At 42.2% G+C, this 101,040-nt stretch overlaps 4 protein-coding genes across 9 annotated transcripts; 3 read left to right on the top strand and 1 right to left on the bottom strand.

Annotated features, from left to right (window-relative positions):
• The first annotated feature begins 3,549 nt into the window (after positions 1–3,549).
• On the top strand, positions 3,550–10,903 carry sars1 (seryl-tRNA synthetase 1). The gene is made up of 11 exons (XM_005944807.1): positions 3,550–3,759; positions 4,718–4,788; positions 4,909–4,989; positions 5,090–5,248; positions 6,196–6,339; positions 6,465–6,620; positions 6,945–7,166; positions 7,335–7,464; positions 8,853–9,010; positions 9,209–9,338; positions 10,024–10,903. Exons 1-11 carry the CDS (start codon positions 3,624–3,626, stop codon positions 10,188–10,190), a joined length of 1,554 nt encoding a protein of 517 aa, XP_005944869.1. The 5' UTR covers positions 3,550–3,623; the 3' UTR covers positions 10,191–10,903.
• An 84-nt stretch (positions 10,904–10,987) lies between these two features.
• On the top strand, positions 10,988–14,491 carry LOC102290271 (PTB domain-containing engulfment adapter protein 1). Its single transcript, XM_005944808.2, has 7 exons — positions 10,988–11,848; positions 11,949–12,024; positions 12,264–12,335; positions 13,310–13,408; positions 13,514–13,651; positions 13,791–13,895; positions 14,032–14,491. The coding sequence occupies exons 2-7, from the start codon at positions 11,980–11,982 to the stop codon at positions 14,095–14,097; spliced, it is 525 nt and encodes a 174-aa protein (XP_005944870.1). The 5' UTR covers positions 10,988–11,848; positions 11,949–11,979; the 3' UTR covers positions 14,098–14,491.
• Positions 14,492–14,696: 205 nt separating this feature from the next.
• On the top strand, positions 14,697–27,397 carry LOC102290571 (transmembrane protein 106C). The gene is made up of 7 exons (XM_005944809.3): positions 14,697–15,313; positions 16,975–17,038; positions 17,170–17,329; positions 19,432–19,572; positions 20,929–20,978; positions 21,082–21,135; positions 24,145–27,397. The coding sequence occupies exons 1-7, from the start codon at positions 15,100–15,102 to the stop codon at positions 24,308–24,310; spliced, it is 849 nt and encodes a 282-aa protein (XP_005944871.1). The 5' UTR covers positions 14,697–15,099; the 3' UTR covers positions 24,311–27,397.
• A 3,373-nt stretch (positions 27,398–30,770) lies between these two features.
• Positions 30,771–91,781, bottom strand: tns2a (tensin 2a). 6 transcript variants are annotated; one of them, XM_005944810.3, is made up of 28 exons: positions 91,115–91,781; positions 72,194–72,299; positions 72,010–72,047; positions 52,455–52,493; positions 52,004–52,045; positions 50,554–50,603; positions 50,060–50,243; positions 49,712–49,762; positions 49,503–49,625; positions 47,629–47,693; positions 46,096–46,179; positions 44,347–44,459; positions 43,579–43,639; positions 43,146–43,221; positions 42,692–42,821; positions 40,466–40,531; positions 40,107–40,223; positions 38,358–39,929; positions 37,969–38,134; positions 34,279–35,399; positions 34,061–34,192; positions 33,861–33,956; positions 33,688–33,765; positions 33,501–33,578; positions 31,726–31,894; positions 31,572–31,640; positions 31,240–31,269; positions 30,771–30,938 (listed from the first exon to the last, which is right to left on the bottom strand). In XM_005944810.3, the coding sequence occupies exons 1-28, from the start codon at positions 91,238–91,240 to the stop codon at positions 30,800–30,802; spliced, it is 5,121 nt and encodes a 1,706-aa protein (XP_005944872.1). In that variant the 5' UTR covers positions 91,241–91,781; the 3' UTR covers positions 30,771–30,799. The 6 variants fall into 6 exon arrangements, with proteins under 6 accessions (XP_005944872.1, XP_005944875.1, XP_005944877.1 ...); XM_005944813.3 differs by lacking the exon at positions 91,115–91,781 and adding an exon at positions 82,436–86,813; XM_005944815.3 differs by lacking the exon at positions 91,115–91,781 and adding an exon at positions 77,121–77,246.
• Positions 91,782–101,040: the final 9,259 nt, after the last annotated feature.

The following is a 101,040-nucleotide window of genomic DNA, read 5'->3' on the forward strand; positions in this document are numbered from 1 at the left end:
GAGAAGCTGATCAGGGACTTCGTTTGCTCTGCACTACCCGACTCACTGGACCCTCTGCAATTTGCATACCGCCATAACAGGTCCACTGATGATGCCTCACTGGATGCGTCACCACCTAGTATGGCAACAGCACCGCCTACAACTGCAAAGCTCTCCAGAGAGTAGTGCGGTGCTCTGAACGGATAATTGGAGGTGAGCTTCCCTCCCTCCAAGACATCTACAGGAAGCGGTGCCTGAGGAAAGCATAAACTGTTCAGACTACTTCCATCGGGAAGGAGGTTCTGCAGCATCCGGTCCCATACCAGCAGACTGAGAGACAGCTTTTTCCACCAGGCCATCAGACTGCTGAACACGTCATAGACACCTCACCTTCACTACTGGAACTTCAACATTATGCACTCCATACTGTATATAAATGCCACTTGTTTTGCACAATATCCAACTACCAACCTCTGTATATTTTATATACTTTTATTTTATTGTTTACTCTATTTATTTGTAAAATATGTACACACACACACATATATATACACACACGTAGATATACATATTTAGTTTACACATTCAGTAATATGCATACACTCTTATATTGTACATATATTTATTCATATAATTCTCAGATTTAGCCATTCTTATATGTTGCTTGTCTTATGTTATTGTATTTTTGCACACCTCTGTTGCTTGTGAAGCTTGCACACAAGAATTTCACTCACATGTACTGTACCAGTTTACCTGCACATGTGATGTGACAATAAAAGTGATTTGATTTGATTTGTTTCTGTATGTATCAGCATCTATGATTAAACAAAGTTTTTCCTCCACGTGGTTAAGAAGAGTATTCTAGGACTCTCAAAATGCCTCCATAACACCAGTAGGTGTTTTTAAAAGGACAAATTATTTTATGGGAAGTTGAACTTCCTTTTACTGTTAATATATCAACAAATAACTAACAAAGAAAACTTGAAAAAGGGTCTATTGTAAATATTCACATTACACCCTCTGCTACGCTGGAAATTACTTTCTTTGTTGGGGTTTATGAAAGAAGTCTGTCCATGTTTGAGTGTATTCTTTTTGGCAAAAGAACAAGAATAAAAGAATCATCTATATTTAGCATTTCAATCTCCTTCACGGCTTTCTCGTAGAGAGCCAGAGCCATCAATTATGGCCAGGGGTCCAGGTCCTGACCTTAGCCATCTAAGGTGGTACGCTTAGACGACAGCTCAGTGGCAAAAACAGCAATGAGGCTTGAGCCCGGTGGCCAGCAACCGCGTTGCTGACATGAAGATCATCAATGTCGCCCCAGAAGACGCCTTCGATCGTGCCAAATGGAGACGGATTTTTCGCAAAGCTGACCCTGCCACATGGGACAAACGCCAGGAAGAAGAAGGTCCAGGTCCTGAAGCAACAAGCAGCCCTGTTTGAAAAAGCAATCCCATTTACATTTACCAATAAAACAAAGGTGTATGTGTGTCTGTGTTGAAGATGTTAAGATGCTAACTTTTTCATTGAAAGTAACCAGGATGGACACACAACATGTCACACAAAATGGAGAAGGATGCTTGGGATAGACTGAGATAAAGGCAGAAGACGCACTGTGGCAACCCCTAAAGGGAGCAGCAGAAAGATAGCGACTCTCCTCAATGGTTAGTACATTTCTATCTTGATCCTTAATCACTCTACTCTCTTGCAAGTCCAGGCTCTGCTCGTCTTTCTGTAAAAGTCACCTCTCTTTTTTTTGTTGTAATCCTAGCCTCTCAGGACCCCTGTCCACTTTCTTCATCTCTCTGACTATCCTACTTCAGCCGTACATCTGCAGTCATCTAGTAGTTCTATCTCACCTCCTTTCTGAACTCTCTGCAACATCCTTCTTTCTTCAATGTTCACCATTTAATCTTTGACTCTGCCTTAACTTGTTTTCTCTTCTTAATGACTAAATTCATCCTACATACTACCACCTGATGCTGCCTTGTCACATTCTCCCCAGAGGAAAAATGTGACTTCGATTTTTGCCTAGCTTTCTTCTCAGGAGAGAAGGAAGCCAGGCAGCACATTCTCAGCTCACCTGTGTGCACAGAATAGTTCACCTGTGTGCACCTTCCTCCACTCTTATATGTATTTTTGTCCTTCTACACTTTACCTACGCAACACCTTCTCATCACCTCTGTTCCCTTCAGGTACATGTCCTCTGAAGTCTTCTCCAACCACCAGTCTCTCACCCCCGAGAACTCACCATCCAATTCCAAATGTAGGATATATAAATGGTCAGTTATGATTATAATTACTACTAATATAATTGCAATATACGGTATTTCCTATTTTTAACGGAACATGTTTCAAAGAAGGGGTCGCTCAGGTGCTGCAGATTTTGAGAGCCATATTATCTGAGCTAAAGGAGTCCATCCCCAGGTTGTATATTACTCACATTTTAGGCTTTTGCTTCAGGGATCAAGTGTGAGTCACTGAGCTTAGGTTTCCAGATACTTTTCCAATTCTTTTGTACATCTGGACACACAGTAGGTGCTTACCAGTTGTGACAGCCCCTGTTCCCATGTTTTACACATACTGTTTTTATGGTGTCCCAACTGAGATGTTTATTCCCCATGAGGAAGAAGAAGCTGGTGTTTTCTTATTTATGTTACTTTTCTGTGTGCCAATCTCAATTGGCTAATTAGTTAGTTAGTTAGTTTTTTTTTTGGTCACTCACTTCTTCTGCATTTGCAAATGCAAGAGTGACTCTTATGTAGAGCTGCACCACAGCAGTTTTACAGAGCTTTTTTGAATGGTTCTACCAGAAAAACTTAATGATCAGGGCCCAATTATTTTGATCAAATTTGAGATCACAGTCATTTATCACGATTATGCATTGAGTTAAATGCTCCCCGAGTTTGTCCTCGAATTCTAGAATACCCTGGTTTTTCAAAGCATTTTAACAATGCATCAGGATCTGCTTCCATCGACAAGGCCTTCACCTTCTGCTCTGCCAGACATTTAAACTGTTTTGAAGGTCCGTTTTTGAAGAGTATTTGAGAAACTTCATTCTGCTTGGTGCAGGGAACAGCTGTGATGGGAGGCAGATCGTCAGGCGATGAATTAGAAATTCCCTGATCTGGTTTTGCTTTGTGATCTACTTTTGGAGCATGCATTTTGATATTGTTCAACACCTCCAGGGATAAGCAGACTAACCAGGCAGCCCCCCACAGCACTTGAAATCTCACACAAGGTAGCCTCAAGTAGACATAAGAGGAAATGCAGTTTGTGGCACTTCATTGTTGAATAACATATTAGCCAGCAGAGATAATTTCTGTATAAATGTTTTTACAATTAATTTCATAAATTAAATGTATTTAAAAACTGACAATACACCCTAGTTAACATGAGCATTTGGGTCTATTGTATTTATCATGAACAAAATATTGATCTCATTCAAGTTAAAATACTTGTTTGCATTGGAGTAACAAAAGAACTCAATGGACTTCGGGGACTCCGTACAACTAGGATTACGTGGTTAGGGGTTTTTTTTTTTGGTTTTTTTTTTTACGTGAACAACAGAATCTGGCAACTCGGTGGGAGGCGACATCGGCAAGAGCTCTATCGGTTTCTTCTCTGACAGCCAGCGTGGAAAGATGGTGCTCGACTTGGACCTGTTTCGAACCGACAAAGGCGGCGACCCCGAAGTCGTCCGTGAGACTCAAAGAAAGAGGTTTAAAGATGTTACCCTGGTTGACAAGCTGGTGGCCGCAGACACAGAGTGGAGAAAATGTAAGTCACTCTGCCGCTAACGTCAACGCGGTGGCTAACGATGCTAATGTTAGCGTAGCCGTCAATGCATCTTATAATGGAGAAGAGTTCACGCCAGACTCCATTTAACAAAATGTCTTTTTTAAACTGTTACAGTTTAATTGTGGTTAACTGTTTGATCCGAAATGGGACCGAACAAGGTTTTTGACTTATTCAGGGTCCACCTGTTTATTCGGCTCATTGTAATACTAAATATAAAATCTTCAGAATAAATTTAGGGAATACTTTTGGTTGTTAGCTTCACTGTGTTGCTGCGCAAGCTAAAAGCTCACTGCACTGCAGTGGTCTGATCTCACTTATGAAAGTCAGTAATTTAAATGGTAAACGTGCTGGTTGGTGTGTTATATTTGCGCCGTATTGATTAGTGGATAGATGTTGTACACTGTTTCTTAAGCAATTCATTGACGTTTGTCTGTCATTTTATTTAGTATAACCAGATGTGAATAGCACGCTAATCTTAGCGCAGCTAGCATAATTCAGCAAATCTAGAAAAGCCATTGTGGTTGTTATTTAATAAGTACCTAGTTATTTAAGACCAAACTTTCACAAGACGAGTCACTAGTTAACCTCCTGTTCCCATTATTCCGTTGACTTAGCTTAATGGGAAACGCTGGCTAACGCCGGGTTAGCTAAACGATGCCGGGTAGTCAATCTGATGCAATCCCAGCCAGCAACATGTCAGGTCAACCTCGCCCTGTAGTGTGACTACTGAGATAGTCAACATGATCCAGTTTTAATAATTTCTTCTGTACATTATTACAGGTATGAAAGTTGCCAAGATAGTGTTATGTTTATATTATTATTTTGGGCTGTTTAATACTTAGTTACTGTAAATCATGTCACCAGGTTATTAGACCAGCTGCTGTGGCACACACACAATCTCATAATGCACTGAGTCACTGATTTTACCCCCTGACAGGCCGCTTCACTGCAGACAACCTGAACAAAGCAAAGAACCTTTGCAGCAAAAGCATCGGGGAAAAAATGAAGGTATTTCAACATAACACTAAATGGGGACTGTTGAGCATTGTATTTGTTTTCCAGTCCCTTCAGAAATAAACAAGGTTTAGCGTTGTCTGTCTTTAACCCTCTGCTTTGTTGCTCATGCAGAAGAAGGAACCAGTTGGAGAGGATGAGGCTGTTCCTGAAGAAGCGCAGAACCTGGAGTCTCTTACGGCTGAAGTTCTGTCGGTATGACTGACTGCACTCTTTTCTGTCTACACGGCATAACTGTTTGTAAGCTGGCAAACAGATCTAACAAGCTTGTTTGCATTTTTTTGTCCTGTGCCAGGCCCTGACAGTAACCCAGATTAAAAAGGTGCGTTTGTTGGTGGATGAAGCGATAGAGAAGATGGACAGTGAGAGAGTAAAGCTGGAGGCGGAACGTTTCGAGTACCTGAGAGAGATCGGCAACCTTTTGCACCCCTCTGTACCCATCAGCAATGATGAGGTGTGTGGTTTGGTTTGAGGGGGGGTTAATACTAGAGCCCAACATTGATCTTGAATGTCTGAAAAGAAGACCGCTAGACTTTTTTTTTTTTTGGTTTGGGCATCAATCGTACTACATGGTCTTTTACATGGTCAGTGCTAGAAGCAGCTTTTTCTTTGTAAATAACATCCACATGTCTGTAATGAATGTGGTTATTGATTTATCATCCATTAAATGGACACAGCCCACGCACAGATCAAAACACCATCATATCATGATGATTTTTCTGTCCTAATTTTCTGCCTTGTTCATTTACCACATCCATAGCAAGGGAAATAGAGCCACCATGAGGGGTCCTGTAAGCCAGCAGTGAGCTGGTGTTGTACACTGAAAAGTTGCAGGCAGGGGAAGAACAGTATAATCATTTATTTAGCTAACCCTTCCTGTTATCAGCTGCACCTTCTAATGCTGATCACCCATAAAGTGAAAAGTAAAACTCGATGACACAAGACTGGATCACCAGCAAATAGCAGGGTGTCTCGCTGTCAAGTCCTGATAATTTATTTAATGTATTGTGCTGTGGGGAGTATTTGCTGGCTTAATCTGGGTCCACGTCACCCAAAAGTGAAAGGTCACTCACCATTCGTGTGAAAGTTATTCATATGCTATAGTCTTCCCAGATAAACAGTGCTCTCCTCACAAACAACATAAAAACACTGATATAATTCCATTAGTTTTTCAGAGTTCCAGAGGTTTGGAGAGTGTGGCTTTCAGGCAATTCTGGCAGCATAATACAGCTTTAACACCTCATTAAAACCTTCAAATAAACTTTGAGCTTTTTGTGAATCTGAAAATAAAAACACATGTTTTCCTTATTAGTAATTCACAGAATCTGGTAGTATAATAAATGTCTTGTCAGTTCAAGATTTTCTGATCATACAATCAAATTGTTTATTGTTTGCTGTCAGGATGCAGACAATAAGGTGGAGCGTACCTGGGGTGACTGCACTGCCCAGAAGAAGTACTCCCATGTTGACCTGGTGGTCATGATCGATGGTTTTGATGGCGAGAGGGGAGCAGTTGTAGCTGGCAGCAGAGGTTATTTTCTCAAGGTACGTTTTCATATGAAGAAAAGTAAGTAGAGAAACAAAGTAACACATAGTAGCATGACCAGGTTTCCCTTTCCTCTTCCTTTCCTTTACTGACCAGCTGTTTATCTCCTCTCTGCTGTGTTCAGGGTCCCCTGGTGTTCCTGGAGCAGGCTCTGATCAATTTTGCCTTAAGGATCCTCTACAGCAAGAACTACACCATGCTGTACACACCTTTCTTCATGAGGAAGGAGGTCATGCAGGAAGTCGCCCAGCTCAGCCAGTTTGATGAAGAGCTTTACAAGGTATGGAGACTGTCTCTGAATTGGAGCATGCAGTATACTTGTTCCAAAGTGGTAAAAATATAAAACCTGTGCATTAGAGATGCAGCAGTTGCATTTTTGTAGATATTGTGTGAATAGTTCTCGTTATTAGATTTACAATCCCAACCGTGTCAAACTGGTATCCTGATGATGATGACAGTGAGTTGAGTGGACTTGGGCAGCCTGCCTGCTCTGAATCCAGTAGAAGATAATTGGAGTGTGGCAGAAAAGAAGATTGGCAACCAACAAATATGTCTATACATGGATTTAGGTTCCCTCTTCAACCTCTCTACGTGTTTCTGTCAGGTCATCGGAAAGGGAAGTGAGAAATCAGATGACAGTTCCATAGATGAGAAATACCTCATCGCCACCTCAGAGCAGCCCATCGCTGCCTTCTTGAGGGAAGAATGGCTCAAACCAGAGGACCTGCCCATCCGCTACGCCGGCTTCTCCACCTGCTTCAGACAGGAAGTGGGTTCCCATGGCCGAGACACCCGTGGGATCTTCAGAGTGCACCAGTTTGAGAAGGTCAGTTTTGTTGAAATTGTGATATTTTTTTGTATAATTACATTTTTAAATTTTTTTTATTCAAAAACAATATGTCAGATTAACACTAATATAGTTTCAAAACCATTAATAACAAAAGTACTTTTTGCTTTTACTTTTAAACATTGTTTCTTCTACATCTGCTTGTAGATTGAGCAGTTTGTCTATGCCTCACCGCATGACGGCAAATCATGGGAGATGTTTGATGAGATGATAGGAACAGCAGAAGAGTTCTACCAGTCACTAGGAATTCCTTATCGTATCGTCAACATTGTCTCTGGTAGGTCAAATACACGCACTCTCACTCCTCATACCACACTGAGCATTTTTAGTTGCTGGACACACACAGACAACACAATACAAGGAATAAATATTTAATTCAGGTCTTTTTATTTTTTAGGGATATTTTTCCTTCTCCATCATTTACTCAGATCTTATATTTTGTAGATGGTCTCACATTGTGAATATCACAGAATCACTGTATTGCAGTACAGTAATATTATACCCTGAGACTACAGCTAACCATACCACAATTGAAAGTGAAAACTTTAAATATATTATAAATATTACATATCCAAGTGTTTTGGTAGGAAGGAAGAAACACAACTACATATTACAGATTTCTTATATCCACACACACACACATTCAGTCTCACCCTAAAGTGAGACGGAATAAATATCAGACGTGAATGTGGCCCATTCTTGAAGGTACAGCATCAAGTCTGTTTGTGTTGGAAACTAAAAGAAATCCAACACAAACAGACAGTTTGTTTTGTTGTTTTTAAATTGTGCATGAAGAAGAAAAGAGAGATACATGGACTGACCTTCACCAAACCAATCATCATGCATGTTTGTACATAAATACCATCCCCCAGTTGGACAGTCATTCATGACTTGAACTATCCACTTCAGTAATTACTTTCAGCACAGTGGACAGACATTGAAAAATGAATGATTGTTTTGCACATGTAGGCCTACAAAATCTAGAACGCATTACAAACAGGATAAATGTGTTCATCATTTAGTCAATATTTAGATTTTTACACTATCTGAACTATCAGTCCAGTATAACTCTGTATAACATCCACTAGGGGTGAATTGTTTGAAGCAGCATGAACAGAGTTGAGTTAAACATGCACAGCAGACAGTTGAAGATGACACAACCAGGCTGCGTCTGGGTCACCTGCACTTGTATGTGGAAAAATGAAGACAGTATGAAAATGCTTCATGAATTTCTTTGTGGTTTATCTGATGGAACTGAAACATTACAAACTGAATTCCTTCTGTAGATAAATTAGATAAACGTAATATCCAGCACTACCTGCTAGGCATTCACCTAACTGTGCTTCAAACAAGCAGAAAGAGTTTTAGATGATTTCTTTATAACTCAACCATGACATAAACCAGGGCTGCCCAATCCCAGTCCTCGAGAGCTACTATCCTGCAGCTTTTAGATGCATCCCTACTCCAACACAGCTGAATCAAATGGTTTGATTACCTCTTCAGCATGCCATCGTGCTTGGCAAAGGCCTGATAACAAGCCATTCATTTGATTCGGGTGTGTGGGAACAAGGATGCATCTAAAAGCTGCAGGACGGTAGCTCTCGAGGACCGGGATTGGGCACCCCTGACATAAACTAACTGCTCTCTCCTTCATGTGTACTGTAGGTGCCCTGAACCATGCAGCCAGTAAGAAGCTGGATCTGGAGGCCTGGTTCCCCGGCTCAGGGGCTTTCAGAGAGCTGGTCTCCTGCTCAAACTGCACAGACTACCAGGCCAGGCGGCTGCGCATCCGCTACGGACAGACCAAAAAAATGATGGACAAGGTGAGTGCTCAGTTCCAACACAGCGTACAAGAACTAATGCAGTTTGTGTGTCTTGTCTGCTATTTCGTAAGGTATCAAAGATAAAGCGAATTACTGGGAAGCAGAAAAATCTTAACTTGCTTCCCCCGTGCACATGCGTTTCACTTTTCTGTAGCCACACTCTAAATTCATATCTCTCGTTGTCTTTGTGTTTTGTAGGCGGAGTTTGTGCACATGTTGAATGCAACCATGTGCGCCACCACACGTGTAATGTGTGCCATCCTAGAGAACTACCAAACTGAAGAAGGAATCATTGTTCCAGAGAAGCTCAGGGAGTTCATGCCTCCTGGTAAGCTGTGCTGGCTTTCTTACCTGTTTACTGCACCTAGAGACTTTTGATGTTAATGCACACTATCATCCCAACTGCGTTTGTCTCCATATAATGGAACAAATTTCAAATGCTTTGCAGCTTTCTTAGAGGAAAAAAAATTGACATTTTTGGAAGTGCTGTCCTGCTGAGAGGTACATGTTAACATCCATATCCGTCAATCGTATGTGTATCCAACACTTGAAGCTGATCACAGGGACTGACTGCTACCCTGCCTCTGTCCCAATTTAAACTAAGATGACTCCTAACATCTCTACATATCATATTTGACACAGTGTCATGACAGTGATTGTTTATATTAGAGATGGTTAGTTTAAAGGCTCAAGGCTTCCCCCTGCTGGCCATTTAAAAAAAATTCAAGTTTAAGAAACGTGACCACAGACTTCACTTCTCATACCCAGAAGCTGCATCCATGCTTTATATATTTATTATTATTATTTATATTATTTACTTTATATGTAGTCTGTGCTCCATTAACATTCTTGTTCAGTGACTGTCAGCAAACAGCTTGCAGGAGCGTAGCTGTCACCCTCTGGTGCATTCTACCAGATGGTTTGAAAAACAAGGGAAAATATGTTTTTAAGACAAGAAATGTAAAATATTGGATATATTAAATGTTTGTTTTTGTTGTTTTTCCCATCTTCAGGTTTGACAGAGATCATTAAGTTTGTCAAGCCAGCTCCCATTGATCAGGAAATGTCCAAGAAATCAAAGAAACAGCAGGAAGGAGGGAAGAAGAAGAAGCAGGGAGGAGGTGGCGGAGACCAGAACCTGCCCGATGCCATAGAGAACATGTCCGTGAACGATTCGTAGACCCCGGCACACAGCAGCAGTGTCGCCTCACCAGCCTCACAGATGCACACTAATAGAACAGACTGTTGCTTGAATTGTAATGATCAGGGATTAGTTTGTCACGCCTCACAAACTAAACCTGAAATTGGCACTTAACGGTAATGTGAATGCTCTGCTCTGTTCCATCTGTGTCCGTCTGAGTGGGTGGTGTTATGTCATCTCATCATTCACATAAAGCTTGCCACAAAAAGGGATCCTTTAGTCAGCCATCCCCAGGTCACTTCACCCCTCTATCACTGTATGACATCACGAACACGAAGCCTAAAGCACAGCTGCCGACACCTCATGGAGCGTGTCGGCAGCTGTGCTGAGTCAGGCTTCTTTTCTGTCAATTTCTGTCATTGATTTGATACAAGCAGTCTTTTGGGAATATGTTATAAAAAGTATGTTTGCAGGATGTTGGGCATTGTTGATAATGTGCTCAAAAACTGTCTGAACTCACCGTTTGTTGACTGTGAGAAGTAAATGGTTGGGTATTTTAACTGTCTGGTTTAGGCTTCTCTTTGCGTTGTCTGACCACAATCATCATTTTCATCCACTGTTTAACACGATGCTCTTCTCCACCTCGAGACGTTGATGTTTCCTGTATGTACTTGCTAAGACAAATATATATATATAATTGCGCATTGATGAAGTGGCACGCACTGTAAACAATAAATACAGTTGAACTGGAAGTTCTTGTGTTTGTTTGTTTGTTTTTAAGTATATGCACAAAGCAGACTAGATCAGTGGTGATGGTAATGTGACTAACCACACAGCAAGCCAGGCTGTTTATTAACCAATTACATTCAAAATGCTTTAATAGGCACCCAGTTCACAAAGTGGAGAGATCTGGTTTAGGAAGGCAAATTAGATGGTAGCAGTTGTTTGCCTGTATATATGTGTGTCCAAGCAGCCGTGCCCCTAATGACTTCAAGCCTGACTGCATTAAAGTTATCAAAGCATCTGAATGTGGTGTAATGAGCCGTGACCGCAGTAAAGAAGGCTAAATCAAATCTCTAGTTAAGGTGTCAATATGAGATCACCAGTAACCGTATGAAAACAAATTCTGAGCTTTTTCTAACACAAACTTCAGTATTCTATAATATTATGGCTGTAAATAGATATGTTAAAGATGCTCTCAGTGTCAAAAGGTTCAGGGTTTTCCTTTAACTTGTCACCGGTCTGGATTTTCTAATACTGCAGAGGTGTTAGGGTGTGTACTACCACATGCCACATCCCCAGTTTCACTCTCAGCCAGCGGCACCTTTGTTACCTGTGTTTACTCGTTTACTGTCTGTTTCTACAGCAACTATTCAATTACATCCCAAAAATAAAATATCTTAAAGAAAAAGCTTAGCTAAGCAAAGAGAAGAGTCAGTCTACCTCTACTTTAGAACAGTCCACACACATGTATGTATTTATATTTATCATTTAATTATTTTTGTCCTGATCTTCGTGTCACGAAAGAGCTTTTAAACACAATAAAACATCTTGCTTAGATGTCTGGCTGGCTGGTTATCAGATAGATGTGCAATAAGCAATAAGGAAGACAAATCAGTTATTCATTAACTCTGACAGACTTTACACTCCCTGCAGTTGGAAGCCAATTCACTCCGTTTGCGGTATATTTACAAAAGGTAAGAAGAAATCTCCAGCACTTCTTTTCTTTATATAGTTGATTAGATCATTTGTATAATATATATTTATTTAAACCTAATTTATGTCTGTCTTTGACAGATCCAGGCTTTAGTTTGGTACGAGTGTTGAGATGAATGACGTGGAAGACGACGTTGAGATCTCCTTTCCAGTAAAGGTAAATGCTGCTCTTTAACAGCCACAGTTTTGTTGCAGAGTGTTGAAAAATATTCTCAGCTCTGAGATTACTTATTTTTTATTCAACTTTATTTGTATACTTGATAGGTAGCAACCAAATATATATATATATATATATAAAAAAACATACTGTGTAAAGTAAAATGCTAAGTAAAGTCCTTATTATTACTATTATTAAAAACAAAAACAACACTTTCCACTTGTTTCTGTAAACTGTAGTTTCTCGGTCGAGTAGAGGTGGTCCGCCCCGATGGAATACAGATCCTGGAAGAAGCCGCTCAGAACCTCAAGGTGAGCCACCGACATATTTAATACATTTACAATGTTATTTTTAGTCGTGCTGGTGTCATAGATCATGCATTCATGTAGTCAGCGACCATCCGGTCCACACTGACAACATGAAGTGTTGAAAAGAGCGCCCAACACCTCTGCCACGCCACATATGAGAAACTGTTATTGAAATCATTCACACTGCTCTGTGGATGTTTTACACAACTTTGAGATCATTTTTCACAACTTTGTAGTTGTTTTGTGTCTTTGTGGCTATTGTTGTCGCTTTTAAGTTGTTTAGTGCTTTGTTGTACGTTTTCATTGTTTGTAGTTGTTTTTCAGCACTTTGTATTTGTTTTGTGGCACTCTGTAGTCATTTTGCGTCTCTTTGTGGTTATTCTTCCGTGTGTGGTTGGTTTGTACCCCTTTGATGTCGCATTTTAGCCTTTTTATGGTTGCTGTGTATTTATTTGTAGTGCCCCGTGCCTCTTTGTTGCTTTGCGTCTCTGTGATTATTTTGTGTGAGTGGTTGTCTTGTTCCTCTTTGTACTTGTTTTGCTCACTTTTATGATTTGTTCTCTGTGTTTGTGGTTGTTTTGTATCCCTATTTTGTTATGTCCTGTCTCTTTATACTCATATCAAGTCTCATAAACCCTTTTACTGCTCATAATAATAGAGCAGCGTCAATGTATCCAGTGCATTGACTCATGACCAAATATGTAAATACCACCAGCCTCTGCTCCACCTAATTGGGCAGCTGGTAAGTGTTAGCTTGCAAACATGCATATATTGGTTTAATTATGCTTGAGCTATTAGAGCCACCGCTTCAGCTCCTACAGGGCTGCTAACATGGCTGCAGACTCTCATTATTGTCTATAATGTACCCCTTTAAAATAGTCTTGTATTCTAGTAGGGAAAGGCCAACTTTGTGTGCATCTGCAGGATTATTTATACTGTTTAAATGAAACAATTTTGTGTGTTTTTGTCATTCCTAGACTTCAGATGAATTCTCCTCTGAGAAAGCTGCAAAGAAGAGCAAAGTCCATCTGTTCCTGTCTCTGAGTGGGATAGACATTTTGGAAAACAAAACCAAGGTGTGTGACAAAAGTGTCCTAATTACAAAACTGCTCATTCTCATGATGTATTCAGCTTTCATGATGTTTTAAAATGTTAATTCTCATCATCTTCCCTTCCCTCAGTTCCTATTGTACTCGTGCAACCTCTCTACTATTTCCTTCTGTGCTGTCCATCCTTCTTCACCCAAAGTTTTTGGGTTTGTGGCCAAGCACCCTGCAGCGGACACGTACCACTGTTATCTGTTTCAGAGCGCAAAGTTTGTGAGTATTCCCAAGGCTGAAACTAAAGACCAACTTTGAAGTCTGCTGTTGGTAGAGCAGAAGACTACAAATCCACAGCTGAATGACATATTCTGGCTTCTAGTGTCCCAGATGTGATTTTTTCTGAATTACTTTTTAGTCTCACGTGCTGGTCTCAGTTATTGGGGACGCCTTTCGGGTTTCAAAGAAGGAGGAGACACACAGAGTAGGACGAGACATAAAAGTGGAGGCACTCCAACATAAGGTCAGTCCTGAGTTGTCATGGCTGTTTTTTTTTCTATTTCTGTCAAAGAACTTACAGAGCTTATGAAATTAAATATTTCCAATGTTCACGAAAGCTTTAAATGAGTCTCTCAATCTTTTTAATGCTTCTTTTTCAGAATAAAATGCTGCAAAGAGAGAATGATAAGCTGAAGAGGAGGCTTGCAGGAGAAACTGATGACTGATGATTGCATACAATGTTGCTGTTGTGGGTACATATAAGTACACAACGAGCGTGAGAGACTGCTTCCTATTAAATTTTACATGATGCTGAAATGTCTGTAATTTTCTTTTCTTTTTTTTCTTATTCAGCGTAGAATCCATTTTAGCTGCTTTACCCAAATCCTTTCTACTAGATGGCAGCAGCGAGTTGTCATTCTCACTGTTGGCAAGTCTCTGGATGCGTTCAAATGTTTTAAAAACATAATAAATATTGCACTTAATTGTTTCACTTACAGTTAAAAATAAAAAACAAGCAAACAAATGCTTTAACATCACTCAGAACACTTTGAGATGTTTGATGAAGTCTGTAATTTTAAAGAGCTGCCTTGTAAGAAATAAAAATGTGTTTCATTTAAACGGCCATTTGTAGTGTAGATGTTTCAAACTGTGCTGTGTGTCAATAATAGATTAAGTTCAATTTTCCAAAATAATTTATGGCTAAATGTCATAATGCTTGACTTGTAAAACACGACATAACTGAATTGAAAATTGAATATTCGTTTCGTTACCATTGGTAGCAGTAGCATTTGTTATGCATTTGCTGTGTATTGGATCGGACACTTAGGTTACGTGAAGGCAACAATATGTAAACTTTATTGAGAAAGTAACAGGGAGCGGCGGGAGTCCGAGGCTGTTTTGTTGGAAGATGTGACTTTATGCTAACGACAGCTAGTTTTGTCTAAAGGGTATTTAAAGTTTACTCAGTCATGCTTACGGACGTCTCCCATAACTCACCACAGGTGCTAACCGAGAAATTGTGCGTTAGCAGATTAGCTAGCCGAGAGACGTCACTCTGAGACACGGCGTAAACTTTGCGCGTTCAGCGACATTTGGTGTGTTTTCGTTTACCGAACACAATTATCTGTAAATCACTGAGTCTTCACTTTTCTGGGGGGGCTCCTTATTATCCACCTCCGAACGGGAGACTCTGGCTCTGCTGTCTTTACCACCCACAAACACCCGCCATGGGGACGCGGTGGTCTCGTAGCGGCAGCAGCCAGTCTCTCCTCCCGGAGGAGCAGAGGGTAACGCGGTACACTGAACGCAGAGACTCCGATAACGACTCTTTGGATGGACTAGTCCGGCGGGAGGACATAGCCCAGTTCCCGTACGTGGAGTTCACCGGCAGAGACAGCGTAACTTGTCCGACCTGCCAAGGCACTGGACGCATACCTTCAGGTGAGTAGAAAGAGTTGATAAATCAGTAAGCGTTAGTGTCGGACAGTCAGTCTGTGTTGATATGAGGACAGTTTCTGCTCATTTAACGCCAGAGATGAGGCGCAGAATTCCTAAAAGGTGTTTTCAAGTGTTTGGCACGGAAAAAAACACGGTCAACATTTTAAGTGTCGTAAAAGGCTTGTTGGTCTCTACTCTGTGACGTTTAAATGTCCTAAAGTTTGACCAAGAAGGACTGGATTGTTTATAATGTAGGTACAGTAAAGCAGAGCCATAAAGATAAAACAAATAATTTCTTTATTTTACTTGTAACCCCTTCATAAATCCTGTTGACTACAGTCTAGTTACTAATATAAGAAAATATATTAGACAAAAAAGACGCGGATATCAGCCAGCATGGTCAGTGTTGGCTCATACTGACATTTAGCTAAAGTTGTGCTGGTAATTCTGAACGAGACACATTGAGTTTGTTTTGCAAGGTTTTGAAGCTCTGTGAACAAATGGAAAAATCAAGAAATTACTAGATTGTCCAGAAAACTGATCTGCACTTATCCACTAAGAAAACACTTAAAGTAATGTTTTTAATGGAGTTTATGACCCACCGTGCATAACGCAGAACTTTGACCTCACACGAGGCCATGTGACACCAGCAATAAGAAACGTGGGCGCAAACACTAGTTTAGAAGATGCTGAAAATGTACATTCGTACAGATATGAAGGGGCACAGCTGTACAATTATGAGCCTGTCAGACATCAGAGAGGCCAGGGGGTGATGTCGGCATTTAAGTGCCATTTATTGAGTTTTTGTTTTCTCTCACCATCCCTGATCCTCCCGTATGGAAAAACTGCTCTAGAAGGTGAAAGTGAAAGAGCTGCATGTACAGAAACAACCGCATGAGTTGTTGTAATCACACATTCCTGACTTCTAAATTCCAAATCTGGAATATCTTCAGAAGCATAATCACCTTGTCCATCACAGAGGCAGGAGTCCCATTGTTTGCTTGGCTAATGTCTGAGGATGATGGTCTATGAGATGTACCTCATACATCTGGTACTTTTTTGTCCATAGTACTCCCAGAGCAGATTAATGTAAGTAATGACATATAGCTATGTGTGGTTCTCTGTGCTCAACATAAAATAACTTGGTACTATGCTGTATGTTTTATACAATTTTGTGTCTCACCTAAGAAAATGTGTTAGAGTAATGATTAGATTCATGAAGAGCTGCACCAGTGAATCTGTTAAACAGAAGCTATTATTTTAAGTTGGGGGTTCGTTTGCTTAGCTGTAAAAGGCTGACGGGGTATTGTCATCACCCTGCCAAGTGGGCGGGCAGGCAGGATGTATGGACAAGTTTGTGAATGCAATAACGCACAAATGAGGGGAAGTAGGAGCTTCAAATTCAAATACCATTTGTGTTTCTACTAAGATGTTAGATGAGTTTGAATCTCAGTGACCTCAACATTAGGGTCAGAGTAAGTTTTCTGTATGTAAACAAGGTGACACAGGATCTTGAACTTGATACCACAGGTGTGTTACCTGGGAGGCGGAGGGGTAGCACTTTTAGCTGATGTCCTGTGTTTAATTTCTCCGTCTTTGTCGTGTTTCCAAAAAAACAGTTTTAATGGGAAATGCTAAACATAATTTTTCTTCTTGCTCTGCAGAACAAGTGAATGAACTGGTTGCACTGATCCCGTACAATGACCAAAGACTGCAACCCCAAAGAACGTGAGTAACTGCAGCACACTGATGTGTTCCTGTGTCTGTTCCCTCTGGACGTGTGGGTCTCTCACTCTGTCTGAGGTGATGTAGGAGGTGAGTGCCTTGTCTGGAGAGAACCTTCCCTCTCTGTGTCGTAGGAAGCTCTACGTGGTCCTGTCAATTGTGCTCTGCCTGCTGGCCTCTTCGCTTGTTGCTTTCTTCCTTTTCCCACGTCCAGTGGTTGTGGTGGACGGAGGGATCCGCTCGGTGACGGTGACGTTCGACCGCAACAACACAAAGGTCCTGATGAACATGACGGTAGGTTTCATATCACAGCTTCTAATAATCTACACAAACAGCATGACAAAGCATAACTCTCAGCCTCTGCAGGCTCAGGTCTCACTTCACTAAGAACTCCTCTGTGGGATCAGCACCGATGTGTTTCCATACAAATGTGTCTGAAGTGACTAATGAGTGGAAGGACGGGTTTGGAAGCTACCAACAATCTTCAGCTTCTGTTTATTCAAAAGTAACGCTCTTCTTTATCACATGTGGTCAGTGGGTAAATACTTAGACAGTTTCATTATTTCAGTTCAACTTTGGGAAAGTACAGCCAGTTAAGCAACACAACGACCACAGTGAATTTGAAATGCTAATAGCGTGATTCAAGTGTTGAGTCTTGGCTTGAATTCAGCTGCTACAACTAAAACATCACATTAACACCTTAGGAGTCATTTTTTGTCTGTTTTCACTTCCTCAGCATTAACCACACAAATGAGTCTGGCAGTTTCATGGCTAGAAGAGCCCTGCTTTCTTATTATTCCACAACAAGTTAATGTAAACAGTGCTCAGGAGATGAATCCGAGTGTTGAATTAGCATTTGTTTGCTGTTCAGAGCCTGATATCTCGCAGTCTGAAGTCCAAGGAGGTGTGGCAGGAAATGATGACGCTGATAGAAAACAGACTGTATCAGGAAGATGACAGATGTTCTTTTAAAAAGCAAACAAAACACAATGAAGTGGTGAAATTTATTATGTTACCCTGCCTGGTTGCTTTAGAGTCTGTGGAAATAGAGGAATTGTCTAACAAGCACTTGGTACTTTGATTGCATGTTGATCGGAGCCTTTCAGATTCACTGTGGTGCTGTACAGAGGCAAAGCTTGAATAAGTGTCCAAAAACATCTGGACATTTATCTTTTGTAAATATAGACACACAAACAAGATTTAAAAAAAAACAAAAACTCCCCAAAAAACCCAAAACTGTAACAAAAAACATCAAACGTCACAGATGACAGCTAAACACAGTGCATTGTTGTGCTTTTGCTGGTGGTTATGGGCAACCTGACTGCTCTGCAGCTGTTCAGCCTCATTCACAACAAACTGTGATGAACCTTATATTTTCACAACTTTTCTTTCAGAACAAACAGTAACTTATGTTTTGTTTTTTTTTTGGAAATTTAAGCTACAGTAGCTCATCTGTTGGGTCAGACCACAAAGACCAGCCATGGATCTGTGCCCATGATTCCTGGTTCTCTATTGTTTCCTCCCTTGAACCACTTTTGATAGATACTGACCGCTGCAGACCCAGAACAGCTCACAAGAGCTGCTTTTGTTTTGGGGATGCTCTGACCGGGTCATCTAGCGATCACAGCTTGATCCCTGTTAAACTCACTCAAATCCTTACACTTGTCATTTTTCCTGCTTCTAACTCATCAACTTTGAGGACAAAATGTTCACTTGCTCCCTAATATATCACACCCACTAACAGGTGCCACGATGAAGAGATAATCAGTGCTATTCACTCCACCTGAGAGTGGTCATAATATTATACCTGATCAGTATACACATTTGCTTTCCTTGTTTTTGACAGAAGAGCAAATCCTGCGCTCTTGAATACATACGAGATCTTAGAATGAATGGTTGAGGTTAATTCAGAGTCCTACTTTGCTATGTGACTATTTTCATGTAAAAGTTGAGCGTGTGAATGACAAAATGTTGTCTCCCTCATCACGATAGTGGTTCTAAACCATCTGAGGATGTGAAACAATCGTCAGGTTTCATTTAAGCTGTGCACTGTGTAAGAGCTGCTTCACTAGTCTAGTTCAGATCTGCACTTTAGTGCACTGAAGCACTCTGCAGGCCACGCTTCCTTTATGAAACCGCAAAACGTGGCAACAGCGTTGACATTTTTTAGGATTTAGTTTAGAAAACATGTTGATGTTGCTGCTTTTGCCACTTTCTGCTTGTGTAGTAAATGGATGTTGATGATGATAATAATAATAATAATAATAATAATAATAATAGCTTCTGCCATCTGAGTGTCTTTTGATGAAACTTAACTAGAAGTGTCAAAAACAGGCTGTGTTGTAGGTGCTGTCTTTTTATTCCTCTGTGTGTCTTTTGTTCTTTATTTTACTCAGAGCACGCTCAACTTCAGCAACCCCAACTTCTTCTCGGTGCATGTGCAGAGCATCAGCTCCCAGGTCCTCTACATGAAGTCGGTGATCGGGACTGAGCTGCTATACAACGTCACCACAGTGCTGCCACTCAGCGCGTGTCAGGTACAGGATTTCAGCCACTCAAAGTCCAATCAATCAAGATGCTTGTCTCCTTTGCTGTTTTACACTATTTTAATGTTTCCACTCCATCGATGCCGATACATTATCACTACTGCTGTCAGTGTTCCTTTCCATATAAGCCATATCACTGTTATGGCTATTTTTAAGCAATTTGCAAGCTCCCCTATTAGTGTTGTTGGTTTTTTGTGTGGGTGTGTGGCAGCTGGTGCCAACAGCTGTGCTAATCTCCCCACAGCTGAAAATAGTAACCATAAACATGACAGAACTAATAATCAGTGGTTGTCAGGACCGCTCACTCTAACTTCATAGCAGGTAAGGTGAAGTTAACTAAGTTAGAGGGGGATACATACAAACGCCCCTGCACGCTTGTGTCAGGCTTACAAACAAGTGGCACACTGAATATCGACAGCAGAGCACAGCAGCCGCAGCATGATTCATTCATCACACTTCTGTGGTTGTGTACAGCTACAACAGGATGCTGGATGGCAGCTTATTTAAGCATTCAATCACACAAGCAGTTTGATAATTAGGACTTTTTTTTGGCCTTTGATTTACAGTGAGATCAATAAGAACATTTCTAACTCCACCCTTGGCTGTCTTCATGGCATCGTGGCCTGGGCCTGTTCACCGTATGTTGTTGTGTGTCAGCTCGAGTGGAGCGGCCGCAGCTGCACATATCCACCTCACGCTGAAGTGCTTCTCACAGTACACTTGTTAGTAGCCCAGAATTTTTCTTGTATCATTTCCCCACATGTGATCGAGAACAGGTCTGCCTCAGTAAACCAGGCGCTGTACCAAAGCAGTCAAACTCCTTGTGCTAAAGAACTGAATGATTAAAATCTGAAGAGACGACTGATACTATTCCTTTAACACACAGCCTGATGGCAGCTTCAACCAGCATTTGTCACACTGGATGTGCTGGTCATTGAATAAGCCATTTGGCACTGGCAGAGAAGATTTGGCCAGTTTTTCACACAGCCCACATACTCAGCTCTGCTGCTTCAGTACAGCGCTGTGGCTCAATGAAGCAGCAGATCTTTAGCTAAAAGTAAACGCCAGATAAAATCACCGTTTCCTCTTTTTTTTTTTTTGAGTAATGTTTGTTGTTATCTACCCAGCATTTACAGGAAATCAGTGTTTTTATTTTGTTTTCCCCTCTTGTTTTAACAACCTTCTGTCTGCTGATCACCTCAGCTGAAGCAGTAAACAAAGCTCACAGAGTTGCTGTGGTTGCTTCATTCTGTAGTTTCACTGCTGATAATGGCCTGAATTGTCTTCCTGTGCTGCTCTTGAAATACTTCTGTTGTTGGTGTGACGTATTGTGTCAATCTTCTGCAGGTGAACTACACTGTCAGCGTGGAGATCGGCAGTAACGCTCCGTACGTCTAGTAAGTGTCTGCGCCTGAGCTTGTAGAGGAAATTAAGCTTCTTTGCAAACCTACACATGAATTCCAGTTCAGTAATCTGAGCCTTTGTGTTTTGTTTTTTCAGTACATTATGCACCATGTCCAGCATCAAGGTTCACAACATTCTCGTACTCATGCAGTAAGTGTCCTTACCCCGACAGATATCTTTATCTTCATTTGCCTTTGTTACTTCTGTCTTTTATCTTAACACTTGCAGCAGAAAAATCACTGTGATGTCTAATAGACTATGTGCACGTTAGCATATGCTACTTCCGGTGCGGAAACTCCTGTGGGGAGCTTTGTTTCCGGTGTCCTATTCGCGCCTTGTTTACAGTCCAAAACAAGTTAAGCAAATGAATGAATCAAGTGGCGATTTACATTTCTATTGGCATTTACCCCAATATATCTGTAAATGATGTTCATCGACTTGTCGATATTTTTTCCCCGCGCCTCAGAGCAAAAGAGAAAAGGGATTCAACTGTTATATTTCTCAGCTGTCCCTCGTTTATCGCGGGTGTTATGTTCTAAAAATAACCAGTGATAGGTGAAATCAAGTAGCCAATTTTATTTTTTGACGGTGCAAAATGTTTCGTCGACATACAGCACTGCACTTCAGAGTCACACTGCTAGCGATCGATGCAGCGATTCTGTACTGTACAGGAGAGACGTCACGGAGGAGATCGTCTGCAGCGATCAGGACGCAGGACACAATGTGACGTAAAAAAAAAATAAGCATGCAAACTTGCACTAAAAAAATCTGCAAAACAGCAGGTGAAAGGTGAACCGCGTTATAGCGAGGGACCACTGTAATTTTGAACGTAAGTCACAACATACCCTTCGTAAATACTAATGTATAGAAACCCTGACCAGCAATCATTCATTTTTTGTGTGGCTTTTTTTCACGGTTTGTTAACATGCTGTGTAGTTGTGTACTTGAATAGCTGATATTGACATAACGGGGGAAACATCTGGTTTGACTATTCTTCCCCTGTAGTTTGAATGCTGAACATTTGCCTGTTTAAATCATAATAACTGTCACTATACAGAGATGTGCTTCTGAATGTGGACGATGTGTCTTCTGCATGCAGTAATGCAGTATTGCTTGTGTTGAGTGATGTAAACAACTGATCGATCTAAACTCTTGAAACGTCAAAATCGATCATTTGATTTTTTTATGACACAACAGTGGTGAGTGTTCCCACCTTCTCCTCTTTGTAACTTAACGCGATCTTTCCGTTTTTGAGTTTTGGACATGATTTTGGAGTACATCTTCGCAGTAGCGATTGACCGCAAAGTGAAGCTACCGGAAATGTACAACCCCACATCTGGTCTCAAACCAGGATGTTAGCATTTTCTTGTGCACAGGGTCTATATGGTCATATGAAGCAGCATGCGGGGGCAGCCAATCAGAATAAGTTGGTCTAAAAGGGGGAGGAGCTAAAATGGCTTGTTTCAGAGAGTGGATGATCTGATGAGCTGTGCCAAAGGCCCACATAAATAAGGACGTTTTAATGAATCAAGAGTGAAGGAGAAAGAGTGCATCATGGGAAGCCCCCAGCAGCCTAGGGAGGGTTCAGGGTCACCTGATCCATCAGGAACTATATATTTAGAAAGTTTTAAGCCTATCATTGTTGATTCCGACGTAGCCTTTGTGGGAGAGACAGTCATCTGAGTGACTTCTTCAGTCTCAGCTGACTGCAGGTTTCCCCAATCTTATAAATCTTTTTCTAAACACCGCGTCTCTCTGGCTTTTAAACCCCAAAACACGCTGCGCCAAAAATTGGTCCACCCCAAGGATCGGGTCCCCCGACACAAACAGAGTAACATAGTGTACGCCGTTAAGTGCCAGGAGGATTGCCAGGATTTATACATCGAGGAAACCAAACAACCTCTGGCGAAGCGGACGGCACAACACAGAAGAGCTACCTCGTCAGGCCAGGACTCTGCAGTCTATTTACACCTACAGGCCAGTGGACACTCTTTCAATGATGAGGATGTACACATCCTGGACAGGGAGGAAGGCTGGTTTGAGCGCGGAGTCAAGGAGGCTATTTACATGAAAAGGGAAGTGTAAAAAGTGTAAAGTGTAAAGTGTGCATGTTAGTCCCCATAGGGAAATAGTAAATAGATGGTCTTTCCCCATAGGGAAAGACCATCTCTGAATCGAGGAGGGTACATCTTTCACCATCTTACAATGCTGTGATTGCAGCCATTCCCCAACTCTCTGTGAATGGTACTCATGGCCATTGATCAGTGGTTATTGATCAATGGTCATGAGAATTTGCATAATTAAGATTAAGGAAATGACCTCCCAGCCCATTGTTCCTTCAGTGGGCTGGTTTCAGTCATTATGCAAATGTACTGTTTATAAGAGTGGGGAAACCTGCAGTCAGCTGAGACTGAAGAAGTCACTTGGATGAGTGATCAAACGTTTCTCCCACTGAAAGTGTGACGTCCAGATGAATCAACTTTTGGAGATTTACTTACCTGGATGATTGAGCATGCATCAAGACGTTTTAAGCCTAGTCTTACAAGTACAGAGGGCGTCTGCCTCGTGAATCAAAAATGGGAGTTGGTTTCATAGAAGAGGGGCTTGAAAGAAATCACTGAGCTGAACCAGATTTACAGGATTTAAAATCAGGGACAGCACCTATTGCTGTGTGCATGCGCTAGCACATGTGATGAAACTTTTGTCGTGCCGTGCAGTTTGTCAGGGCGAGAACGGCGAGCATAATGGCCCCATAACAGTTATTAAGGGTCAGTTTGAAGCTTCCTGTCTTCAGCTCTCACTGGTTCTGTCTTGTAGCAAGTCGCTTCTGCACGAGTAGTGTAAACACAGCCTTGGATAAGAGATGCTGTTAACATATAAACCACATTGTCAGGGTGAGGTACTTTGGGGAAACTGGGTAACCCACTGCTTTTTCTTTCTTTTCCCAAACCCTTTAATTCTTGTTTTGCAGTCTAGAGAAAAGTCATTTGTGCAGGTGCAGTTTCGTGCCCTGTGGTTCTCGATATCACACTTACAGAGCTGTGAGAAATCATTACTGTGGCAACGTGCTTTTCTTCTGTGAGCAATTAACTGGTTGAGATGTGACAGCAACATGGTAAACAGCCTGATTCTTACATCTCTGTCCTCTCCTGTTTTCAGAACCTCAGTGAAAACCTCGTACATGGTGCGAACGTCCCAGAACAGCCTGGAGGCCTATCGCTACATCGACTGCGGCTCCAACACCACGTACCAGCAGCCGGAGAATTACAAGATCCACTCCTCTGGTGACACAACGGCCCTATCCCTCCGTCACTCACTTCCGTGAGGGGCGCAGATCTGGGACTACAAGGACTGTGTTAGTGTACACTGCAGGATGGACTAACAGCTCGGCAGCAGGGAAATGCTTAATATCGTCTCATTCTCTACACTTGCTAAAAAGAGCCGACATTGACCTGCTGTTATCTCGTGCTCATCCAGGATTTGGCTGTATCTCGGAAAACAAGGGCTCTGACAAGGGAATGTTGTTCTAGCCATCAACAGATAAAGGGTCTTTGATGGACTTGTGAAATGTGGAATTATGGCCTGTAATGTCAAGCTCAGCACTGTGTTTGTGAAATGTTCTTGCCTGACTTCCTGTCCAAGTCCAGAGAGCAGTTTTGCTGTTTCAGAGCAACACGAGTCTGAGTGGAGAACTGAATGAGTCACTAGCAGCGAGCACTCCTTGTGTTGTAAGCAGGACAAAGGTCACAGAAAGCTCTTTCTTTAAGGGAACATTCTCAGCCAGGATGCTATTCGTGTTAATTATGGCTGCAGAGCTCCCTCTCTGTGCTGCTGCTGCAATGTCATTAGAATTCAATCAAAATTCCTTAGTGTGGCTTGAATGACTGTTACACTGTGATCACTACTGACTGTTGTTGGTTTTTTTGTTTATTTGTTTTTGGCAGCTTGAAACTGGTGTGGATTGTAGATATTTTTTAATGGTTCGATAAGTTATTGCCTGCCAAGTCTCGTTTGAGCACATCTATAAGGAGAGAGGGATAACATCACATGTTTTCTTCCATTTAACTGCTTTTACTATTCCCTCAGTAGAAATCTACTCACAGAATCCTTAATACAGATCCAGTTAAGCTACAAAAAGAAGTCCCACCACCATACCACATGAGCGCAATTTAAAAAATTAAAAACAATGCCTTTAGATAGTGAGAGAGCTGATTATTTGCAGTGAGACATTATTTCCAGCTGAACCCACCAAGCTTTACACATGCAGATAAATCTCAGGCAGGCTCAGAGAACACTGTTATAGAGGATTTAGAAAGTGGCTGTACCAATGCTAATAATTATAAAGGTAGTATATCCTGCTGTATACGGTTCCCTGTGATTCCCACCTCTTTGTGCAGAATAATCTGCAGCGTCCCAACCAGAAGACGGCACGTCCTCTACAATCACAGCCAGGGTTGTGCAGGGAGTGACCGTCTGTGAGACCTGCAGTAATGTTCTGAGACGTCTGAGGGGCGTTTCATTCAAACATCTTCAACTGTAGTGCACACAGTAGATTTAAAAAGGCTGCAGGTATTTGGGCATCAACAAAATCTTCAGCCGCCTTAATATAAAACTGATGTTAGGATTCGAGTTACAGGTGTTCTTTAATGGGTTAATTGGTCAAACTTTGCAATAGAATCTTGCTGTGTGAAATTAGTGTTTTGTTGAAAATTGGTCTTAACAATTAGGATTTGCACCTGCACTCAGCGTTTACCCTGCTTCTCCCAGACTGACTGTAATAGCGTCACATGCATTTCCTTCTGGTTTGCAGCTTTTCTAACTCCTTGTGTGATGGATTTCAGCACATTCTCACGCTGCCTGGAGGCTGACTGTAACTTTGCCTTTAGACCAGCTTCAGTGTGGAAGCAGTTTGATAGGAGATTGATTTTTACTTTAAAGGGACAAATGCTGTAAATTTCTGAAACATTTTTACCTATTTTGTTTGTGGGGTTTTTTTTTTTTTATTGCACCAATTAACCTTTTGGTTTAAGTTATCAAAAAAAGGAAAAGACATTAAAGGGATTTGTGAATTAATAAAATGAATAATGAATACCAATAATTGTTTTGTTCTTGCCCACCACTTACAGTGGACAGAGTACACCACGTATGAGCTACATTGCCCAACGTATTCACTCAACCATCCAAATCATTGAATTCAGGTGTTCCGATCACTTTCTTGGGCAAAGGGATATAAAATCAAGCAGCAAGCATGCAGACTGCTTCTGCAAACACTTGTGCAGGAATGGGTCTCTCTCAGGAGCTCAGTGAATTCCAGCGTGGTACCGTGATGGGATGCCACCTGTGCAACAAGTCCACTTATGAAATTTACTCACTACTAAATATTCTACAGTCAGCTGTTAGTGGTATTATAATAAAGGGGAGGCAACTGGGAACAACAGCACCTCAGGCACAAAGTGGTAGGCTACGTAAAATGACAGCAGGGTCAGCTGATGCTGAGGCACATACTGTCTTCTCTGTCTGGCAATCTGATGGACTGGTCTGGGTTTGGTTGCCAGGGGAACAGTACTGGTCTGACTGCACCGTGCCGGGTGTAAAGTCTGGTGTTGTGGGGTTGTATTTTAGGAGCTGGGCTTGAGCCCCTTATTCCAGTGAAAGGAACTTATTGGTCAGCATACCAAGACATTTTGGACAATGCCACATGGGAACAGTTTGGGGAGTCCCCTGCCTGTTCCAACATGACTGCACACCAGTGCAGTGCAGTAAGCACAAAAAAAACCAAAACACAGATGAGTGAGTTGGTGTGGAGGAACGTGACTGGCCTGCACAGAGTCCTGACCTCAACCTGAGTGAATCCCTTTGGGATGAATTAGAGTGGAAACTGCAAACCACATCAACAGTGTCTGACTCACAAATGGACTTCTGGAAGAATGGTCAGAAATTCCTAAATATTGTGGAAAGCCTTCCCAGAAGTGTTGAAGCCCAGATCTAAGCGCTGCCTGTTGGTCCCACAGATCAACACTGGGTGTCCAACGTGATTGGGCCCCTGAAATCCTGGAAATGTTGGGCCAATATCATATTACATCTGCTCATGGGAATAATCTTGAGTACAGCAGTCATGACTGAAATAACGAGTGACACAAGGAGAGTTCGGGTACCACATCACTTCAGTTTAATTCTATTCTTCATCTTCTTCCATATAAAAAGAGCGTAATAACCTTTCCAGACAAACATGTTTCTGTTTTATATCTTATACACTGTCCTATAGCTGCATGTGAAAATATATTACTACATAATAGATCAACAGACCACAATATATTATCGCTGTAATACAAGTAGTGTTTTTTTCCTCTACCAAACAAGGCAACACACTAAATAAATGCATAGTAAAAATAAAAGAAGCAATAAGTACAAAAATATAACTGATAAAAAGCTTATTAATACAAGAGTGCTTCATCTTTGGTTAAGTACATCTTTCTTTAGGTCACTGTCTTATGTGTGTGTGTCTTCTCTTTGTTACATATTCGTGTGAATAACTTTTATACTGCCTTTGGTCATGACATGAAGCAGTTGGAGGGGTGGGGGACAAACCTCCCCCCCCAAAAAAAACCCCAAAACAAACTAAAAGTAAAAAACCCAGCAAGCATTTCACGGCAATGGTGTGCTTATATCCTATACGTCCTCCCACAACTAGCTTTTCCCCCTTTTCACATACAAGTCTTTAACAGTGGACGTAACAATACCTGCCCGCATATTTACCTGGACACTCAACGCACACACACACACGCCTCTCCCTAACACATACACTTGTTAAAAGGTAAAAAACCTCACATTCCTTTTTCCTTTCATTAGTTATTCCTCTGTCTGCTTTACTAGAAGTGTATGAGTGGAAAACAAAACGAAAAACAAAAACCCACGATTGTCGATTTCTGATTACACTGATAAACGAGCTACTGAAGGCAGGCGTGACTGTAAATGTGCTGTACATACATGTGAACACCTGAACATCTCAAAGATACAGAGAGTAAATTACATCATCAGGGCTTTGGTCATGGTTTAACAAAGAAAAAAATACATGGTTTTGTATCAGTACAAAATATGAACACCAGTCATTTTTAAAGGAAATCATTATATTTGAATGGTGACCTTCCTTAAGCTTTTACAGCCTATACTGGTGCAAGCACGCATCGTCTTTGTAACTGCTACCACAAAGCCGTTTGCAGCACTTCAGCGCTGTCACTGGTTTACTGGAAACTGGCAGGACTGAGGTTATAAAAGTTCTGCTTAACCATTAAAACAGGCCTGGACCAACAAAGACATTCTGACAGGGTTCAGTGAGCCTGGATACCCACAGTCATGAAGCTCATTATCAGCCAGCTCAGCTAAATCTGGTTTCCCGTCTATTCATCATAGAGCAGGAAAGGAGAGGCCAATTACAAGCCAGTTATAAAATGGTTTGTATCCATGTGTATTTCTGCAATTATCAAGGCTAAATGGCAAAAAAAAGTCTTTAGATGGTATTCAACCATGGAGGACTTCATGGCAACATAAAGGAAACAGTGAGACCTCCCCTAACATAAAACAAATAATTTGATTAGTACAATGGAATAAGATGCTCTTATGAAAGCCTTGAGAACCTATTAATGCTCCTTAATGAAACCGAGGTACCATAGATTGTATTAAAAAAAAAGAGGACTTGGACAATCCAGATGGACTTTAAACTTGTATTCTCTCTCATGGCCAGTAGGGGGCGAACATCAGATTCAAATATACAACTCTTAGAGAAACCGACCCTTCCTCTGCCTTGATTCAAGAGCTCAGTGAACGTTCAACAGAGTTTCTTTTGTCCTATCACCCCCAACTGGTCGCAGCAGACGGCTGCCCCTCTCTGAACCTGGTTCTGCCGGAGGTTTCTTCCTGTTAAAAGTGAATTTTTCCTTCCCACTGTTGCCAAGTTGCTGCCTCACAGGGTTGGTTTGATTGTTGGGTTTCCTCTGAATTATTGTAGGCTCTTTACCATATAACGCGCCTTGAGGTGACTGCTGTTGTGATTTGGTGCTATATAAATGAAACAGAATTGAAATTCCCTTACAGGTTTGTGATATCAGTTGGAAATTTTAGCTCTCCTGCAATAATTTTCATTTTGTAAATTACGGTACTATTTAGAGTGAAACAGGTGATAAAGCAGGGCATACTTTTCTGGGCTCAGTCTTATGACTGAGAAGTAATAAGCCTATGGATGTGGAGTATCCTCTGTCCTCTTATCCAAGTATTGTCTAAATGAGGCTTCACAACACTAGTCCTCTCACCTCAAGGTCCATATATGGGATACAAAAGACAAATGTGACCCAGGGCCTCTGGACTCTGGAGCCCTGTTTCGGCTGCTTCTGTGTAGGTCAAATAGGCCACTTGTAGCTACAAAAAACCTAAGACAGGTAAAAGTGAGCCAACTTTGTGATAGTGCAAACCTAAAGGTAGCTTGCTTCGTGATAGCAGCCCTTGGTAGATGCTCGTTTGCTTTGTTGGAAAGCCATTTCCTCTGAAGCCTCCTCAAACTTGGAGTTGTGACACTGTACATCATGGCTTGTAAAAGAAACAAATAAACAACCAGAAGGGATCTCACACTGATTTTAAGTTGGCTTTAAACACTCAACAACATTCCTCATCACAAAGGCACAGAGTCATAAATAGGGATGGGTATCGTAACCCGGTTCTTGTTGAGAACCGGTTCCCACTGTTTCAATTCCTTGGAATTGTTTGCCATTTTTGCAAACGATTCCCTTATCGATTCCAGTCGTCCCGAATGACGTCATCACGTTGCGGAGCATCATTTACCTGGCAGGAAACACGGCGCGTAAGCGGCTCAAACGCTCAAAAGTTTGGTTATACTTTACGAAAACGGATGACAACAGGGCAACTTGCAATACTTGCAAAGTAGATATTTCATTTAAGGGAGGAAACACTACGAATATGCAAAAGCATTTGCTCACAAAACACGCGATGACCTTAAATGAATGTCGTGTTTTTAATTCCGCTCCGGACTCGTGAATCTCAACCCAGCAGCAGCGGTAACGTTTGCACGTCCTCTCCCGTTAATGCGGCAGGTAAATAATCAACTAACAGTGCATATTATGTTAGAGCTATCTGCCTTATTACAAAACCTGCCATTACTGTGCATTTAGGTGACCATGATGAGAGAGACAGAGTCTGGCTCAGATGCTGGCAGTTGTCGCTGCAGTCTACCGGTAGCGTCTCCTCTCAGGCCAGGATAGTCACTGCTCGGTGACATTCGTCTAAGTTTGTGGTAAAAGGCTTGAACCCATTTGCCACAGCAGATGCCCCGATTTTCGGTAAGTGAATGTGTTTAATTGTAGGCTGGACATTACTGGATATTCTTGTGTAATTGCTACAGAATGATTTATGTTATACTTTGTTATTGCTACAGAAGAATATTTATTTTATTATTTTGCATTTACATTTTTTTTCCTGGGGACCCTGTGACACCCCATTGAAGAGCCGTAGGCTGTGGATCTCTTAAGATCTCACGGTTGGGTTTGTAAGGCCATGTTACTCCTAAATTTCTACCTTGTTCAGATATAAAACAAAGTTCTAAGCTAATCGACCTTAGTGTTCTCCTTTTTTAAAGAGAATCGATAAAGAATCGAATCGTTAAACAGAATCGAAAATGGAATCGGAATCGTGAAAATCTTATCAATACCCATCCCTAGTCATAAATGAACAGTAACGGCCTTGGCAGAGTGACTGTATATGTTGCCCATGCCTCTTTCTCAGAGTGTTTTCCTCTCTTTGTCTCCCTCTATCGGCGCTGAGACAGCATGACCTTGTTGATGAAGTTGACGATGGCAGAAGCAGGTTGGTCGGGGTCCAACTCAGCAAATAAGTGGCAGACGTTCTCTGCCGTGCTGCCGGGCTTCTTAGCGACAAAACCAAACACCCTGAGATGGGAAGGGTGGAGAAAAAAAGAGAGGATGTGAAAAAAGGAAGAGACAACAAAAAGAGAAGCAAAGGCAATCACACAAGGACTCTTGAGTTTGTGACAGCCTACTGCATAAAACTACCATGAAACAATTAGTGTAACGTATGGCGTGATCATGTAGGACTTATAATTTACTAATTAAATCATCAAAAGTTTGCAGGATAAATTTTGCCAAGATGCACACACAGTTTGATGCCATGCAGCGGCATACACACGTCTATACTTCCTGTCAGCCTTTAAAACACAAACAGAGCACTTACTTAACAGTTGTGTTGTCTGAGTTAGTCCACCTAAATCCAAGAGACAGACAAAGAGAGAGAGACAGAAGACTCAGGCGTGCACATTCACACAGGCAGAGCTGCCAAACAAGCTGATGCATCCGCAGCCTCGGCCGCAGTCCGCATGCTCGCGTCTCTCGTGGACGCTCACGCACATTCATTAGCCCCACACGGGTACAGACTCACGCGAGGACTCAAGGCAACGAATGCAATGAATGATCATGATGCAGTGAGTTCCTGCTATCTGTTCATTAGCGACGGTTCTAACTAAGGCTACAAGACACAAAGATGTCTTTTTCTTCTGAGTTTCCCACCTCCTGTCCTTTGGATCGATGCTGCTGAAGGTCACACTGTTCACTGCGTAATGTCTCCTGAAGAAAACTCTGGAAGAAGACAGACGTGTAAAGAAGTGCCAAAATTAATGTAAATAGTTTTCTAAAAATAAGAATCCAGGGGGGAATCTCCTACCTGCGCTGGTTGTCGGTCAGCGTGATACCCTGTGATGTCACTTTGAACTGGACGACTGTGGCAGCAGGACGCGGGCTACGACCCAATGTGGCATCTGTTGCCTTGGCAATGGCCTGGGGGCCCGTCAGGGACTCTGTTTCCACAGAGTTCAGATAGAGGACGTTACAGGCTGAGGGAAGAAGGACAGAGACATCAGCGTGTTGACCACAGACTGTATACAAACAATGGACGTACAGAAGACATCGTGACATCACTGGTTTATGGAAATGCATTTTGAAACCTGTCCCTTAGCTTCACAGCCATCACCGCCTGCTCGTTTCTGGAGTAAAGTCGGGCATTTTAACATGGCAGACTTTTGGAAGCACACTCAAGTGTCCATTCAAGGAACAGCAATTTAAAAAAGAAGAAGAAAAGAATTAAATCCAGGAATAATATGATTGTAAAACATACAAAAGAAGATGATTATAGCCAATATGCTAATGAGAAAATGAAGGTTTTGTTGTGAATCAGTTCCAAAGATGAGGCGCAGCACAGTTAAAGGCTCTGACACCCGTGGTCTTAAATCTGAAGCGAGGAGCAGTGAGAAGAGCAGCTGAAGCTGAGCAGAAGGAGTGTAAGGATGAAGGAGGTCTGAAAGGTATGGCAGTGCCAAGTCACTGAGACATTTGAAAACGAGAAGCAAAATCTTCTTTTGGATCCATTGAGGAATGGGGACCCAACGCTGGATGAAAATGGGTGGTAATGTCACTTTTATTGCCACTGAATTTGAACCATGATCCTAGTGGTGATGCCCTGTAGGCAGGAGGTGAGGGGAAGACAAGTTCTGGGTTTTATAGACCAATACAGTTGTGTGTCATCTGCATAAAAATGAAACTGTATACCAAAGTGATGTAAGATATTTCTGAGAGGATGAGTTATAAATAGCAGGGGGCCCAGCACTGATCCCTGTGTGACTCAGGCTGATGGAGAGTGAACAGTCGAGCCTTGAACAAACTGTAAACCACTGAAGGGCTGCGTCACTAAATCCAGTGTTAGCCAGTCGTTCTAACAGAAGACGACACGATGTGGTGTCAAAAGCAGCTCTGAGGTAAAGGAGGATGCTGAGAAGGCCAGCATCAGATATGAGGAGGTCGTTTAAGAGCTGTTTCAGTACTCAGCTCAGAGGCTGTTATTAACTAAGCAGGGCTGGAGTTGAGATGTTACAGTGGGTTCGAGAAGAATTCAGCTGAAAATGGATGTTGGAAATATTACTGGAGAATAAATTCTGGAATACTGCACACTGTGTCATGGAGGCGAGATGAGAAGTAGTTTCTGTGGGCTTGAATAGCTTGTGTACAGTTTGAGTAATATGATGATTCGGCAGTATGTAGAGCATTCTTATTGAGGAACAATGATCAAGTCGAATTTTCTTCGACAGCCGTTAGTTACTGGTCGACTGTTTGGCACTTCCTCTTTGGCTTCCTCTTTTTTTAAACCGGACAGAAGTGCTTGCATTTTCTCTGGTGCATCTATTCCTTGCATGTTACATCATTTCTCAGCCAGGCTTTATGTCCAGTATTGCATCAGTTTCCTATTATTTGACCTGTGCAAAGGTTTTAGAAACTGAAAACTAAAAAATGTGACTTTATAGGAAAGAAAAAAAGTACCAATTTGGTACTTATTTTGTAATCTAAAAAAATAAGATTTAAACTTTAAGAGTCTTCCTTTGCACTTAACTGTTCATACATGAATACATAACACAGTGTGTTTCAGGAATAGAGAAAGAGAGAACTTACCGGCTCCCTGCTTCAGCAGGTCAGCAGCTGTGCTGATGTTACTGACTGGTTGAACCTCCTGCACCTCTCCTATGAGATCTGACAACAGACAGATAAACCATGAATTATATCTGATAGATTACAAAATACCTTGAAACACATGATTTATTTATTTGAAGGCCTGTGTGGCCTTCAAATATTCCATTACCCTTCTCAAGGATTTTAAGAGCACAGGGCAAAGAGATGGGTGTGATGGAGTGCTGGTAAACGAGTGCAGACAGACTCCCTGTGAAAAAACAGAGGAAATCATTAATAGATCTGAGACAGCAAGGTGCACAGGAATGCCCGTTTCTAACTGGAAATAGATGGAATGAAACGTACCAAAGTAGGGCTCGTTCTGACAGCCTTTAATCTTCACTCCTCGAGGACTAGTTTCAATCAGAAAATGTCTCACCAGCTGCTCCAGAGGGTCGCTCACTGTAAAAGCAGATTCATAAAAAGTTATAAAGGAACAAAAACAGAGCAGAGGGACAAATCTGTCAAAATGAGACATCTATGTGATGGAGGCAATCATTTTTCACCTTTGTTGCTGTGGTTGCTGACATTGGGAGGAGGTGTAACCACCTTCAGAGCCAGCCCATAGGCTCCCTGGAACGAGTTACTATCCCTGATTAGGAAAGTGCCGGGCTCCCTCTCCTTCAGTGCTGCGATTGCTGTGCCCAAGCACAGTGATAATTTAGGAAATTTACTTATGTAGGCTTTTGAAGAAAAAGAAACAAGTATGAACTAAAGAGCTTACCTTGCTCTCTAGAGATGCTGGGCTTATACCAAAACTTGGAACTATCCTGGACAAACTTCACACTGACCCTGTTTGCAGTTTCTGCCTCTACTTGGTCATTTTGGTCAGCAGGGGGTGCAATTTCCCCCACCGTGGGAGAAAACGTGACGTGGTGCTGATGCTGAGGAGCAGTGGAGGCAGGCACGTGACCCACAGCTGGCTTTACCCCATTGCTAGGTGAACCCGAATGTCCGGGCAAATGCCGCTTCTCTGGCAAGGGGGGTTGAGGGTGAGGAAGAGGGATGGAGATTGTGGTGTAGCTCGAATAGGATTGTGGGGTGTGAGGAGAGTAGCAGGGCCTCTTGCTGGTGTCCACAGCTGCACTCTGCTCCGTGCTGGCTTGGTAGTTGTGATGTGGGGGCCCGTGCGTGTGGTTTAGGTGGTTGTGGGGGTCGGACCCACTCAGCATCAACCTTCTACCCAAGGTGGCGAATCCGGGAACTGGTGCATCAGACACAGGGGAGCCGTCCATGCTGCTGGGCCCAGGCTGTGGGGATGATGGTGCAGGAGAAGATGTTGGGTTGGTGGTGCTGGTGTGTTTAGGAACCTCTGCGTGAGACTCCCTGGTCGGAGAGGATCCATTAACCAGTGCTACAGATGGTCCCACAGAGCTGGTAGCTTGGGTGTGGCTCTGAGGCTGTGACATTTCAGATGGTGGACCACCAGCTCCTGCAGGAGAAAAGGTCTGCAGTGGGCCAGCGGGATGAGGGTGTGCATCTGATATAGGCGAGGTATGGACAGGGGAAGAAGGTGTCTGGCAGTGTGCTTGGTTTGTGGTGGTTGGTGTCACAGAATCACGAGCTGAGGACATATCTGAGCTACAGTGCTGCTGTTGAGGAGCAGCTGGCGACATGTTTGTTGGTGCAGGGCACTGATTGGTGGATTCTGTTTGTTTCGGTGAGGCTGTGTGTGACTGTGCTTCTTTGGTGTGTGGCTCCAGGCGCTCTGTGCTGCTTCTTTGCCTGTCTGGTGATTCCTGGATGACGTTAGTGTGACAGTGGGCCTCGTGAGTCTGGGGAGCCTCGTAGTCACTGATGATGTCTGTGGTTCGAATATCATACTCTCTCCTTCCTGGACTGGGGCTAAAATGGACACATATTATTATTATTAAAGACTAGCAATTTCTTCACTGTAATATCAGAGTGAACTCTCATACATTAAAAACACCTGAGCGATATACTGTATATGTAAATTAATCAAGAACAAATACAAACCCAAAGCCCCCAACACGGGCACCCTGCGTGAAATGCTTGAACAGAAGAAAATCCCCTTTTCTTTCAACAACAGTCTGTAAATTAGAGTTGGGCAGATCGATACACTGGTATTGGTAATAAATTGATACTAGGGCATCAGGGTGATTACTTTGTTTCCATCCAGTTCAGTATGTAGGACACTGAAATGTGTTTTTTCTTTTTGGAGCATGACAAAGTAAACCTCAAACATCCACTATGAGAACTAGGGCTGCTCAATTAATCGAATTTTAATCACGATTACGATCTGGGCTTTCAACGATCATTAAAAATGACTGAGCCGATTATTAGCCCCTCCCACCTTAAAGGGCGGTCCGTGAAAATATTGTCGGGCATAAACCGGTCCGTGGCGCAAAAAAGGTTGGAGACCGCTGATTAAGAGGACCCGAGGGAAGCTCGGAAAGCTAAGCAGAAGTTATTTGGAGAGGAGAGTGACTGCCGTTGGTTGAAAAGAGTTTAAAAAAAAACTTCAGTGGTGTTGCACACTATTTTATATTATTTTTTAAAGTTATTGTTAACCCTTTAAAGCCGGTCAGAGCAGCACGCGCCGTTTTGCGTAACTATTTTTAAATCCCTGTAGAACCTGAACCGTGTAAGCTAGCGCAATAATTTGTTTTGCATATGAAACCGGAGGAGTTGTACTTACATCTTATGCCATCAGCTTGTCCTCGGTCACGGTTTCGTTCCACATATAGCTTTGCAAAAATTGCATAAAAAGCGCTTGCAGGAACAAAAACATAATATTCCAGAAACACGCTTTGCCGTTCCTATCAGCTGTTCGTAACACTTCCCACAGTGAAATGATGCACATGCTGTTTTCTTTGCAAATTTGCATCATAGGATTGTTTTTTGTTTTTCCTGCAGTATATAAAAATTGCTGTATCTCCAAAATAAAACTATGAAGACACTCAAAATAAATTTCCTGTGGTGGGAAACTATTTTTTGCAACTTTATTGTATTTAAAGTTTTGAGGGATAAACCTCTTAAATTTCTCCAAGTAGAAATATATGTAAACAAAACAAAAGCGATTTTAAATTTTCTTTGTAGTTTATTGCACTTTTTTGCAATTTATGTAAGGACTTAATGCATACATATTATTAAAATATGGGCTATAACAGTTGTATTGATGTATAGCAACTTGAAATGCTCCCACAAATGGCACTACAGCATGTAAAAAAAATAAATAAAAATAATATAAGCTCTGGTGGACTTGGTTCTATAGTAGGTCTTAAAGGGTTAAATAAATATCGTCAAATAATCGAGATCTCAATTTCAGTGAAAATAATCGTGATTATCATTTTTGCCATAATCGAGCAGCCCTAATGAGAACTATCTGAACCTTTGTGTGTTGACTGTCACGTTTACTGTTATTTTTACCCCACATTTAACCTCCTAGGACCTGGTGTCCCCATATGTGAACATCACATTTTGGGTTGTCTAGACCAAAATACTACATTTTGCTCTACAAGGGCCTGATATCCACTTACCAGGACATTATACTGCCACTGTTCTATCAAAATTTAAAGTGAATGTCTTCATATGTGGATCTCTTTTTCTTAGAAACAAAAATCAGGTAAAAACAAAGAAAGTAATTCTTTGTTTTTACATTCATCAGGTCCCAATCAGCCCAAATAGCAAAGAGATCTTAAAAATGCATGCCATGAAAGAGTTTGGGTCTTCGGAAGTTAAACAACAGAAGCTGACCCAAAGTCGTAGTATGTGGTTTAGCACTGTCTTGCTGAAATATCCAAAGCCTTACCTGAAAAAGATTTGATCTAAATTGGAGGATAAGCTGCACTAAAATGTGTATATACCTTTAAAGTGATAGCACCTTTCCAGATGTGTTAAAAGAATAGGGAGTGCTACACAGCGGTAAACATGTTACTAATATTTTTCTTAAAATTGTACTTTTTTATTTTTAAACAGTTTATTATGTGTCTTATTGTGAATAAAATTTGAGTATATGAGACTGCAAATCCTGGCATTCATTCCAGACTGTTTGGGAACTGGGGTTGTATAATCGGACTCCTGCGCATCGGTCTGGCTTGTGCTCTGATCAGAATTAAAGTTTTAAACTGTACAGTAACAGTTCATTTGAGATTTTACAGTAAAGACTCCAGGATATTAGCGAGTGATCCCAAAACAAGCTGCATGTTAGCTGGCACCCCCGCTCCTTCATGGCGTCTGACCGCTCTGTTCTGTGCTGTGTCTTCATCATACTTTCCCCATGAGCCATGCCACCAAATATAAATTCCAATAGAAAGAAATAAGCTTTTGACTATGGTGTTCTAATTAGACTAACATTATTTATGATTCACTGTCATAGCTACATATTTATTTCCACTACGGTTGTGAGAAACAGCTCATCCGACACTACCAAGGTTGGGTAGCAGTGGAATACCTTTCCTGTGTGTGTAGAGGGCTGCTGGTGTGAACGGGAGTGGGCGATCCAGACATGTCGGATGGTGTGGAACACGCGACATGGCCGTTTCTGTGCACCCTCTTAAAAGAACCATGGGTAATGTGATCCCTCCAGCCCACGCTTTCACCAGAACTACGGAGGCCATCTGACAGAGGATGGAAACAATGAAGCATTTTTACTAAAAATGACCTCAGTAAACAGCATCAGCTGTTACTTAGTTAATATGTTCCCAGCTGATTCTTATGCAAGTTCCCTGTAAAAACCCAGTCTGTGCTTAAGGCATGTATCAAGTTAAAACCAAATTTTCAGTGCATGCTGTTCCTCATTATTCCTACATTACTGCGTGTTTTTGTTTTAATGTGACTCACCAGTGTGTGAGTCAGAGCTGTATGACTGCTGTGAGTCTGGATGGTGATGATGGTGGTTGTGGTTATGCTCTGCTGGTCCGCTGCTATGGCCGCAGTGGCCCATCACAGCGGAAGCAGGAGGCAGCGGGGATGTGGACTCGGACTGGTAGCCTGAAGCGTAGCCCCTGCTCTCAGATGGCGAGGGTTGGTAAGGTGAGCAGGGGCACACCTGACGTGGTGTCTGGTAACCGCTGCTGCTGCTGCTGTACTTCATGTCCAGGTGGGAATGAGCGTGGGACCTCGATGCCTCTGGATAAGCTGGGTGACCTGATGGCAAGGGGTCAAAGGTAAAGGCTAGAAGATCTTGGCCCTGTGGGCCATAGGAGGCTACGGTGGCTCTCCTGTGCCAATATTCAGCCTGTCTGTCCCTCTCCCACTGCAGCTCCGCCTCCCTGTCTCGCTCCCAGTGAAGGGACAGTTCTCTGCCTCGTCTCAGCCCTGGGTCCCTCTCCCAGTGGAGCTCTGACCCCCTGGGTAACTCCTCCCTCGTTCTCCTAAGCCCCACCTCCCTCTGATGAAGCTCCGCCTCTCTGTCCCAATGGAAGTTGTCGCCACGCTCCATCCTGAGGGTGTGATAGGCCACCGAGTCCTCTCTCCTCATGCTGCAGTCTCTGCAGGGACAGCCAGAGGGCGGAAGACCATCCATTAGCATGATATCATGGTAAGTAGGGCTGGTGGCTGGTTTCTGGTGCTGGTGGGGATGGTGGTGGCTGTGAGGTGGAGGAGGGTGGTGATAGGGTGTGTACTCATCTTCCCGATAGCAAAGGCGACCTGGGACAGACATAGGGTGGTGATGGGGGTGGTTGTGAGCATGAGGGGCAAGGTCTGCTGATGGGTAAGGACAGGTATGACGCGATGACGGAGCCTCTGAGCAGGAGCGGTGCAGGTAGTGTGGCGAGCCACTCTGACGGTCCCACACCAGATCTGGAGGTGGGAGGGACTGGTGGGAGTGGGGGCTATAGTGTTGGCACAGATCCATGTGTGATGGTGGAGCAGCGGGGTTGGGGCTAGCTGAAGGAGGAGCCCCGTGATGGCCGTTGGTCCCTGGAGCCCGATCGAGGCAGTAGCCATTAGGCATGAGAAGGGTGCGGTCGCATCCTGGCTCTGCACAGCGCTGCGACCGGTAACCATCCCGGCAGGAACAAGACCGACTGAGCCTCAGCGTGCCCGTTCTCTCAGACTGAATAGAATCTCCATCATCCAAAATGGCGGTCTCTCGCTCTCCATCTCGGCTTCCCTCGATGCCGCCGAGAAGACGTTCGAGCTCCTCCCTTTCCTGTCTGGTGGGCGGCGGCGGACGATTGGACTCCTCCTGATGGTCTGGATGGATAGAAGACTGGTTCAAATGGAGGGAATGTGCTGAAAGGCCGGAGTCAGAGCCTTGGGTGATGCGGTGATCGGGCCTGTCTTCTGCAGCTACTCCCCCTGCGATGCTGCCGTTGGCTGAGGTGAGAGAACCAGAGCCTGGACCTCGCCGCTTCTTTATCTGAGCGTAGAGGCTACCATCCAGAGGACCTCTGGTGTGGGCAATATCTACGACGCAATGATAGATAAACGTAGTTTTTAATCTCACAATAAACATCAGCTACTGTTGGAGCTTTAGTAGACTTAAGTATACTTGAACTCTGTCTTAATAATGGCTACCACCATGAGTGCTGCTGTTAAAGGCTTCTACCGCTCCACCATGACGACTATGAAGACATCGGTTACCTTCCAGGCTATCCTGGTATCGCTGGTTAAAATTTTCATAGGAATCCCAGCGAACCACGGGGTCAGCGGTGTTGTAGTCCACTGTGACAGCCGGATCATTCTTGTGGTATTCACGGCCTGAGAAGACATTTATTACCGTGTAGTTCTGTTCCTCAAAATATAATCAAAACATTTTTTTCCTTTTTCTAGGAGCCTATCCCAGCACAGGGCTAACAAACAAACAACCATTCATACTCACAGTCACACCTACGGGCAATTTAGAATCACCAGTTAACTTAACCCCACCAACTGTATGTCTTTGGACTGTGGGAGGCTTGATTATTTATTATTATCCCCCCCAGAAGAAACTGTGAACTAACCTTTGATCCGCTCTGGTCCGGAGGAGAAGACAAACTCCACTGTGGCATCAGATGGGAAACGCTCATCTGGGGAGGAGGAAAAAGGATATTCCCCACGATCAGGATAAATATTTTTGTTCCTAGCTTAAGAAATATACCCACAGTCTACAAATATACATGATGCATTGAGTTTTTCCTTTCCAGTCACCTTTCTCACTCACTATGTATTAACAGACCTCTCTGCATTGAATCATATCTGTTATTAACCTCTGTCTCTCTTCCACAGCATGTCTTTTATCCTGACTTCCTTCTCTCTCCCCAACCGGTCGCAGCAGATGGCCCCGCCCCGGAGGTTTCTTCTTGTTAAAAGGGAGTTTTTCCTTCCCACTGTCGCCAAAGTGCTTGCTCATAGGGGGTCATATGATTGTTGAGTTTTTCTCTGTATCTATGAAGCGCCTTGAGGTGACTTTGGTTGTGATTTGGCGCTATATAAATAAAAGTGAATTGAATTGAAATATCGGCGTAATCTCCACATGAGATCCAGATTCATGAAAGCATACTGGTGCTTTTGAGACATGTAGAGTATATGTGAAGGAAACAAACTGCTGCTTCAGGATATCAAATACACTAATGCGTTTCACAGATGTGTTTGGAGTTGTATTTACCCACAGTCATGTGTTCATGTGTAACGGATCGACTGCCACAGAGCTTTAAGAACATGCTTCCACACATATTCTGTCATTTCAGGGGGAAAAAAACGACGAGGAAATGAAGTAATGAGCATATTCATTATGGGCTTAAGCAGCAGATAAGCACTTATTAGATATGATTCAATCTCTCTGTGGGATATTTGGCGATGTACGGTATAGCACAGCTCACGCTCACTACCCTCTCCTCCAGCGAGCTGCTATTATATCCTCAATGGGGATTAAGCTACTACTATTGTGGGATTTATTTAACCATGACATTAAGAAGCCAAACCGCTGTGAATATATTCCCACAATGCCAATTCAAAGAGCTGCTATTATGTCAGTTAGTTGTAAGTGGTGATTATCCAACCACCACTAACAAGTTGTGCCAGAGTGACAATTTCAAAGTATCCACAGAAGCAAAATCGGGCATGTAGGGAGCTTTATCATTTCTTTCTGAATGTTTAAAGTGAGATTATTTTTATACTAAGCTAATTCCAAAAAGCTGGGATGCTGAAATCTCATAAACTCATAAAACATAGCATAAAACACACATAATTAGGTTAACTGGCAACATGACAGTAACATGAATGGGTATAACAAGAGCTTCTTAGAGAGGCAGTTTCTCAAAAGTAAAGCTTGAAGTGGTTCAACAATCTGAAAAGCACAAACTATGGGACTTTTTTAGAATAACGTTTCTCAACATAAAACTGAAATCCGTGTAAATGTCATCATCTACAGTACATACAGTACAAAATGCACAGAAATGTCTGTGTGCAAGCGAAAAGGCTGGATGTACATATTGGATAACAGTGATTTTTGGGCTCTCAGCTGACACTGCATATTACTGGCTCTTTTGCTATTATCAATATAATATAATACCTGCAAATTTTCTACTTATCACTTCAGTTTCTCAAACTTTGACCCATCAGGCGGTGCTCTACACAGTGTGCAGGGGAACCTGCAAGCTTAGAAGCTACCAAACACAAAACGCCAAAGAAATGTGATCCTGATCAAATTCAGTCAAGTGAAGCCAAGCAGAACTGACTGTACAGAAATCTGTGGATCCATTTGTCACGATTTCTATTTAACATCTTCATTCTTGAATCAATAATTTTAAAATATGCCACCTAAATTTTAATAATGTGGACTGTAAAGTCGCTGAACTGAAAAACAGGCATGCAGCTACAGCAAAATGTCTTTCTTTGAGCACAAAGCAAAGAAAAGTAAGCTTCATTTTCATGTGCAGCTAGTTTTGTGGCAGAATAGGCTGCATAGTCCAGATAAACAACATCTTTTATTTTCTTTTTTCTAAAATGAAAATTCCTGAATTGTCATTTTGCTTTAATTAGCTTAAATTTTAGAGTGCATGCACTTTTACTGAACTGCACATACTACACGTAGCTGTCATAATCAAGGTTTTGAAACAGATTCCTCTGAGTTGTTATGGTAACCTTCTTAGAACTATAATCAGAGTGCTGTATTTAAATGCTAATCATTAATAATCATTAAATTAACACCGCCAATGAATTTCCCAGAGTGGTCCAGAGTGACGCACCAGTACACGCTTCGTCCAGCTCCCCTTTGCCAAACCACAGCTGGGATCCGTGGATGGTGCAGGTGTGGAACTGCAGCCTGAACACGGTGTCTCTGTCAGCACTTTGAGCTCGCCTGTGGTAGCACTTGACCTGCAGAGGGCAGCAGAGAGTGAGGAAAAAGAGCTGCAGAATAAAGTGCATGTGGGATAATGACAGCTTGGCGCAGTAAATAAAGGGATTTGTGTTCCACATGAGTGACACCTACAACTTTGGAAATGGCGGAGCACACAAAACAAATTATGACTCCGTGTTAACAAAGGGAAAAGAAACTTTTCCAGACCAAAATGTATATTTTAGAGATTTTACCACAGTCGTTTCATGTTTGTTGAGCATAAATTAAGTCATTTAGTCATAATCCCACCCCCACCCATAACTGGGGGCTTCTGGTTGTCATTTCCTTCCCATATGACTCACCATGATGTCACCCTTTAGCAGCAGTGCTGGTTCAATGGTCACACACAGTCTTCTGCCTCCAGTGCCTTGAAGGTCACTGTGGACAATAAAGGGTACACAAACGAGCCTGTTACGTATCCACGGAAAGCATGGGGGTGTACATGGGGGTGTAAGGAGTGTGAAAGATCGATTGTTTACACTTGTTTTATACTACCACAATCTGTGACCATGTTCTCTCAACACTTTTAAACCTGGAAAAAGCCTTGAGGTAAAAATGAAAACATGATAGGAGGTGGAGTAAAGGAGAAGAAACGCATCCCTTTACTCCCGTCTCTTTAATTACTCTGCGATGATGCTGAAACTTCAGCGCATGAAAGAAAACATCCCAGAGCAAACAAATACATTCAGCTTATCCGGGCTATCAGTTGGCCTCACGACAGAAAGATAGACTCACTATATGCCTGAAGTGTAGACCAACTGCATGGACTGGTAGATTTTCAAGAAAGGGTAGTAACCTGGAAAGAGGAGAGAGAGATTTTAGACATGGCAGGCACTATCAGCACGAAGACAGGAATGCGCTGACTCCTCGTGGACTCGATCATCAGATTAACGTGTGTGGGTAGAGGCTGTATGTGACCGTGCATGTCATCTGCATTCAATAACACTGTCCCAGCACCTAGCCAAGAAAAACATGGCGCCGCATGTGCATTTTATCTGCGTAAGGAAGCAGAGTGAGACAGGAGATTAGATACCTCAAGTCTGTTTACACTTTTCTCACTTGTATTTTAGCAAGTGAGAAAAGTGCAGCTGAGGCGGGGTACACCCTGAGGGGTGAACTGCAGTTCCTCCAATGGCCACTTGAGGCCATCCCCAATGCCTGACTTCGACCATAAAATGAACACAACTGCAGCAACGATTCGGATCTCTTCAGCTAAACAAATATACATTTAGTATTTTATAATAATCCAGTTGGATTTTGTTTTGGCTTTGATGTTAGGCTTTGCTGAACTGGACCTCTCGACTACGTTTGCTCCGTTGACACCTTTTCAAGCGCATGCCTTTTTTTTATCTAAATAGACAGTAATGCTCAAACTGTTAAAACTGAAGCTTCAAAATGCAGAATCAAAATTCCACACTGAGTATGAGAGAGAGGTTTGGGGTTAAGAACAGGCAGAAATACATTTTTTATTCAGTGATTTGGTCAAAAGGTCAGGAAACACACCTCCTTCCCCCTGGAAGTTGGGGAGCGACGGGATGAGTACTTGATGAAGGAAGAGAGGGCTGCTGTTCATCTTGATCGCCCCAGACAGAAGGCCTCCAAAGTAATATATATACCTGGAATATAAAGAGGGATTATGAGAAGTTCTTATCATGGAAAATTACATTTACCACCTCTGAGGACAAATGATAAATGTAAAACAGCCGCTGAGCCATGCTGCTGTCAGACAGCCCCCAACAGCGGAGAGCCAGGTACGAAAGCAGCAAGAAATATCTAACGCCGGCTGTGTGGACTCCACGTTTCCATTTCCCATCTGTCTTCTTGTCTCCAACACAGCTGGAAGTGATTCGATATTCCTGAATCAGTTGTCATTTCCTTGAGCTCTGTGTTGGCCTTTAATCGTCGTAAGACGTGAGTTTCTTTTAAAAGTATCTATGTGTGAAGCTGCACACTCAGCAGGCAAAGAGCTCAACTCAGCAGTTCTCCAAAAGAAGCGGGCAACCAGGTGACAAATATGAAAGGAAACTAATTCAATAAGAATTTTGCAGACAAAATAAAATTATTATGGTACTGTGCTGACCTCAAATTGAATCTGTTTATATAATTGAAGGTAAAAATGACTGGGAGTGATACATTTTTCATTTTCTGAAGTAAGACAGCACAACATCAGAAAACCACCTTAAATCCAGTTACAGCATGTATATGGACAGTTTGTTGATTAGAAGTATGAAATGTTCCCTCTGTTTAAAGCGGATTGCACCCTACACAACTTCTGGCTCTAGTTTCTTTTTGTAAGCATACAGAAATACATGTTATATACACATAAAGATAAGTCAGAAAATGCTAAACTCTTTCCTGAAGTATTAACATTTTATTAAAGGGGACATATATGTAGAGTTTTGGTAGAGTAGCTCTAAATGATTCACACTTCTATATCTTACGCTGGTTGGACCTTCCTGAAACCCATGGATTCTCCCTCTCAGTGAAATATCCCCTTTTAGCTCCTGTATTTTTAAAAAACACCCGCCGTCAAATTCCACTTTCTTCTAAACGTAAGCTTCCTGAAGAGCTGCACCTGGTGCTTGGTAGTCGGGTGCTCTGTGCATGCTGCAGATAACCGTGTAAAAGTGTCAGCTCATCGCATCAGTAGAAGCCAGTATTCAGGGCAATCTGAACCCTGAGACCTTTGCTCACAGGGATTCATTTTATACAGGATTATTTGAGTATTTGGGGATGGAATTATTATTAACATCCAACACTGTAAAATTAGATATTTGGCAGAAAGTAAGGAAAAACAAATGAGGTCCCCTTTAAAGTGTCTGGGGTAAGCGTACTTACTATTCTGTCAAAGGGAAAGGATTATATTCCATCTAAGGAGCCAAATTCACTTTTTTATTCAATTTACAAGCTCCATCTTTCTTTCATTTCACCTTTTAAAATCATTTTCATACTAGGAAAAGCATGATTATTACTAACAAGATTGACAATAGCTGTGTTGTTCTATTTAAATGCCCAAAACTCTGACAGGTCGGCCAGAAGCTGAGGCAGCTAAATGATATGGAGCTCTGATTCATTATATTATTTGTTGAGCTATAAATCCAATCCAGAATCCTAAAATACATTTCCTTCCCCTAGAGGATGGAAGGATGATGCATTTAATAACTTTAGTATGACGTGGGAAACCCACACTCACCACTTCTCCCCACCCCCACACCCACTCATTTTCCACTCAGATCATCCCGTGGCCTCTACCTGTTTTGGGACGGCTGGAGAGACGAGGACACCTTATCTTCACAGAACTTCCTCATGGCAAGAGTACTGAGAGCCTGGTCCGCCCTGTAGATGAATGCACAAATACAAACACACACACACACACACAGACACACACACACACACACACACACACACACACACACACACACACACAGACACACGCACTAGAATAAATTAAGTAGCCAACAATTTCCATCATGGGACTTGCACCAGACTCTCTAGATGCCAGAAAGTACATGGAGAGGATACAGCTGGCATTGGCCACAGGATAAACCAGTTTCCACTGTTCCTGTGCAAAATCCGGAGGGCTTCATTTATCAAATGACTTATCATCCAAGTCTGAATGGAAATCTTTGTCCTGCACGTACATAAACCTGCACACATCAGCCTCACTGCTGGAATATGTTTAAAAGCATTTTAGGTTATGCATGTTTGAGTAGCTGAATTTAAGCCGAACATGTTTTTGCTCGTTGCTTCAAACTTCAAGTGCTGACGCATCGATGCTCCGATAATATTGCTTGTTGGGTACAAGCCTCCACTGCATGCGCTGCAGTCTATTATACCTGAGCCCAAACAAAGAACGATATGGCAAAGTATTGCGATATTTTATGTTGCGATTTTATATCGATAGAGATACCAAATATTGACATTTAATTGAATACATTAAAATATTCTTAGTATAATATGAATCAGAGGGCACCAAAACCCTCAGATAATGTTAGTCGAGCAAACGTGGACTGACTGCAGTTGCTCAGAGACATTACGAGCACAACTCGAGGGGACTCGACTTTAACCGGCTGTCGGCTGGTTGTATTCTGTTATATTCTTAGAAAACGTGAAGGATGAAGAGCACAAATGTGATAATTACATGTGACTTTCTGTCCATGTAAACAACATGATATATGTGATCTTTAACCATTTATCACAGTTAATTGCTGTATCATCACAAACAGACTGCATGTAATAGCCAGCTTGTTCCCATTCAATTGCAGACTGATACCAGACCAGTAGCAGACAGACTCCGACTTATGGCAAGATTTATGGCATGTTTTAGGTTTTATAATTTACAGTTGAATAAAGGTTATAAATAGCAATACTGCAAAACTTGCAATAATGTTAAACATTGCAATAATATCAAATCATGAGGGACGTGCGGTGGTAATCTGTCACAATCACAATACTGGATCACCCCAGTCTGGGCCACAACATCCTAAAGGTAAAACTAAACAACCAAAACAAAGCAAGTGTTTCATGCAGCGGAGCATATCAGTCATTGCAGCCCCTGCACATGATCTCTTTCCCCCCAAATGGAAGCCAGGACAGCACTCTTGATTGGAACATCTGGGAGCACAACAACACTGACCACTTTTAGACTGTTTTAACTGTGTTTGTTTGCTCTTGGGAACTGAACGTAAACAGGTTATTGCCCCAGACAGTCTTTAACACATTAAATGTGCAGATACTCTGATTGATTGCTCTGATTGTCTCTGACATTAACAAACACATACTCACCCTGCAGAGATCTTGCTGTAGTGCATGTAGGCTGCGATAATGACGCCAGTTTTACCTTTGTTACCCTGTAAGAGGGAGAGGAGAGGACAAAGAAATGATGACGATGTGCTGATCTCACCCTCAGGTGTTATGGACAGCTCATTTTCACGCTTTATAAGACCAGATGGTTTTAACAGATTTTTCATAGAAAAAAAAAAAAGGAGCAAAGCAGAAGAGCAGGACACATGGGAGTGTCACGGCGAGATGTGAAAAAGGCTGCTTGACTTCAAATTAAAAAGCTCCCTGTGGTGTTTTTTTCACACTGGTTGCTCTTTACTTCCTGACACATTCCAAAGACATTCCAGCTCCGAATTCCTGAAGTGACCCTTCCAGATCCCAGTAGGGAGGCTGCACCTCCACACGCTGGGCACAAATTAAAGCTTGTTTTGCACAGCAGATCTCTCAGCGGAGGACGTTTCATTGACAACAACTTGTTTATTCACGTCCCTGGCGTGATCTGCAGCTGGCAAAGGATTGCTTGTAGCTGGAATGTTCTGGAAAGTTGGCAGACCACAGAAGTAGTCTGGTTTTAGGATTTCAATTCTCCTGACCAAAAACCAATAAATAAAACATCTAGACGAGGTCTGGGAGCTCAGACACCACCAGCATTAGCTGGTGACTGTTCAGTAATGGTCCAAGCGTTCAAATCACCACCTCTCTTCTGATTGGACGATGGAAAAGAGTCTCTAAACGATGTGCAAAGGCGTGGAAGTAAAATGTCAGGATGACAGAGTTTGATCTTAATTGCATGGTTAATTTTTTTTACCATGGGTGGAAGGAGCTTATTGAATTATATGGTGCACTCTGCAATTTTGGTTCTAGTCAAGTTGTGTGAACAGCAGTATCTAATAAAGTGTTCTTTACGGAGCAATTATGTCTGATTAAACATGCACAAGCAAGCAAGAGAAATACTAAACTGTAACGTCACATGCCCAAAGGTCAGCTAGCCATTTGTTTCTATAATATTGCTGCTCACAGTTTCACAGGCTTGTTTCAGGCATCTGCTAGTGTTGGGATCCGATACTGCTAAGTATAATTTGGATATGCTTCACTTCACTATTTCATCTTTATACTACTTCACACTTCTAGAATGGTACGCTACAGTAGAAAACGTTTTCCTTTTATTCATTAAATTAATTTGCTGAATCCTAATACTAGCTGCTGGTTGAGATTTTAGAATTCACAAATGCTGCTGATTTATAAATGTGGTGCACATGGATGGTAAGACCCAAGGTTTCTCCTGGAACATAACCCAAAGCATCACACTGCCTCCACCAGCTTGCTTTCTTCCCATAATGCATCCTGGTGCCTTGTGATCACCAGGTAAGTGACACACCTGAGCATCCACGCTGATGTCAAAGAAATGTGATTCATCAGACCAGCCCACCTACTTCCATTGCTCCAATGGAAGAAGGTGGGCTGGTCTGATGAATGGGCTGGACTTCTACTCCACATGCTGTAATGATACATAAGTTCTGATGCTCACGTGTCCATTGTTGTGCTTTCTGAGGTGGACCGGGGTCAGCACACAGATCCTGTCTGGTCTGCAGCTATGCAGCCCCATACACAACAAACAGTGATGCCCTGTCTATTCTGACACGTGTCTAACAGGATCAGCAGTAAATCTTTTGACAATTTGAGCAACCGTAGCGGATCTGTTGGGTCAGATCACATGAGCCAGCCTTCACTCCCAGCATGCATCAGTGAGCCCTGATATTTTGCAAGCTTGTTTGGAAACATCAGTCATTACAGACACGTCGCATGTGCCTGTTTTAAAGCCTGGGAAATGATGTGATGTCCGTCTGAGAAACCTCAGAGGGCCCTTAAAGTCTGACCTTGCAGTGTAAGACCACCACGTGCTGGGGGTCAGAGTTCAACCAGTTCTCCATGGCCTTGCATATGGCACAGATCTTATCCAGCGGTGGGGCGTGGAGGTCGGGCCAGCCAAAGTCGTGGACCTGATGGTGGGTGGAGACGGGAGAAGCAGATTAAATGAACGTTTCTGAAGTGAATTCTTAACATGAAGAATTACAGGAAGTCCTACCTTTGGGTTCAGTCGGGTGATATCGTGGCGCCTTTCAGAAAGATTCAGGAGCTGAAAACAGAAAGGTTTGTTTTTTTTATATCATCACTACACTGCATCACAGTAACAAGCTGTCATCACTATTATTTTATTATGGGCGTGACAGAAAAAAACAAACAGACTGCTTATTTGTGGGTTTCTATTTTGTCGCTTCCTGTGGCTATATGCCAAAGTGTATTGTGCAACAATGCTTCAAATGCTTCAAATGTATTTAGCTGAATGCTCCCAGGAGTAAACAATGTCTTGCAAAGGCTTCCGTACTTACGGTATAACTCAGCTGATGAGTGTATTGCATTTCTCTTCACTCACCAGAAACTTTTCCTGGTGTTTGGACTTGAGCATGGCAGCCACCTCCTTCAGGTTCAGCCGGTATCTCTGCTCTTCCAGCTTCGGAGGGAAGAAGACGGAGATGATCCTCTCGGTGATGTAGGTCAGGTCAAAGTCGTAGTTTCGTTCCATCACTCGCTCCATCACACGGTCCACACTGAAACTCCTGGAGGAACCGAAAAGAGACAGCAGGGGTCAGTGGGTTGTTTGTGGTAGCTTAGCACAGACCCTGAGACGCACTCTGAAGAAGCTCCTAACTGGATGAATGGAGAGAAACCATCACGTAAGAGAGAAACTGGGTAGTGCTTCACAAGCAGGTCACGCAATAAAAACGTTTGTCTAAGGAACAGGTATAAGATGGTGCAAGTTTCAGAGCAAGCGGAGCGTTGTGCCAGTGTAGAGACATTATTTGCATTTGTATTTAATGATTTCTGTAGAAACTTCCCCAACATGAAAAATGAATGAAATGGTGTTACCTTGGCAGGGTGTTTCTCTGTTTGGTGTAGGTTAAAGATTTGGTGGATCCCTGTAGAAAAAACAAATATGCAATAAGACACAGTCAAAGCTCATCTATACCTCATTACCACTTTAACAATGACGTACTTTGGGCCCTTTTTGATAATGATAACAAATGAGCAAGTTACTTATCTGTCCACATTGGATATGGACTACCCTCAAGTCCCTGAAGTTTGCCTTTCAGGCCTCCTTTGAAAACTTGTTCATCTCTTCTCTCACAGTAAACTGGACACTCTCTAGTCAATCTTGTACACAGTAAGTTAAGTAAATTATAATAAATTAAGATGTCAAATCATGTCATCGCATTGACCTGTGCATTGTTTTAATGTTCCACTGGAGATATAATTTACACTGAGATAAAACGGCAGAGAGCAAAGGTATGGCATTAAAGTTGTGGAACCACGATCCTCCTTCAAGATTTCAGCCTGAAGGCAGGACGATCGTGGCTCAAGAGTTGGGAGTTCGCCTTGTAATTTGAAGGTTGCGGGTTCGAGCCCCGGCTTGGACAGTCTCGGGCGTTGTGTCTTTGGGCAAGACACTTCACCCGTTGCCTACTGGTGGTGGTCAGAGGGCCCGGTGGCGCCAGTGTCTGGCAGCCTCGCCTCTGTCAGTGCGCCCCAGGGTGGCTGTGGCTACAATGTAGCTTGTCATCACCAGTGTGTGAATGGGTGGATGACTGGATATGTAAAGCGCTTTGGGGTCCTTAGGGACTAGTAAAGCGCTATATAAATACAGGCCATTTAAAGCGAACAGCTCCAGTACATAAAAGACGGTCACAACCACAGTGATTTCAGCCATTGGTTAGTGAGAGGTTTTGTTGCTGTGAACCTTTTGTTCTATTGTTGACCAATAATGTTACAAAATAAACATAATGTTTTATACATTACATATAATATGTTGCCACGGGTTTCTCTAGAACCAGACTTCTTCTTGAGACCAAAGCCCCTTGTTCGCTCTTTAGGTTTAAGGCACTTACCATGTTTTATTTACAGTCTATGGGATGAATTTAAAAAAATCTAATCTGCAGATTATTATTAACCCTTTCTTGTTCTGAGGCACTTTGATCCTTTGTTTGCACATTTACAAAGCTAAAATATGTCACGATGAAGAAGTAGGTTAAATCTGCCCAACACACTAGTTCTTTAAGGGATAAATCACTTTGAGCTCAATTACATACTTCATGGCCTTTAGTAAAGTATCTGCCATCGCTCTCTCTTCGATTTGTTTAGTATGTGATAAATCAAAATGAGTGAAGCCACAAACTTTTTATTCCTTGACAGGTTTGGACATTGCCCAGACAGACAGCTTGATACTGGCGGCGTGTAGGAAAAAGGGGGAAGATACAGAGCGAAAAAGCATGAGGGTTATGAGGAGGACGAGGAGAGAGCATGGAGGTCTAAGTATGCTCACCAGGTGTTGGATGTGTCGAGAAGGAGCCGTCCCTCTACGCTGCTGGATGTGAGGAAGGAGCGGTGATAGGATGAAGGTGAAGTGAACGAAAGCGAGAAGAAGAGGGGCAAAGGGAGGAGGTTGAAAGGAGGTGAGAGTGGGGAGAAAGGGGAGAGAAGAGGAGGCAATACAGAGGAAGGAAAGGAGAGTTAATTAAACAAACAGACTCCCTAATAGGTAAACATTACTACTTCCTACATCAACTCTTTTTTTTTTTTTCCTCTTGTGGACTGAAATCCCACAGAGCTCGAGGAATGAGCACTAACTGGGCTGAGGGCTCGGCTTCCCAAAAGGAATTCAGCAAGAGGAAACCATACAGTGGTTTTGGGGAGCCATGCCTCCTAACTATGGACAGACAGGGTGGGAAAAGTTTCTTTTGAGGAAAAGAAATGAGGAAATGGAGGGGACTTACCAGATCATTGGAGGGAGCTGGGGTGCATGCAGAGGTCACCTAGAACACACAAATGCAGACACATCTGAATACATGAATGACACACATGCCCACACACACACACACACGCACACACACACAAAGAGGATAAAAAAGCAACAAAACCAAACATCCTTTTCGCTTGAGGACAGAGTGATGAGGTCAGACGTGAGAAGCAATTACTTCCTAAAACAAGATGATAGGGAGGAAAATCCACAAATAAAACTGAGAAGCCGTTAAGTAGAAGCTGGAAGGTTTACGATGATACAGTCCACTCATACACAGCATCTGTATTTAATATGAAGCTGCGACATGATTAGTCCCATGACTGCAAGGCTATGTTGCCCATCAAGCTCTACACTTACATTTCCATTTTGGTTTTTGCAAATTACAAACAAAGACATAATGAAGGTTTGTGAAAAGTATTAAAATTGTACTCGAGAAGATATAACGTGCATCACACTCAAGATCCACACAATTAAAATCCTATTTAACATTCTCACAGTCAGTTATATACCGATCAAACACAACATTATGGCCGCTGACGGACGACATGACTAACACTGATTATCTCTTCATCATGGCACCTGTTAGTGGGTGGGATATAACAGGGAGCAAGTAAGCACTTTGTCCTCAATGTTGATGTCTTAGAAGCAGGAAAAACAGACAAATGTAAGGATCTGAGCAGTGGTCACTGACTGCAGTGTTTAGTGTCTATCACAAGTGGTCCAACGAAGGAACATTGGTAAACCAACAACAGGGTGATGGGTGGCCAAGGCTCACTGATGCATATGGGGAGTGAAGGTTGGTGCACGTGGTCCGATTTGAGCTACTGTAGCTCAAATTGCTGAAAGAAATAACAAATAAAAATGCTGGTTCTGATAAAAAGGCATCAGATTATACAGTGTATCACAGTTTGTTGCGTATGTGGCTGCATAGCTGTAAACCAGTCCATGCTACAACCTGTCCACCACTAAAGGCACCATCAATGGGCACGTGGGCATTCGAACTAATGCAAAGGAAGAAGGTTGCCTGTGTGATGATCTGGTCTGCCACAAAGCAGAAATAGCTTGAGGAGCACACCAATGAGTCTGAGGTGTTGAGTCCATGCCTCGATTGGTTTAGGGCTGTTTTGGCAGCATAAAGGGGACAAACACAACATTAGGCCATGTTATGTTTGATTGGTATATGGTGTCTTCTTGCCAAGATCTCACTCAACAAGGCCTTTAGAAAAAACAAAAAACAAAAGGAAAAAGGTTGTACATGGTTTTGGGATCGTTTTGCTGACTCACAGACTGGGCAGCAGGTATATATCCAAAGGTTTGGCACAACTTCACCTACTTCCAAGGGACATGGAGAAAGATAAAGAGCTGGTGGAAAGAACAGTTTGTGTTAAAAATAAAAAAGTAGACTCCAGAAAAAAATCAAATAAACCAATCACCCATTAACGCATAAATAGGCTGAACAATCAGCATTCAAGGGGATGATGCTTGCTGGCTGGTTAAACCAAAGGGTCTGGACTGACTCATTACAGATTTAAAGATGTTTAAAGAACCCTCACGAAACGGCAACTTATGAAAAAAGGTAAAACATTAGGGTTCAGGTTGTTAGAGCTTCACATGATTGCCCAACAACAACTGTGATATAACCTACATAGCCTACAAGGTAATTTTGAATTTGGGTCTTGCATAAATTACCAATACACTTAAAATCATCTAAAGACCCTATAATTGGCAAGATTATTTATGTAAAAAGCTTTATTAATAAAATATATATATATATTGTGTCCTCTCAAAGGCTACGTTCACACTGCAGGTCTTAATGCTCAATTCCGATTTTTTGATCAAATCTGATTTTTTTGTCTGCTCGTTCACACTACAAATAAAATGCGACAGCAAACGCGCTCTAGTGTGAACCCTCAAAGCGGCCCGCATGCGCAAAAGAAGTTCAGACCCAGAGCAAACAATATTGTTTGACTGATGGCCCTTAATATAAAGACTTCGGACTTTACGTTTCCCAGTTTTTGCTTTAGGTTATATTGTTATTTACATAATAATGTAAATTACCTAATAATGATCCTTATTGCTGTCATGGTCCTGGGTCGTTGACCCAGCGTTTTGTGTTTTGTGATTAATTCCCTCTGTTCTAGTTATTCTGTGTCCTCCCCCCTTGTGTCCGGTTCGGGTTCTAGATTTCCTGTTTTGTTCTGAAAGTCTGTGTCTGTTGTCATTGTGCTCAGCTTGTGTCCTCCAGTCATCATGTGTATTCAGATCAGCTGTTCTTCCCTCCTGTGTGCGATTACCCGATTACCGTGTGTGTGTATATATAGTGGGTGTCGGTCTGTGTTCGTTGTCGGCTCGTCTGCATTCTTCCGTGTATCTCTGCGTTCTATGGTGTTCCTGTCTCTGCGTCTCTCTGCCCCGCACCCCTTTTGTATGGTCCCAGGTTTGTCACTTAGTTTCTCCCAGTTTAGGTTTCCGTTTGTAATTACTCATGCTTCATTGCCTGTTTTTGCCACTGCCACCGTGTAAATAAACGTCACTCGTATCATCAGTTTGCTGCATCTTGGGTCCTCCTTTTCCTCCACACCACACGGCTCCCTCCGCCAGCCGTGACAATTGCTGTTTTAGAGGAGGGTGCTTCAAAGGATAGTTGCAGATTTCTGTCAGAATCTGCAGATTATACAGTACAAATAAAATGTTCACGTTTCTCCAACGTTGTCTTCCCAACAGTTTCACTGACATCTACGCTGGATGGCCAGGAAGCGTTCGCGATGTCTTCTCGGGCGCTTCTCCGGCGCTGATAATTGGCGTCTGTCTTGTGTCAGTGACGTAAAAGACGGATTTAATGCGACATGACCGTTCAAACAGCAGTCCTTTCTAAAACATCGGATATGTATCGGATTCAGTACCACATACGAAAGTGACCCAGATCGGATTTGAAAATATCGGATTTGTGCCGTTCACACTGTCATACCATGATCGGATATGGGTCGCATAGGGTCAAAAAAATCGGATTTGATGCGCTTTCGCCTGCAGTGTGAACGTAGCCTAAAGGATAATACAATCAGATCTATTTAAGGAATGATTTAACCAGGCCTGTTGAAGACATTTTAATGAAAAACACTGTAGCTCATCTTTATTCTTTATAGGTATTAAAGCTGTTAAGCCCAGTCAAAGAGATATCAGTTTTATCAGGAACAAGAGAGAGCTATTGTGGATATTCCATTTAAAGAGTTTATTTCCAACAGGTATGAATGAGGATCTATTTATTCTATATGGGTCCATACCTCTGAGTGTTAAATTAACACTTTTGACAGTGTTATATGTTTAAAAGTAACCTAGTCAGTTTTGAAGATTAACAATGGCTAACACTGAGCAGTGCTGATTTTCTAACACTGGAAAATAACTCAAAATGTTAGAAATATTCCAGTGTTAGAAAATCAGCACTGCTCAGTGTTAGTCTTTGTTAATCTTCAAAACTGACTAGGTTACTTTTAAACATATAACACTGTCAAAAGTGTTAATTTAACACTCAAGGTGTGGACCCATATAGACACTCTCTAGTGTTAATTTAACACTGGAGATTTTGCTGTGTAGAGAAGAAATAATGTCAACAGGACTTTGGATCCTTAATCAACAACAAACCAACTCGGTATTCTTGTGAAAGAACATGTAACTGCCCAAAAGTCCCACATTTTAATCAGGCGTTTAAATGTATTAACCACGACTGGGAGAACTGCCCGTCCTATTTTAAGATCACTGATATCACGCAGGATGCAAAGACAAAACCAATGCACATGATAAACACAGCACAAGATCGAGATGTCCTTGAGTTCCGAGTAATTACAAGAACAACTCGTTTTTGAGAGTGTGTTTACAAAATGTGAAGCATGTGCAAACGCGAAGCCAGATATCCTGGCTACACAGCTGGAGGAGCACTGAGACAGAAACGCACACACACTTGGAATGACACATCCGATTCCCATGTCTGTTATGGGCCTACAGGTCAATGAACTGTGACCAAAGGAAGCAGGGGCTGAACAGCAGCCCTAATGAAGGGGGCTGAGGGCCACAGTCAAGCTTACGTAACGTACGACAACACGTGTGCACGCACACACATACGCAAAAGGCAATGTTCCACCGAAAGAGCCCTTTTTGGACTGTTTATTTGGACACAGGAAAAGGGCAAGGGCTTGTGTATATCTCATTGTGCACAAAGGGGAAGTTACACAGGCCCTGAACCCAGGGGGCGTGTCACCACAGTGACTATGTGCTGTGGAGTTTGTGTTAGGCGTTCTTTCTTTAGAATAAAGTGCAGTCTCTTAGTGTTGCCTGTGTGTGACACAGACATCAGCAGGAAGGCAGAGGAGCAGACAATGAGCTAAATTGAGGGACAACGTTGTTTGATAAGTTGCAGGAAACTGGTTCAGGTTTAACATCGGCTATCAAATGACTAACTGGACAATGTTCCTGTATGACTCACTCTAAGAATTAATGTTTCTTTTCCATGTCCACAGGGGACTGAATCTCAGATCTTTTCCTGTGTACTTTTTTAAAGCTGAGTCTGAACCCACTGCATCAAAAGGCAGAGTTTGGGCTGGGCCAGGATCTAATTTCTCTTAATTCCCTCTGGCTGGTGAAGGTCAGTTTCATTTTAAAAGAGTCTTTTTTCCCATTTTTTTCTCCCCCAACTAGAGCAAGTGAAGCAGCACATTTTCTACTGTGTGGTCCATTCTGCTATTCTTAAATAACACAAAACAGTCTTCTTACAGCCCCAGTCAAATATATCTTTGGCTCTCACGTGGAAGAGAAATGATTCTTTTCATATGTTATCAAATTCTCTTTTCGGGACATATTCTAAAGCGTTTAAGATAGACACTGCCTGCATTAATTACTACACCCCTTCCTTTGGGTGTGGGTTTGAACTCAGGGTCAACGTTCAGGGCTCAAAATTTAGGCTACTATGAAAAAAACAAAACAAGCGCCATATCTGAAAATCTTAAAAATCTAGTTCATACGTCGGCCATTTTTTTTAGATACAGGGCTGAACAAGAAGATCTGAGATCTGTCCTCTCACACAACTCTTCCATAAATTTCTTCCTGTTGATGGATATGGATGTTAGTATTTGTTTTTAGATGAATGGATGTAAACAGTAAAAATAATTGTTAATATATTCTATCCATTCCTCCTCTTTTGCTTCTCGTGGGGGAGCTGGAGCCTATCTCAGCAGCCAGGTACACCTTGGACAGTCTATTACAGGGCTAACACAACCATTCACACCTATGGGCAATTTCGAATCACCAGTTAACCTAACCCCACTAACTGCATGTCTTTGGACTGTGGGAGGAAGCCAGAGCACCTGAGAGAACCCCTACAGACACGGAGAGAAGATCCAAACTCCACACAGACAGATTCTGGTTGAATGGTGATTCAAACCCAGGACCTGTGAGGCAACAGTGCCAATCACTGCACCACCGTGCCCTATTACAAATTACTTTATTTTTTTGAATAAGTGACTCACATTCTTTATGTGATGAGTCATTTTAAGCATGAGGCCTGACCAAACTGTACTGTCCACACATTTGCTCAGTTTTTTGTACATTTCAGGCACTGTCCATAATTCAGTCTCATAATGCAGAAGTTGACAGTCGGTAGGAGGGAACAAGATGGCATTACTGTTACCATAGCAAGTGTCCGTAAGCTGTTTAGGTCTGACGCTGGAAATTTGGGGGAATTCTGCAGAAATTATGATCTATAACATGAAAGACCAAGAAAGGATCTTTAATATGGTCAAGCCAGTATTATACAGTACAAATGTTGTGCACCTATTCACGTTATGTAATAAAATGCAGTACAGTAGTTCCATCTCTTCTCATTAGATCATCATTCAAATATCAAATTATACTTTAATCGCTTGAACGTGACGTCCAACGAGTGATGCCACAGGTTTAAAGAAAGATATAAAATTGTTGCTGTTACTGGAACAAAAAAATGAATAAAAATAAAATAAATTTAGTAGTTCAACAAGAAAATCAAAGCCTTATGGGATCATCCAATGCTTCCAGTTTGCAGTCCTGGAAGTGATCCACACTGTTTCAGATTTCCATTTGTTATGACTACAGTTGCTCGATTTTCACCCCGCACCCTTTAGTGCTTTTGTTTCTCAAAGCAGGCTGTACCTCGTTTTGGCGCTTGTGCACTGGTTATCGACTTTTCAAAACCATTTTCTCAGTTTTTAGCCCTCTGCATCCCTCTCTCCCACAGTGCCCAGTGAAGGGGCCTGCTGAGGGTGGCCGCTAAGCCAGAACAAACACACCACACCGCACCAGATTCCATCTCCCCAGGCCAACACTTACGCACAAACTTCCTGCTAACAGACCTCCACCCATCACTTCGTTTCTCTTTTCATCCTTCTTGCATCGCTTTTCTCCTACCTTGTTACCTTCTTATCCGCTCATTTATCTCCTCTTCCTTCTTTTCCTTTCTCAGCTTGCTCCCTTTATTTTCCACGCGTATTCACTTCCCTCTTTACGGTTTTGTTTTTCTTCTGCTTCCCTTTTCTTTTGGTCCATATCTGTTTTCCTCTCCAGCTTTTTAACTTCTTCCTTTCTCTTTCCTCTGTTTTTCTCAGTTCTACTCGATCAACTTTCTCCTAATCGCAGACTTTCTTCCCTTGGATATCCTCTCACAATCCTGGTGTTTCCTTCCTTTTCTTCTCTAATCTGTTTCTGACAAAACCATTCCTGTTTGTCTTCCTCTCACATCTCCAACTTCCGTGCCTCCCCCTACTTTTATTGGAATCTTTTTATTCCCTGCACCCTGCTTCTGAACTTCTGACTTTCTTACATCTTTACAGTCCTTGTCTTTGTGTGTTTGAAGCAAAGGAAAATCATAACGAGTGACAAATGTTATTAAAATGACAAAAATCAATATGCCTACTCGGTCTTACTAATATACTTGCTCTCTGTACTCTATCATGTACACACACTCAGTGAAACGCTGCCTGTTGTTTTGCCTCTGCTGCCTCTTTTCAAATGTGTCCTGCTGACGATGTCCAGAAACCTCTGACCTCCATAACCCTCTCCACCATCTCCTTCTGCTAGCTCTCCATCTTCTTCTTGCCTGTAGCGGCCCTGGCTCCTAAACCTCCCAACTTGCCCTTTGATCCATCAAAGCCAGAAAAAACATAGTAAATGAATAAAGCACAGGTCTCTCCTCTCAATGCATTGCTTAAGAGCTGTGGGCTGTGACAGGAGTAACTACAGAGTGAGCTATTAGCCTTGGTATGTCATTACCGTAAGAAACAGCGTCAGACACAGTCTGTGCGTGAATAGCTACGAGCTAAAGTACTTTTTTGCCGCTTGTAATATTTCCTTGCATATAAATAACCAGCAGTGCCTTTAAGAAGCACACACAAGCAACAAGGCCATACAGCAGCACTCACTGCTCTTTCTGATACATCAAATGAAGCAACGTAAGTTTTACTTTCAATATTTTCCATCTGATTGACATTTAGCTGAATACTTGGTGACTGTTTTTCTCTAACCAATCCAAACCCAGAACACCGGGGTTTTAGTATTCTCCCAGCAAATGATGCTGTCAGTCTGAGGCATTGATAAGCATTGATTTCTAAGGCTAGCTGGGAACATTTGGGCTTTCTTTCCTTGGGGTATCCTCATGAGTGCTTCTGTGACTACACGTAGCCCTTCCAGCTCACAGCAGATCTGACAGGAGGAGCACTGTTGCTGCCAGCTGCAGGGGGAGTTGGAGTATGTCCCACTACAAAATAAGATGGGGAGGCAGCTCAGTTACTTTAATGACCACTACAACAACACCCTTGCCATCAAGCCTAATGGCAGCAAAGAAGATCTTAAAATACCATGGTGTTCCCTCAGGTAGTGTTGAACGGGAAAACATCAAATCAATGGATTAATGCAAGTGAGATCAGTGTGCAGATGAGGAAACTGTGGACAAAGTTCCCCAAGCATATAAACCCACAGTGACACTAAACCATGACTCAAGGGAAGCAGTGGAGACCTCAAATGATCGCAGATGTTAAGGTGTGGGAGCCATACCAATTACATTCTTTGTCTGTAGGGTTTTTGCAACAGACACCCAACAATAGATGTGTCTGTTGCCCTTATGACAAACCAACAAAAACTACGTCTATGAGCAAAGCAAACTGTACCAACCAATCCGGACCCCAATCGAGCCACGTCCAGCTACATATGAACGCTGTTCACATGCACCATTTCCTTTGATGTTAAGCCTTAGGCCTAACAGGCTCCTCATTCCTTCAGCTCCCTTAGGAGAGCCAATCAGAGGACACTGATGAAAGCAGCAAAGATTCAGCTGTCGAACAAAATGCTGGCTGTGACCTCGTGTGCTTTAGTGATCACCATCATCACCTACATCAGTGAGTGAGCCTGAGAAGAATGCAGGGGGCCTTATAAAGTGATGTATTACACTCATATGATCGCAGAGGGAAAACTTTTTCAAGCTGTAAGAGAAATGCTGATGAAACATTGAAGCATGTACAGAAACGAGGAAGCAGGACGGATACAGCAGCAAGCTTGAACTGTCTGTGCTCATTTGCTCAATCTGACATTTTGTAATAATAATTTATTTAGATTTTTTTTAAACAAAGGCTCCCTTTAATGCACTTAAGGGGGTAATTACACAATCCTTCACTGATATACAAATACGGATATATAAAGTTCACCAAATTAAAGCACATCATTGCACACCAGTTGTTTTTACTATAGCTCAACAAAAAGGTCAGTTTTTCAGGGCTTATTCTGTTATTGTGCGCAAATAGAAATAATTTACGCTTTCTAAAGAAACTTATATGTTTAAAGATGCTATGTTGAAAATCCCTTGCTCTGTTAAAGGAGCGCTTAGTAGTGGTAGAATAGTTATGTTAAGCTATATAGTTTATGTTTTGCATATTTCCACAACCATATCCTTAATCACATACTGTGTATGCTACTGTTGTATATAGTGTATTATCTTACTTATTTTTTATTTGTTTGTATTTTATTTGTATTTTCCTTCTGCTATCTGTACCTGAGCTGGGGGGTAATAACTTTGTCCTCATCTGTAACTAATGTAAAACTGACACATAAGACTGGGTTTTGTTTTAAGACAGTTTTGGCAGTCAGAAACACAGATGGTCACTCTTTAGCACAAACCTGCCTGACTTATGCTATGGCACTTTTGATAGTTACCTGGCTTAGCTGTATAACTGCCCTTTAAATGCAACCCACATGTCCAATGCCTCTTAATCATCACAAGATGGTCTTCATGAGAAAACCAGAAACCCGACCTAACTCATGAGGGCTTCAAGACCATAGCTAAGCAAAAACAACACCTATAGGTGAAAGACTTACATCCAGCAGATTTAGGAGTGCAATATTGTGCTCGTCTTTATACGAGGCCATCTAACAAAGCATTTGTGTTTTCCTTCCTCCCTCCTCACTCTTTGTCTCTTGTTCCCACACTTTATTTTGACCCCAAAAGGAAAGAAAGAGGTCTCTGTCTATCACGGTTACATTTTCGGTCCAAGCAGCTGAGAGGGCGGCCGAAGATCTCATAGGTCACATGGGTCCCTGTGGTGGAGCTTTTATGACCAAGTGGGATGCAAATCCCTGTTATGGATTTTGAGGTTCTGACTACACAGACTAAAGTTAAGCAGATGGAAAACACAAACAGGAATGCTGCTTGTACAGAGGGTTGCTAGGTACATGCTCAAGGTTAAAGCGCACACACACACGCTGTGCACACACACAGCATTCTCATCCACCCATCTTTAACATCCACCCAACCCAAACAAGCGCGGAGAGCTTGAAGCTGGATAAAAATAAACATGGGTAAATAAACAACACAGGAAGGCCGGGGTCATGATGTGATTGGGAGAGATCAACAATGGAAAAACCTCTTGTGAGCCAACCGATGTGGGGCATCATTACAGATCTTCATTCCATGTCTACGCTCTGCGGCTGGGCGCCGTCTCTCATTCATCTTGTCGATAAGCAGGCACTTGCACAATTCCCAAAAGCACAGTGTCTCCTCCTCTTTCTATATTTGCAGTCTTCGCATTGTTTACCATATGCACAAAAATGCATTTGCATTCTTCAGATGGGCAATGTCAACCACCGTTTTAGGACCCATCTCCTCCTGCACTACACCACAATTCACAAAATAGACGCCACTGTGGTCACAGTCTTCCATCTCTTCCTTTGACTTTTGTTTTTTTTTGTTTTTTTTTCAGTTATTTCTTTGAGGTCTGGGGAGGTGAACTGACTGGGTACAACAGCCAAAAGAGGCAAGACAGGAAAACCCAATTAAACACAGGCACACATATGACAGACCCTGCCGGAAAGTATTCAACTTGCTATAAAGATGGTTTGTCTCTAAGAACGATTTACTCTTTTATACCAAATGTACAAAAGTCCATTTTTCTTTCCTAATTTAGTTTTAAGTGTTGATATTATTCAGACATGTTAAAATATAATGTGGACAAATGTTTCTTTTTGCACAAACAGTAGTAGAAACATGAAAAACGCATGCAGCCATTATACGACTAACCTTTTGTCAGCCAAGTGAGTTGTCCTATAGCAGCCACCGTAGCTAGGATTATGCACTTTGATTGGGAGGGGTAAGAAAACAGAACTCACCTGATTCAATCTAATGACATCTAACAGTGAAAATTTTATTGTAACTTTCAAATTAACAGGCGTGCAGATACGGGCAGTCCACGCCAACAGTGTGCTCAGCCTCATCTGTGCTCAGGGCTGGACTGGGATGGCTCCTTTAATCAGAATCAGAATCAGAATCAGAATGGGGGTTTATTGCCAGATGTTGAGGTTTACAACATTAGGAAATTGCTGCGGTGCTTCAGTGCAAACAATAAGAATTAAAGTGCTATGTAGAAAGAAAGATATGTGCATGAGATATACATGAGATATATACATGAGAATAAGAATTATGAGTGCTACGTAGAAAGATATATACATGAGTGCAGGTGGTGATCAGTGCCAAACATGGAAATGATGCAGTGACACAGCGTAGGGTCATGTGTTAGTGGTGGGAACAGTTATACGGTTATTGTTCATGTGTCCAACAGCAGAGGGGAAGAAACTGTTCTTATGGCGAGAGGTTCTGGTGCGAATGGACCGGAGCCTCCTGCCTGAGGGGAGCAGGTCAAACAGACTGTGTCCAGGGTGAGAAGGGTCAGCTGAGATCCGGGCTGCACGCCGCAGTGTCCTGGAGGTGTACAGGTCCTGCAGAGATGGGAGTTTGCAGCCAATCACCTTCTCAGCAGAGCGCACAACACGCTGCAGTCTCTGTTTGTCCCTGATAGTGGCTCCAGCGTACCACACGGTGATGGAGGAGGTGAGGATGGACTCGATGATTGCAGTGTAGAACTGCATCATCGTCCGTGTTGGCAGGTTGAATTTCTTCAGCTGCCTCAGGAAGTACATCCTCTGCTGGGCTTTCTTGATGACGGAGGTGATGGTGGGCTCCCACTTCAGGTCCTGGGTGATGGTGGTACCCAGGAAGCGGAATGAGTCCACAGAGGTGATGGGGGTGTCAGTCAGGATGATGGGGGGGAGTGGGGCTGTGTGCTTCCTGAAGTCCACAATAATCTCCACTGTCTTCTGGGCATTCAGCACCAGGTTGTTGTGGCTGCACCAGGTCACCAGACGTTCAACCTCCCTCCTGTAGGCAGACTCGTCCCCGTCCGAGATGAGCCCAATGACGGTGGTGTCATCTGCGAACTTGATTAGCTTGACAGACTGGTGGGTGGAGGTGCAGCAGTTGGTGTACAGGGAGAAGAGCAGAGGAGAAAGAACACAGCCCTGAGGGGAGCCGGTGCTGATGGTCCGGGAGTCCGAGACATTCTTTCCCAGCCTCACATGCTGCTTCCTGTCCGTCAGGAAGTCAGTGATCCACCGGCAGATGGGATCAGGCACATTCATCTGGGAAAGCTTGCCTCGGAGATGGTCTGGAAGGATGGTGTTGAAGGCAGAGCTGAAGTCCACAAACAGGATCCTGGCGTAGGTTCCTGGGGAGTCCAGATGCTGCAGGATGAAGTGTAGGGCCATGTTGATGGCGTCGTCTACAGACCTGTTGGCTCTATATGCAAACTGCAGGGGGTCCAGGAGGGGGGCGGTGAGGGTCTTGAGATGGGAGAGAACCAGGCGCTCAAATGACTTCATGACCACAGATGTCAGAGCCACGGGTCTGTAGTCATTTAGTCCAGTGATCCTAGGTTTCTTGGGGACAGGGATTATGGTAGAGGACTTGAAGCAGGCAGGCACATGACATGCCTGCAGTGAGGAGTTGAAGATGCCAGAAAACACTGGGGCCAGCTCGTTTGCACAGTGTCTGAGGGTGGCAGGAGACACACCGTCTGGGCCGGGAGCTTTTCGAGCATTCAGACTCCTAAACTGCTTCCTCACATCTGCTTCATGAATATGAAGAGTTGTGGTCGGAGGAGGTGGTGTGAAATCCTCTTTTGTGTGGGGTGAGGGGGCGGGTGTTGCAGGTGAACAGTTTGAAGGCGGTGATGGCTCTATGGAGGGGGGAGAGGTGGGGGAATGAGTGTCCAAAGTGCCTCTATTGTTGGGGTCGTTGGAGGTGTGAAGGCTGCCTGATGGCTCGTCAAAACGACAGTAGAAGTCGTTAAGGGTGTTGGCCAAGAGCAAGTCATCAGTGGAGTGGGGGGTTTTAGGCTTGTAGTTGGTGATATTCCTAAAACCTTTCCACACAGAGGCCGAGTCATTCTCTGAGATCTGCTGCTGCATCTTCTCAGAGTGCTGATGTTTAGCAATGTCCACTTCTTTAGTGAACCTGTACTTGGCCTCTCTGTAGCAGTCCCTGTCTCCGCTTCTGAACGCCTTTCTCTTTTCCAGCCACAGCTTTTTGAGTTTAGGAGTAAACCAGGGTTTGTCATTGTTATAACTCACCCTGGTGCGTGATGGCACAATGCTGTCCTCACAGAAGTGGATATAGGAGGTGACAGTGTCCGTAAACTCGTCCAAGCTGTTAGAAGCAGCCTTCATTGTGTCCCAGTCTGTGGTCTCCAAACACGTGCGAAGCTCCTTCACAGCCTCGTTGCTCCACAGTTTTTTGGTCCTCACGGCAGGTTTGGAGAGCTTCAGCCTCTGTCTGTACGCGGGGATTAGGTGGATCATGACGTGGTCAGAAAGTCCGAGTGAAGCGCGGGGCACCGCACGATAGGCCCCGCTGATCGTGCTGTAGCAGTGGTCTAATGTCCTCTCCTCTCTGGTCGGGCATTTAATATACTGCTTGTATTTCGGAAGCTCATGGCTCAGATTGGCTTTGTTAAAGTCCCCAAGAGCAATGATGAGAGAGTCCGGGAATGTCCGCTCCATGTGGAGAATCTGCTCCGCGAGTGCGCACTGAGCTGCCTGCGCATCCGCGTCTGGCGGGATGTAACAGACACACACTCACACACACTAACACACACACACACACACACACACACACACGACACACACACACACACACACACACAACACACAAACACACACACAACACACAAACAACACAACACACACACACACACACACCCACACTGAAGATAACAATAGTAAAACATGGTGTATAGACAGGCATATTTAAACAGATTTCAGATTTTATAATCAAAACAGATGTGAGCTGATGATGGTGGTAGAAATTAAAATATATATATATATTTTTCATCTTCCTATTAATTGAAAATGATTGAAATGGTTGAAAAATGGTAAAGTTAAGGCTGTAAACTGTGAAGTCGAGAATTCACAGTCATGGTCTATCTTATGTACAGTTAATAATTATTCTCTATAATAGTCTTGGGTCTTGCCCTCACTATAAGAAGGCTCCTTGAATGATGTATGAAATACCAGATACAAATGAAGTGAAGTGAAATATGCAAAAGTTCTGAGAACAAACCCATCGGCCAATTAGAACAGCTTATGTCCTAGCTAAGACACACACGCACACACATGTACGCATACACACACACACACAGAGTGGGCTGGCTTAGTCCCAACTTGGCTAAGTAAGCTGTCATGCTTATGGTTTTAACTCTCATCAACAATGCTCACTCGCTCCTTCTCTCGCTTAGTCTGTACTGGACACACACACTACACACACACACACACACACACACACACACCACACACACACACACACACACACACACACACACACACACACACACACACACACACGAACTGAAAACATGCCAACTTATCTCAGCAATTACCAGAGCTGTCTGTGATAAAGTTCGTTGAGTCAGAAGAGACGGTCATGGTCCCAGTAATGTTAAAATGATGCAGTTGGATCCTGTTATCCTGAATGACTCATGCTGACTACACGAGTATTTAGTGAAATACTGGAACTGCAGGGGGGGAACCAGAGGCCCGGGCTAGACGCCACAAGAATGACTTGCTGCTGATGTCACTGAGGCCCCCCAAAAACAACCTACTGAAACAATTAAAAGGTTTCTTACAGTAAACTGCTGCGATGGATATTTCTTATTTAAGCCTCCCTGTTACAGGAGACTGCTTAAAAACATGCTGCAGCTGGCATGCTCTAATAGCAACGAGTGACATATTCCTATAGTGACGGGAAGTCTGTAGAGTAACAGGGATGTCGGGGTCAGCTGCATGTTGGGAAAACAGGGAATCTGGTCGACTTTTTGTTTCTGACATTGCTCTAAAATTCCATCCACTCATTGCTTCTGTTAGCCTGCAACTGCTTGATGTTTTTGAGAGTGTCACGTTAGTTAATGCAAAGTTAAAAAAGGAAAGAAAGTGGCAACACAGTCTTTTGAATCCTTCAGGAAATTTGTCACAGTAGAGGAAGTGCGCAGGAGACACTTCAAAGAGTTCTTTTCCTGAAAGTACTTCTATGTTTTGAATTTCCTTATTAGAAAAAAAAGAGCCCCGAGGAGCACAACAGCAACCACAACTGTCTTGATGAAAGGCTCAGAGAAACATCAGGCGGGTTATGTTGCTCTCCCCCATCCCTGCGTCCTCCCCCACTTCCACTCTATCTGTACTTGATTGTACAGCCTCTTCTTGTAAAGAGAACAGCAAACGGCACACAGCTTAGCCTCATGTAAAATATATTTTGACATGTTCAGTGGATGAGAGCTGTGACAAGGACGAGAGACAATAAGCAATCCCAATATGTGGGGGGCGGGGCCAGAGAGTGTAATTACTGTGATATGCAGCCCCACTTTACCAGCATAAGCATACACCATATCGTTAGCTTCATAGCATAAGTGCCTAAGTCATTTTTTTGTGTTTTGTGTTTCAGACGGACAGGATGATGCAGCAGTGGTAGGGGAGTAAAGTTAGGCAAAAATCTCAATTTGACCAAAAAATGACTTAGGCACTTATGCTATGAAGCTAACGATATGCAGGACGACTTACCCCTAAAACAATGAAATTCCATTCTGAAATGTTTTCCTTTACTCACTGAACTGCAGTCGCAGACAGTCAGTGGTGGAATAATACTTAAAACAGGGAAAGTGAATAACACTTATCTTGTTCTGCTGAGAAATCTTGCTTCATGTGGATGAAGCAGTACAACAATACACGCATGAAACTGTGAAATGTGCAATTTAATTTATATTTAATTTGGAATATTAGGCTGGCAACATGTCCAGAGTGTACCCTGCCTCTTTTCCCATGACAGCAGGGATAAGCTCCAGCACCCCCATAACCATTAACTGGATAAGCTGAAGAAAAAGTATTTATGGATGGATAGATGAATGGATGGTTGGCAACACCAGTTAGGAAAAAATGTTATCAGATTTGACCTCTTATGACCTTATACGAAGGGTTTAAACAAAGTTAAAACTTTTAGATTGCCTTTGGTTTCAGATGTCAATTCAAAGCACAGCTCACCCTTTTGTCTGCTTACAGTAAGAAACCATCAGCAATCTACAGGAGCTCTTTTCAGTCAGCTCTGTTTTGTCTGATACAGCACATCTGGCAGTCAGCCACACATCCATTGATCCTGCCTGACTGATCACTGGTGGGCGTGACTCGGTTTGGGAACCAAGTAGTTAGCCACCACGTAGTTTGACCAGCGGAAATGCCTCTTCTTGCCTAATTAGACAAGACGGGCCGGTCAAATCGTTACGGGCTGCATTTCACTAATTTTAATCCTTCCTACTCCCACTGTTCCTCTCTCGCCCCCCTCTCTCTTCTCTCCCCGCCATCTCCTTGCCCACCACCCCCTACAAATTCCCTTCGGACTAAATTTTCCACTTGGGATCAAAGATAAGGGAGACTATTCTCTGAGAGAGAACATGGTGAAGTAAAACTGTTTATGGCCTTCTGCTCGTCTCTGTGAGAGTCTGTTCTTTTTAATAGAGACAGAGACGAGGCAGCTGGAGGCTGCTGACCTCATGGGCAAAGAGCAGGGAGCAGAATAACTGAAATTAAAAACATGCAGAGTACAATCACTACCAGTCAATCTTTATGAGATGTAGGTTTATGATTTCTTTTTTTTCCCACCGTCACAGAGCTGAATTCTACTCTGACAACATACTGAATGGTGTGGTAAACAGGATGCCTTACAGATGACAGACCTCCAGAAGTGCTTAGGCGTGTGTGTATGCAGGAATATCACACACATACAAACACAGACACACACAAACCGGAGAGGAGAGCTGGGCGATTCAAAGACAATGTAATTGTTAACAAAATCAACGTGAATGGCATGCAAAGCAACTGCTCTAACACAGGTAACTACACCTGTTTACCACAAACCAGGTGACACGCATTAGCTTGTTCATTTTTATTCAGTTTGCTGTGTCACTGTCTTTACTTCAAATATCTGAATTCACATTAGGAAAGACCAATGCCACTCCTTCATCCCTCCTCAAGTCTCTGCGTTATACATAAGGTTAGATAACAGCTAATATGGACAGAGAAGCCAGTCCTCCACACCCTCCCTTATCCGACCTCTCCCTTCCTGGGCAGCAGCGATGGATATCACAGTTTAACTCCCAGTCAACAACCACACATCAAACAGTTATAGTAAGGCTGTTTAAGAACATCCCGATCTTTGTTTTTTTGTAATTAATCTTAAAAATATAAAATATCTGTGGAATAATCAACTTTTTTCCTAATAAATTGGAAAACACTGGAACATTTCTCACCATTTAAAATATGTACTGCTAAATGAGGAGCATAAGTAGCCAAACTGCTGATTTGTACAAATTGACACAAACATTGTAATTATTTTATTCTCCCAAGTCTTTATTTACATTTTTCCCAAAATAATTGTCGCTCGTCTCCAGAGCAAAGGGTTAGGGTTTAAGTTCAGGGCTAGAATTGTGGTTAACAAAATCACATGACAAGATAAACAAGAACACTGACACAGCCTTTTATGGCTATACAAACACATAGCGCTCTAGCTAGCACCTAGCCTAGCTTAAAAACAGATTAAATCTCTGATTATGTCTAAAGGTGAAGTTAACTGTATCTCTTAATTAACCAGTGAACACAATGTACTGTATTTTGTTTGTCTAAAGTCATTAAAAAGTAAAGTTATATTTCAAGTTGTGGTTTTACATCTAAACACAATCATGCTAGCTGTGCTGCTATAATGCTATGTTGCATTACTTTTAAGTTAAAATAAGAAACCAGCTGCGTTACTGAAAACTCATCTAATCCTTGAAGTTTCTCTTTCACAACAACGCATACAGACAGACAGTTCCTACAATGGAAGAAAACAAATACTATTTTCAGTCAGCCACAACATCAAAACCATCTTCCTATATTCTGTAGGTTCTCAGCTCTGACTGTGAAAGCATAGACACAGATAAGGCCTGTTCCTTCACCTCTGACAGTTTGGAGGGGTAGTTCCACTGGTATAGGAGACTACTGTAGTCAGTGATGTGGTGCAGCAATATTTTAGGTGGATAGTATGTAACAAAGGTTGTTTCCCAGCAGAGCATTCCATTGTAAAGACATTTTTATTGTTCTTTGTTTCACGTGTCGGTGGTTTTAATGTTGTGGCTTACTGGTCTATGTCCACTCTAGAGTCATAACCAACCTATAACTCTGTGCGACCAACACCACAAGCTGTCCTTAAAAAGCTGATTTTACTTTTTTATTGCGTGTGCTGTTTCAAAGCCATCCTTTCATCTCTGAACTCATCCCCAAGGCTCTCCACAGATAAAAGACAAGAGGACAGAGGGATGCTAGAGGAATGATGCTCGTCTTTGCCACATGCCTTCACCCCTTAGCTTTATCTCAGTCAGCTGCTGCCTGCCAAGGTTCCCTGCCTCAGCCTTCTGCGCCTTTCACATTCTCCCCTTCAGCATCACTCTGTCCATTCATTATGCCATACTTCCATCAATGACTCTTTCACAGAGCCAGCAGTGTGGTGTTCGAAGGAAGGCTCGCAGCTTACATTGAGGAATGCAAATGAACAGGCTTCTTTTTAGAACGGCTCCTGAGATGTCTGCTTTTATAGAGATACTGTCATGTACCTATACCTTTATTTGAGGTAAAAGTTAATCATAAAGTAACATTACCTTTAACTGTTATGCTTTATAAACTTGTGATATTTATTTAGCACGTCGTTAAAAAAACAACAACAAAAAAAGAAGTCTATTTCATGTTATTATCACTCCCATGATCCTCTTCAGCTCAGAATGTGACAGCATTATGTTTGGACAACCCCAAAGAGTTTCCTTAATGTCATTTATCATTTCAGTGCCTGGGAACTGGCTTAATGAGTACATGCAAATGCATTTAATTTAGTGACCTTAATAGGAGTCAAGTTTACAGCAATTAATATCTGTATCCATCTAAGTTAGACCTCTCCCCAATCCTTGCTCTGGCCATTCAGAATATGTCATTTTTGTTCTTATGAAATTGTTCTTCTAAAAAAACAAAGACAATAATCATTCAAATGACACGTCAAAAACTATTCACATTTAAAAAAGACTAAAAGTCATTTTTATCTTTCTCCAAAACACAGTGTTGGGTAGACCTGGGGTTAAGAAGGGATGCTAATAGTAATTATTCTCACAAAATATTCATGTGTTGTTTGTTTAGCCATAAGTCCAAAGCCCCAAAACTCCTCAGAAAACTGAACAAATATTTGGGATTTTTCTTTGAAAAGCTGCTGAAGTAGCCTTCACCTCAGTGTTAACCCCGTCTTTGCAATCAGGGGACAGGAATCTTGTTTTTCCACAAAACATCAGGGTTAGGATGAGGACTGTTGCCAAAGTATTTGCTGTCAATCAAGCCCTAAAAACTGGGCTCTCTGACACAACCAGCTGGCACTAATTCTACAATTGGATGCCATGAAATGTGAATAACACACATCATGGAAAACTGGCATTTATCCTTGTTGTGTGCAGTTTTTTGTGAAACATTAAGTAACATCACAATTTCCTCTGTATTGTAATTTTTGTGTTTAGCGATACAGAATTTATTTTTCTCCATCTAAGTCAAGCCTGAAACTATTTCCTTTGGCGGTCGATCCTTACCTTTGCCTCGCACTTCCTGTGGGTGGCTGTTTTGCATACTGAGAAAAACACGTCAAGTGGGAGGGGGAAAAGAAAACAAAGGTTAGGATTAGTGACCTTACAGTTGTGTCCAATTTCTTTCTTTGGTTTTATTTTTAATAACAACCAAATTAGTGGGAGAAAGTCAACACAGGAGCACTCTCACCTCTGCAGAAGGAGCCCACGTTATCGACGCTCTGCCGACACACGCTGCACTGCCGCTTCTTCTTGAAAGTCTTCTCCTTGAAGACGTGGGGCTCTCCTTTGCCTGCCTGCTCACAAACACACACAGAACAAAGGTTTACACTGTATTACATGCCTAATACTGGACTAGACATGCTACTGTTAGAAACACTTTAGAGTCCTTGTTTAACCTTCATCCAAGAGTTTCGACTTGGCAGACGTTCAATGTTTTCAGTCAGTCATCCTTACACCAACTATAGCAGGGGTGTCGAACTACAGGCCACGAGGGCCGGGGTCCTGCAGGTTTTAGACATCCCCCTGGGTCAACACACCTGATTCAAATGATTAGGTCGTTACCAGGCCTCTGGAGAACTTCAAGACATGTTGAGGAGCTGTGTTGGATCAAGGACACATCTGAAACCTACAGGACACCGACCCTCGAGGCCTGGAGTTCGACACTCTTGAACTATAGTCATTTCACTGCAGCGTCCAGTGTAAATTAATTAATTAGAGACAAATAAAAGATCAAATAAAAGTTGGGTGAGTAAGTTGGTTATAACAGTAGCAGAAGCTTAAAGTTTTAACATGCAGACTTGTGTATGAATGAAGGTGCTTCTTTTACTCCCTTTGCCTCTCAAACTTCTGTTCTGGTTGTGTAACTGTCTTCCAGTAATAATCCATGAGATTCCCGCCCATAACCAACTCTAATCCTTAGTGTGTGTGTAAAGATTTGTGAAAAGAGGGGGAAAAAAGCAAACGTATCGAACTAGACAGCTAATTAAAGTGAAAGTACAAGAAAATCCCATCTTTTCTTTCTTACATTTCCAAGTGTACATGTATGTGTGTTTGATTTCATGCGTGTGTGCCAGTGTGGGTACATTAATGTGTGTCGTGTTGTCATTTCCACCCACGGAGTCTTTGTTTCTCAACATGGGATCAAATCTGCATATGACTCTGTGGAGGTTTGCAATACGAATCCATGGGCCAAGTGTGAGGATTGCTGCATAATGGGTCTTATCTGACATCAAATACGAGTCCCTCCCCCCACACATACACCGAACACGCACCAGTGCTGTCGTCACCCAGAGTAAACAGCTATATTTAAGAAAGCTAACGCGTCCATAACGTGTCCATAGCCTTGGATAATTAAAGTGATACAGAGACAAAAAGGGTTTTGTTGCCTCTGCTTGTGCTTTTACTCCTTGGCAACAAAGAAAGGGAGCTGTTTGCACACTTCTTCCATTATCCTGCTTCCCTGGCTCTGTTCTAGGGACCGGACAGTGTTTGGACAGCTGCCTCGCCTGGCATCACCCTCGTGCCTGCTGTGTGCAGCGGCTGCTGGCCTGCTGCTGTACAAGTGTACTGCGACCGCAGCACCTTGGATGGTGGAGGAGGATAGGGTGGGTGGCTCAGGGGCTGGTGTATGTTATATAATAACACATGGCTGGAAAAGCTCATCTTGCCAGTACTTGTGGGTGACGTATCATTTTAAATGCTGGGACTTTTTATTTTATTTGACTCATATGGTCTATTCTTGTTGGTGCTTTTATCACATTAGCAGACCAAAATCCACTCAGCTTTCATTACAGTTTAGCATCATCTTATCAAGTCCTGTTTTGACGTATCTTCTGACTCAATACAATGTTGAATACAACAAACGCTCCTTTGCCTTTCCTCATGACCAGTCTTGCTGCCTTTATGTAATGCACGTTCTATTTCTATTGCTTCGCAGTGACATTCAAGCCCACTGACAAAGCAAGTTAGTTAAACTCCTCCTGGACTTTAGCATGCATCTATAAAAGTATGCAATAGACCTTTAAAATATACATTATTGTACACAAGGGGGCCTACACTGAAATTTAAAAAAGCAACTAGTTACTGTCAGCTGAACCACAGCGGTGATGTGGGCTGAGAAATAAACACACTGAGGAAAGGCTGGCAGCATTCTTCCTGTTCCAGACACAATCAAGACCACTATATAGTCCCACCACAGGCAATCATGGTCAGACAGTGATACGGGGCTCTGCTACTGAATTCTTTGTTAAGGTGTTTAAAAAGCCTCTCTCAGGCGAGAGGACCTGAGGGTAAAAGCATGAAAACCAAGAAAGTGTAACAAAGGCAACACAATATGGTGATTCTATATGCAGAATAACCTCTGTGTAACAAGAACAAGGGTGAATGGATACCAAAGGTTTGAAGTGTGGCATTTGCTTGGTTTTAAGATTGATTAACTGATTAACTCACAGAGGTTCCAATGTCCTTCTTCAAACTTGGAAGCAGTTGTTGACCAAGCAATCTCATCCCAAGGATCATTTAGTAGAACAAACTCATGCTTTAAGCCAACACGGATGAAAAGTCTTCCAAGCACTATGTAAAACATGACCATCTGCAAACTCGTTACCCATGTGATCACAAGCTTCAGTCATGGTACCAAGTTGACTTGAAGTGAGGTGGTTTTGCACGCTGTAATTATTATGACTCGTCTGTTTGCTGTTAAAAGCAGCAAATAACTGCTGTTTCATTAGAGCCCACAATAGATGGCACCATATGCCTCCAACAGAAGAGTCAAAGATAATAAATAGTAATCGAAAAGTTAAATATGTGTAATATCTGACTGTAAAAATGATGTTCTTTTACAGTTGCACACAGCAGCTGCTACTTTTGTTTATTAGCCAACTTTCCTTAAATCAACACTACAAGGATGCAGAGGTGGGCGATTCAATTCAAATATCAATCTAATCAATATCAAAGCCAGTAATGATATCATACTTTCTATCCTCTAAGTCCAGGATGTAACCCACTGAATTGTGTGAAATAAATTATGTTTTAGAAATGAAACATTATGCATCAGACATACTCTAAAAAATCAGCTGTCACACGTCTGTTTTATCAATGTCCTAGAGCAGCGGTCCCCAAACTTTTTTGCACCACGGACCGGTTTATGTCCAACAATATTTTCACGGACCGGCCTTTAAGGTGTTTTTTCTAATAAATTCAACAAAATAAAACCAGTACCGGTACCCAAAAATAGAAGATTTATTCATAACACAAGGGAAAAGACCCAGGGAAACAGAGTTAACAATAAAATAGATTAAAAAAAGAAAAGAAAGATAAAACATAACAACAAAAACCCTGAAAACCATGAATTTCACACCTGAGCCGGGTACCAAACGACTCACAGACCGGTATCGGTACGTGGCCCGGAGGTTGGGGACCGCTGTCCTACAGAATATTCAAACAACAGAATATCACCCAAAGTGCTTTAGAGACAGGCATGTTTACATTCCAGGTCTCCATAAAACCCCAAATAACTAAAAGCTGAAAGGTCTGGTTTTTTTTCAATAACTAATTATGATGGAAACAGATTTAGTGGTCATTAAAATGTGTTCAGAATTACCAATAGTGATTCATCTCATAAATCGTGACACACTGCTCCCTTTCCTACATAAGCTGGTTAAAAGTATGACACAAATGACACAAAGCAGCATACAGGTACGCCGATGCTAGCTAGCTAACATGCTAACTTGAGTTGATGCTTCTGGAACACAAGGCTAATATTGCTCCATAACACTCAGTAACCTGTTGATAATTTTTGGTATTTTAAAGAATGTTTTAATCTCAAATTAATAATCCCACATAATGAAATTTGGTAAAGGTACAGTCAGTCATTTTTTGAGGCTTATTTAATAGAAAAGAAAAATGTTATATTTGCTTTCTTAAATAAACATTGAATATATAGAGTATATAGGAAAATACTAGCTAATGTAGCTGTTAAGCTAAATGTTTTATACTGTGTTAGCAAGCTCAGCTTAGCCCCTTTATCTTTCCTTACCCAAAAAATGAGTTTAAAATCACTTAAGAAGATGGTTTGTATGTTAAACAATATGTTGAGGCAGTTTCAGGATATGACAGATACTGCTTTACCTGACTCCTCAGAGATACAGTGTATCTTGCTAATGACATTAGGGTTCTGCTCTATGTAGCGCCTTAATTAGTGTGACAACTGTGTTTAGCTACTATTTAACAAAAAAAAAAAAAAACTTGTCTAACCGAGCTTAGTACGTCTATTTTGACAGTCACAATCTAAAACAATATTACAGATTAAATTTGCTTTTACCTACATAATATCAGCATTTTCCTAAGCTCTGAAGTTTTTTTTAAATTTTCGGTGGCTCTTCCTAGTTGGGAACTTATATCTCCCATTATTCAACAACAAATGACTGCATCGTAGGAAAGAGCTAAGCATTAGCCAAAAGCATTAATGTCCATCTGTTGTTAGCATCTCTTTTTCATGTATTTGTAAGACATGCCGCTGCACTGATGGAAAGCTGTGTGCAAACTGAGTTCAAAACTCAAATCTCCTGAAACATTCCCGTCAGCTCAACTTGGGAGTCCAGCAGAGGAAACCACAGTGAAGGAGGTTTACAACTTTGTGTAGGATTACAACAGAAAACAGCTGGTAGAGTCTGAGTGCATGAGCACTAAAAACAACCTGCGATGCAGAGCCTGGTCCCCAGGATAGCAATTACTGTCACTGCTGCACTGGATAAAAAACATCTTCCTCTGGTAAAGCATGTGTTATCCACCATTTAGTACTCAGAGCCCCTAAAAAAACAACTTGTTAGAGAAAAGAACCATAAAACTCTCTGAACGTAATAATAATAATAATAATAATAATAATAATAATAATAATACCACCAAATCGATTGACTCTGTCTCACTATAGATGCTCATTTTAATCATCACAGTTACTGATGGACAAACCCTTATAAGAATAGGCTACATGTGGCCATTCAAGCTCCAGTCCTAACCAGCTGAGGCCTGTCTACATTTCCAAAGCACTAACAGAAGTTGCAAACATCTACCTGAGACCTCAAGAGGAAAAACTTTGCTCACACATACACACTCACGTGCAGACGTGTATCCCTGCAGACAGCTGGAGAAAACAGACACACGTCCGCTCTCCTATTCCCGTCCCCGTGTGCTGCAGGAAAGACCCCACCTCCCCCTCTGCAACATCTGCTACGCACAAGTGGGTCCTTTTTCTAATATTTTTAGCCTTTTGGCAGAATAAGGAACGGAGAGTTTAATGTTGTCAAAGAGATGCTTTCTAACCAGAGCTCCCTCCCCTTTCTCACTGCACCTCCTGTCCACCACCACAGAACAGTAGCTGGATTGAACGAGGGAGGGGTTGAACACACAAACAAGACATGAACACAGGCCTACAAATGTAAAAACAAATGCGCACATAGAGCAAGCCATTTGCAGCCACACACACACACCCACACATCTCTGGAAACTCTCTTGCCCCTACCCTTTCGTTTCTTACTAAAAATAGTCTTGATATTTGGACAATGATGGGCATTGTGTGGGAGTGGTTCATTCCTGACAGCAGGACTGGTGACTGTGACCTCGGCATCAGATGCAGATGGCCTCAGTAAGAGAACAGATTGAACATGCCCCAGAGGGGGAAAAGTCTTCCTAGTGCTTTTAGATGAAATGGGATTTTTGTCTTTACATCTTTAAATCATTATTAAAGCCTTTTTGCTGCACATGACATCTGCACTAGAAAAAGGAGCAGGTGTTTCAGAGTATAATCTGGAAAGTACCCGCAGATACGCCTGGGTTTTCAGTGTTACTTGTACATCAGTGATTTTAATCTGATAGATTTAGATTGGTTCCTGGACTGTATTCACCAACCCCAACAACACATTCATTGATTTAAACTGCTTTTCTAATGAGCTACAAAAATGAATGTTCATCATTAATTTTGCCATACTTGCAAATCAATTAATAACTGGGACTATATAAAAAGACTGTAAAAGAAAGCCAACTATAGCATCACCAGATAATTTGGTGTTGTTATAGTGACTTAGAGCAGGGAAGTTAACAGGTTTAGAAAATCTACGACCTAGAGAAACAAAAAACAAAAAGTAGAGGCAACCATTTTTAATATTTAGTGTTGTTTTTGAAGGAGGAGTGTAAGTTTAAAATTTAATTTGGTGATTTACAGTCGACTCAAATGGAAGGGTCTTTAAACAAGGAATTCAGGCTTGATGCTCAATACTAATAAAAACAGTTCTCAGCATCTAGAGTCCATCTGGAAACTCAAATAAGTTCATTTTTCAACTTAGAATTATACACACAATACCCCATAATGACAAAGTGAATATTCTTACTTGAAAATCACAGCCTTTGCCATGACACTCATAGTTGAACTTAGGTACATCCTATTTTTACTGATCATCTTTCACACATTTTCTACAACTTGGTTGGAGTCAATCTGTCAAATTTGGTTAATTGGACATGATTTTGAAAGGCAGAGTGGCCTTCATCATGCATAAATGGAAGAAGTTTGGTCTCTTCCGAGAACTGGCCATGCTGCCAATTTGAGTGATCGAGGTAGAAAGCAAGGTGACCAAGAACCAGATGCTTCCTCCACAGGACAACCATTTCTGCTGCACTCCACCAATCGGGTCTGTATGGTAGAGTGGCCAGACAGAAACCACTCCTCAGTAAAAGGCACACGACAGCCTACCGGGAGTTTGCCAAAAGCCACCTGAAGGACTCTCAGACCATGAGAACCAAAATTCTCTGGTCTGATGAATCAAAGGTTGAACTCTTTGGCCTCAATGCCAAGCATTATGTCTGCAGGAAACCAGGGACTATTCATCATCTGACCAATACCGTCCTTCAGTGAAGCGTGGTGGTCGGTTCATCATACTGTGAGGATGGTTTTCAGCAGCAGGACCTGGGAGACTAGTTAAAGTTGAGGGAAAGATGAATGCAGCGATGCACAAAGACATCATTGATGGCAACCTGCTCCAGAGTGCTCCGTTCCTTGGTCTGGGACAAAGGTTCATCTTCCAATAGGACGACTACCCTAAGGACGCAGTCAAGAAACAAAGGAAATGCTTTGGGACCGCTCTGTGAATATCCTTGAGTGTCCCAGTCAGAGCCCAGACTTGAATATGACTGAACATCTCTGGAGAGATCTGAAAATGACTGCTCATCCAGCCTGGTGGATCTTCAGAGATTCTGCAAGGAAGAATTGTAGAAACTGCCCCAAAATATTGGGATCAAGCTTGTAGCATCTTACTCAAAAATAATGAGCCTGTAATAGCTGCCAAAGGTGCTTCAACAAAGTACTGAGCAAACACTATGATTACTTATGTGCATGTTATGTTTTTGTTTTGATTTTTAATACATTTTCAAGAATTTCAAGCAAATGCTTATTTATATATATATATATTTTTTTTTTTTTTGGGGGGGGGGGTTTGAGGTGAAAAACAAATATAATCCATTTTGTAATAAGACAAAATGTGAAACAAGTAAAGTTTTCTGGATGGACTGTACCTCTCTTTATGGTCTATCAGATTATGAGTTTACCTTACAAAACACAATAACCCAAACTTGTTCAATTGTGGGCATCTAGTATTTACATTATGTTCATTTTATGCACCAGATCACACGGCTTAATGGTCGGTTTGTGACTAAATGTAAACCTAAATCCAACCCTCTACTGAGAACATCTCATGGGTATCTGAGTTCCTGCTTCTTATTTGTTGGCATCAAAGCCTGCATGTGTTATAAGCGCGTGTGTGCATGCATGTGTCCGAAGGGTGGGACAGGCAGTGGAGGGAACAGAGTGACTCCCTGTTCCAGAGGTGATGTCAACATGCTGCCATGATACACTTCCGTTCTCTTGTGGAACTCCTGCTGCAAGCATACACACAAACACAGAAAGGTCTTATTGCAGCAAAGCCACCAACACCCTTTGTTGCATTTGCTAAATAAAAATGTTACCCTTGTACTGCGATGTGGCCTCAGCCAGTGCGCGACATTAAGGGATGTAAAGTATGCTGCCGTAGTTCCAGATCTGACACTTGTTTAAGAATCCCTGTTGCAGCATCTGCTAGAGTATAAAGGAGTCACTTAGATTCATCCTGTGTTTACGGTGAAGAATTTTCCAGGTGTGAGTGACTAGCTGTTACTGCGGCTTTATATCCAGGGGAACGTGAACCAGCTTCTGTTTCAACCTCTTGACTTGGCAGTGGCCAGGAGGTGCCACAAGCACACAGAATGTGTCGTTCCTGGGCCTTCAAGCTTCTCAGTTACACCCAGTAATTATAAATATAGTATAGCTGCTGTACACTGAAAACAACCACAGCACTGTACTGCTGGTCACTGAACATCTCCACTAGAGCAGCCGGCTTACATGCTTACACCGGGACAGTTATTTGAACAAGCCACTCAAGTTTTTTCAGAATGCTGGAACGTTTTGTTTTTTTTAATCACCAGCTTCCTCTCTGATCTGATCGAAATGCAGCCCGACTTCCACTTATCTGCACCGAATATAGTTCACACAGGAGAAAAGTGACCAAAGGAAAGGTCGCACAATGTTATCTTGTTATTAATGCGTGGCTGTTTCCCTCATGTTGCAAAGGAAGATAGGAACTCTGACAAGCAGGAATCACGATGTGGAGCCAAAGCTAATTGCATGAACAATCATCAATCACCTGTGTGCACACTATACCTTGCTTTTGAGTTTGCACGATGAAGCCTGTGTGACAGATTTTTGTTCACAGCATCCCTGCAAACAGACATGCATAGGCTCCGCTTTGGCTCATTGCCACGAGACTGAAAGCGGCAAATTATATTCGCCTGAGTGATTTAAGCCTACTCCAGTGTGAATACAAGAAATGAGTTTTTATTAAAATAAAGACGGTATATTCCACTGGATAGAAATCATTGTAAAACAGTCATTTTGTGAGTCATGAATGAAGAAAAACAAGCAAAAGGAAAGTCAGACTGAAGGTCCCAGTTGCATTTCCAGCTGTTGTTCTTGGCCAATTTATGTTGACACAGCTGGGAATACACTGGGAATTCATTTTTAATAAAATCTATGTGCTTTCCTCAAATTCTTTTAACTAGTTCACGTTTAGAAAGTAAACCTTCAAATACTTTAAATACTGATTTCATTTAACTTCAAAACTCAACGGCGCACATGGTTGAACAGGACAGTATAACTCTGCAGCTGTAAAACGACACAATCAAAATTGCATGTCCACACTGGGACATGCATTGGTGTATGGAGCGCACATCAAGCAGGGAGCAGACACTGAAAAACACAGGCTGAAGAAAACAGCACAAGTTCAAACTAGTTTTTTAACCAAAATGACAACAACAACACTTAAGCCAATTTTTGTTGTTTGTTTTGTTGTTTTTTTGGAATTGTGTTGTTTCCGGTTTGTCCTGTTTACCCAAGAAAGTTGGGAAAGTATGGGACAGCTTTTCAAATGAAACGAAAATGTACATTGCTTTTAAAAAAGCATCACGTATACTCAAGATCAGGTATTCCCCGGCTATTTATGTGTGCAGACTCTTAGATATTGCTAACCCTTAAGACTTCTACAGTGCTGACGGTGCCATTTCTTTGGAGCTGCTGTAGTAGTACAGTTCCCATTCTCAGAGGTGGACACCGGACCAGCAAGGGTGGCAGTCTTGCCGCAACAATACCAGTTGCACTGTAAGGGACTGTACAGTGTAAGGAAAGACAGCTTTATGTTCTACAGATTGTGGATGGAACTGGAAACTACTGGGCCCTCTGACCAACACCAGTAGGCAACGTGTGAAGTGTCTTGCCCAAGGACACAGCCGGGGCTCGAACTGGCAACCTTCCGATTACAAGACGAACTTGTACGGGGGGGGACTAAATGCGTCACATGACCCTATTCAAGACCATTTTAAGTCCGTTTAATGAAGTGCGACACATCAAGAAACTTCCCTGAGAAAAGCACAAAGTCCCCGAAATCACTGAAACTTCAATGTTGACTCAATAGCTAAAAACATTAGCGAACATGTGACTGTCAGAGAGCACGCGCAGATAGGTATGTCAAAGGTGTATTGAAACTCTTAATGAATCCCGCAAACTTATTAGTTACCGACTTTCTAAAAAAAATACATAAATAAAAATAAAACAGTCTACAGACGAAAGTTAACGTAATTTTACATCTAAGCCAGTCAAATTGTCAAAAGTGCGCAACTGCTCAGCCAACACATGTGCATGAAAACCCAGCATCATACACCCACCCAAAACTCCTCCGCGCACACTTACACTGCAGATACTGACTATTAAATCATCAGGAGATCGATGAGCCAAGACAGACTAGACCAGACCCTCGAAACTTTCTTACCAGGGCTTTAGTAGACTTTCTCCTCTTACCTTGCTCATTTTCCCGCTAATCATATCCGCAGGCTTAAAGGCTGCCCCTCATTCTCAGGAAGGCCATCAATAACATGTCCTGGGACTATGAGATAACTTGTTTTCTTTACTCCGGTCCACCCTCTCCAGAGCTGGAACTGCGGGGTGGAGCTGCAAAGCGGGGAAAAGCGTGTGTGGAGTACTATTACTGGAATTTGTAACCCCCGCTGATTGGTCGGTTTCTGGAGGGGAGCGTAAAGATCCTAATTCCCGATTGGCTGAATTAAGCATATTAATATTTCCATTAGAAGCTCTGGTGTGATCGAGGTGTTTAATCCAGACCGCAAATTACAATTCAAGCTGTTTATTTGATCAAATAGTGCATATTTACTGATTATTAAGGCATTGATACGTTTGATTAATAACAAGCATGTAAACAAGCAGAACATGAATGGAGACAAAAATGAATATCATCTACACACAGTTTACATCGGTACGGTTGCAAATGTGTGCAGTTGAAAGGGTTTAAATCTAATCGAGTATTTCTGACACATACGCGAGTGTTGCAGCAGTATTTTTGCAAGCCTTGGCTCTTTGTATTTTTAGCTCTTCCAGCTTAATAACTGTCAAATTTCCTGCACTTTACTTGGACCTAAAGTTGTGGTTGTGCTGTCAACCTTTTCATATCCTGAGGGTTATTTTAGCAATAAATACACAGATCAGCATTTCGCCAGTTTGACCTTTCTTTGCAATGTAAACTCGCGGATATGCATTGTGCAAAAACGATCTTATCAATCTTTTTTTCTTTCTAAAAACAAATCCAACCCAGTCTACTGTTTAAAAGTTTCTTTCTTGACTTGAAATGTGTCTGTGGTCAGCACCCCTGTGCCCCACACTAAACCTCCCTGCGCACCAGTGTCGACTCAGCTGCTAAACAGTAACTCGTGTGTTAGTAGCGGCACCTAGTGGCCAAACAAAAGAAATACAGCAGATGAGCCAGCTTCTTTTCCAGGTATTTTATGAACATAACGTGTTTGCAGCTGAGAAAACGCAGGGTGTGTTTTTTTTTTCAGTATTTGAGCTTCTTATTCAAGCTTTCTTTCTCTTTGTGTGTTTTCTTTTTGTTGTTTTTGGCTTGTTTTTTGTATTAAACCTCAAAAGGAGACCGAAGTCTGGTTTTGTGTGGTTCTAAATCTATTTAAAACAGGAAAACAACCAACTTTCTGGATTACACACCATACATGCCCATATATTCTTATATGTGGATTCCTCTGCCCTAAACTGTAATCCATAATATTCTCCTGCCTGAGACTGCAAATCCAAACAGCATCATGTCTGCCCGCTGCCTCAGTCCTGTAGTCGCTTCCATATATGTTAGAATGACATTCAGGTATTAAGGCTGTGCAGTATATCCCTACCAATCAGTGCAGAATCCAACTGTGAGTCATGACATGTGCTACAACCCCTCCAGTCACCCACCTACCTACACAATCACCAACTAAACAGCACGTGCAGTAGTGCGGCCAATTCTATTAGCTCATATTCCAAGAATTTCATAATAGAAAGTGAGGACTGATTTTTTTTTAGTGGGGGTTCTTGCAAAGTTTAAATATTTGATAGATTTTCAGCTCCCTCTCTTTGGAGGGAGGTGAGGAGGGAAAGAGGAGGAGATGGAATAAGAAGTGAAGAACAAAGCAGTGAGGTGAAAAAAGGTAGACTAACAAAATGTCGAGGGATCATGAGAGACAGGAAACTGGTGCTTGGGATTGGAATGAGGGGTCGGGCAAAGTGGGGGGGAGGGTCATGTTGGGGGAAAAGATGGAGAGGAGAAAAGAGGGGGATGAAACAGAAGAGGTGAATTCCAACATTTCTGGCAAACACTCAAACAAATCGGCAAGCTTTTAATGCAAGGTGCTGCACGCGTTCGTTTGACCTGCAGAAGGACAGAATTTTAGAGGCTTGATCATACTCGGAGGCAAACGAGACAAACGGGGGAGCCCAGGCAAGAGGAAATGAAGGGAGGAGGAGGCTAGAAAAAGGGGGCTGTGTGGCAAGACGATGGATTGTGTAAGACAGTGCTAAGCCAAGGCCTGATAAGGTGCAGCTGTTGAAGGAGCTAAAGAGCGAGACACAGAGATCCCGAAGACTCGAAAGAGCACGTGTTTGCATTTATTGCGTTGATGAATTCAATAAAATCCTCTCTGTCAGCCAGAGCTGCTTAGACATTTGTGGAACTTACCCGAGAGTCGGGCATCAACATTTTTGTGTGGAAGCTAAGAAAATATTTTGTGCATACTTTGCTGGGAGGTGTTTCTTTAAAGGGTGGTGTTGGGATTTGTTGGGGACTTACTGAGGGAGGAAATGGTTTATGTCTTTCCCATTTTCCCTCCATCAGCTTTCATCTGTATGACCACTATGCACAAACACGCACACACACATACACACAAAAAGGCATTCTTCAAAGCCAGAGTTTGGGACAGATCATTGTTTGCAAGCCACAGCAATCTTGTCTACAACAGCCACCCCCTGAGCCCGGACTTTACACAGGAACTTACCTTTTTCCTTAAAAGCAGGAGTGTGACAATTCTATTTCTCCTCTATTCTTTTCTAGTCTATTCTGGGTTTGGGGGGTGTCTATATTTAACCCCAACCAGTCATTGTTCCTTCCCCTGTTGGGTGTGTGTTTGTAGTGAATGCCTGTGGCTCACAGCCTCTGTATTGGTCATGGCCAATCTAAACTTTGTTGCTCATGAGAAATTATAGGGAAGCTGCACAAATACATATAAAAGTGTTGTTGCAATGCCAGGTTTATATATACAGTACTTCAACAGCCAACAACACGCACAAGAATAAAAATAGTGTGATTGCATTTTTTTCTCAGAAGTTGACCCCCCTCCCCCCAGTCTGGCTGAAAAAAACAAATTAAATTACTCACTCTCAACTGCGAGGGTTATATATCTGATTGTTTTTACAATCTTCCAAAATAGGCAGTTTCATATTTGCACCATTGCCCCTCTGTAATTGCACAATATGAACTTCATTTGATACACTTCATTTGACCTTGTGGGTTGAGTTGCACCATTTCAAAAAGCTACTTTTTGTTACATGTCAGATGGAGTACTTCTGTCAAGAATCCAAAAGAGGACCCAAATGCATACAGAGAAACTGAATGAAAAAATGGTTTATTTAATAAAAAAGGTGAAACCAAGATACCGCAATAAAATGTGCGCAGGAAACAATAGCTCAAACAGGGAGTCCAACAAAGACACTGGGACTGACAAAATAAACTACAAGAACTGAACATAGGACTGACTGGGAAATCAGTCACAGATGAATAAAACTTGGGGGGGAAAAAAATCAATCAAACACCTGGGGCTGTCTCTAAAAGTGTATCAGTACCCATAGACTCACTTCACTCTTTTTGGTTAGCTTGCCTCTTAAGAACAATTGTACATCTAGTAATGAAACTATTACTTAACAAGAGCACTCAGAGAGCACGACTCCTTCTGAATCTCCTTCCTTATAACTTCGACCTTGGCCCATCATCCCAAGCTGTTATTGGTATCTACCATCACATAAAATGTGAACATGATATATCTTGAAACCTGTTGATGCCAGACTGCTAACAAATACACAAACAAGCAGAATGGATTACATACTCTGTCCCATCAGGGGGAGAAAAAGCCGTCAACCAAGCTGTTTTAGCTAATTACAGGCCAGTCTTCAATCTTCCTTTTATTTCAAATATTGTGAAAGTCTAGTTTTAAAATAGCTAACTGATCATATGCAGGTAAATAATCTAACAGTGGACTGCGCTGCAGTGGTTTGAATCATATCTATTTAATAGACTCCATTTGTTAGATCCAAGGTTAATTGTGGAGTTCCACAGGGTTTAGTGCTAGGAACAATTCTATATACATTAAACATGTTTCCCCTAAGAACTATCATTAGAAGGAATCGCATGAAATTTTAGTGCTATGCAGATGATACTCAGCTTAATCTATCCATGAAGCCAGATGACACAATGGCTTCTTATCATTTACTCCGTTATAAATGCAGAATTAAATTTAAACTCCTTTACCTCACATATAAGGTCTTGAATGATCAGACCTAATCTTAAAGACCTCATAGTACCATATTACCCCAACAGAGCCCTTTGCTCTCAGACTGCTGGCTTACTCGTGGTTCTTAGGATATTTAACTGCAGAATGGAGGCAGACTTCAGCCTTTAGGCCACTTCTTTGTGGAACCAGCACAGTGGTGTGGTGGTTAGGACTGTTGCCTCACAACAAGAAAGTCCTGGGTTTTAATCCAGGGTCTTTTTGTGTGGAGTTTGCATATTCTCCCTATGTCTGTGTGGGTTCTCTCTAGGTACTCTGGTTTCCTCCCACAGTCCAAAGACATGCAGTTAGTGGTTAAGTTAAATGGTGATTCTAAATTAGCTGTAGGTATGAATTGCTGTCTGTCTCTCTGTGTTAGCCTTGTGACAGACTGGCAACCTGTCCAGGCTGCCCCCACCTTTGTGCTATTGCAGCTGGGATAGGCTTCAGAATTCCCAGAATCCTGAATAGGATAAGCGGGAGAAAATGGATGGATCTCACTGAGTGCTTGGTCATGGGGGCGTTGTCTGATTATTGAGGTTTTCTCTCTGTTATTATAGGGTATTTACCTTTTGGCTGTTGGACATGGACATAATGTGTAGACTCTCAGCTTTCATTTGAGGGTATCCACATCTAAATTGGATGAAGGGTTTTGGGGTTTCAGCTCCTTAACATGTTCCACCCTCTTTTTAAGGGGACCAAAGGTAATTGGACATTGGACTCAAAGGCTATTTCATGGGCAGGTGTGGGCAGCTCCTTTGTTATGTCATTATGAATTAAGCAGATAAAAGGCCTGGAGTTGATTTTACGTGTGGTGGTTGCATTTGGAAGATATTGCTGTGAATATACAACATGCGGTAAAAGGAGCTCTCCTTGCAGGTGAAGCGAACCATCCTTAAGCTGCAAAAACAGAAAAAACCCATTCGAGAAACTGCTACAATATCAGGAGTGTTAAAATATACAGTTTGGTACATCCTGAGAAAGCACTGGTGAACTTCAGCAATGGAAAAAGACCTGGACACCCACGGAAGATAACAGTGGGGATGATCGCAGAATCATTTCCATTTTGAAGAGAAACTCCTTCACAACAGCCAGAAGCGGCCAAATGAATTCTGAGGTGTTCAGAGAGATACTGTCTGCTCAAATCCAGCTTAATACACTCAGATTGATTGGGGGGCGTTTCCTAATACAGATAGACAATGACCCAAAGCACACAGCCAATGCAACCAAGGAATTCATTAAAGCAGAGCAGTGGAATATTCATGAATGGCCAAGTCAGTCGCCTGATCTTAACCCAATTGAGCTACATTTCACTTGGTGAACACTAAACAGCAGAGCGTTAAAAAGGAGGAAACAAGGGATCTGGTGATGTCCATGAGTTCAAGAAATAAGGCTGTCATTGCAAATAAAGGGTTTTCAACCAAGTGTTAGAAATGAAGATTTTATTTTCAGTTATTTAATTTGTCCAATTGCTTTTGAGCCCCTGAAATGAAAGGATTGTGTTAAAATGTTTTAGTTCTTCACATTTTAATGCAATTGTTTTGTTCAACCCACTGAATTAAAGCTGAAAGTCTGCAACTCAACTCTATCTGAGTTGTTTCAATTAACATTGATTGTGGTAATGTACAGAACAGAAATTTGAAGAAAAAAAAAAGTTGTGTCTGTCCAAATATTTATGGACCTAACTGTAAATAACCCCGAATTATATGAAAAATCATTCCTACATTCTGAAGGTTGTGTCATTTATGTCATATAAGTGGAACCTGAACAACATGTTCCTCAGCTTTGTTTTGACCTAATATGAAATTGTTGTGTTTAGGAGGGTAAATACTGCACCGGGGAACACAGGACCCTGTGAACACGGATACATCACTGTCATTACAGTTACTTCCTGAGTATTTGTGTCTGCTTGGTTTCACTCAGAACCTAAAATGATATTTGGCTACATCAGTGGGAAACTTGGCCTGCTGGTGTAGCTGGGGGAAAAGTCAGAGGACCACCAAGTCATTAGGAATCACTCTCCAGGAACCATGAATATTGACAACAGAATTCCCTTGAATCCCTGCAAAAGGTACTGAAATGAAGGGTAGGAATCATAGACTAACTAAAGAAACAATACTGATGATATTGTCCTCAATAAAAGAGGTTTCACAATAAAGCAACTTTATGATGTATCACATTAACTGAAGAATTAAAAAAAATACTACTAAATTGCCAGTATATGTAAAATATATGTGATAACAATGCCTGTGCATTAGCTATTGTATTGCAAGAGGAAGTAACATGATATGTCATCTAAATGCACTGTTCAACACCAAACTGAAATATTTCACTGTGGACCAAAGTAGCTGACAGACTGTTGGTTTGTAGTCATGCTGCTAAGGTGGCTCAAAGAAACCCTGCTTTTCCCCTTCTTTGTCAAAGGAAGCTGACACAGAGTACATGTCATATTAGATTTAACTCCCAACTGATTTCATTAATGACTCTCAGACTCTGTCCCTTGGCTGTGCCTGTGGGTAAATTAAACACATCTTTATCAAGACACCTGCCAAGATAATAAGACATTTAACTTTCAGCACCAGTATGCTCTAGCATGCAATCACAACACACTATGAGACAACTCAGAAAGGTAATTTTATTAGATGGAAATCATGCTGCTCAGGATCATCACACAACAACAGTGCTTGCTGCTTTGCTTTTTTTCTAAAGAGAACCACATGTACTGCTGACTCTCGCTGCCAGGAGTTGTTTAGTTCAACAAATCATCTTTAGAATGTTGTTTATTGACGCTGAGCTACTCTCAAGATCTGCAACTGTCCAATAATCGCTGGACGAGGAGGTCAATTTGGCTCTGTCGAGTATTTTTGGAGCATTCTGAGCACAAGTGAATGAGAATCTGAGAACTACATGTGGACCATAATATTTTTTGTTGCTAAGTGTTTCCAGTAAGTACTTGGCATGGGTTTGCTTAGGAATGTATATGCGTGATTCTTGCCAGAGTATAAAGGCATTAAAACCTCATTTATATTTGTCAGGCTCTCACACATAGTTGCATTGCTAGTTCAAATCTGAAAGTCCCCAAGAAGTGAAAAACAAGTTTATATATAAAAAAAAAATAGACCATAAAAATAGATAAGGCAACTACATCCTCCTACTCCTTGGATAATTGGGATCTAGCTTGTTCCCACACCCATGCAGTGGGGTCAGTCACAGCAGGATGACGTAATCCAGAGGGCTCCACATTCCCACGCTGCTCAGCATGTGATATGGAGCCACTGGGACCAAAAGCTTGTACACACATGCACAGATGCAAAACAAAAGGGGATGGATGCATGCAACCCAGCAGACTTGGGCACTGTAAACAAGTGTTTGAATCTGCACGAGCCCCAGCATGATATGAACTAGTGATCAGAGATCAAGCTTCTCTGTGGCCCTTTAAGATCCCCCCCCTACAGCCAGCTAGCCTGCCTCTGTTTACATGATGGTAACTCCCAAGCAGTGGAGGCTATCACAAAAGTACTATTGTAGCTGCACAGCTTGAAGATGCCAGTGTCATCCTCATCATCTTTTAAGACAAGTCTCACACACACACACACATACAGAGCCTCCTTGTAGGGAACCAATATAAACAGCCACTTTTCCTATCTTTGGATCAGCACGTGTCTGTGACTCAATCAACAAACATTTCACTGTGGTGCAACACTAACGTTGCAGTTCACATTGACCTTTGACCCCTCTGCTTGCCAGTGGGTTTTAAAAGTATAACAAGTGAAGAGCCCTTGTGCTGTTCTGAGAGGGAACTGCAGTAGGATGCTAAAATTATTAAATCAGCATACTAATAATAATAATGATGATTTTATGCTGTTTTTTTTTGTTTCTGTGATCAGAAAAACATGTTATGTGTGTTTAAAAAAGGTAAAGAGGCCATGGTTCTGTGTGTCTGCACTAAAGCTACATGCTAACTGGTGCATGGTGAAATGACAGTATGCTGATGTTTAGCAGGTGTAATGTGAACCTGTCACTATAGGCAGTTTAATATTTTCTCATTAGCACAAGTTCAGCATATAGCTGAGGTAGGCTGCTATATTATTAGCTACAGTAGGCAGGTTTTTGCTCATGAATGCACTCCTATTGAAAAGTAAGGGGCTAATCAAAATGATTACAGAACCTGTTTTGATCCTAATATTAGTGACAGAAGAAAGGGCCTGTCGTTTTTCAGGGATGTTAGGATTCATCCTTAAAAGAATAAGATAAATATTTAACATTTGATATATTTTAGTCTGGGTCAAAATGGAAACCGTGATTTAGCAACATTTGTTGGGATACTTTAGTGGATAAGTAGAAACCTAACCTAATTTTAAGTTAGAAATGTAATGGACGTTAAGATTCATCCTCAGATGGCCATGGATATTTGTATCAAATAAATATTGAAGTAATAAGACATTTTAGTCTAGACCATGGTGGGAATAAGAAACAGACTAGAACCAAGCTACCGTAGTCAGAAGTCTCTGCACTGTGACACCTGACGTCTTGTATATGATCTAGGAAGGGCATGCTCACAGAGATTTATGTACAGTTTCATGAACATCACCACACTGACCTTTGTAAGTCTCATCCTGCCACTCTCACTCCTCTCCAGGCTCCTTTTCAGAGATGAGTTTCTGACTACTGGCACCGGTTGCACCTCTTCCTCCCCGCACCAGTCCGAACTCAGGACGCAACCCATATAGGTGGACAGGGTCCTGGACTTGGGGTTGTTTTTCACCTCCTCTCACTCTCTCTTCCTTCTGTCCTTCCTCCACCTCCTCCACTTTCTCTCCGTGTCCTCGTCCCCTCGTCCTCTAAACAGGCTCCAAGCTCCCTGGGTTCCTGGGCAGCTGTTTTTGTCAGCTGGAGAGGAGGAGACGGAGGCCCTTCCCCTTTTCCTGGCTCTTGATCAGCCCTGCTCCGGGGACAGAGGGAAGGATACACTCTGCCCCTCTCTGCTCACTTTAAAAACACCTCTCTCTCCAACTCTGTCCTGCTGCTTGGGGACTCCCCATTTTTCCTGCCTCCGCCCCCTCTCACTGCTCCTCTTTGTTTCCCATACGCAGTTGCAACCACTCAACTTTCTTGAGCACACCTAGGCCTCCAATTTTTCACCCTATTTCTTTGTGCCACTCAATCACACTCTTCACATCCCTCTGCTCTGTGCTCTCACTCTTGATCACTGTTCAGATATGAAGACTCAATGTTTCATCTTCCCATCTTGTGAAGCTCCTCTGTTTTTTTCCTTATGCCTCTTCTTTCCTCCCATCCCAAGAACACGTCTCTCCCTTCCTTCTTACTCCCATTCCTCCTTCTTCTACCTCTTCTGCCAGTGTTGCCTCACTCTTACATATACAATTACCTCTCTGTTCTTACCCCCACCCATCTCTCCTTCTTAGCTCCCCTCTGTTTCCTGCTCCCAGATACAGACAGACTCTCCTTAGCCCGTGCAGCACATTGTTGGTATTGTCCAGAAAACAAGTAAGAAAAACCCTCTCAACAGTGAGGGCAGCTGTCAGGATGCTGCTGTGCAATGTAGTGATTCAGAGTGCTCTTAGCTTTTGTTAGACTGAGCCTTTCCTTGTTTATGATGCAGGACCTTTCTGTTGAAACTGTGAGGCAACATTGCTTTTCCCACATAATGCAAACCAACTAAATGAAGGGATGTCAGATATATTATGCCATCATCTTACTCATATTACTAGAAAAATCTTTGCATCTTTGCCTGTTTTTCTTCACCTACCTTAACAACCATGCTGAGCTTGACATCACTGAGATTGTTGCTGTCTGTGGTTTCCCCCTATAGTGACTACCTGCTCCCCTCTGTATAGGGGGAAGGGGACCAATACACACACACACACACACACACACACACACACACGTTTTCTACTTTTGTGAGAACATTTATTGACATGAGTATATTCTCAAGTTGTTTAACCATCACGGCTAAGGCCTTACGTTTACCCTACCCTTTACAAGCACGTTTGCACTCTCCAACACGCCTTCAAAGTGTGAAAAATGTGACCTGGCCAGAAGGTTTGAACTTTATAGTATTTAGCCAATCAGATTGTCTAAACTTAAAACTGCCTCTCACAAAAGCAGGTGGATGTGCTTTTTACTAAATTATATTTATCTTGGCTTTTGTTTCCTGTAGTCTCCCAAGAAAGCTGCGGCTCACAATTTTCACACAGTACACACACGCACACACACGCATGCATTCAGTGTATCCGTGTGGCGTCCTTTCCTGAAAACAGTGACTTAATGATTCCCTGTAGGTGATGAGTTGAACGAACATCTTATAATTGTAGTAACAAAAACAGTCATGTGTTGCACTCTCCCCATTTACTGCATAAGTTATGGATAAAGAAGAAAACTCCAAGTACAATGTGCTCCTGTGCCTTTTTAATGTGGCTGGTGTGTGAAAGATCTTAGAATTCCTCATGTTTCTTTTTTCCTCGCAGTCTCTTTGCTGTTGTTTATTTCTTCTCCCTTTTTGGCTGCTGCGCAAGGCTTGGAAGAGTGAGACAGTGCCCCTTAAAAGGCAAATTCTTGATGCTCCTCCAAAAGCCCCTTCGCTCCTCCCAATTTTGTAATGACTCTTTTACACCCCCTCCTCCCACCCCCCATTCCTCTCATTTTGTTTTCTTCTTTCTTTCATTGTCTCCCTTGCCTCTCTCTTCACACTAAAACCACTGGTGAGCCATTTTTTTTAGTTGGAGGTACTTTGGCTGAGAAACCTACCAGGTGTCCTTCTTTTCCTCCCTTCCTGTACGATTGATCCATCCCTCCCCCAAGCCTTGTGCATTAGGCCCCCTTCCAGTTGACCCCAACCCTTTCTTACTCTATCCCCTCCTCTTTATGTATGTCTTTCAAGGCAATGTTTCAGACATGAGCTCAGGCTGTAGACAGTGTTTACAACAAGCCCCCTCCTGGTTTTACGTGCCGTGAAATTAACTCCTTCTAATCAAGTGAGGTCCGGCTAGTTTTGCATCTGGAAAATATGGGGAAGGACACAGTAGTTTTCAGAGTGAGCCATTATTTACGGCTAATTTAAAAGACCCCGCACCCCCACCGCCACAAAAATAATCATCTGATTACAGAAAATATGGTACTAAAAAAAGCCGAAAGCCCGGGCTTTCTGGCAAAAACATGGCCGCCATCCACTGCAGAATACTTGGCACTTGTAAGTGTACTTGGCGGGAATCACTCTCAGTCTGGATCAGTGATTAAGATAAATGACAGATTTCTGGATGGAGGTTTGTTAAGGAGGGGACAGACAGAGTGATAGGATGACTGAGCTCGCTACTATCTTCGAGAAGAGTCGAGAAAGGCATGATCAACCGACTCCACAGAGAGGCAGCGGGAAAAAGAAGGGATTGTAATGTGAGGAAACAAAAGCTGAAGTAACAAAGGAGTACAGAAATAGCCACAGTTGTGATGATGTCACGTATTATACTACCCGAAGGCTTCATAGACATCACGGTGTTTACTGAAACGTTAAAGTTGATGACATTCGTCATCTCCAGTAGTTTGTTTTTCTGGAAGTTGTGAAATAGAAGTGTGTGCACACGATCATTCTCTTGTGCTAAATGATTCTCTCTCGCCCTCTCCCTGGCCTCTTCAAGAATCTGTTTTTGTGGGTCAGTCTTGGACTGTTCCACAGCTACACTGTGTGTGTATGATAAATGTACACAGCAATAACATGTTAGTCAGGCCACAGGCTAACCAAGGACATCTGTGCCAAGGGTGTGTGCACTGGTTAAGCTTTGAGATCCCATCCAGACATCCACACCACACCACTGAAATCAAAGGAAGACTATTGCAATGTCACTTACAGGCACTTGGGCCCAATTCAGATCACCTCCACTTTGTGTTTGGACAAAGTGTAGTCCATATTTGTAGTTTTTTTTTTTTTTTGGGTCCACAACTGGACTTGACTGGTTTCCTCAGGGTATTTCTGCCTCAGCTCAGCCGCAAGTCCATCTTACATGGGAAAATCTCAGGTGTGTTATAGCAGTACGGCCACATCTAGCCTGTTACCCAGGTTAAGCCAAGCTCATGACTTCTGGGCCACATCTGGCCCACAAAGCACTTGCTAGTAACTGGCATGCAAGTCCCAGAAGCAGCCCAGATAAAACCTGAATTCATCTGGGCTGCAAAGTGAATGTTTTGGGTCTTTTCCTAGCACTGATACACTTTTTAATAGGTTTGTTTATCGATTTATTTGGGTTTTTTTACAACCACTTGGCAAAAGTGTTTATTAGATAACTCTGGCCCAATATCACTGGCTAACCAAAATTGCAGGGTAGCATCCTTTTAGTTTTCACATCAGCATTAAAACCCATTACAAGTCCAAAGCCAGCAATAAAACTACCCTTTGAACATCTGCTGTGTGTGTTATGGTCAATCAATAAATTAGCTGTAGCTGTGAACAGTTTCTCTCTGACCGATCCAAGTTTATAGTAAACAGCTCTGTGTAACCTGATTGAATATTGGTTAAGGAAAGAGGTGTAGCGATAGATTAGCCCTGTATACATTCCAGTCCCTTTGCTGTTACAAAGAAATGTTAATGTCCACTGCCAAAACTAACCTACACCCCCTTAAAAAGAGTTTCTCCTTATTCTTCTTATTTGCTGAAAACACAGCGCCCTGCTGTTTTAGAACAATTACTGAGCATTGAAAGATTATGTACTTGCAGAAAAATGAAAAATGGCTCCCATCTTTTATAAGAACCATTAGTAGGCAGGTGAGAAGTATTAAGAGACGTAGGGAATTGTTTGCTTTAGCTTTTTCTTGGATTTGCTGACAATATGAAAACTGTACAGTGCTGCCAGTCTTATCCTTTAAATCACACTTAATTCTCACCAAATGTTTTTGGTAAAACTAAAGAGGGTTTAAATAGGTTTAGGACAAAAAGTTAGACAATCAGCACAAGACAGAATAATGGGTTCAAGCTAGGCAGGATGAACGTTTCACACCTTGGCTGCCCTCTGTGGCATTGTGCCAACTTAACACCACAGGCTCATGAACAGGAACGAAATGAAAAAGAAGCCTACAGAGCCTACGTACAGAGAAACTGTGCAAAACTGAAAACTTTAGCTTAGGCGAGCTTTGCATTTTAACGTTTGCTCATGTTGCAAGGTCAGAAAGATTTGCCTTGATCTCTCTAATTGACGTCAAATTTGACAATGAGCGCACAACAAATACAAAAGCCGGAAAGAGAGTGTCTGAGTTTGAAAGACGCCTAGCTTAGTCATCGTGGAAAAGATGGAGAGGAAACAAAAAGGAAAGCCAGGATGGACAAGTGACATGTTCATAGTTTGTGGCTGGTCCTGCAGACAGAAAATCATTCCAGTGCTGCATTCTCTTGTCTGGGCTGCATAAATCATTGGGCTTAAAGACAACAGGAGTGCCTCTAAAAACTGGCCTCTTGTATAAACATTAAATGCTTCAAACTGCAGCTCTCAGGAGGGTCACTGGCTAAAAATTGTTTTATGTATGTATAAATAATAATAATAATAATAAAATATTAATATATATGTATATATATATTTGATATATATATATATATTGTATATATTATATATATATATATGTGATATATATATATATGTATATAAATTATTTTATAAACACCCAGCACGCCCCTGCGGGCGGTTTATCCTTCAAGCTCGGGTCCTCTACCAGAGGCCTGGGAGCTTGAGGGTCCTGCGCAGTATCTTAGCTGTTCCCAGGACTGCGCTCTTCTGGACAGAGATCTCCGATGTTAGTTCCCGGGATCTGCTGGAGCCACTCGCCTAGCTTGGGAGTCACCGCACCTAGTGCTCCGATTACCACGGGGACCACCGTTACCTTCACCCTCCACATCCTCCGAGCTCTTCTCTGAGCCCTTGGTATTTCTCCAGCTTCTCGTGTTCCTTCTTCCTGATATTGCTGTCATTCGGAACCGCTACATCGATCACTACGGCCGTCTTCTTCTGTTTGTCTACCACCACTATGTCCGGTTGGTTAGCCACCACCATTTTGTCCGTCTGTATCTGGAAGTCCCACAGGATCTTAGCTCGGTCATTCTCCACCACCCTTGGGGGCATCTCCCATTTTGACCTCGGGACTTCCAGGTTATACTCGGCACAGATGTTCCTGTACACTATGCCGGCCACTTGGTTATGGCGTTCCATGTATGCCTTGCCTGCTAGCATCTTGCACCCTGCTGTTATGTGCTGGATTGTCTCTGGGGCATCTTTACACAGCCTGCACCTGGGGTCTTGCCTGGTGTGATAGACCCCAGCCTCTATGGATCTTGTACTCAGAGCTTGTTCTTGTGCTGCCATGATTAGTGCCTCTGTGCTGTCTTTCAGTCCAGCTTTGTCCAGCCACTGGTAGGATTTCTGGATATCAGCCACCTCCTCTATCTGCCGGTGGTACATACCGTGCAGGGGCCTGTCCTTCCATGATGGTTCCTCGTCTCCCTCCTCTTTCTTGGGTTTCTGCTGCCTGAGGTATTCACTGAGCACTCGGTCAGTTGGGGCCATCTTCCCAATGTATTCTTGGATGTTCGTTGTCTCATCCTGGACTGTGGTGCTGACACTCACCAGTCCCCGGCCCCCTTCCTTCCGCTTAGCGTACAGCCTCAGGGTGCTGGACTTGGGGTGAAACCCTCCATGCATGGTAAGGAGCTTTCTTGTCTTTATGTCAGTGGCTTCTATCTCCTCCTTTGGCCAGCCTATTACCCCAGCAGGGTACCTGATCACGGGCAGGGCGTACGTGTTGATGGCCCGGATCTTGTTCTTACCATTCAGCTGACTCCTCAGGACTTGCCTGACCCTCTGCAGGTACTTGGTGGTTGCAGCCTTTCTAGCGGCCTCTTCATGGTTCCCATTTGCCTGCGGGATCCCCAGGTACTTGTAACTGTCCTCTATGTCTGCAATGTTGCCTTCTGGTACAGGATTACATATAATGTTACAATTATATATATATAATATATACTATCATATATTATATAATTTGATATATATATATATATATTATATATATTATATATATATTATAAATATCATATCTCATAGCCAGTCGCACACCTCATTTTCTCCCCACAACCACATGCAGGCAGGTTGGGGAGGAGGTCTGATATCAACGCACTTTAAAAGAAAGACGTACAGCCGAGTAGGCTGGAGCCACAGTTTATCAGGTGTTCAAGTATTTCTGCTTTTTTGGCTGAAAAAATACATCCATCATTGTCTTCCGCTTATTTAGGGTCATGGAGTTTATCATCAGGTTCCTCAAAAACATAGCCTGTTAGCTCAGGACTCTCCCTCATTCATCTTCAACTTGGAAACACAAAAGAAGACAGAAGTTTAATCATGGTTATATTAACGTCAATTCAGCAGCTATAGTAAAAACTAGGAATTTTTAAGAATAATTATTTAATTAAAAGTGATAGAGGATCAAATATATGAAACCAATATTGGTTTCCATTTTTTCCCCTTCACATGAATAAAGAGATTTCCAGCCACAAAAAAGCCCAAATGCTCAAGATTTCCTGGATGACGAGCCTCGAGCATCCCACTAATGTGCTCAGATTAAATCCAACTATGATGGTAGGTCATCAAAAGAAAAAATCCTAACTTCAAAGCATATCTCGAACACATACCAAAAGTTCCACAACTCCCCAACTATCCCCTCAAATTCCTCAGATGTAGCTGAGAAATATGTCCCTGTAATACAGGGACATAAATCAAAGCCTAAATCTGAGGGAAAATGAATGCTGATTAACCCCTTAGCAGTCCTATTAGTCCCCTAAACCATCCAATGTCCCGTGGGCGGTACGTCCGACTGCTAACAGTTTAACTCTTCTTCTTTTAATAATAAAAAAATTAAATAAAAAAGAAGTTACAATGGCATTTCTATTTTGGGAGATGAGAGCCCGGGATGTGTTAACGCTGTGCCTCCAGGGGTTTGGCCACAACATGGGAAACAGAAAGGAAACTAGGAAAACGTGGAGATGGTTGTCCCAGTGAAAACAAAGAGCACTGTGGCAGACAAATTGCCCAGGAATTTAAAAGTCTGCCGTCTAACTGTGCAGGATCCCATACCCCCCAAACCATCTTCTTGACTTGTACGATGCGGTTCAACAAGCACTGAATATCTTGGTATCATGCAAAAGTCCCAGCTGGCTGTGGTTTCCCTCATTTTTGAAGGTTTCAATAGGCTTTCACAAGATGACTGGCATATGTGGTCACCCTTTTCCTTCAGAGGACGAGTAAGTAATAAATTCCTTACATCCATTTTGGTTAACCCACGTCACTCCAAAACAGCTTCATGTTGAGGTGATTAAGATGAATTTTGTAAATTCCCATGTGTGATGTGCGGTGTGAGGAGCTTTTCCCATTGGTATTGATTGGGGAACACTGAATGTGCAACTCAGTGTAGGGTGAAATAACTAAATGCACCGGGGCCAACATGTTATTTTTTTTAAATGCTAATAATTGTTTATAAAACATCTTTGAACTGGGATTTTAAAAAAAAAGGACTAATTAAATGTGAGGTTTCTTCCTGTTAAAGGTTTTTCCTTCCCACTGTCGCCATGCTTGCTCATAGAGGGCTGTGAATTGTTGGGTGTTCTCTGTATCATTAGTAGGGTCTACTTTACAATATAAAGGCCTTGAGACTGATGCTGTGATTTGGCGCTATATAAATAAAAGTGAATTGAACTGAACTGAAATGTAGTTTATCCTTTGCAGCTGTTTTGTAAGAAAGTCTCTTGCTCCCTCTTGTGGTTGACATGCAGTTTGTGGGGATAGGTTATTTGATTAATCTAAATTGCCCATAGGCGTGAATATGGGAGTGAATGTGAGCATAAATGGTTGTCTGTCTCTGTGTGTTAGCCCTGCGTCAGACTGGCGACCTGTCCAGGGTGTACCCCGCCTCTCGCCCTATGACAGCTGGGATAGGCTCCAGTGGAAGCGATGGATGTATGGATGGATGAAAGTTTGTCCTTTGCAGCTGTTTTGTAAGAAAGTATCTTGCTCCCTCTTGTGATTGAACTCAGACATTGCAAATTTTCGTTCATATTTATTAGTCATAGTTTTTTCTTTGTTAGTTATTCTCAGGGTTTTCCTTTCCTCCTATGTTCCCTGTGCGTAGTCTCTGTTTCTGTTCGGTCTCCCATGTTTCATCAATTTTTGTCTTTGTGTTTACTTTGGTCTGTCAGGTTTGTGTCTGAGTCTCCATCTCAGTGTTTAGGCTTCCTGTTTTATTTTAATAGTCTCTCGTCTCTGCATAATGGGTTAGGAGCTGAATTAGTCTGCAATGCAAACAACATCAGAAACAAATGATCCAGTCTTGTACTTGGCTTGATCCATGCATGGTTCTGCAGAAGCACCAGCAGGCTGTCTCAGCTCAATGAAAGAAAAAAGAAAAAGGTTCATGATATTTTATAGGTCCCTTACAAGAAATACTAGAAACCATAATTGTAATATTTGTGACCAAAGCAAACATTTTATATATTTGTTTATATGGTTGATGGCGTGTTGTGCTGTTTCATTATGAAATATTGAAGTTAAGTGGTTAAGTGATTTTATTCTCCAGTGTTGAATCTCTTCTTACCACATAGTAAACCAGGAGCTAATGCCACCCATGGTTTTGTTTTGTTTTTTGGTTCAAATACTAAACTCATGGGTGTGGACAAGCCATGAAGGCTGTTGTAACACACAGATTCTAGGTCTGACCTACAGTCCCAGAAAAAAAATGACAACCAATAAAAATTCTACAATATAATTTATTACTCACATTACTAAGATAAGTGGGAAACAATCCCAGCTACATTTGTCACATAAAAGTTGAGGAATAAAACAGTCCAGCATTCCACTTGCAAAGGGATAAAACACACAGTTCAAGAACAGGGCCAGCTGTGCCACAAATCACAAGTCCACACGCTGACAACTTCAACAGGGAGCAGCAGTTATCCTCCCAGACCCACCGCGCTGTACAGAATAGGCCAACAATCACCCCAGCCTTAGCAAGCCAACTCTGCCACAGCACGTGGGAGAGCTGTACCAGTATTACACACTGGTATTTCCAGTGTGTAATATCAGTAAACGATTATGGGTAGAGTTCGGTATTCCATTCTGCTTAACAGAAGTGACCCAGAAGTCTCTGTTCCAATTCTCCAAATACTGTTATAATGCTGTGTTTACTGCCCCTTTACAATAAAATACACTAAGACTATCCTTTTTGAAAGGAAAGGAGAATAATAATAATAAACTGCTGCAGATTATGTAAATGCTAATTATAACAGCATTTGATGCCATAAATCACTGATATATTTCAAATTCTTAACATTGTGGAGGTATGTAATAACGACAGGAGAGGTCTCTGTGTCTCACTCCAACTTTATTAACTGACTCTCAGAACTTCACATATAGTGAGCGCCAAAATCTCCACCCCAACACTTCCCTTCAACTTGGGTGTGAGTGGAGCCACCTGGTGGTCCGCCACACA

The sequence above is a fragment of the Haplochromis burtoni genome, unplaced genomic scaffold (assembly GCF_018398535.1).
Source record: "Haplochromis burtoni strain Fernald_Lab_line unplaced genomic scaffold, NCSU_Asbu1 Contig_415, whole genome shotgun sequence".
NCBI lineage: Eukaryota > Metazoa > Chordata > Actinopteri > Cichliformes > Cichlidae > Haplochromis > Haplochromis burtoni.

Bases quoted from the DNA above. Each gene is read 5' to 3' on its own strand.
- LOC102290571 (XM_005944809.3), top strand. From the start codon at position 15,100: ATGGGGACGCGGTGGTCTCGTAGCGGCAGCAGCCAGTCTCTCCTCCCG. The intron at 17,039-17,169 runs GTGAGTAACTGC...TCTGTGTCGTAG, and splicing joins AGACTGCAACCCCAAAGAAC to GAAGCTCTACGTGGTCCTGT. The intron at 17,330-19,431 runs GTAGGTTTCATA...TATTTTACTCAG, and splicing joins AGGTCCTGATGAACATGACG to AGCACGCTCAACTTCAGCAA.
- LOC102290271 (XM_005944808.2), top strand. From the start codon at position 11,980: ATGAATGACGTGGAAGACGACGTTGAGATCTCCTTTCCAGTAAAG. The intron at 13,652-13,790 runs GTGAGTATTCCC...ATTACTTTTTAG, and splicing joins TGTTTCAGAGCGCAAAGTTT to TCTCACGTGCTGGTCTCAGT. The intron at 13,896-14,031 runs GTCAGTCCTGAG...CTTCTTTTTCAG, and splicing joins TGGAGGCACTCCAACATAAG to AATAAAATGCTGCAAAGAGA.
- sars1 (XM_005944807.1), top strand. From the start codon at position 3,624: ATGGTGCTCGACTTGGACCTGTTTCGAACCGACAAAGGCGGCGACCCC. The intron at 4,789-4,908 runs GTATTTCAACAT...TTGCTCATGCAG, and splicing joins GCATCGGGGAAAAAATGAAG to AAGAAGGAACCAGTTGGAGA. The intron at 5,249-6,195 runs GTGTGTGGTTTG...GTTTGCTGTCAG, and splicing joins TACCCATCAGCAATGATGAG to GATGCAGACAATAAGGTGGA.
- tns2a (XM_005944810.3), bottom strand. From the start codon at position 91,240: ATGGGTTGCGTCCTGAGTTCGGACTGGTGCGGGGAGGAAGAGGTGCAA. The intron at 49,763-50,059 runs GTGAGTGAAGAG...TTCTGTTTTCAG, and splicing joins AACACCAGGAAAAGTTTCTG to CTCCTGAATCTTTCTGAAAG. The intron at 38,135-38,357 runs GTGAGTCACATT...ATCCTCTGTCAG, and splicing joins CAGCTCTGACTCACACACTG to ATGGCCTCCGTAGTTCTGGT.